This window comes from Mytilus trossulus, chromosome 3 (assembly GCF_036588685.1).
Source record: "Mytilus trossulus isolate FHL-02 chromosome 3, PNRI_Mtr1.1.1.hap1, whole genome shotgun sequence".
Classification (NCBI taxonomy): domain Eukaryota; kingdom Metazoa; phylum Mollusca; class Bivalvia; order Mytilida; family Mytilidae; genus Mytilus; species Mytilus trossulus.
This window is the reverse complement of record NC_086375.1, coordinates 15,059,826-15,180,459: the sequence shown is the minus strand read 5'-3', so window position 1 is coordinate 15,180,459 and position 120,634 is coordinate 15,059,826. Positions and strand designations below refer to the sequence as shown.

Below are 120,634 nucleotides of genomic sequence, written 5' to 3'. Positions count from 1 at the left end.
AGTGAACACATTTTGCTCTTGTTATCTGTCCTGATTGGTACTTAGCCCACATCTCAAATAGATGATCGAGTTTTCCTTCCCACTTCAGTTGTACATTTCTTGTATTCTTTAGAGAGTCATAATGCTTGAATTTTTCTTCACCAGGCTTGGGACTGATTGAAACGGCAGCACTTCAAGAGAGCTTATGGAAATAAATTTCTAACAACGACCATAACCCGGTCTAGTCTCTATAACTTTAAAATCCATGAGACTGTGTAAATGTGAACTAACTAATGACAAATATAAGTTAAATTTATTTACGTAATGATAACTTCTCATTAAGGTTCCGCTAAAGTCAAAATCATGTCCAACTTTAAACTTTAATATCAGACTATATACTGCATATTATATATCAAAATCTTCCTTGTGATGAGCACTATTCAAATTAAACAATTCTAAACAACAATATATGTTCATAAGTCAAAAATTCTGTATACAAGTAAGTCCATCTTCTAAAAAATCCAGTAATGTCACAAAAACCCTGAAAAAAAGACTTTAAAGTATAAATCAAAAGTCTATCTAGTACAAGCTACCATTTATTAACATTAAAATGCATGCAACAGGTCATATTCAGTGATTTAAATGTGTGTAACATTACAAATTGATTGATTAAACCCTTCATTTGTTCAAGAATTATAATTCTTGTATAAAAGTAATCAACATTATGGCACTAAATTCTAGCATAACATCATTTTAATTCAAGAAGCTGTGTGTGCATGCAGGTTATGGTTTTACAATATTGAGCATGAAAACCCACTTTGGTATTTTTGATCAAGTATGTTGGAAATTTTGTTGCAATACCATCATGACCATATACAATATGTAGATATGAGTAACAATAAGTAAGTTTAACAGAATCATATACATGATATATTACTTCAATAAAAATCAAAATAACTAGAATATCAAATATGATATTTCACAAGAACTTTCATGTCTTTTGACAATCTTCAGGTGAATGGTGACATATTTTATTAGATGAGATGTAATAGATATATATGTTCAATATTTGTTTACCTGTCACCAAACAAGACATTTTTGTTGTTGTTTTCTGTTATATGATATCTGATTTTTCACTTGAAATACTTTGCCTATTTTGCTTAATTATAGGTATAACTATTCCATATTAATTATGGTATAACTATTCCATATTATTTATGGTATTTTAATTTGAATGTCTGATATTTGTTTCCTTGCATTATTGCTGCTTACTGATGAACCCTACAGTTTCAGGAAAATTCATAGATGATGTTAGTTTTAGTTTGTAAATGTTTCTTTTGTGGTGTCTAATTCACATATACCCAATATCATTTGGTGGTTCCAGACATTAATAAGGAAAGGGGTATGTATTGCAGAACAAAATACTACATAATTATGGCAAAAATGTCATCATTTAGTGTTTGCCTTTTGGCCTTCAACAGTAAGCAACAGTCCAAACTACATAAGAAGCAAGTTTTCCTCTGAAAAATAAATATTTATTTATCAAAAGTACCTTTTTTCTTATAAAACTGTTACACATCAATGAACTGCACTGATCCAGATTGAGAATCCTGTATTAAATGGTCAATTTCAAATGGTTCATCCTCTCCCTCATACAACACTTCATAAATGGCAGTTAATCTTCCATCAGTTCCAGATAACAAAGATACTACAGTTCCTTTATACCATTCTTTTTGTTGTGAAGTTTCATCAATTATCCATTCATGTTTAATGCTTCGACCCAAAAATTTAATTTGTCTCTGTCTTGTTTTCCTAAAATATTAAAACCTGTCATATAAAATATTTGTCTCATAATAAACAAAGAAATAGTTCAGGAAGTATTGTCTTGTTGTAAAAAGACTGAATTTTCGGAAGCATTGTATTTTCCCATAAAGAGACATCTCGATAAATTCTCTGAATAAAAATTTGGTAAGGATTCAATGTGCGGACCACAAAATCAATCCAGTCTTTCTTGCAGATGTTAAGAAGTACATGACATTGGTAAAAGTAGTTGTGGTTTTCTTTTAGTTGCAGTTTTCCCGATATATTTTCTAAGCAGAATGTTTTGTTTTCTGATGCTTGCCAAAGGTTTAAAGGTTTAGAATGTAGTAAGTGTTTTATTTCATTAATACCAGTTTCTCCTGTGGATATAGTAACTATGCCATCTGGGCTAACAGCCAAGTATTTGTCGGTATGATGTATGACCAGTCCACTACGTTCTACAGATACATTTTCATTTTCTTCAGCTTTCTTTAGTTTGTATTCCTCTATTGTTGTGTCTTCTTGGTTAATACCATTTCTTGTGTGACGATTTCCACGAATAAAGAATGGTACGGACAAATTTTGCAATAGGCAGAGATGGATATCTTTTGACAATTGAACCAAAGTTAGATGCAGTTATTCTCTTTTTCCTTTCTGAATGCCAAAGACCTGACTGAGATTGAAGAACTATAGAAGTAGTTATATTTTTACGCTGTTGGGCCGAAAGATTGATATGAGTTTGTAAAAATTTATCTTGAAGTTTTTGAAGTACTGTAGTGAAGACATCTTCTACAACATCAGTAGCTTGTGGACCATATGCTCTAGTAGCCTTTCTTGTGGTGCTTGTTTTCAGGCTTGAGAATTTCTTTTTCCATCGAAGTTTATGAACACTTGGTTTTGATTTATACCTGGTGGAATTGGCTAAAGTTTGTTCATGACGGGCATAAAGTTTTCTATAGAAAAATCCCGGTTCTGTTCCTGTAGAAGATTCCAAAACCTTGCAAGACCATTTTGGACCTACGTTCATCCTTAACGCACCACCATAACAACGAGCATGCCATGAACCCCTATTACAAATGTGGTAAACCTAACCACCATCAAACTTTGTCCTTATATGCATCCAGCGTTCAGCTAGGTTGGTAGTGCTGTTTCCCAAAAGTCTATCGGATTTCTCAGCGATCCTATTGAGTATTGATGTGACATCTCTAATAATATGTTGTTCAATGTTGCTGTAATCAATAGTTGTACCACCACGGGCCTCTTCCTGGCATGAAATGGAAGATCCTTTAGTCCAAAAGTCAATTTGGTCATTAATTATTACAGTTTCGATATTATCTGTATCACTTGGGTTAGAAGTTGGTGCAGTTTGATTTTTGGCCTGACAAAAATCAGAACACTGGTCCTGCTGACCAAAAACATGATGAACCGAATTTCTTATGTCATTATTTAACTTCTTTATTGCAGTTTGTTTATCATATTTCTTCTCCTTGAATTCTTTTGAACGTACTCGAATGGCACATCTTAAAGCACTTACTAGCCTTACTCTTGTTGTTTTTGAAAGATGATACCTACCTTTGTAAAGGGGATTGTCACAAGTTTCTCTAAATTTGACCTGTAGCATTTTGATACATGATTAGCACATTCCTCTTTTTTTACCGATCTTCCCCAACCTGGTACCTCCTCTCTGATTTTGGCAAATACTGATGAATCACCATCACCTACTACCCTCATGTACCTGAATCCATGTTTTTTTCTCTGAACCCAGAAACCCTTGCAAAATAACGTCACTCTCAGTATTTATTCCTTACGCCAATATGTAACAATTTATTTGTCTCTTTTCCAATAATTATGGCAACCCCCCCCCCCCCCCCCCTGCTGCATTATAGGAATGTTTATGGGTACGTTTAGACCATCCTCCATCTGTAATTACCGTTATAGCTGGCATGCAAATCCTTTCTATCGATGGCAAGAAGTCTTTCCTCCTGCCCAGCTGACAGCATTTCCTTCTCTAGAATAGAGTGCCACCACTGGCCGATCTCTGTTTCTATTGCAGTAAATGAGGGCTGTGATAATCCGGGGGAATTCAGTGTGGCCAAAAACTCATTTAAATGGGACGGACCATTCCCAGTCACCATACTGCCCCACACAGCCCTCACGTTGAAATCGAAGCGTTTTGACCCAGGGACCTTTGGGCTACTATCTAAAGAAAACTTTCTCTCCTTTTTTGCCTATGTCTGCCTAAACTTCTACCAAATTTCTTACTTATTTTTACTTTCCTAGCCATTCTTACTACAAGTGCTGTGTACATGTGCTTCCTCTTGCTTTCCATATAAAATTGTTTTTCAACAATGTGTAAAATAATATTTTTTTTTACTTACCTGTCAATTTATGACACTTGTATCTACACTTTTGTGCTTCATTTTGCTTCATACAATTTTATTTGTAGTTTTAAAAAGTTATTACTCACCAGATACTTCACGTGTTGTGAAATGACGATGGAAAAAAATCATACTATTTTTTTCATTTTTCGCTTAATCCTTTCGTCTGATGGACATATTATGGACTTTTATAACAGTAATATACATATTATTATAAGGGGACATTAGTGCTAACCAGATCAAATACACCGATTGTCTATAAACTAGAGTTTTCCCATTGTTTACAGGTTCATAATAAAAGATCAGCACATTTTCTTCTTTCCGGAGGCTGTGTACCTAAAAATAGTACGTAGTTTCGTATTATAAAATCAACATTAAACTTATTGTTTTCCAATTAATGGTTGAAGAATTGAAACAAATGTAAATGTTAAAACTTAGAAACGATCTATCAAAGAGTCCTTGGGTATATATATCGTTTTCTTAACAATGCGAAACTGCGTATTGATATTCACCGCTACTTTCGGTTTCAAAGAATGGAGGATCAGCTGCTTCAGCTGCCTTTTTAACAGTGTAAATGGTAAGGACATTTAGATCCAAACACATAAAACTATTCCCAAATAACGAAATTTTATTTCAAATAAGTTTCATGTCTGATCAAAATCTATAAACCAGAAAAAGTAAGCATAATCAGTGTGTCGTAAAAAAAACCAAAAATGGCTGCCTTCATCAAAGATGATATGGTCAAACTGTTGTCGTTTTCACAGAAACTGGCTATCTACAACAACTTTAAATGATAGCTTGCACTGCGTATACACATGCTTATTAAAATGCAATTAATCTTATACTTTAATATTCGTTAATAATTGTCCTAGATTTTTTTTTAAAATGTGTGTTGTAAACTTCATTTTTCAATATTTTATTGGTGAATACTCTATTTTTTTATATGAGTTTCTTGGAGTCATGTTTATTTTTTTCAACCTTATATACATATTTATAATTGGTACAAATTTCAAGCTTCAAAAATATGTATTTTTTATAGAATTTTTACATTTTAAAATGCTCCACCTTTTTGGAAAATTTTACTTTAGTGGAACCTTCAGGTTTATGTACCCTTCTGTAGCAATTTTTGTACGAATTTTTCAAACCTCAATTTTATCAAAACTACAGATATAATGAATAATAGAGAAAGGTCATTTAGTACATATTTCAAGGGGAAACTTGATGCAAAGTATTATTTTTTACTGTTTCATTGCATTTGATAGAAAAAGAGGACTTTGGGGCAAATAAATCAAGATTTTTATAGCCAAACAAGGAAAAAGCTGAAGAGCATTGAGGATCCAAAAGTCCAAAAAGTTGTTCCAAATACGGCTAAGGTAATCTATGCCTGGGATAAGAAAATCCTTAGTTTTTCAGTAAATTCAAAATTTTTAAAACAGGAAATTTATAAAATAGACCACATTAATGATATTCATGTCAACACCGAAGTGTTGACCACTGGGCTGGTGACACCCTCGGGGCATCGACCCAGTGGTGTAAATAGTTAACAAAGGTACCAGGATTATAATTTAGTACGCCAGACGCGCGTTTCGTCTACATAGATAAACGTTTGTTCCGTATGAACTTAATCACAATTCCCTAATGACAGCAGTGCTAATATGCATTTTTAAGAATTTAATTTTCCGAATTACAAAAGATACACGTTAGGAACCAGCTACGGAACTTAATTCGTGATTGATCAATTTCTCATTTCTCAGCAGTAACATATCCTTTGTCCCATCGTATGGTGTTTACATATCTCAATTGATACCATATGCTCCTGCATGTTCACACTATACGGATTTCATATACAGGAGTGTGCTCCTTACACAGAAACTGCTTCATCACAGTTATGAGGAGGGAGGATTAAAAATGACACTCCGTAAATTTTATAGACACCACTAGAGGTCGGTCATTTAAAAACGTTGACGTTGACGTATCCGCATCTACAAATTTATCAAAAAATATTATGTGATCCCGAGCTTAAGAACACTTTGTGTTCGAAACAATCAAATCTTCACTTTCAAAATTTGCAATAGTGGTGTTTTTGTAAAAGTAATACATGCCATTAAAAAGGAGCCAATGTAGGGCAAGTACACAAATATAGTACACAATCTTTTAAAAATCTAGTTTTAAAAATATTTCAAGATCTTACACGAATAAACACATACAAAAAATCAAACGTACTTCTCATATACATGTAAGGAACTTTGAATATTTTTCATTTGCGATGTTATCATAAGAAGTAATAGAAACACTAGTTATCTTCAGATGTTATATAAATAAATGTACATTTAATAAAACAGTACTCACGGGTGTCATTCGGTTTAACGAGAAAAATAATCTTGAAAGAATATCTGACGGCGATCAAGTATTGAGAGACGATCGTGAAAGTTCTAGTAACGGATCGTGAAAGACATTTAATCGAGAAGACATATAAAAGGTCAATAAATATTCTAATTTAATCAATTACACAGATAAATTAACGACAAAATAAAACTGTTTGTCAAAATGGTTCAACATTATGATCATTATGTGAGAATATCCAGTTTTAAAAGTACATAGTTATTACATAACAACAAAAGGCAGATTGCTTCTCGACATTTCAATGACATACAAAATGTAAACAAACATGATTTTTTCACAAATTCGACTAGAAAAACTACTTTTATCCTAATACGGGCATTCTATTTAATTAACCAAATGACATAGTTATTTTGTATAAACATAATCTGAAACTTGGTAAATAAAGAAGTATTTACACAAAAATTGATTTTTTCGGATCGTGAAAGATCACGCACCGCATTTTTGAAGATCGTGAAAAGGATCGTGAAAGATCTGATGCTACGAAATTGTTCAAATTATTCTTCAATTATATCATAATTAATATTTGTTATTGGTAAACGCTAGAAGGTCAACATCCTCAATAGGTTAAAGCATTTTAAAGTACTAATATTTTCAGAAAATAGTTGGATGACTGTAGGATGAAGCTTTTTATTGTCATGTGAAGTACTAACTTATCACGAGTTATAGGATACACACATTTTGTATATTGGATCCTACAAACAACATGTCCGTCAGACAAGATTCACCTGACCCCGAATTTGCCTCATTTCATGGATGAAGATTCATTTTGTGTTCAAGTCCGTATCGCGGATTCGTTAAGCTTTATGATAACAGTCTGTTGTTATGATTGTAAGGTGTACATTTTCGACTTCTGCAGGGTTTCAAATAACATCGAACTCATTATCATGCATCATTCGGCAATGACCGTTTTATGTTGTTTAGCCTTTAGGATATGTATGCTATAGCGCCAAGGTGTTTCGTGTATGGTGTACATGTCTGTCTGCATGTTTCATATATGACCATAATGACTTCAATTGTATTTGATATATTGCATGATAGTAAGATTTCTATGTCTGGCTGTCGGTCAGGGTTCATATACTTTTGACCTTATGTTCCGAATTAATTGCCCAAGCATAACTTTTACATTTGTCAGTTTCTAAGGCACTGTAAGAATCGGAACACATTTATTTGGTGTACAGGATATTTGTAGAGATCTGTATGGCATGGTATTCTGACCTTGAACTCTTTTTATGAACCATTGACAATCTTAAGCGCATTTGACACTTCTAGTAAAACCTTTGATATTATAGACGTTCAACAAATATACTATCACAAGTAAAGCAGACGAGACATTACAGCATTTGCGCTCTGGTTTTCTATAGTCTGTAGTATATGGTTAAATCAATCCACATCTCCGTTGTATACAAAGAACTTAAAGAAAGTTCTGTTATCGTTCAATCTCAAATTACTCATGAAAGATGATGTTTTGCTGTAATTTTTTGTTTGATTGATATCATTTTGGTTTAAACGTTGCATATGCATATTATTGGCTAAATAGTGTCGGTCTGCCTGAATTGCACTTGACCGATTCTCAGAGCTGAATCTTTCACACTTAGTTAGACATTTTTTTAGTGTTTTTTTTTATTCTTTCGAAGTGTTGAAATAAAAAAAAAAATAATAGTTTTAATGTTCATCCTTATGAAAAGTTACAGGTTTTCAATTTATCAAATGGTAAAAGAAAAACATATTTCTGATTTACTAGTATTTAGTCTGGTCACGCATTATCTTTCACGATCAAAATAATGCGTTGCCTGATCTTTCATGATCAAGTTTAATTGAAATTCAACAAATTCAAGGTTTTCATATACAAATTAATGCTTTTAAGGGAAGAACACACTTTAATTTTACTGTACAATTAGATACACCAAAGATTAAATTTCAAATGTATCATAATAAACTGAAATATGACCATTATAGTACATAAATCGTGTTATTTGTAATTAATTTCATAGACATGCATTGCGCCTTTTGTGTTTTTTCATAGAGTACCGCATATTTTCTTTATCTTATTTCACAGTTATAATAAGGAAGTTAAAACATTTTGACAGACATAATTTTTGTTCGGATTTGTTCCACGTTTTGAAAATTAAGCGATTTTTTTCAAAGATTCTGAACTCGAATTAACATTTATATCTTTCACGATCCGTTGCTAGAGCTTTCACGATCGTCTCTCAATACTTGAGCGCCGTTAGATATTCTTCCACGATCATTTCTCTCGTTAAACCGAATGACACCTGTGTACTGATTATCACTCTATTTGTCAAATAACAATTTGGTTCTACGTGAGCACAAGTCAGCACACAAATAAACGAGTTTACTGATTTACTCCTATCAGGACATGTAAACTATGCCAACTATCCGGAATATCTTCAAAAAGTCGGATTACATGTTCCACAAAAACTCGATATTTCCTTATTGTTTTGTTAATTTTTGCATTAGAAATTAATCAGTTGCTCATTTGCATTATTAAAAGTACATAAAATTAAAGCTCGAGATCACAAACTGTGTTTTGATAAATTTGCAGATGCGGATACGTCAACGTAAACGATACGGTTGATACGTCGTAAAATGAACGACCTCTATTACGAATTGGTTGATCCATACGATGTGTCTGTTTCTAAACTAACTAAGGAGATTTTTACCACGTCTTATGTTGTGGTTTACCATTGACGTCGTATGTTGTTTTAAGTACCGAACGTGACCTATTCCCGAATATGACTGTTTTGCTGAATGAGAATTTGCATTGCTTTAAGACGTGTCTCGGTATTTGTACATCCAGCGTTCATGTATTTAGTTAGTATATTTTATGTGTGATTCTGATGTTGTTTTGCAGCTTGTTTTCGTTTGTAGTTGTAATTCAATTATTTTTAATTTTCTATTCGTATGTTAAAGTTCAGATAATTAATCACGCACGTGTGCACATGCTTTATTTGTTTTACACAGTTCGATTTGGAATAGAGGCCGACATAGTTATAGATAGTGCAGTTAGTTGCACAATTACATACACAATTATATAGTTATATTCGTGTATTTGTTATAACATGCATCAAATAACACAATTATAAACCTATATCGATTATATCTAACGTTTTGAAATTTACCTGAGACGTCACTTGTTGTGGCGTTAAAGCATTCGGGTGACGCACAGTTCGTAATTCTGTTATGCTATTTTTGTATACTGTTCTAAATCAAATTTAGGTATTCGTTGTTATTATGTGGTTAACATGACGAAATGTACGGTTATATTATTTTGTTATGTTTTTTCTGTAACAATACTATACTGAGCAAGCAAAGGTTAAACTGTTTCAGTATTTAGTCGGTGCGAGAGGCCGTAAGATCTACCTTACAATGGCATTCGACCAAGAACCACAAAATAGGACGCTAGCAATGGTCCTACAAGCGTTTGATGTGTATTGCAATCCAAAACGAAACGAAACTGTAGAAAGATACAAATTTAACATGAGGAACCAGAATAAAAAGGAGACATTTTGACAAGTATGTCACCGAGTTGAAAATATTAGCAACAACTTGTAACTATGGAGTACTGCATACGTCACTAATCAGAGACAGATTTATCTGTGGTATTCAAGATTCACACTTAAGAGAAAGATTGTTAAGAGTTATAGACTTGGAGCTACCGAAATGTCTACAAATTTCAAGAGCAGCAGAACTGTCTAAGGAAAGAACTAGAGGCTCTAAAGAGCCTGTGTCGCTCACCTTGGTCTATGTGCATATTAAACAAAGGACACAAATGGATTCATGACAAAATTGTATTTTGGTGATGGTGATGTGTTTGAAGTTCTTACTTTACTGAACGATTTTGCTTCTTACAATTATATCTATCATGAACTTTGCCCATTAGTAACAGAGAACTATATTTGGTAAAAATTTACATAAATTTACCAAATTAATGAAAATTGTTAAAAATTGACTATAAAGGGCAATAACTCCTTAAGGGATCAATTGACCATTTAGGTCATGTTGACTTATTTGTAGATCTTACTTTGCTGAACATTATTGCTGTTTACAGTTTATCGCTATCTATAATAGTATTCAAGATAACCAAAAACGGCAAAATTTCTTTAAAAATTACCAATTGGAGGGCAGCAACCCAACAACCAGTTGTCCAATTCATCTGAAAAATTCAGGGCAGATAGATATTGACTTGATTAACAATTTAACTTCTTGTCAGATTTGCTCTAGATGCTTTGGTTTCATAGTTATAAGCAAAAAACTGCATTTTACCCCTATGTTCTATTTTTAGCCGTGGCGGCCATCTTGGTTGAATGGCCAGGTCATCGGACACATTTTTCAAACTAGATACCCCAAAGATGATTGTGGCCTAGTAGTTTCAGTGGAGATTTTGTAAAAGATTACTTAGATTTATGAAAAATGATTAAAGATTGACTATAAAGGGCAATAACTCCTAAAGGGGTCAACTGATCATTTTGGTCATGTTGACTTATTTGTAGATCTTACTTTGCTGAACATTATTGCTGTTTACAATTTATCTCTATCTATAATAATATTCAAGATAATAACCAAAAACAGCAAAATTTCCTCAAAATTACCAATTCAGGGGCAGCAACCCAACAACCGATTGACCGATTCATCTGAAAATTTCAGGGCAGATAGTTCTTGACCTGATAAACATTTTTATCCCATGTCAGATTTCCTCAAAATGCTTTGGTTTTTGAGTTATAAGCCAAAAACTGCATTTTACCCCTATGTTCTATTTTTAGCGGTGGCGGCCATCTTGGTTGGTTGACCAGGTCACGCCACACATTTTTTAAACTAGATACCCCAAAGATAATTGTGGCCAAGTTTGGATTAATTTGGCCAAGTAGTTTCAGAGGAGAAGATTTTTGTAAAAGATTACTTTAATTTACGAAAAATGGTTAAAAATTGACTATAAAGGGCAATAACTCCTAAACGGGTCAACTGACCATTTTGGTCATGTTAACTTATTTGTAGATCTTACTTTGCTGAACATTATTGCTGTTTACAGTTTATCTCTAACTATAATAATATTCAAGATAATAACCAAAAACAGCAAAATTTCTTCAAAATTACCAATTCAGGGGCAGCAACCCAACAACCGATTGACCGAAAATTTCAGGGCAGATAGATCTTGACCTGATAAACATTTTTACCCCATGTCAGATTTGCTCTAAATGCTTTGGTTTTTGAGTTATAAGCCAAAAACTGCATTTTACCCCTATGTTCTATTTTTAGCCGTGGCGGCCATCTTGGTTGGTTGACCGGGTCACGCCACACATTTTTTAAACTAGATACCCCAATGATGATTGTGGCCAAGTTTGGTTTGATTTGGCCCAGTAGTTTCAGAGGAGAAGATTTTTGTAAAAGTTAACGACGACGGACGACGACGACGACGACGGACGACGACGGACGACGGACGCCAAGTGATGAGAAAATCTCACTTGGCCCTTCGGGCCAGGTGAGCTAATAAAAACATTAGAAAACCTAACTTTTTCAGACTTAGAAGTACATGGTGTCAAACATAAACAAAGAAATACCAATTACCAACAGCAAAAGCAATATACACATAAAACTAAACCATCTTATGCACAAAACTCTTCTGCTTGTAAATATATTGCGCAAGAAAACATGAATTTAATAAGGCAAAATGTCCCGCTTTTGGGAAGGAGTGTATGAAATGTGGTAAAGCCAATCATTTCGAAAGCATTTGCAAATCAGAACAAAAATCAAGACAAAGACGTCACCCAGGACACAGAGTACGAGCAATATCTGAAGAGTCTAACGAAAGTAATGATTATTTTGAAATAAACACAGTAAATAAACTTATCATAGATACCAGGACTATACACTCATCAATGTAAACTCTTTTAAAGAAAAGCACAGTAGTCACATATATGCATCTATGAAAATAAAAGGCAAAAATGAGAAAAGCAAATTAACAAGATTTCAATTAGACAGTGGAGCAGCATGCAATATAATCACTGCAAGAACATTGAAAGAGCTTGATATTAACCAATTACAGAAATCAAGTCAAATACTGACAATGTACAACAATACCACAATAAAACCGATAGGAACATGCATTCTAAAATTTGTAAATCTAAAGAACAATGATCAGTTTAAGGCAGAATTTGTAGTGGTAAAAGATGGCACTTTGACTCCGTTGTTAGGTAGCAAAGCAGTGCAAACTATGAATTTGGTAACTGTAAATTATGAAAATATTAAAGCAGTGAGACAGGGTGCGCTTTCTAAACCCTTTTCAACAGACATAGTTATAAAGGAATATGCAGACATATTTGAAGGGACTGGTAAATTGCAAGCATCACTAGAATTGGACAATACTGCAAATCCTTTAGAACATCCGCCAAGAAAAGTACCTGTCGCTATAAAAGAGAAGCTTCATTCCGAATTGGAAAGACTGACAAAGTTAGAAATTATAAAACCAGTTTCAACGCCAAATCCGTGGGTTCCAAGTTTGGTAACTGTCGTAAAAAAACCAGACAAACTTCGGATATGCATTGATCCGAAGCATTTGAACCAGCAGTTGAAAAGAAGTCATTATTCGCTACCAACTATCGATGATTTACTACCAGAACAGAGTATAGCAAAGGTATTTAGTTTCGTTGATGCTAAAAAAGGATTTTGGCACGTAGAATTGAATGAAGAAAGCTCGTTGTTGACAACATTCAACACACCGTTCGGACGCTACAGATGGTTGCGAATGCCGTTCGGTTTATCTTCTGCACCAGAAGAATATAAACGAAGGCAAGACCAAACAGTTGAAGGTTTGCCAGGTGTACGAAGCATGGTAGATAATATTCTTATCGATGGCGAAGGCGATACAGAAGAAGAAGGCATTGATGACCACGAGGAAATTTCGGGCTTTAATTGAACGTTGTCGGGAAAGAAACATAAATAACAAAGAAAAGTTGAAGTTAAAATTGAAGGAAGTTCGATTCATAGGACAACTTATAACAAGCGAAGGTTTGAAGCCGGATCCAGAAAAGATTCGAGTCGTAATGGATATGCCAAAACCGACAGATGTTTCCGGAGTGAGAAGAATTATTGGATTTGTCACATATATCTAAGCAAGTTCTTACCGACATTTGCGAGCCACTTCGAAAGCTAACTTTGAAAGACTCCGCATTTTGTTGGATTGAAAATCATGATAAAGCACTTGAAGAAATCAAAAGGCTAGTGACTGCTGAGCCAGTTTTAAAATATGATGATCCTAAACCAAAGCTAACAGTTCTAAGCGTTGCTTCACAAACTGGACTTGGTACTGCAGTTATGTAGGGAGACAGACCAGTTGCATATGCGAGTAGAGCTCTCACTGATACCGAAACAAGGTATGCTCAGATAGAGAAGGAACTATTATAACTTTATTTTCGGACTTTCACTCGTATACATATGGTAGAATAGTAAATGTAATATCTGATCATAAAACTTTGGAGAGTTTAGAAAATTTAGCAGACTTTGGGTATTTAAACATGACAAGTCATCTCCATTCATTGTAATCTCAAAGTAATGTAAAAGTGGAACAAGCAGTACAAACAGTAAAAAGGTTACTAGTAATGAAGAAATCAAAATTTGACAAAAAAGGATCCATATTTATCATTGCTCGATTTTAGAAATACACCAACAGAGGGTTTTGGCAATAGTCCAGCTGAAAAACTCATGAACAGAAAAACTAGAACACTTTTACCAACGAGAGAAAGTCTTCTAAAACCGAAAGTGGTTGGTCCGAATAAAGTACAATTAAAATTAACAAAACAAAAACAAAAGCAACAATACTATAACAATCAAGGAACAAAAGATTTAACAATGTTAAATAATGGAGATACCGTAAGAATTCAACCGTCAAACTTCAACAAAGAGTAGAAGAAAGGGACTATCAAACATCAACATCAGATCATGCGAAGTTGATGTTGGAGCGCAAACCATACGTAGAAATCGTCGACAACTTAAACCCACACTTAGACTATACTAATGAACCTACAGAAATTGAAAGAGACTATTCCGACTTTGAACATGTATAAATAAACAATCAAGACAATAGTGAAAATAGCAAAGAAACACCGATAATAACACGATCAGAAAGAGTTATTTAACCACCATCACGATTTAAGGATTTTGTGTGCGAGTAGATTACAAGTGCGTACATGGCATACTAATCCCCGAAGTGATCTCGTGTAAATAATGAACAATAATTTTAAACTCGTAGTATAAGTAGTGTTTTCAAACAACCGCTAGGATATATTTTATATTGTATGCAAAGCGATCATTATGACAATATCTTTTACTTTAGATCACTTTAACTTCACATTTAGACATTAAATTTGCTAGGTGTTGAATATGACTTTATTTGGTAAACTAACTTAAATAAGGCCGTTATAGTTTTCTCGTTTGAATTGTTTTACATTGTTGTATCGGGACCTTTTATAGCTGACTATGCGGTATGGGCTTTGCTCATTGTTGAAGGCCGTACGCTGACCTATAGTTGTTAATGTCAGTGTCCTTTTGGTCTTTTGTGAATAGTTGTCTCATTGAAAATCATACCACATATTCTTTTTTATATTTATGTAATTATTTTATTTAAAGAAGAAGGGATGTAACAAAACTATTAATATTTCAATATCAGAATTCAGTCAGAATTAATTTAGATATACCTGCACAACCAAAATGCATTAATAGATTGCTGAAGTAGAATGCGCACTCTCTTGTCATCATGTAGCTGATTAAATATGTAGTATGAAACAGCCTTTGTATTCATCGCCTCATACCATTCCGAAACATTTTCTGTTCTATGTGGTCTTGCATTTATTTGTACTGTATTCATGTCATTTAATATGTCATTTGGAGGTATATTTATCATTGCCATAAAGCAAGATGTTTGACTAACTACAAAACCATGACCTGTACAAAGTCAGGAATATAACAGGAGAAAACAAATCCAGGTTTGAACTAAAATCGAGTGATACGCATCAATTAAAAGAGGAATACAACGTAAACACTCAAATGCAACAAAAACAAACTTCATATAAACGAACTATTTTTAACAACTCCCGTATTCCTTACTTGGTTCCGGATATTGGAGGGTTGAAACTATGTTTTACAAACTAGACACACCTTAAACGATAAGACATAACACATCATCAAAGGGAAACCATAACAGAAACGTAAAAAATAAATACATCAACGTTGGTTGTATAGAATATCGAAACACGTCGTTAATATATAATTATATTCTGGTATCACCTAAGCTGAACAAATGTATACAAAAAAACATATTGGATTCATTATTATTCGATAAATACCAATTTTCGTGGACTCCGTTGGTACAGTTGAACAAACGAAATTGAATATTCAACGAATAAAATTTTTCTTTAGGCTTGTTAACAGACTTCGGTAAAACAACGAAACTAAATATTCACGAACATGCAAGTTTTCCTTAATTCACGAAAATCGGTAACCCCCAAAATAAATGAATCCATAGTAATCACCATTACATTGCATTGTATATTTGATGCGATAGCATGCAATGCAAATTCAAACTTGTTAAAATAGTTTTACATTCTTATCGGGGCCTTTTATAGCTGACTATATGCGGTATAGGCTTTGATCATTGTTGAAGGCCGTACGGTGACCTATAATTGTTAATGTTTGTGTCATTTTGGTCTTTTGTGGATAGTTGTCTCATTGGTAATCTTACCACATCTTCTTTTTTTATTTATATATATTCCTGAACGCTAAGTTCTTTGTTGAGCACACAGACGACAATCATCGGTCAATATCCCTAATGCACCTACAATTGAGGAACCAAAAAGTTGTGTGAAAAAAATCTCTGTGTAGTAATGTTTTGAATTTTAAAAAAAAACACATCTGATTAACATAACATAATTACGGAATTTTTGAAAGCATTCTTTTAATGTAGAATGAATAGGGGTCAACACTTTAGAAACTTTTTTAAGATGTTTAGTCGAACATCTTGATAATCCAGCTATATATCGTTCCTTATCCTGCAGATACAGCCTCAAGTGTTTCCAAATCGAAAATAAATACCAAAAAATGTGAGTTTTTGTTTCTTTTAAAGCACAAATAATATACATAATTATGTGTAGGATATAGAAAATCACTGTGTAGCGACTTTACATATCAGCTGTATTTGTACTCGGCTAAAGCTCGCACTACACCTGTTTCTTAGCCTCGTACAAAAACAGCTGATATTTAAAGACACTAAACAGGTCGTATGAAATAAAATCTATAGACTTTTGTAATAATTTGTCAAATGAAGTTTTTATCATGCTCTTATTTTCAGGTCTCAGGTTTTGCAAAATTGTCAGATTTTGTATAGAGTATGCACGGAAATTTCAATTGTGTGTGATAAAAAGAAAACTACACCACAGCATTTTAAGATATAAATATATATATATATATAATGTGAGAAGCTAGCTCTTATAACATGCCTTCTAATAAGGAAAAGAAAAAAATGGTCACCTGACTTGTTTTCTGGCTTTATATTAAAATTGGTAAATCCACAACATTTTCTATTGTAAAATTACCTTATCTGAGTTATCTCCCCTACTATCTGAGTTGTCTCCTTCTATTTGGCAAAGATGTAGAAAAATAAATCAAACAAAACTATTATGTTTTTCAGAAAATATAGCCGTACATATCATAAAAAATAATATGAGGCAGGCATTACCTGTAAATGGGGACGAAGTCTGTATGAATTATTATTTTTGTAACTTAAATATTTGTTAAAAAAAAGAAACGGAAATAACCGTAACGTTTCCGATGTTGGTTCTGTTGTTAGGGATTTTAGTTGTGACGTTATTTAAGTTATGACGTCATATGCAATGTAAACAAAGAAACGCTATCATCAGGTATCGTTTTTTCATATCAAGGAATTATTTATTAAAAAGAAATTGGTATTGCGTTCCTTCCTATTTATACTAGACTGATAAATATATATTTTACTCAGATTCATTCAAACGAGACCGGAAAAAGGAAGTACATTGTAGATTTCTGCGCAGGTCCGGGATTTCAAAACATGACATAAAAAAAATTGAACGATTTTGAGTTCATTAGTACAATGAAAAATTCGGGAAAATTTTCCCGATTTTTTTTTTATTGAAATTTATACTGTTATTGGGGACTTCGTCCCCATATAATTTTCTTGCATATGAATTATATACTACTGTCAAAAGTTGCACATTTGATTAAATATCCAGACCAGTTGTCATCTGCTACTTCAAAATACAAGATGGAGGAACCCAACCGTTCCACCTTAACCTATATATGGGATTAAATTTAGTCCTCAGTTCTCTTCAACTTAGTACTTTATTTCGCCTTTTAACTTTATTCATTCGAGCGTCACCGATGAGTCTTTTGTAGACGAAATGCGCGTCTGGCGAAATACAATTTTTTTGTCTCGGTATCTATGAAGAGTTTATTGTAAGACGAAGACGATACCATTAAAAGACATATCACTGCCAATCGTAAACTTCTACTGAAAAAGAACTACATGTAGCTTTATTTGGTTTGTTTATTGAAAGATGAAGATGTATCAGACTATTATTATTTTAATGACTCGGGAATCAATTATCGAAATATTTTGTAATGCCTCCTATATTTGTGTAGTAGCATCAGTTTACTTAGATATTGGTTTATATGATCTTGCAAGGAAAATGCTTAAGTCGATTGAAGAAATTGTCTAGTGTTTTTGTTTTGTTTTAGTATTTCTCTTTTAATTATAATGTGTACAAGTATATATGTCATTTTCCATCACCAAGTAAAATCATGATCAGGAATGTTACAAAAACTGCAGTTCCTAAAATGGAGCTACATGTCTGTTCATAGGATGATCTATGAATTTTTGAGTTTCGATTTCTTGAGTTTCGATTGCTTTCACTAATGTTTGTATGTACTTGTTATCTTCAATTAACCAGATGCTCCACAGGGTGCAACTTTATACGACCACAGAGGTCGAACCCTGAACGGTTGGGGCTAGTATGGACACAACATTCAAACTGGATACAGCTCTGAATTTGGATTGTGATTTAATAGTTGACACAGCATAGGTTTCTGACACAGAATGAATGTGGTCTAATGAGCTTAAAATAATTTGGGTATTTGGTTTTTTTTTTTGCTTTTGAACAATTTAGTATGCTGTTGAATATTAATCCTTTGATATTTGAAGATTTTTTTTTTTCATTTCTGAAATCTGAAATAAGAAAAATTTAACCCCACCAATTGTTTACACCTCCCCCTTTCCCTTTTTCCAAAAATGATCTCAATTCAAATTTCTTATGGAGTTTTCAACAATAACTACTCATTTAAATACATCATAAAATATAAAATGCCATACAGTCATGATTTAAATCAATTTAACTACTTTTCTGGACAAAGAATGATAACTCCAATGCATCATTTTATATTGGCAAATTTCCAATGAGGTTCATTGACCTAAAGTTTTTGGCAAATTTCCAATATACATAATTTAAGAGCAGTTTAGATGAGATATTAAAATGAGTTTCAATTACCAACCTTACACTGCTTTTAAATTATGTTTTGTACTTAAGAAATTGTCCATTAACCTGGTAACTTCCCCCCTTTTTTGCACCTTATTCCTTAACGGTTTGAGCCATAACTCCCAAAGACAATTCTTACCATCCCTTTGTGGTAATCCAATATGCAAAATCTAAATACATGGTTAGATTTATCATATCAAAGAACCCCAAGAATCCAATTTTTGATGAAATCAAATAAAGTTCAATTTTGGACCCTTCAGACCTCAATTTGAACCAATTTGATAACCGGTCCTACATATATTAAAAATCTAAATGCATGGTTAGATTCAGCATATTGAAGAACCCAATATATTGATTTTTTGTTGAAATCAAACAAAGTTTAATTTTGAACCCGATCTGGACCAACTTGAAAACTGGGTCCATAATAAAAAAAACTAAGTACATGTGTAGATTCAGCATATCAAATAACCCCAAGAATTCAATTTTTGTTAAAATCAAACTTAGTTTAATTTTGGACCCTTCGGACCTTAATGTAGACCAATTTGAAAACGGGACCTAAAATGAAGAATCTAAAGTCACTGTTAGACTCGGCATATTAAAGAACCCCTATTATTCAATTTTTGAAGAAATCAAACAAAGTTTAACTTTGGCCCCTTTTGGTCCCTATTCATTGGGACCAAAACTCCCGAAACCAATCCCGACCTTCCTTTTATGGTCATAAACCTTGTGTTTTAATTTTATAGATTTCTATTTACTTATACTAACGTTATCGTGCGAAAACCAAGAATAATGCTCATTTGGGCCCTTTTTTTGGCCCCTAATTCCTAAACTGTTGGAACCAAAACTCCCAAAATCAATCCCAACCTTTCTTTTGTAGTCATAAACCTTGTGTCAAAAGTTCATAGTTTTCTATTGCTTTAAACTAAAGTTATAGTACGAAAACCAAGAAAATGCTTATTTGGGCCCTTTTTGGCCCCTAATTCATAAACTGTTAGTACCAAAACTTCCAAAATCAATCCCAACCTTCCTTTTGTGGTCATAAACCTTGTGTTCAAATAGCATAGATTTCTATTGACTTAAACTAAAGTTAGAGTGCGAAAACTAAAAGTATTCGGAAGCCACAGACAACGACGCAGTCGTGATACCAATATACGACCAAATTTTCAAAGGTACAAAATACAAAGTTATGGCATTAAAACAAGTGACTATAGATGAAGACAACAACACCATCCAACCTGGGTAAACTTTTTAATAAAGTTTTATATAAACGTTTAGTAAAATTTATGGATATCAAAAATTTAATAGGTAAAAATCAAATAGGTTTTAAAGAGAAAAGTCGTACAGCTGACCACATATTCACTCTTAAGACCATAACTGATCAATATAGACAAAAAAAGAAAAAAGTTTTTGCTGCCTTCATAGACTTAAAAAAGGCATTTGATACTGTATGGCGACTAGGTTTATTTTCTAAACTCATAAAACATAATATCCCCCAAAAAATGTTTAATGCTATTTATTCAATGTATACTGATACAGTAAGAAGAATAAAATTCTCTAATGGGTTGAGTCCTCCATTCCTATCAGAAAGGGGTGTTAAACAAGGTGACGTATTGAGTCCCCTTCTTTTTAACTATTTTATAAATGATCTAGTAGGTAATCTTGATAACAAACATACGGATCCAGTTGCCATTGGGGATACCTCTTTGAACATTCTTTTATATGCAGATGATATTGTTTTACTATCTGAAAGCAAAGAGGGACTACAAAAATCTCTTGACATTTTACATGAATATTGTTCAACATGGAAACTACAAGTTAATACTGATAAATCAAAAATTATGATATTTAATTCTAATGGCAAGACATTGTTAAACCATTTTTTCTTATGATAATTCATATCTTGAAACGGTAACAAATTATTGTTACTTAATTGGGTATTGTTTTAAAGTATAATGGCAATTTTTGCCTTGCTGTGAATTCTCTAATGGAAAAAGCCAGGAAGGCATACTATAAAATAAAGTAAACTATAGGTCTCAACAACCCATGTAGACTTCTTGAAAAAATTGTTTGATTGTTTAGTTACTCCCATTTTTACATATTGTAGTGAAATTTGGGGGGTGGATTCACATTTTAAAGACTATGATCCATTTGAAAAACTTCATGTTAAATTTATCAAAGACATATTAGGGTTCACTGTAAGGCATCTAATGATGGATGTCGAGCCGAACTTAATAGAATTCCCTTGAAAAATAAAATATTATATTCAATATTCAACTACCTGTTTCTTCGGAAAATTCTTTGGCATATGATATATTCACTAAATCTGTAGATTTAAACCCTTGGGTCATAAAGGTCAAGAGTCTTGAACTTGGAATGTCTTATATCATCAATAACTCTAATTATGTTAAAGGTAATTTAAATTCTATTAAACAAAGAATTAATGACCAATGTTTGCAAGTTCAAAATGCAAATATATTTGAATCCAAAAAGTTAGACTTTTTCAAAAGTGTCTACATAATGGGCAGAAGACCACCCTATGTTGATATATTAAAAAACAGAAGTGACAGAGCTGCAATATGTAAGATCCGTATAAGCGCTCATACACTGATGATTGAAAGAGGGAGACATCTAAATATTCCCAGAAATGAGAGATACTGCTCTGTATGTAATTCTGGTCAAATTGAAAATGAAAAACATTTTCTCTTACATTGTGAAAAATATTCAACTAAAAGGGACATATTTTACCATAAACTTTCAAATATAATCGTTGATCCTACAAAATTTCAAAAACATGAAAATAATATAATCTTTTTATTAAATAATAATTCATACACAATCCTAAAATTAACTTCCTCTTTCATCTCAGACAGTTTGAACCTGCGTAAAGCAAAACAAACTCTATAAAATTGTTAATAATCATTGTTCTAAATATTACATATCAATATTGTCATTATTTTCAATACTTATAATGTTTGACCAACTATGTAATTGATATATTTTTTAACCATTTATTGTTGATGATATTGATATCGTTCTATGATATTGTTCGAAATATGCCTATTGATATTCTATGCATTGTTACTATTTGTATACCAGTTGTATGGGCCATTGCCAATTATTGTAATTGTGTTTGTGCCAATAAAATATTTGTATTTGTATTTACCATCATACATGCCAAAATAGTATTGCATTCATATGAAAATGATTTCAAAAGTTGCTTAATGGAACAACATACATCATTAAGAAATTCTTAATTAACATTCTTTTTATGATATTGGAACCCTTAGGCTTATTTCAGTTTGACAAAAACAACAGAAAAGCATAATATGAATTGTAATTCTCATGTTGAAAAACTATGTTCATATATACTGAGAAAAATATTCACATGCAGAACTACATTTGTACATTCATATGTAGAATAAGTCTGTGCATATAAAGAAAAAAAAGTATATGCATATGAGGTAAACTATGTTCAAATAGATATATAGAAAAGTATGTGCATATAAGGTAAACGATGTGCATATGTAAGAAAAGTATGTGCATATATATATAAAAAGTAAGTGCATATAAAGTAAACTATGTTCATATATATGCAAAGTATGTGTATACATGGAAAAAAACATGTGTAGACATTGAAAAGTATGTGCATTCATGTATATAAAAATATGTTTGTATTCGGCAGCTACGGCGTTCCATAAAGTAGTCTCTTTAGCAAAACAGCGCATGTCTATAAGAAAACGTGCAACTTGTGCGCACAAGTTAATAACTCGTGCGCACAAGTTGTGTAACTCGTGCGCACAAGAAAGTTACTCGTGCGCACAAGTTAAAAAATTGTTTTTGCGTGGAACTCCAGGGCTTCCATGTCAATATTTATGACTTCCTGGAGTGCCATGCAAAAAAAAATGTGTAAGACGAAGACGATAACATTAAAAGACATAGCACTGACAATCGTAAACTTCTACTGAAATAGAACTACATGTAGCTTTATTTGGTTTGTATATTGAAAGATGAAGATGTATCATACTATTATTTTAATGATTCGGAAATCAATTATCAAAATATTTTGTAATGCCTCCTATATTTGTGTAGTAGCATCAGTTTACTTAGATATTGGTTTATATGATCTTGCAAGGAAAATGCTTAAGTCGATTGAAGAAATTGTCTAGTGTTTTTTTTGTTTTAGTATTTCTCTTTACATTATAATGTGTACTAGTATATATGTCATTTTCCATTACCAAGTCCGATAAAATTATGATCAGGAATGTTACAAAAACTGCAGTTCCTAAAATGGAGCTTCATGTCTGTTCATATGATGATCTATGAATTTTTGAGTTTCGATTGCTTTCACTGATGTTTGTATGTATTTGTTATCTTCAATTAACCAGATGCTCCGCAGGGCGCAGCTTTATACGACCGCAGAGGTCGAACCCTGAACGGTTGGGGCTAGTATGGACACAACATTCAAACTGGATACAGCTCTGAATTTGGATTGTGATTAAATAGTTGACACAACATAGGTATCTGACACAGAATGAATGTGGTCTAATGACCTTACAATGTTTTGTTTTTTTTTGCTTTTGAGCAATTTAGTATGTTGTTGAATATTAATCCTTTGATATTTGAAGAAATTTACTTTTTTATTTCTGAAATCTGAAATAAGAAAAATTTAACCCCACCATTTTTTTTCACCTCCCCCTTTCCCTTTTTCCAAAAATGATCTCAATTCAAATTTCTTATGGAGTTTTCAACAATAACTACTCATTTAAATACATCATAAAATATAAAATGCCATACAGTCATGATTTAAATCAATTTAACTACTTTTCTGGACAAAGAATGATAACTCCAATGCAACATTTTATATTGGCAAATTTCCAATGAAGTTCATTGACCTAAAGTTTTTGGCAAATTTCCAATATACATAATTTAAGAGCAGTTTAGGTGAGATATTAAAATGAGTTTCAATTACCAACCTTACACTGCTTTTAAATTATGCTTTGTACTTAAGAAATTGTCCATTAACCTGGTAACTTCCCCCCCCCTTTTTTTGCACCTTATTCCTTAACGGTTTGAGCCATAACTCCCAAAGACAATTCTTACCATCCCTTTGTGGTAATCCAATATCCCAAATCTAAATACATGGTTAGATTTATCATATCAAAGAACCCCAAGAATCCAATGTTTTATGAAATCAAATAAAGTTCAATTTTGGACCCTTAAGACCTCAATGTGAACCAATTTGATAACCGGTCCTAAATATACTAAAAATCTAAATGCATGGTTAGATTAAGCATATTGAAGAACCCCATATATTGATTTTTTGTTGACGAAATCAAACAAAGTTTAATTTTGGACCCCGATCTGGACCAACTTGAAAACTGGGTCCATAATAAAAAAAAACTAAGTACCTGTGTAGATTCAGCATATCAAAGAACCCCAAGTTTTTAATTTTTGTTAAAATCAAACTAAGTTTAATTTTGGACCCTTCGGACCTTAATGTAGACCAATTTGAAAACGGGACCTAAAATTAAGAATCTAAATACACGGTTAGATTCGGCATATTAAAAAAACCCTATTATTTAAAGGAGTCATAAATATTGACATGGAAAAACAAGCTACATACACTTACAATAACATATATAAACTTGTATAATTTCAATATGGCACCCTAAATAGGACAGTAAAAGCATTCATAACAAATGAGCAAATTCGTAAATAAACAAAAACAAAAACTAAAAATGGAACATTACACATAATGGAGACACGGAAAAAATACTACTTATATAGTATCATACAATACATTTTTTCTGAGCATCTCTGAGCCAAAATAGCATTGCCTAAATGTAAACAATAAATTAGTTGTGCATGTGACCAATTGGTTATAATTTCCTCTTTATTTTAAAACAACGTTTGCAACATATAACTTAATTCCAAAATTATTATTTTATCTTCATCCCTCAATATCCAAATAAACTTATTATCAGAAGAATGATCAGATACAATTAAAAGCTTTTGCGGAATTTAAAAAAAAAAATCTCATTATTTAGCCAAGAACACTTAAATAAGAAGTGAACCTCATCTCCAATGAGGAAAATATAAAAAAAAAAACATTTAGCTTATCATCATGATCACAATATATTGGGCAAGAGAGGGACAGTCAAGCTCATAAATAAAAAATAAACTGACAACGTCATGGTAAAAGTCTCTTCTTAAAAATTACAAGTAAAATCAATTTGCAAAAAAAAGAGACATACATAGGAAATAAGATTTCAAACTAAAATGGACAGTGTTGTGCTGTCCATGATTAACGGATGAAACAAGTGAAACTGTGAGCTACTGCTCACTGATGATACCCCCGCCGCAAGTGGATAATATTAATTATATGGCAAGCCGTTCTCGTCAAAACTATGATTAAACCATTTTTCGAAAAATTTACACACTGAGAATTACAACAAAGCACACTGAGATTTAAAAACTTCAAAACGCACACTGAGAATTGAGAATTACACACAGAGAATTAAAAATTACACACTGAGAATTAAAAATTACACACTGAGATTTCATAAAGACGCACTGAGATTACAAAAATGAAAAACGCACACTGAGAATTGAAAATTACACACTGAGAATTGAAAATTACACACTGAGATTTCAAAAAGACACACTGAGAATAAATAAACTGAAAACACACACTGAGAATTTGAAATTACACACTGAGAATTTAAAATTACACACTGAGATTTGTGCGCACTTTTTATGCTCACATATCTAATTAGCATACTTAATCTGAATCTATTACAAGCTTAAAACAACAAGGGGACAAAACTCGTTAGTCCTTCGATTTGGTTCCAAATTATTAATAAAAAAAACCTTTAGAAATACAAGAACAAGAAAAATACCCGGCACTTACTCTTATTACAAAATACAACCAAATGGTGAAAAACTTTATTAAAATTATAAGAAAACATAGGAACAATCTGCAAAAGAATGCAGTGAAATTTTTACTCAAGTTTTTATTATAGCATATAAACGTAACAAAAATATAAAAGATTAACTAGCGAAATCAGGGAAACAGTTGGAAGACTTTGAAAAGGGACACATGTTTAATTACTGGTAGTAATGATCTGAATTATAGGCAACAAACTTATGAATATGAGCGATGTTAATTACATGTAAGTCTTGAAATTTATTACGAATGTTGGTATAAGGAACCACATTTCATTATTATGACTGACAAGAGTTCTTGAGATCAAGATATAAATCTGTTGAATTATTCATCTCATGAATATTCATTAGTAATTTGCATATTAATCTCAGTGCGTATTTTTGAAATCTCAGTGTGTAATTAACAATTCTCATTGTGTGTTTTTTAGTTAATTTCATCTCAGTGTGTAATTTTGAATTCTCAGTGTGTGTTTTTTATTTTTCTAAATCTCAGTGTGTAATTTCGATTTCTCAGTGTGTTATTTTAGGTTTTTAATTCTCAGTGTGTATTTTTTTTTCGGAAAAAGGGTTTAAACATAGTTTTGACGAGAACGGCTTGCCATAATTAATAGTGTAAAAATATGCAAGTGTTCGGTAAACAGGAAGTTGTCGAGTGATGAATCTGAAAACGCATCACACGGTATAGCTGACTTATATAAATCCTGAAACCAAATTTCAGAAATCCTTGTATTGTAGTTCCTGAGAAAAATGTGACGAAAATTTTCAACTTGGCTATCATGTGTAAAATCATACAAGTGTTCGGTAAACAGGAAGTTGTCAAGTGATCAATCTGAAAACGCATCACACGGTATAGCTGACTTAGATAAACCCTGAAACCAAATTTCAGAAACCCTTGTATTGTAGTTCCTGAGAAAAATGTGACGAAAATTTTCAACTTGGCTATCATGTGTAAAACCATACAAGTGTTCGGTAAACAGGAAGTCGATGAATGATAAATCTGAAAACGCATCACACGGTATGGCTGACATATATAAATGTTGATACCAAATTACAGAAAGGGTTGAAGTGTAGTTCCTGAGAAAAATGTGACGAAAGTTTCATGGGACGGACTGACTGACGGACGGACTGACAGACAGAGGTAAAACAGTATACCCCCCCCCCTTTTTTAAAGCGGGGGTATAAATATATATTGGAGTTGATATTATGTCAATTAAATCAATTATTAATCATATTATATACATATATACAAAACTAGGTAGTGCAACATATATATCAAGGTTAGAATGGAAAATGACAAGTTACTACATTAGTATTCAAGGAATACTAATTATTTGAAAGGAACATCTATTTTACATGCATTATAATTAAATAGTCACCACTTTAATTAAAGCTATTTTTGAAAACTGAGTCAAAATAGTGAAACAAACGACATGAATGTTGACTCAGTTTTATAACAGACAATGTATGTGTGCACATTCTGAACCAAAAACAACAAAATACATCATTGATCAAACGTTAATATTTTTTTCAAGTCCGAAAAGGGCTCAAAGGACATGTATACTATTTTAAATCAAGGAATCTTACCTACAGATTTTGTAGCAGAAAAAAAATGGGAAGGTATTCTTAACAAAGTTGTAGAAAATTGGAAAAAAAATACACTTGTGTGTTACCAAGGTTTAAAAAAACACTAGATTATGTTGGTTTCAATATAGAACCAGATGCTCCGCAGGGCCCAGCTTTATACGACCGCAGAGGTTGAACCCTGAACGGTTGGGGCAAGTATGGACACAACATTCAAGCTGGATTCAGCTCTAAATTTGGATTGTGATTATATAGCATAGGTTTCTGACACTGTCATGAATGTGGTCTAATGAACTTAAAATTTTTGTTTTGCCTTTGAGCAATTCACTATGCTGTTGAAAATTAATCCTCTCAAAAAAATGTTTGAATTTTTTTTTTTTTTATTTATGAAATTTCAAATGAGAAAAATTGCCCCCCCCTCCCCAATTTTTTTCTTCACATCCCCCATCCTTTATTCCAAAACCGATCTCAATTCAAATTTCTAATGGAGTTTGCAACAATAATCACTCATTTAAATACATCATAAAATATCAAAATGTAAAAAAGTGCTTGTTATCACTGAATGGTAAAGATTATTTTAATTTATCAGTTGGTAGTAAAAGTGAATATTGATTAAAGTTGATTCAACTACTATTCTGGACAAAGAAAGATAACTCCAATTGAAATTTCTTGCTATTACAAAATATTGTGCAATTAGATATTTCTTGCTATTGCGCAAGACGGTGCAATTGAAAATACTTGTTATTGCACAATACTGTGCAATTGAAGATTTCTTGTTATTGCTGAGTACTGTGCAATTAGAAATTTCTTGCTATTGCACAATACTTAATATAATAATTTTAGATCCTAATTTAGACCAACTTGAAAACTGGACCCATAATCGAAATACTAAGTACATGTTTGGATTCAGCATATCAATGAACCCCAAGAATTCATTTTTTGTTAAAATCAAACTAAGTTTAATTTTGGACCCTTTGTACTTTTATGTAGACCAATTTGAAAACAGGACCAAAAATAAAGAATCTACATGCACAGTTAGATTTGGCATATCAAAGAACCCCATTTATTCAATTTTTGATTAAATTAAACAAAAGTTTTATTTTGGACCCCGATTTAGACCAACTTGAAATCTGGGCCAATAATCAGAAATCTAAGTACATTTTTAGATTCAGCATATCAAAGAACCCAACCGATACAATTTTTGTCAAAATCAAACTTAGTTTAATTTTGGACCCTTTGGACCTTAATGTAGACCAATTTGAAAACGGGACCAAAAATTAAGAATCTACATACACAGGTAGATTCGGCATATCAAAGAACCCCAATTTTTAAATTTTTGATGAAATCAAACAAAGTGTAATTTTGGACCCTTTGGGCCCCTTATTCCTAAACTGTTGGGACCAAAACTCCCAAAATCAATACCAACCTTCCTTTTATGGTCATAAACCTTGTGTTTAAATTTCATAGATTTCTATGTACTAATACTAAAGTTATGGTGCGAAAACCAAGCAAAATGCTTATTTGGGTCCCTTTTTGGCCCCTAATTCCTAAACTGTTGGGACCTAAACTCCCAAAATCAATACCAACCTTCCTTTTGTGGTCATAAACATTGTGTCTACATTTCATTGATTTCTATTTACTTAAACTAAAGTTATTGTGCGAAAACCAAGAATAATGCTTATTTGGGCCCTTTTTGGACTCCAATTCCTAAAATGTTGGGACCAAAACTCCCAAAATCAATCCCAACCTTCCTTATGTGGTCATGAACCTTATGTTAAAATTTCATAGATTTCTATTTACTTTTACTAAAGATAGAGTGCGAAAACTAAAAGTATTCGGACGACGACGACGACGCCAACGTGATAGCAATATACGACGAAATTTTTTTTCAAATTTTGCGGTCGTATAATTATTCATTTTATTTTAGGGACAAATGCTTTACGTTTTAAAATGAAGCTTGTTAGTTGTAATTTGTGTACATTTTGCAAGGAAGAGCCTGAAACTATAGAACATTTACTTTGGGGTTGTCATATTGTAGCCGACATTTGGCACAATCTAAATTCATGGATTTTCGATAAGGTTTTCATCGAAATTCCACTTAATTTGAAAATTGCCATTTTTGGCCTCTATGAAAATTGTAAACTTTTATCTTACTGACGAAGTACTTTATTTACAGATGTAAGATGCAAGATATAAAACCCAATATAAAAGGTCTTCAAAACTACATAAAAGAAAACCTGATTTTAGAGAAACATATTTCTTCAAAATACTTAAGTGTGGAAGAACACAACTTGTACTGGAACCCCTGGGCTAATGTCATTAATTAAATTTAAACATTTATGTATATGAGCATTTGAAATTATCTGTTTACTGTTATACCATACCATATGTATGCTCATATATATCTCTTGCACTACTATAACTATATTGATGAAAATGTTATTACTACACTTAATCCATAGATTTCAAATTATTAGTTCATATAATGCTTATAATGCTGCTTTTTTTTTATTTCATTTGCTTGATTATTGTGCCACAATATAAATATATGTTGATTCTTGTAGATTCATGAAGAAAAATAATAAATTATAAAAAAAAATAATGTGTCTATGTGAGCAAGAACTTTCTCACATCGACACACTACAAATACACACACATATAACCATATCGAGAGGTCTGATGAAGACTACTCGAACAACTTCAAAAACAACTATATACAACTTAGAACAGTTTAAAAAAAACAATTGGGACCAGTTAGAAATGAATTCGGACAAATCAGAGGGACGAGTCCGTACATATTTTGACAAAATTTTATATAAATATAAGAAGATATGGTATGAGTGCTAATAAGACAACTCTCCATCTCAGTCACGATATGCATTTTATCAGCTTTAAATTTGTTTATACAACTTGAAAAACTTTAAAGAAAAGTAATCATCGACTGCATCTTTCTCAGATACCAAATCCGTACAGGTATTTAGTTTATTCGATTGTTGTTTGTTTGAGGAAGAATATGTGTGCACTTTCGGAGCACGAATTTGTAATCCTTACAGGTGAATTGATTTTTTTATTTTTTGGGTTTTTCCTTATTTTATTCCTTCTTTTTTATAACATGGGTCTGATTTTCATTTTAGAATATTACCTGAAAATAGTAAGTTTTTGCTTCGATAATTTGGTTTAGATTAGATCCTTGTATGATTTTAATCCTCAAATTTCTCCATGCCGGGCTCTCTTAAACTTTTTACCAATCGAGATAAATTTTAGATTTAGCGAAAATTAAAATCCGTGAAAAATACATTACGTAATGAACTTATTTCTTTTCCTTTGATCTTTATTGCATAATTGAAAACATCTTCTTCTTTGACATTTTTTTCGTCATGATGATACTGACTTGGTACAGTCATTTTCTTTTGAGGAAAATTGTGGATTAACCTGGTTTGATAGCAAGCTGAACCTCTTACTTGAATGACAGGTGCATACAATTCCGTGGTGTAGTGGTAAGTGCATCGGACTACTAGCACAAAGGTTCATGGTTCGATTCCCGTTTGGGATGAAAATTTCAGGAACTCAATTTTCGGCTCTCCCTTGACACCATTTGCGAGTATGGTCTTGAGGAAACGATGATAGTCCGTCGGAAGGGGACGATAAATGGCTGACCCGTGTTATGAGAGAGCCATATCTCTTGCACGTTAAAGACACCCTTGTAGACTAAAAAGAGTAGGCTTATGCCTCTACAAGGCAGCACTCGCACCCGCAAAGTGGAAAGGGATTAATATAAGTTGCAAAACTTGTTTCCCAATCCACTATGAATAAATAAATTTAAACTAAACTATTTCCGTTATATTAAAAACGATGTGTGAACAATATGAAACAGACATGATAGTTAACTAGAGGCTCTAAAGAGCCTGTGTCGCTCACCTTGGTCTATGTGAATATTAAACAAAGGACGCAGATGGATTCATGACAAAATTGTGTTTTTGTGATGGTGAAGTGTTTGTACATCTGATTTTACTGAACATTCTTGCTGCTTACAATTATTTCTATCTATATTGAACTTGGCCCAGTAGTTTCAGTGGAAAATGTTAGTTAAAATTTACAAATTTCATGAAAATTGTTAAAAATTGACTATAAAGGGCAATAACTCCTAAAGGGGTCAACTGACCATTTTGGTCATGTTGACTTATTTGTAGATCTTACTTTACTGAACATTATTGCTGTTTACAGTTTATCTCTATCTAAAATAATATTCAAGATAATAACCAAAAACAGCAAAATTTCCCTAAAATTACCAATTCAGGGGCAGCAACCCAACAATGGGTTGTCTGATTCATCTGAAAATTTCAGGGCAGATAGATCTTGATCTGATAAACATTTAAACCTTTTGAGATTTGCTCTTTATGCTTTGATTTTTTAGTAATAAGCCAAAAACTGCATTTTACCCTTATGTTCTATTTTTAGCCATGGCAGCCATCTTGGTTGGTTGGCCGGGTCACGCCACACATTTTTTAAACTAGATACCCCGAAGATGATTGTGGTCAAGTTTGGATTAATTTGGCTTGGTAGTTTCAGAGGAGAAGATTTTTGTAAAAGATTACTAAGATTAACGAAAAAAGGTTAAAAATTAACTATAAAGGGCAATAACTCCTAAAGGGTCAACTGACCATTTTGATTATGTTGACTTACTTGTAGATCTTACTTTGCTGAACATTATTGCTGTTTACAGTTTATCTCTATGTATAATAATAGTCAAGATAATAAGCGAAAACGGACAAAATTTCCCTAAAATTACCAATTCAGGGTTAGCAACCCAACAATGGGTTGTCCGATTCATCTGAAAATTTCAGGGCAGATAGATCTTGACCTGATTAACAATTTAACCCGATGTCAGATTTGCTCTAAATGCTTTGGTTTTTGAGTTATAAGCCAAAAACTGCATTTTACCCCTATGTTCTATTTTTAGCCATGGCGGCCATCTTGGTTGGTTTCACGGGTCACGCCACACATTTTTTAAACAAGATACCCTAATGATTATTGTGTACAAGTTTGATTTAATTTGGCCCAGTAGTTTTGGAGGAGAAGATTTTTGTAAAAGTTAACGACGACGACGGACGACGGACGCCAAGTGATGAGAAAAGCTCACTTGGCCCTTCGGGCCAGGTGAGCTAAAAATGTCAAAATAGGGGCACAGCAGTCAACATTGTGTTAAAATTTAATCACAATAAAAACAAGCAAATATGTCAACAAAGATGAAGACAGCAGCCAACATTGTGTTTTCATCTTAATCATTATAAAAACAAGAAAATATGTCAAAAGCAGTCAATAGTGTGTTATAATCTTAATCACCATTAAAACTAGCAAATATGTCAACAACAGCAATGCAAGGATTATAGAAGAAAGTATCGACATTGTTTATTTTCATTGTTTATATGTAAACTTACTGTATATCAGATAATGTATAATGTTTTAAGCCATTGGCCACTATGGGCGTAAAGTGCTTTTCAATAAAGTAAAGTATATAAACAGGCAAATATATCACCAGCAGTCAACTTTATGTTATAATCTAAATCACTATATAAACAAGCAAATATGTCAACGGCACTCAAATGTTTGTTATAATCTTAATCGCTATATAACTAGCAAACATTACGCTAATTAAGAATAACAACAATACATTTCAGATATTAATAACAGGATGAACGACATCAATTAACAAACATGTTTTTTTCTCAAATTTATTTTGACTAAAATCTAAAAAAAAAAGAAGAGAAAAACAACATGTTTAATAATTTATTGCGTCTGAAGCGCTTTCCTGGATTACATTCATCAGGAACGCTCAAAGCCAAAATTTGAAATCCGAAGATGTTTAAGTACCGAAAATTGCTGAAGAGCTACATGTCAAAAATACCTAAAGTAAATAGCCAAATTCATTTAAAGCCAAATTTGCCTCATGGAGTTAAAACCTTAGTTTCATAATAACTTCAAAATTTATAAACGGACAATTTGAGTACAGTTTGTGAAATCATGTCAGTACCAAAGCACTGAACACTGAGCTGATGATACCCTCGGGGACTGATAGTCCACCAGCAAAGGTATTGACCAAGTGATGTAAAAAGATGGAAAACAACATGTTTAATAATTGATTGCGGCTTGAATTATTTCACGAAAAACAACAACAACAACAATACTTTATTTTAAGAGGGTTACACAGTTAGCTATATAACTAATCTTCCCTGAGAATGAAGTAAGTCAGTGTTTTTCGATCAATTTTTAATCATCACAATGATTCCGGTGTCGTGACCTCAAATAGTCACGTTTCTTTCGAGTAAATCCCAAAATTTGGAATGAAATTGAAATAAAAAAAATTAAAATATAGCATAAAACTACTAAAAGTCACTGTTTTACAAATTTGACTTTTTGAGTGTCATTTTGTACACTACTTCCTTGTGAAATTGACCTTTTCGTGTGCTACAATATCACCTCGAACGGAAACATGATTGTATACCAATACAAATAAATTGACAAATTGAAAAAAAATCTATATGTAAGCTTAGATGAAAAGGGAATTTTACCAAATCTGAAAATAAATATGATCAATATACAGTGTACAAAACAAAAGTAACAAACTGCATTTAACCAAAAAAACATACAAAATAAAGATATGTGGCCTATTTTTGACCAGTCTATAATTCTTGAATCCATTGCAAGTGTTCCATCATAATTTGTGCTATTTGGGTCTTTTTTATAAGTTAAAGTATTGGCTAAACTTGTACATGAGATATTTGCAAAACTACTAGTGAGTTTTGAACAATTTAAAGCTGTTCTGTCAAGTGTATTAAAATTGTTCGTGATATTGAAATTTGACCCGTATTGAAAAACAAAACGTATTGCTATAAAGAGTGAAAGTGCTTTGAGAGTCACCGTGACGAACGTTTTAAGATGATCTACTATTGTATAGTGCATTATCAATTTCCATAGCATTACAGCGAGAATCGTTTTGAACACAAGTTCGTACTCGAATGGAACGTATACAAATATACCAAGTATAATGAAAGAATCACATATTATTAATAGTATTAATTCCAAAATTAAAAACACACACCAAAAGAAAACTGAGGAACTCAGTGCTAACAAAAAAGGTATAGTGATTAAAATGACATATATGCCTCTCGACAGCTGTAACAATGTTATATTATCAGATTCGGAAACTTGTCCAACGATAAAACATTCATTTTGAAATTCCTTAATGATTAATGAGGAAATCCATATGTATACTGCTACGCCCAAAGTCAGTAAAATTAGGAAGAACAAGACTAATGCAAATACTTTATGATACCTCTCGATGGATTGTTTATAGCTTATATATCTAACTGTATCAAAACTACTTTGAATTAACCCATATGATGAAATGACATCGTTATTAACTAAAAAAGGATTAGCCCCATTCTCAAACAAAGTGTCTATACAGCTATGACTTTCCTCTTTTAAAATGTTACTCTTTATAACAGAATGTAAGGCTGTATTACCCTCTTTGTCTGGCATGTTTACAAAGTCACGACACATATTCCTCAAAGCAGTTTGTAGCGTGATATTAAAACACGTGGTCCTGAAAGCTGACATCGATGTTTTATTATACTTTTTTCCCTTCTCTAGGAGTCGAGTATTCTCTAAACACTGTTTCCGAGTGCTGTGGGTTACCAACATTCTTGTTGCAATTCCACTCGTTGTGTAATGTAAAGGTGTTCTATCGAAATCATCACGAATTATTACTTCAGCTTTATTACGTAGCAGAATAGATAATATATCGATATTATTGTTTATAACTGCTAGATGGACAGCAGTAAGTCCGTTATTGTCAGCGGTACTTACTTTTACTCTGTGAACTTGCTTAAAGTCAAAATATGAATAATGGTTTTGAACCAATTCTTCATGGAATAAAACCTCTACAGCTTGTAAATTATTTAACAGTACAGCGTAATGTAGGACTGTCCATCCGCTTTTTGTTTTCCAATCAATATCTTCTGACCGAAGTTTTGATCTCAAACTTTCTAAGTCGTCACGTCGGACTGCTTTATGAAGCTCTGTCTGGTTCAAGTCATATTCCAGGATCAAACTGGTTAATTCGGGTTTATTTGAAGCGGCCAAAATTGGTATATTCATTGTAAACCATCTTCTTAAGTTTACGTGTGCCCCATTTTCCATCAGTAAGCGCATCATTTTACAACAACCGGACTTAACTGCTATATATAAAGGGGTTTCCCCAAATTCGGAAAAGCAGTTAACATCTGCACCAGAACAAATTAATTCGTTTACTATATCAAAGCTACCACTCAGAACAGCAAGAGGAAAAAAGGACTTAACTAAGTCTTGGTTAAAATAATCTCTACCAAGAACCCATTTACGCTCTATTTTTGTCATCTTGTTCCATATATACTGAAAGAATTCATGGCAACTGTAGGCTATAATCCAATACATAAGGGTTCGTCTGCCATATATTGCCATTATAACTCGACTAATGGCATCTTTGTTATCTTTGTTATCATTGGATAAAATATCTAAGGTTTTTTTATAAAAAGAACGACTGATCTCGGAACTATTCTTCATTAATAAAGTATATTTTGATTTCAGTGTGCAATGTTTATTATCAAAAGAGGTTCCAAATAAACGGACGAAGTTTCTGTTTTTAAAAAGGTCGCTCATTAACAAAGAAGAAAATCTTCCATTTGATAATTCATCACTCAATCTATTAAATAACGGATCAAGATGGTTCTCATTCAATTCATCTTCCGAAATAGTCACAATATTTTCACCAACAATTTCAGGACTGTTTTCATTAGGACGAACTCTTATCCGATGTGTAATAAACGATATATCACATTCTGATAACATTACTGCGGGGTCAAATGTAAAGAAATGGCAACCGACAGTTTCTTCTAGAGCATCGTGAATAAACCTGAAATTGTAACGGTCCCTAATGAAATAAGAACCTACAGCAGAACAAGCGCTATCTTCAAGTTCTTTTTTAGACATGTTGCTTTCAAGTCTGCAAGTTTGCATTATTCTGTTTATTTTCTTATCACATTTTTTCGAGTAAAGGTCAAATATGCGTCTACTAAATGAACCATTATACAACATGCATATCACTAAAATGCAATAAAGCTTCTTATTTTCAATACTCATTTTATCAAGTTCCTCACTGAACAGTGATAATGGTTTCCTAAAGAATGCAACTCTTTGTTTGAATCTTTCCTTAGAATTTGAAACTAATTTGCAAAGAAGAGGGAACGCATATTTATTTTCACACATTTTCTCAATCTCCTCTGTTTTAATTTCATTTTCAAAGTTACTTCTCCCAAGGTGTTTCATCAATATTTTCTGTTTTTCCTCTTTTGAAAGAATATTAGATTCGTGCTCTAGATTGAGGACAACTTTGTTTAAAATTGTCGATGCATTTTTAAATCTTTTATGGAGAGCTATTTGTAATATAAGTGTACACAATATTTTGGTTGAACCAAATTCAGTCTCCAAGCAGCTTTTTAGCTTTTCGTTTTTTCTTTCCCATTCTTCCAACAGGGTCGGACTTAAATCATATTTACCAAGGACGTCATCAATAAGAAACACTTGTTTCTTATTTGTTTTGTATTTGATTATATCATCTGGGGACTCTACTGCAACTATTTCATATCTCTCCAGTTTAAGTTTTAATGCGATATGTCGGATGGTTGCTGTTTTTCCTAATCCTGAATGAGATGTCACCAAAATACAATTACAATCCTTTATTTCATCATAAACAAGTTTTGTTCCCTTCGTTTCATAAAATATTTCGTCATCTGCAATCCATGTTTTGACAAAATTCTCATTCGCATCTGTAAAGATTCATAATGAGTATAAGCAGTTAAAATTGTAGTGATATATGGAACAGAACTTACGAATGAGTATATACGCACAATACTAATGTGACATTTTCCTCGACTGTGAACTTCCGAATACGATTTATTAACTAGTTTGTACTAACATGAGCAACAAGACGGATGCCATGTGGAGAAGGAAAGTCTTAACATTGCGAATTACCTGTGACCACCAACAGTATTTGGTGGACTTCGTTATTTGTTAATCGTAGATGATCAATAAATCTCAACATCCTTCATCTTACGGTATGACCAGTGTTGGGTTGTGCCTTTTCTTTGAAAAACTGCCTTATCATTCCATAAATATTCTTTTTAAATGGAAACATTTTGTGTAAAGTCGAAAAGTCGATTGGCTAGTGACAGATATCATGTACTTCACATAAATATCAAACTTAAATGTATCTTCTCTTGGACGAGCCATCTGTTTCATTAAAAAAATGGTTAAACACTACGTTTTATTTCAAGTGAACCCGAAGAACCATAATGTTGCATAGTAACCACACAAAATTACTTTTGTGAACGTTTGTGTATGCATTAAAAAGACAGAAAATTGGAAAAATACCATAAAACTAAAATGTTACAATAACAACAAAATGCTGACTACTGGGCTGGTGATACCATCGGGGAATGAAAACTCCACCAGCAGTGCCATTGACCCTGTGGTTGTTAATGAACTCAGCATAGAAACCAGGATTGAATATTGTATTTGCACCAGACACGCGAGCCGTTTACAAATGACTCATCAGTGACGCTCGAATCAAAAAGTTAAAAATGCAAGTAAAGTACGAAAAGGAGGGACGAAATATACCAGAGGGACAGTCAAACTCATAAATCGAAAATAAACTGACAACGCCATTGCCAAAAATGAAAAAAGACAAACAGACAAACAATAGTATACATGACACAACATAGAAAACTAGAAACAACACGAACCCCACCAAAAACTAGGGGTGATTTTATGTGCTCCAGAAGGGTAAGAAGATCCTGCTCCACATGTGGCACCCGTCGTGTTGCTCGTGTTATTACAAATCCGGTAAAGTTGAAGAACATTGAGGTTTATGAGGTTTAAATACCAAAATCTAAACTGTTCAATGATAAATAATAGCATTTCTAATTATACCAAAAAAATCTGAAGTTATAAACATGAAGCGCTATACTTTTCACGTATATTTTGTCATCTTTTCCCATTGTTAATGACCATTGAAATCGAAGTTCTGCCTGTACATTACTTAAGATACTATAAGTATTATGTTCTATTGATATTTAAGGTTTTGTGGACATTGTGGTAGTGGTAAATTAAAATATGGTTATATCTTGAATAAGGCAATACTATACTACTGTTTAATTTTTTTAAATTAATTAAGCGAAAAATAATCCGGGAAACAAACAAAAATCAAGGCAATTAAATCAACTGTCAGAGGTAAAGCAATGAAACAGCAGAAACACTAACTGCCATAAAAACAAACACCAACATACATATGATCATATACTGACCATATGATAACAACGGCCTAATCCTAACTTGATACAGGACATTTAAAAAAAAATGGTTTTCTGGTTAGCAAAACCTCCTGTTTATATGTCAATGTTAAAAAAAACGCTCAAATGACAATATTACGTAACAGGAATACACAGCAAGAACACTCAGGATAAAGAAATACACAAATAAATAATATAATAGTACATAACAATATGTAAACAACAGAATAAGAACGGACACTTCCCTTGAATTAACGACAGTACACATTGCAAGGTCCTCGTGTCCGTCGTAACATTTTCACCTTGATCAGTGAAAAAGGTTAATTTTTGGTGGTCAAGTCCACATGTCAATTACTTAAAGCAATATGATAATGGTTGCATATTCTGTGTATGACAGGACTGTAACGTGTACGTGTCCAACTGACAGGTGTCATCGACCTGGACCTCATATTCATGGTTCAAAGGTTAAAGTTAAGTTTTAGAGTTTTAGTCTTTTTTTCTTTTCTAATTCTTTATGCAATATGTCAACAATATTTAGTGTACAGAAATATTTTAAGATGTACATGTCAGTCTCGCAGGTTTTATCTGACCTCGACCTCATTTTCCCAGTTTATTGCTCAATAATAAAATATAAGTTTTTGTGTTTTGATCATAAACTATAACCCAAAGGTCAACTTTATTTGGTGTATGGAAGCATTGTTAGCGTACATGTCGCCTGGAATAGTTCATCTGAAATTTACCACATTTTCGCGGTGCATTGGTCTATATTTAGTTTCTTGGTTAATTTCTAAGAAACAATAAGTAATTGGTCAACTATATAAAGTGAATTGAATGATTGAAAGGTGTATATGTATTACTTGTTTGGTTTAGATTACAGTGACCTCATTTTCTTGGATCCTGTTAAGTTGATGTAATTGTTGTAGTAAAGCTTTATATTTATCACTATCAACATAACATCAATGATTAGTAAAGAAGGCGAGACATTTCAGCGTTTGCACTCTTCTTTAACTACATTTTTTTTGTAATTGACCACCACTATAAATTTCACAACATGTGACCTTATAATAAAAGAAAGAAGATTATTGTTTAGTTTTGCATGCGTCTTCTCGATAAGATTTGCTTCACGGTCCTATCGAATGAATGTAAACAAACCTGCAAATTTTTTTGGAAGATTTCCTTCTCTGTAATACGAGAAATCACTTTCTATCTGTTCCTTTTCCTTTTCGTACTCTTTGGTAAGTTGCCTTAGTTCTGCGATGGCCAATATTTTTGCCTTTTCTCCATCAAGATCATAATGTAAGATTTCAGTGATCTCATGTGGTATTTGACCTTTATTTAAAGATGTCAATGCCTAAATAAGAATATACAAGTAACTGATTCAGAACGAATTTCTGAAGGAACATATAACATAAACATTTTATCACATATATTTTTGAATATGACAAGACATTAGGCATACTCAGCTATTGTATTATTCGATCCTCTCTAGGTTGTCGTGTTTATAAGGAAAATCTTCATAATTTTAATATCTTATGTAACACGACGGGTGCCGCATGTGGAGCAGGATCTGCTTACCCTTCCGGAGCATCTGAGATCACCCCTAGTTTTTGATGGGGTTGTTTATTCTTTAGTTTTCTATGTTGCGTCATGTATACTATTGTGTGTCTGTTTTAGCCAGGGCGTTGTCAGTTTGTTTTATATTTATGAGTTTAACTGTCCCTTTGGTATCTTTCGTCCCTCTTTTATGTCACGTTTACATGTATCACCAAGCTTTATTTCGCATCGAAATAGAATGGTTTCCCGTAAATCAAAAAGTCTGTGTCGCTCACCAGTACAATAACAAGGTACCATCTCCAACAGTTACGAATGGTGAAGTTGAAATCATTCCTTCGTAAATTTTACGGACGCCATCACGAGTTGGTTGACCGTTATGGAATAACTGTTTCACAAATGATATCGGATATGTTCTTAACGTCGTAACAACAATCCTCTTCCCTTTCATGAATGTGACCTACCAAATTATACTATTTACCGGATTTGTTATCACAAAAGCAACACGACGGGTGCCACATGTGGAGCAAGATCTGCTTACCCTGCAGGAGCACCTTAGATCACCCCTCGTTTTTGGTGGGGTTCGTGTTTTTTATTCTTTAGTTTTCTATGTTGTGTCATGTGTACTATTGTGTGTCTGTTTGTCATTTTCATTTTTAGCCCTAGCGTTGTCAGTTTGTTTTAGATTTATGAGTTTGACTGTCCCTTTGGTATCTTTCGTCCCTCTTTTATGAATGTATATTAACCCTGACTACAACATTTTTCTTGTACAACTGATACGTTTCACCTGATTACAGTATTTCACTATTTACCATGTACTTTTTTCAGGACGCAAATAATGAATAAACCCTGTCCTTTAGGGGATGAACTGTAAGTAGTAGAGTGACATTTTTTGTTGTTTTGTCTTCTTTATTTTTTTTTAGATCTGTCTTCTTGTTATATGTTGCCTTTAACAGTTGTCTTTAATTTTATAGTTGTTTTTAAGTACAAATTGTGATCAAAGGGCAAAATAATAGACATTATATCTTTCCACGAGATAATCTTCTGTTTCAATAAATATCTATCTGAATTTAAAGTTGGGGTATAAAAACTAGAGGCTCTAAAGAGCCTGTGTCGCTCACCTTGGTTTTTGTGAATATTAAACAAAGGACGTAGATGGATTCATGACAAAATTGTGTTTTGGTGATGGTGATGTGTTTGTTCATCTTACTTTACTGAACATTCTAGCTGCTTACAATTATCTCTATCTATAATTAACTTGGCCCAGTAGTTTCAGAGAAGATTTTTGTAAAAGATTACTAAGATTTACGAAAAAATGGTTAAAACTTGACTATAAAGGGTTTTAACTCTTAAAGGGGTCAACTAGCAATTTCGGTCATGTTGACTTATTTATAGATTTTACTTTGCCAACATTTATTGTTTTTTAAAGTTTATCTCTATCTATAATAATATTCAAGATAATAACCTAAAACAGCAAATTTCCTTAAAATTACCAGTTCAGGGGCAGCAACCCAACAACAGGTTGTCTGATTCATCTGAAAATTTCAGGGCAGATATATTTTTACTTAATAAACAGTTTTACTTCATGTCAGATTTGCTTTAATTGCTTTGGTTTTTGAGTTATAAGCCAAAAACTGCATTTTACCCCTATGTTCTATTTTTAGCCGTGGCGGCCATCTTGGTTGGTTGGCGGGGTCACACCACACAATTTTTAAACTAGATACCCCAATGATGATTATGGCCAAGTTTGGATTAATTTGGCCTAGCAGTTTCAGAGGAGAAGATTTTTGTAAAAGATTACTAAGATCTACAAAAAATGGTTAAAAATTGACTATAAAGGGCAATAACTCCTATAGGGATCATTTGACCATTTCGGTCATGTTAACGTATTTGTAGCTCTTACTTTGCTGAACATTATTGCTGTTTACAGTTTATCTCTATCTATAATAATATTCAAGATAATAACCAAAAACAACAAAATTTCCTTAAAATTACCAATTTAGGGGCAGCAACCCAACAACGGGTTGTCTGATTCATCTGAAAATTTCAGGGCAGATAGATCTTGACCTGATGAACATTTTTACCTCGTCAGATTTGGTCTAAATGCTTTGATTTTTGAGTTATAAGCCAAAAACTGCATTTTACCCCTATGTTCTATTTTTAGCCGTGGCAGCCATCTTGGTTGGTTGGCGGGGTCACGCCACACAATTTTTAAACTAGATACCCTAATGAAGATTATGGCCAGGTTTGGATAAATTTGGCCCAGCAGTTTCAGAGGAGAAGATTTTTGTAAAAGTTAACGACGACGGACGCAGGACGACGGACGACGACGGACGACGCCGGACGCCGGACGCCAAGTGATGAGAAAAGCTCACTTGGCCCTTCGGGCCAGGTGAGCTAAAAATGGAAAGTGTATGCTTGTTATATGTACAAATAATCTATGTTCTCCTGATACGGGTTATGTTCTTCTCATATATGTAATGATGGTATGATACTAAACCCCTAACGGGATGGATTGTGCTTGGTGTTCATATAATGAAATCAAAATCTTTCAGTCAGTTTAATTGAAGTCTGGAGCTGGCATGTCAGTTAACTGCCAGTATATAAAAAAGAAGATGTGGTATGATTGCCAATGAGACAACTATCCACAAAAGACCAAAATGAAACAAACATTAAAAATTATAGGTCACCGTACGGCCTTCAACAATGAGCAAAGCACATACCGTATATAGTCAGCTATAAAAAGGCCCCGATAAGAGTCTGTTGTTATGTATGTATTATTGTCATTTTGTTTATTTTCTTTGGTTACATCTTCTGACATCAGACTCAGACTTCTCTTGAACTGAATTTTAATGTGCGTAGTGTTATGCGTTTACTTTTCTACATTGGCTAGAGGTATAGGGGGAGGGTTGAGATCTCACAAACATGTTTAACCCTGCCGCATTTTTGCGCCTGTCCCAAGTCAGGAGCCTCTAGCCTTTGTTAGTTTTGTATTATTTTAATTTCAGTTTCTTGTGTACAATTTGGAAATTAGTATGGCGTTCATCATCACTGAACTAGTATATATTTGTTTAGGGGCCAGCTGAAGGACGCCTCCGGATGCGGGAATTTCTCGCTACATTGAAGAAGACCTGTTGATGACCTTCTGCTGCTGTTTTTTTTATGGTCGGGTTGTTGTCTCTTCGACACATTCCCCATTTCCATTCTCAATTTTATCCAGTAAAATAATGATGTATCTTATCTATTCGCTCCCATAACATCATAGTATATTAACTTACAATAGATTGATATTGCGACACAAACCACTTTATAACTTGAAAAAAACAACAGATAGGAAATCTTTTGTATTTATTAATATCGGCCATCTAAGTACATAATATATATATTCTAAAACCCATTTTTTAATTTTATGTGAGTATTACGAAGACGAAAATCTCTAAAAAAAAAAAAGCAACCAAATTTTGTTTAGTTTTTATAACATACCTTTTTCACTCGAGTCCATTCGTCTGTGAATGCATTATTATCAATAGAAGTAACTGTCGCATGAGCCATCTGATTTCTGTACCACTTCAGTGTAGCCAAGTCCGCTCCCGGTAACGTATCATTCTGAAGCGGAAGTTGGTCCCATCCATTAGAGGGTGTTATAAGACCTCCTAGATTACGCAGCAGACATATCATCATTGTCAGATCAAAGTCCTTGGAAGAGGTAGCTGGAACAAATCAATGGAGAGTGAATGTTCTGGAATATTTAACAGCTGTGCTGTTTTCAATCTTTGCAAAAAAAAAAATACAGCTTTTCACCGTTTGACAATGTATAACACTTTAAGGTAGTAACAACCTTGTGTCGTTTTCAGACAATTCTGATTAGCTCTTTATCAAAAAAGAGCTTCTCCCAAAGGTATCATATCAAGTGATATAAACTTGTCATATTATAGATGTTCTCCTAGGAAAATCAAACGGAAAATCCTTTACAGTTCAAACACGTGTAACGAATGGAAAGCAACTATCGTGTTCCTGACTTGGTCCAACAAATGTAGAATAAGGAGGATTAAACATTGTTTTACAGCTATTTCAACCTTTCACTCGTATTACAGTCGCATAAAATTGCATTATATTGACAATAATATGTAAGCAAAATGAAAAGACATAATAGGTACAAATGTAAAAAAAAATCAACATTGAGATATGATCTTCATCACTTTGAAACAAAACCCCACTGTTTCGACATAAAATTGCATAAAGACAGAATACATAACTAAACCTGAAAGACAAGAAAACAAAACTGACCATAACACAATATCACAATGGCAGAATGTACAAGTACCAACCCACGTCATAGATACATAATCAAGAATAGATAAACAGTATAGGTTAAAAATATACAAAGACAAAAAAGGAAAAAATTTACATGTAAGAAGGATGAAAAACAAAGTCAGCTACTAGAATCTATATACATTCATTTTAAAACCAGTTGTTGGCATGACACGGGTTATGTTCTTCTCATATATGTTATGATTGTATGATACTAAACCCCTAACGGGAAGGATTGTACCTGATATTTTTATAATGAAGACATAATCTTTAAATCAGTTTAATTGAAGTCTGGAGCTGGCATGTCAGTTAACTGCTAGAAGTCTGTTCTTATTTATGTATTAATGTCATTTTGTTTATTTTCTTTGGTTACACCTTCGGACATAATTAATGTGCGTATTGTAATGCCTTTCAATATATACACATGGAAAAAAGTATTGCAACACCTTGATATTTTAAAACTTGAAAAATCAGCCTCTTTTTTTGGATGAAATATAATAAAATATTTGGATAATATTATTGAAACAAAATTTATGGTTATATATAGTTATCAAAGGTACCAGGATTACAATTTACTACGCCAGACGCGCGTTTCGTCTACATAAGACTCATCAGTGACGCTCATATCAAAATATTTATAAAGCCAAAAACAAGTAGAAAGTTGAAGAGCATTGAGGATCCAAAATTCCAAAAAGTTGTGCCAAATACGGCTAAGTTAATCTATGCCTGGGATAAGAAAATCCTTAGTTTTTCAAAAATTCAAAGTTTGGTAAACAGGAAATTTATAAAAATGACCACATTATTGATATTCATGTCAACACCGAAGTGTTGACTACTGGGCTGGTGATACCCTCGGGGACGAAACGTCCACCAGCAGTGGCATCGACCCAATGGTGTATCCATGTGTTCGTAGATAGTAGATGTTTTTGTGTCCTGTTAAATTGTTCCTTTTAAAATTGTTATACGATGATGACTGATGTACCCATATTTTGACTATTTCATTAATTGTGACTGTTTATTTAACGCATCATGTAAATGTAGCGGAATTTGATGAGACTGTTATTAAAGTGAGAGGGTTAGCGCTATAGAACCAGGTTTAATCCACCATTTTCTACATTTGAAAATGCCTGTACCAAGTCAGGAATATGACAGTTCTTGTCCATTCGTTTTTGATGCGTTTTGTTTTTTGATTTTGCCATGTGATTATGGACTTTCCAAATTGATTTTCCTCTGAGTTCAGTATTTTTGTGATTTTACTTTTTAATAACAAAATGAAGTGTTTTTTGCACATAAAAATGCAATTTACAACTTTTACTGTAGTCGAACTTTACAATGTCAGACATTTCAAAATTAATCTTCAGATAACTGTTCACATCATGGTTGATCGTTATACGCCAAAGAATAAGTACTTTACTATATTTGATACGGGAAACTGTGTGTCTGTTCGTAAGCAAAGGTCTTCAAAATGATCTTATCACACGATAACCAGTAGCGAGGAGTCGATCTCGAACAGTTCTTGTTAAAATGCTCCTGTATAGCCACTACTATCTTTTTATGATTGTATTGTATGCAATGGGTTTCCTTCTGAACAACCTTGATTATGCTTGATTTTACTAAGCAAATGGTACAGGAGGTCTTCTTTATCTCTGAAGGTCTTTAACATCGTTTATTGCCTGTTTTTTTTTCTCTCAAAATGACTTATAGTGAAATGGGTATGACCAACAATACGTGCATTTGTGACAGCGACATATCTGCTTCTCTCGTGCTAATAATCTGCCATTTTGCTGCAGTTAAGAGTTGTCGAGGACCCATTACAAGGTGTCAATCACATAACTTTAAAAGCTTGGTTATTTAAAGTGTTGAAAACAATGAGGATAAAAACATTTGTTTTGCTGTTTACGGATACAGTAGCTGCATGTGTAGATAAAAACTTATCGAGTCGATATTTATTGATTACACTCGAGTGATACTGAAATAATGTTTAACGAGTTCTATTTTATCAAATTATATCACAAAAAAATAAAGACTGTTTTTTTTTATTTCAATTTCAATTTGATGTTGCAATACTTTTTTCCTTGTGTATATATTTGTATATATATTGTTTAGGGGTCAGCTGAAGGACGCCTCCGGGTGCGGGTATTTTTGGCTGCATTGAGGACCTGTTGGTGACCTTCTGCTGTTGTCTGTTCTTCTATGGTCGGGTTGTTGTCTCTTGTCTCTTTGACACATTCCCCATTTCCATTCTCAATTTATTTGAAAGTAAATTAAAAAAAAAGAGTTATCAGTAAATTAAAATTACACTCAATATCAATGTTATATACATATGCAAATTCAGGTCTCTACAATCAGTCGATACCTACTAAAATATATTGGAATTGCACAAAGTCATGTTTTCCCTGACTGTTTATGGCGTCTTTTCATTAAATCCTTTGGATGTTGAATGTGCATTAGTTGATATTTTAGTATAATATTCAATGACTTGGTGACGATTTCTATTGGTGGCTAATTAATCATAAGCCGATTTTACTCTCTCCTTCGTGTACGAATCGAAAAGGTCGAATTCACCTTTTTTTATAGGTGGCTAATTGAAAAGTCTATTTAGGTGACAAATCGACTAAGTGCCGATTTGAACTTTTCTGTAGGAGGCCAATTGACAAGAAACCGATTTGACCTTTTTCTTCAGGTAACGAATCGACTATAGGTGCCGATTTTGCCTTTTCTGACGGTGGCTAATTGACAGGTAATGATTTCATTTGTGCCTAGATCAAATTTACACGTATCTGCAAACAGACTGAATACACAAGTAAAACTATAGACTCTATTATTTATTATATGTATTTACCATTTGTTCCAACAGGCATTGGAGGAAAATAGGATGGCCATACCGTTCCTGGAACACCCCTTAGTAAATCTAGTTGGACAGCATTGATCCGTTTTGATTTGTTTAAACTGAGAATGGCAGACATATTTCTATTAATAGTTTGATCTAAGTATGCTGGTGGAAATATTCCATCAAAGTATCTCCTTGTAATGACTGGTGATACTTTAAAGTTGAGCAGGAAAAATCGGGTGAAATTTCTCTCTTCTTCTGAAAGTTGTGAAATCGAAGCCATGATCATGAGCCTCTATGTAACAATCAGGTACAAAGTTAACGTATTCAGTCACGAACTCATGTTTTGTCTCTGCCAACACCAATCATCTGTTAAAAGTTTTAAAAAAAATTGTATAACAGTATTAAAGTGTAAATAAAAGCACGGAGATTTGTTAGCTCATGTGAGCTTATGTCATCACTTGGCGTTCGTCGTCGTCGTCGGCGTAAACTATTTCAAGAATATTCTCCTCTGACACTACTGTGCTAAATGCCTTCAAACTTAAACGGGATGTTCCTTAGGGTATTTAGTATATGAATTATATCCGACGTTGTGATCTATAAACAAATATGGGCGCCAAAGCTAAAAATAGAAAATAGAAGGTCAAATGCAGTTTTCGGAATATATCTCAAGAACTAAACCATCGGAGGCAAATCTGATAGGCAGGGGTGAAAATGTGCAATAAGTCAAGATGTATCAGCCCTGAAATTTTAAGACGAACAGAACAACAAATTGTTGGGTAGCTGCCACAAAATTGGTAATTCAAAGGAAATTTATCAGTTTTTGGTTATTATCTTGAATATTATTGAAGATAAATATTAACTGCAATCAGCAAAAAAGTTCAGTGAAGTAAGATCTTCAACACATTTAATGTGACCAAAATTTTCAATTGACCCTAAAAAAATATGGCTGCCATGGTTAAAAATAAAAAAAACTACGGTAAAATGCATGTTTAGAGTTTTTTATACGCTAAATAGTCTTCTTGTCGCTAAATTATTCTTCTTACCGCTTCTTGTCGCTAAATATCTTCTTGTGGCTAATTAGTGAGACTGCCGCAGAGGTCGAACCCTGAACAGTGGGGGCAAGTTTGGACACAATATTCAAGCTTGATACTGTCTGAATTTGGATTTTGATAAAAGTTTTGACATAAGATAGGTTTCCGACACAAAATGAAAGTTGTGAAAATTCTTAAAAAGTTTAAATGGGTTGAAGATTTCTTGATATTGTGCAATATTGTGATACTGCCCAATACAATGTTATTGCGCAATACTGTGTAATTGAAGATGATTTTTTTGCTATTGTGCAATACTAGTACTATGAAATTGAAAGATTTCTTGCTATTGAGCAATACTGTGCTATAACCAAGGTTCCGTGTTGAGTGTTGTACCTTGACCTACACTGGTTTACTTTTATGAATTATTACTTGGATGGAGAGTTGTCTCATTGGCATTCATACCACATCTGCCTATATCTATAAAGCGCAATACTAAATAATTGAAGATTTCCTGCTATTGCACAATACTTCATATAATAAGTTTGACATCACGTTTGGTGTGTATCTCCTGCCATATAAGTATTTTTTGCTTTTATATATAAATCAGAAATAATCAATGCAAGTATGGAAAATTTTTAAGAAAAAAAAAATTGAAAAAAAAAAAAATATTTACCCCCCTTTTAGTAATTGCCCCCAAACTGAATCCCAGCTTTCCCTTTGTGCTATGGTACCTTGCAGTACAATTTCAGAAAGATCCATAAACTTAAACAAAAGTGTTGTTTAGAAACTAGAAAAATGTTTTTGTCCCTTTTTGTCCCTTGATTCTAAAAAGGTTGGGGAAATAACCCAAAAATTCAATCCCAGCCGTGTGTTTGTGATATGGTACCTTGGAGTCCAATTTCAGAGATATCCATACACTTAAACACAAGTTACTGTCTGGAAACTAGAAAAAATGCTTGTTTTTGGCCACTAATTCCTGAAAATTTTGGGCAATCCCAGCGACCCTTTTGTGATCTGGAACCTTGTGGTACAATTTCAAAAAAAAGATTTATACATTTACACACAAGTTTTTGTCTGGAAACTACAAAAACGCTTATTTGGGCCTCCTTTTAACCACTTATTCCAAAACTGTTGGGACCATAACCCCCAAAGTCAATCCCAACCTACTTTGTATGGTTCCAAACCTTGTGTTTAAATTTCATAGATTTCTATCTATTTCTATTTAAGTTATTGTCCGGAAAACAAATGTCTTCGGTCGACGCTGACGCTTATGGCGACGACGTGATATTAAATATACGACTGCAAAACTTGCTGCGGTCGAACAAAATGATAGTGTTGGCCCATCTTTTGGCTCCTTATTCCTGAACGTTTAGGACAAAAATCCCAAACTCAATCCCAGTCTTCCTTTTGTGATATGAAACATTGTGGTACAATTTCAGAAAGATTCATACACTTTCACACAAGTTTTTGCTTGGAAACTAGAAAAAAAACCTTTGATATCGACAACAAAATATTACAAAACTCACCAAATGCCCTAGGGCACTAAGCCAACCGTGCGGGGGCTTAATAGCCAGTCAAAGTCGTTAAACACGCCCACCTTACCCGACTATTCACACAGTCATATCGTGTGTATTTATTGTCCTAACAGTGAGACAAAAGACACAAAGTGCATATATATTATAAGAGTATAAATATACAAAGATCTTCTACGATATTTAATTAATAACCTTAACGAATACGTTTATATTCAAAGGATCCATTTCAAAACCACAAATCTTTGTATCTATGAAATAACTAGGTTAACGTTTACACGGTGGGTAAGGTTGTCCTGCTAGAGAACGTTCTGTGTTGGTGATTCGGTTCTGACTGGTGCTGGTGGGTTTGTTTACATTGTATCAGAACGACAATAAAACAACCGTTTATATGGAGCTATCTTTTCTCTGATATTCCCAGGTACCATGTGAGTATATATAAAAAGAACTCTCCACAAGAGACCAAATGACACAGAAATTAACAACTATAGGTCACCGTACGGCCACCAACAACAAATGTAAATCAATTTAAAAGAGAAAACTAACGGTCTAATTCATGTAAAAACAAGAGGCTTTCAGAGAGACAGCAAACCGGATTTTTCTGCAGAGGTCGAACCCAGAACAGTTGAGCAAGTATGGACACAAAATTTAAGCTTAAAACAGCTCTTAATTTGGATTTAATTTGATTGAATATTTGATACAGTATGGGGTTGTGACACAAAATGAATAAGGTCATAGAACTGAAAATTTTGAAATTTAAATTTTAAGTACATCAGTCATAGAACTGAAAAATTTGAAATTTAAATTTTAAGTACATGGCAAGAATCAGCATATCAAGGAACCCCAAGATTCAATTTTTGATGAAATACTTCTTTGTTAAACCTTTTCTGTTGAAGGGAAAATAATGTAAATCTTATTTAGATATTATTTAGCCCTAGACTATTAAAGTAGATATAATGCTATATGTATTTTTAAATTATAATCAAATATAATTAAGTTTTTGAATAAATCTGTCACTCTTATGATTAATCATACACTGATGGTGTGTGTTACCTAGATAAAAGGTTAAAACTGTTTAAAACACTTAGTGAAATCAAACTTTCTATATATAGTTCATAGCTCTCAATATTTTTCTTTGGTTTGTAGCAAACTTATATAGATATGCAACTTATCTCAACGTTAACTTATCTTTTTAACCGATCAAAATAGATTATTATCTAATGAATTTGCAAATTTTGAACCCCAAACAGGATAATGTAACTAGAGGCTCTAAAGAGCCTGTGTCGCTCACCTTGGTCTATGTGCATATTAAACAAAGGACACAGATGGATTCATGACAAAATTGTATTTTGGTGATGGTGATGTGTTTGAAGTTCTTACTTTACTGAATGTTCTTGCTTCTTACAATTATATCTATAATGAACCTTGCCCATTAGTAACAGAGAAAAATATTTGGTAAAAATTTTCATAAATTTACCGAATTAATGAAAATTGTTAAAAATTGACTATAAAGGGCAATAACTCCTTAAGGGGTCAATTGACCATTTAGGTCATGTTGACTTATTTGTAGATCTTACTTTGCTGAACATTATTGCTGTTTACAGTTTATCTCTATCTATAATAGTATTCAAGATAATAACCAAAAACGGCAAAATTTCTTTAAAAATTACCAATTGGAGGGCAGCAAGCCAACAACCGATTGTCCAATTCATCTGAAAATTTCAGGGCAGATAGATTTTGACCTGATAAACATTTTTATCCCATGTCAAATTTCCTCAAAATGCTTTGGTTTTTGAGTTATAAGCCAAAAACTGCATTTTACCCCTATGTTCTATTTTTAGCTGTGGCGGCCATCTTGGTTGGTTGACCGGGTCACGCCACACATTTTTTAAACTAGATACCCCAAAGATGATGGTGGCCAAGTTTGGATTAATTTGGCTCAGTAGTTTCAGAGGAGAAGATTTTTGTAAAAGATTACTTAGATTTATGAAAAATGGTTAAAAATTGACTATAAAGAGCAATAACTCCTAAAGGGGTCAACTGACCATTTCGGTCATGTTGACTTATTTGTAAATCTAACTTTGCTGAACATTATTACTGTTTACAGTTTATCTCTATCTATAATAATATTCAAGATAATAACCAAAAACAGCAAAAATTCCTCAAAATTACCAATTCAGGGGCAGCAACCCAACAACAGGTTAACCGATTCATCTGAAAATTTCAGGGCAGATAGATCTTGACCTGATAAACATTTTTACCCCATGTCAGATTTCCTCTAAATGCTTTGGTTTTTGAGTTATAAGCCAAAAACTGCATTTTACCCCTATGTTCTATTTTTAGCCGTGGCGGCCATCTTGGTTGGATGACCGGGTCACGCCACACATTTTTTAAACTAGATACCCCAATGATGATTGTTGCCAAGTTTGGTTTGATTTGGCCCAGCAGTTTCAGAGGAGAAGATTTTTGTAAAAGCTAACGCCGGACGACGGACGCCGGACGCCAAGTGATGAGAAAAGCTCACTTGGCCCTTTGGGCCAGGTGAGCTAGAAAATAATACACACAACAACAATTGTTTTTTTTTATATAGCACACAGAAAATTAATTTAAACAGAAAAACAATCACACATACCACGAAATTCTTCAAACAATTCACCAAGGAAAAGAAAAATAAAACTTATCTGTTGTTATCTTCAAAATGTCTGATAATGAACAGTAAATTTTTCTAACTATTTTTATACAACTTCTATATATAGCTTTAAATCATCAACAATTAGAAAACAGAAAAATGTCAATAAATCTGTAACTGTTATTACCATTTTCAGATAAGACAGTAACCATATGGCTTAGTGAAATCAAAATGTATGTATATAATAAACCCTTTTTAAACAAAGAGAAATAACTCAATCACAAATATGAATACTTGTACCACATTTGGATAACAAAAAAGGGTGATAACTCAACAACGAGAAGAGCTAAAATCTAGAAAATCGAACTTTACCTTTATCTAGTCGCAGGACACAACATGCCTTAATTTGAAAACATTTTGTGAAAGGGTTTTAATGTGAATGTGAAAACACTGTTTGGCTACGCCCCCCCCCCCCCCCCCCCAATCTACCATCCCATGTCGTAAATCCTAAAATCAATAACCGATTTTACGTCAAAAATCCGGTTCAAAATGAACGAAAAACAAATATTTAACACGTACAACCAATGATTTACAGGTTACTGACTTTGGACACGCACATACATACAAAATGTTGCAATCAGCAGTTTATCAGTGTAAAATAATTATTTACTTTGTAAACAATAAATTTAACAAACTTAATCAATTGCAATTTTAATATTTGCTCTAAATATGCATGAATTATTTGCGACTGTACATCGCACATCGTAAATTTATAACAAGAATTCGTTTTTCTTCATATAATCTTTGTATTGAAACTTATTTACACAACTGCAATAAAGGAAGGGTATTAAACATAAACATTATCCGTCCGTATGTCCCAAAATTGGTAACCGTTCTCTAACAAATGATATGAAACTTATTCATAATGTTTATTTATACAAAATATAGATACCAATTTGAATTCGGGTAGCGTCACTGTTTCCATTCTACAGTAATGCCCCTTTATAAATGGAAAAATTGCTGAATTTATTTTTCCTTTCTCTAACTTTCGTTTGCCTCAAACAAATGTTATGAAACTAACAAACAATACTTATTACCACACAACTCAGATTAAGCAAACAATTCGGTAGTGTCACTTTATCGTTCCTGGGTATTGTTCTGCTATAATCTCAGTGTATATGCACACAGAGTTATCACCTGTGTCCCATGGACACAAATCCATTTTATCTTATCTGGTGCCTGTTTTCCCATTATTAAATGACGTAAACCTTTGAACGCATAAAATATTGAGGACATATTTGAGGACATATTTGAGCTCAAATATTTTGTGAAATGGACAAGTTTTTGGTCAAAAACAATTGTCTGACATGTTAAATTTTGGAGAGTACTGCATGTACTGTTTGTGTACATGTTGGTTAGTTTAACAGAGAACAATTAAGCGAGGTCAATGATACGTGGTATATATGTAGTGTACTATAATACAGTTAGAGGAGCATTTGCATATCTCATTTTGTTCTGACACAAACAAAATCTAGATAAGTTTATATGCTGAATCTGATTAGTTCAGTTTCAGGGTTACCAGTAATAGTGGTAATTCAACAGTATTTGGTGTGTTATTGTCAGAATAACAATATCTCATCCATGCATGGGGATCAGTTGGTCAACCTTTATAGTCATGGTTGTAATGACACTAAATATTGGTCATGTACAGCTTAAAATTAAAAGGTCAAATCTCAGAAACATAACAGGAGGACTACAATCAACACCATCTAAAAAAATACATGTATATGTACATAAACATGCATATTAATATTTCACAATGGTGGAAGAAGTTCTCCTCCTATCTTCTTTGTCATATTCCTTTCATATTCATTCAAATATATGCCACTTTCATATACACATCCAACACAAATTCCCAAGGTACTTAAAAGACGTCTCGGACGGACAGACGGACGCACGAACAGACGCACAGACCAGAAAACATAATGCCTATTAATAAGGCATAAAAAGCACAAATTTTAGGTTGTTTTAAAACTCACTTTTAAACATCTGTGTTTTCTCCTGAAAAAGACTTACTTTAAATGATCATTGACTGAAACATATATAATGGTATTGTAAGTAAGTGTCATTTTTTATTCCTTTCAACCGCCAGTCCTGTCCATATCTAAAAGAATTTGTATCAGTTTGTAGGAGTTAAGATCATATCATATATATCTGGCTTAAAACATAATATAGCTTGATAGAAACACTTTAAACATTTAAATAAAATCTTTTACTTATGATACTGGGAAGATCCTTACATTTGTTTAGGACAACCCCAAATAAGAAATTAACACCTCAAATGAACACAAAACGAATTATACAAATATAACATACTTGTAGCCTGGTTCTAGGATGCCATGCCGCACATTAGAATCACATCAAGCAGAAATGCACCTTATGAGATCCTCATCATATTTAGAGCTATTTTCTGTTATCTGAAAAAAAAAGTGTCGAACATTTTAATCGGAATTATTTGGCAATACATGCAATCTTCTTCTCATTTACGTAAATCTCTGCAGCTCTGGAGATCACTCAGCTTGCTGTGTTCCCTTAAAGGTTGAGGCTCATTGTTTAAAATGTAAATATATTTAAAAAGAAGTTATTTTAAATGTTGAAGGAAATTCCTGAATTGAAAGTTTGAAATGCACAAAATTTAATAACAGGAACGTACAAATTATTTACACGAAGCAGTGAATGTCATAGTATTTTGGTCAATCTGCAAATTTGATATCAATAGCATTTGTTTATCGAAATAAGATCTATGAATGGTTGGCACTGATTTTAAATTATTGTTTCTTTCACGACAGTCTTGAACATTTAAACTTAATTTAAATAGAAGACATTGCTATGTTAAGTGTTTGGTACAGGTTGGCTGTCACTGTGCACCACAGCTCAACATAACACGGGGGAAAGCCAGAGAACTCTCTATGTCACCAACACTGTCAAACATCCAAATATACTATCCACAATGATATGTGTCCACACTTGTATTATAAACAAATACAAATTCGTACTGTTCAAATCAACATGTAAATGTATTTTGCAAAGAGACAATTCACGCAGATGTCAATATTTTCACAACCACCAATGAGTTGTCATAAATCACGCATGTGGACAGTGGTATTAATTAACGGCCATTTTTAAAAAATCAAGCTGTGATTAAATCATTAATTTCCGCTCTATATAAGAAGATACAATAGTATTAAATTATGTTAACAAACAAATTGGTAACCAGATCTTGGGGGGGACGTGCCCTGTGCCCCAGGTAAATTCGCCACTGGCAAAGTTAAGAAAAAATATATTGGTGGAATTAGATATACTGATGATCCACGTTCATTCACAGAAAAAGAGATATAGAAACCCGGAAATATATCGATCGACCTATATCCGTGTTCAAAATGTAAAACGTTTTAAAAAAGATAGCTATGTCATTTCTTCATTTGAGTCGATTATTACAGATATTTAAAACTTACCAAATAAAGCAATAATACTGACGTCTTTTTGATTGAAAAGAATTGTGTTTTTAAATACTTTAGGTCGATATCAGTCTCCTCTAAGAGCAGGAAGTTTGGGCGGAAGAGGGACAATAAGGATGAATAAAAGTGATTTAAAACTTAACTGACTGCTATCAGGATTAAAATCTGATGTATTTTATAAGAGTTTGTTGAGCAATTATTGATATCTCATTATTATCCTGTGCATTACGTTTGTGCGCATTACCATAAAAATTGCGCGCTTAAAGCATTGCGTTTGTGTGCAGCTTTTGTTAACATTTCTTGAACACATTTGGTCGACAGGTTTACTCTTCAAACTTTCCATTTGTATGTGACAACATTACAGAGGGGGGCAAGGGGGTCCACATAACAGCAAAACAGCAAATTGATTTGGCTTATAACAGATAACAAGGAATTAAAATGGACAAAAACAGATAACAGTAAATGAAATATTCAAATAAGTCGGGTCCTTGACAAATCCAGTATTTCTTATTACGGGTATAATCCTTTGTAATGAAGTCCATTTTCTGTGATTTATTTTTAGAATTATGTATCTAGATATGTATTTGGTATACTCGTGTCCGTCCGTCGTCAACATGCCGGACATTAACTGAAACACTCTTTAATCGTTTTACATAAAACTTTTTTATCTATTGACGTGAGCTCCCTATCGTTTTTTTAAATTTTAGATTTTAAGTTTCTGAGTAATGGGGTTTTATTCAATAAAAATGGTTGGTTTTTTTCAGCTTACTGATAATTTTTCAAAAATCCTTTCACAAATTTGCAAGGAATTTTGATGAATTGTTTATATCTATTGCCATGAACTCCCTTTCAATTTTTATAAATTTTACATTTTACATTTCTGAGTTAAGGGGTTTTATTTATTAAAAAGGGGGATTGTCTAGTTTTCGGATATTAACACAAAAACGTTTTTAGCAGTTCTCAGAAAACTCTGCTGAATTGTTTATATCTATTGTTGTAAGCGCCCTTTCGATTTTTATCCATTTTCGTTTTTATGTTATTCAGTTAGGGGTTTATTCATTAAAAAGATAGTATTTTCCAGTTTTCGGACAATAACTCAAAAAACATTTCAGCAGTTCTCGTGAAACTTTGATGTTTTGTTTATATACAGTTATGTGCAGCTTGGGAACCCAGTACATGGTGGGAACTGTCATTGTACAATATGTATTTGGTTCTGCTTTGAAAAGAGCTGAGTCTATACCATATAATATGAAGGGTTAACTGGTTGTAAGGACCTAGTCCTTAATTGAGATCCTTGTCCGATATTCCTGGCCATATGTTTTCCTTTTTGTCATAAAAAGAATTGTTCTAATTTAATATGCTCGTACGGGAAACAAGGAACATTATCCTCATACAAAAAAATAAGATAATTCTAAATAAATTTTCCAAAATAAATGGAATGTATAACAAAGTATAATCATAAGATGTACTGGAATATTGTCCTGGACCTCACTTCTGTGATGGGTATATGTTTATGGAATCCTTCTCCGAATATCCGATTATGGGACCAACATATAAGTAGTGGTATACTCCAATGTCTAATGATCTTCAATTTCTACCGAATTTTGGCTGTCAAAAAATGCTAACATAATTCCAATTTTCAATAACAGTTAACAGCAAATACATTATTACAATAACAGATAACAAAAAACTAAAAGCCCAATAACAGCTAACAAAGAATAAGACAATAACATCTAATAGAAAATATATTTTCAGAATATCAGATAACAAAGAATTAAAATGCCCCATAACAGCATAACAGCTAAACCCCTTGCCACCCTCATTACAGCAACGCCTGCATGTCTTCAATACTAAAGAAAGAGACTATTTTATTGAGCCTTAATTCCTCTGACACCATACAAAGTCCGAAATATTTATGATATGACGTGAACATGTAGTGTTTTGTACTTCTTAAATTTGTCTTTGACTGCGCAGTCGCCAGATTTAAAAACTCTTTGTTTCAACACTTGCCCAATTGTAACGCAATTTCGAGGCAACTTCTAGTGGAGTATGTATCTCCAAGTTGATTCAATATCCATAGCTTGCATTTACCTTTTCAATTTCCTTGGTAGTTAGTTACTGCTCACAGTAAAGCTACTAAATAAAGGCACCACAGTTATAGTGGTAAATCTATTTATTAAATAAATTAAACAAACAAACGCCAAAGTACATAGAAACGGACTGTTTAATAACAACTGCCATAATACTGACTTGGATGGGAAATTTTAAGAAAAATGATGGGTTGAACTTGGTTTTAAACCAGAGTTTAAAATGAGAAGTCGGTATTTTAAGTCAGACTTAGTACTTAGTTTGAACATGTTTAAGAACCTACTTCCATTTGGCTATACCAAAAACAAATGCTAACAATAGCAACGAGTTAGCTTTAAATTTGTTTTATTGATATATTTTAATCGTTTATAATCAGTGTAAATTTAAATCATCAAAAATTTGATGGACGCCATTACAAGTTGGTTGACAGTAAAGGAATGTCTTACTCGCCAGATGACGGATAAGTTCCAATCGACGTAACCAAAATACCGTCATGTGATTATTCTCTGTATTGAATGTCATTAATTTATCGAATAAGGCTGTACTGAGTTAGGAATTACATTAACCAGGAGACAGGTATCACACATGGAACATAATCTACTTGCACGTCGATAGACCCTGAGTTCACCAATTACATTTTGGGTGGGTTTGTATTAATAGTTACATGGTGTGTTAGTCACCTATATATAGGGTCAGTAAATTCATCAACCCCATATATATACCGCATTAGGTCACTTGCATACCGTGTAACAAATTTATCTTACCGACTATCTTCACATGTGTTTGCATTTCCTATCATGATTTTCTTGATAAAGGGTTACTGCTCACAAGGAAGCTATTAAACCAAGAGTTCCAAATGGTGAAGTTGAAATCATCCCTTCGTAACTTTTGCAGACGCCATCACGAGTTGGTTGACCGTTATGGAATAACCGTTTTACAAATGATATCGGATATGTTCCTTACGTCGTAACTACAATACCCTTCCCTTTCATGAATTTGACCTACCGAATTAGACTATTTACCGGATTTGTAATCACAAAAACAACACGACGGGTGCCGCATGTGGAGCAGGATCTGCTTACCCTTCCGGAGCACCTGAGATCACCCCTAGTTTTTTGTGGGGTTCGTGTTGTTTATTCTTAAGTTTTCTATGTTGTGTCATGTGTACTATTGTTTTTCTGTTTGTCTTTTTCATTTTTAGCCATGGCGTTGTCAGTTTGTTTTAGATTTATGAGTTTGACTGTCCCTTTGATATCTTTCGTCTCTCTTTTATTTAGACTAGCGGTCTGTCAAAGGGATTTTAAAGACTTCGGTACTTAGTTTGAACATTTTTAAGAACCTACTTCAATTTGGCTATATAAAAAACAAATGCAAACAATAACAACGTGTTAGCTTCAAATTTGTTTTATTGATATATTTCAATCGCTTATAATCAGTTTCTTCGTCTGTTTAAACCGTTCATATGCCATTTTTGTTTTGAAAGGGACGTAACTCCTTACTAACCCAATATGGTTGCTAACCCTATATGGTAACTAACCATGTATTTTTTTATGACACCCTATATGAAATAAATATAGTCACCACGTGTAGTCGATTAACCAATCATATCCCTATATCGAAGGTAAGATAATACTCAATATGTACTTTTATATGCTGTATTTTGTATACTGTTGCTTGTCTATTTCATTTTGTTTGTCCTGGCTCTAACGGCTCGTTTTCTTATTATGAGTTGGAAAGTCCCTTTGATATCTCACGTCTCTTTATGTGATAAAAGTGTCTAAATGTATCATGATTATCAATTGGTTATATTGTAGTGTTATTTACTGGCTTTTTCCGTATTGGCCCTGTTATAGATTCGAGGGTATCTGTAATTGACTCGAGACTCGAAGAGTCGAGGGCCAATACAGCTGATCAAGAATCTATAACAGGGCCAGTGGACAAAATACAGAATATCTTTTCTAAACTTGAGAGAACTTGTCTGTTCGCATATTATATTACACGTCCATGGATTTTGTCAACATTGTTAGATGTAATATCTGATTTCTCGTCCAAGTAATGGGTACATCAACTTTGAATATTTCTTAAACACCCGTTAGATTGACCATTTTCGTTTATTATCAAACAACAATCTAACTGACAAACGTCGACCGTCGAAACAGAATTGCGTCCATACGGAAACAATTGCATGACGTTATTCATTGAACATTACGCTTCCTTTGTGACGTTTTCCGTTGAAATTATAAATCAAGGGCCTATCCCTTGGTACTCAACGGAAGCTTACCCACAGGCACTTGTTTCTATCCATAGGAAGGTCGACTATCCATATAAATTCTATTTATATGGATAATCGACCTTCCTATGGATAGAAACACGTGCCTGTGAGTTTACCCCAAAAAACCGTAGCGCTCTAAGGGTTATGTTTACTGTAACTGTGATGCGATTGTTTTTGTCTGCAACTTAACGTTTTTAAAGTAAAATGATTTCAAAGGGACAACCAGTCTCCAACCATGAATCAAAGAAACATAGATAAACCATGAACAAAAATGACCAACAGACGAACAATAGATCACAAAACACAGCACAGCATAATAACGATCACTACCTGAAACAGCAAATGATCATATGAGGTCAGGAAGGGTATTCAACCATTAGACCGTTGGTTTTCCCGTTTAATGGTTTTACACTAGTATTTAGTTGGGCTCTTTATAGCTTTTTGTTCGGTGTGAGCCAAGGCTCCATGTTGAAAGCCGTACATTGACCTATAATTGTTTACGCTTATAAATTGTCATTTGGATAGAGAGTTGTCTCATTAGCACTCACACCACATCTCCCTATATATATTGTCATTTATTTAACAACACAACTGCTTAATAATGTTTTGCATACACAATGACCTGCATTCGTATTTCTAAAGCTGATGTTGAAAACACTTTTAAACCATCTTTCATTCGAAAAGTTAACGAGGTTAAACTTCTAAACAATTTGACATGTATAACGTGTTTTCAAATAAAAGTAAAATGCAGTCGTATTATATTTAGTTCTTAAACATTACGTAGAAGACAACCAAGTGTTTCTACACGATGGTTCCTTATTTCAATGTTGCCTACGAAGTAGTCGCAAAGTCATGTGCTCCCTTGACACCATTTGCGAGTATGCATGGTCTTGAGGAAACTATGATAGTCTGGCGGAAGTGGACGACAAATGACTGTCCCATGTTAAAGGGAAAGCCATATCTCTTGCACGTAAAAGACAGCCTTGTAGTTTTCGAAAAACAGTAGACTAATGCCGCTACAAGTCAGCACTCGCACTCGCAAAGAAGAAAGGGATTACTTTAAGTTGCACAACTTGTTTCCCAATACACTATAAATAAATATGTTTAAACTAAACATGACTTTAAAAGGTATATAAGCATTAAAAAAAACATTTGCTGTCAAATTCATGTACATGTAAAGAACTCAAAACTGATAAATGTACGAACTAAAAGTTTGAAAAGATATTTTGAAGGACTATTTCGATCTACACCAAAAGCTATACTGCAGTAATGATGATCCCGATTGTCCAAAAAAAGGTGGTATGTACAATTTCAGCATAAAAACGTAGTATGTACAATTTCAACATAAAAACGTCTGATCTTTTTTATATCATCCGCTGCAGCGGAGGTAGCATTACTAGTTAGCGTCTGTCCTTGAGTACGTACATGTACCTCCCAACAATTAGTTTCCATTTTTTTATATTTTGCCTCAACCAAATTTTATGAAACCTATACACAATGCTTTTGAATACCATAAAACGCAGATCTGCAAATTGGGGTGGCGTCACTAATACCGTTCTTAAGTAATGAGTAATGACTATTTATAACGTTTTATGCAAGCTGGTGTATTATCTGTGTCCCATAGTACTATCTACTAGTACTTGGTTCGATTCAGTAGCTCACAGAAGGTCTGAGTATAATTTTACATTTAAAATATTTATAAGTGCATTGAAATAAAGCAGTTGGATTATTTGGCAAGGTGGTTATAATTAAAGCTCAGATAAGACAGGTTATAACTGTGACGGAGCTTGAAGAGAGCGTAGAAGACAAACAAAGAGGGTAGACAGTAAAGGATGCTGAGAGATCTAAGGATGCAGTGGCTGTGTGGGCAGTATAAATTGCAATCACAAAAATACTGAACTTCGAGAACAATTCAAAAAGGAAAGTACCAAATTAAATGGCAAAGTCAATAATATAAGAGAACTGCAGGAGCTGAACAAAGAGGACCCATATGGTTATAAAAACTTCTTAAAAGTAAAGTAGAACATTGATTTGTTACTGAAGTTTTACTGCTCTTTCCTTCAAAATGAGAGTTATCACTGTATCAGTACTGTTGTTAGATAGCAATATACATAAATGTAACCATCCCATTTTCCTTGCTTTCTTACAAATTAATATTTCATGTACTGTTTGTATCATATATGTACATATGTAGGTAATCAGTATTTTCCATAGATCTGGTACCCAGTAATTGAATGGGTGAAGATATTTCTTGTTGGTGTATCCATGGCAACAACCTGCTTTATTTTACTAATAATATTGCAAAAAGAGGGTAAGAATGTCACATATTTTACCACAATGTCCCTAAAATTAGACTTCCAATTCACTAGAGGATACCTTTTCTGAAACTGTTTACATATATATCTTCTACGAAATCAAATAAAATGCATTTGCCTTTCGTCGCATTTTTTCTCTAAAATTGCGTCAATATGAGTATGAAAAGGTGTTTGTAAACAATCGATCGCATACGGTGACATGTTAATTTTGTGTCATTTAGTGTGGAGAGTTGTCTCATTGGCAATTATACCACAAAAAGTCCATTAAACATGTAAAATATTATATAAATGTTCTTAAAAACTAAATGTGAAGGCTAAATTAGTCATCAGCTGTCTAATGATAATTTTTAATGCACAATTACTTTCATATATGACAAATCTGCTGGGACCAAAATGCAGGATCTATTTCCCTTCCGGAACACCTGAGATCATCACAGGCTTCAATGGGTTTCATGTTGATAAGCTTTCAGGTTTTCTATGTTGTTTTATGTAGGTTGCTGCTTATCTTCTCGTCGGCTTTCGTTTTTCGCTATGGCTGTGTTGGTTTGTTTTCGACCTTGGGTTTGATTGTTCCTTTGGTATCTTTGGTCACTCTTTTAAAATTTAACACCCCCTTGCAAAAGTACAGATGCGTACTGTACACGGAGGAATTTATGTAAAGCTAAAAATAAATAGTGACAATATAGTTTTGCAGAAGCAAAGATATGAGAGTTAATCAGAGCTGCACACATTTTTAGTGAATCGTGTGACATGTCAAAAACTCTCGGGTAAGAAGTCAAATCGATGACGCCCAATGTAGACCACCTCGACGATTGTGTCAGACCAATCTACCGATTGCTTAATTTGTCTTGATCGAGTTGGTCTGATCGGCAGTGTGAACCTAACTTCAGTATTTATCTTCAAGTTATATATATTGTATTAAGTAAAATCACAAAAATACTGAACTCCGAAGAAAATCATAACGGAATGTCCCTAATCAAGTGACAAAAAAGGGAACATTGGTATCCCGGGCGTCGTCTCAGCCAGTTTGCTCTTGGAATTATTTTGTCTCATCATGCATTAAGCTACAAAGCTACTGATTCCCTCGGGAAAAAATCTACCGGCAGTCAAGTTTCTTCTGGGAAGAGACTCAACGTCCACTTGGTTGTAGTTAAAAGTAAAGTCACAAAAATACTGAACTCCGAGAAAAATTAAAAACGAATAGTCCCTAATCAAGTGGCCAAAAGAGGACCATGATTACACGGGCGATGTTCCAGCCGGTTTGTTCTTTGTATTATTTGTCAGTGTCCATCACCAAGTCCGATACAATCATGTATCAAGAATGTTACAAAATATGAAGTCCCTAAAATGCAGCTACATGTATGTTCATTGGATGTGCAATTCCTTCTCGAGTTTTGAATAGTTTTATTGAAGTTGTTTGTATGTTTTTATTATCTTCAATCATTTTGTCAATGGAAAAGTTGAGCAAATTCTTGAATCTGCCTGTTTTTGTATTTGTTTTTCTTTTTTAAGAACACATTTTGTACATTGTGTTTAATAAGAAGTTAGTTATACCTCTGCCATAGTCCGGAAACCATGTTTGTAGTGATCTTATTAGTGAATTGTATTGATATGTTCTTGACAACATCTCAACTTTTGATACATGTACTGTAATAACAGGCTGATTACTGAACTATGTCCACCGGTTAAAAACATCGGTGAGTTGTCTACACACTAATAAAACACAGATTATAATATCATTTGATTTTAATGAACCCTTAAAAATTTGAAAATCATTTACAAGTCATGTTATAATTATAGTATCAATATAAACAGCACTCCAAGAAAATTGAAAAATTTCTATAAAGTATCAATTTGAATCAATATGTTCATGCTGCCTGCAATTATTCAATGCATTAAGTGGATTTTCTTTAAAAAGAAAATTGTAACAAGTTCCATACATTTTGAAAAAATCTTTAAAAAAAAAGTGTGAATAAGGTTTAAATTATCAAACACAAGCATGGTGTGCATAGGAGTACTTAAGATAGTGAAATTAACATTAAAAAATAAGCTGCATACACTTACACTAACATATATAGACAGGTATAAATTTAAGATGGCGCCCTAAATAGAACAGTAGAAGTATTCATAACAAATGAGCAAATTCGTAAATAAACAAAACAATAATGGAACATTTAACATAATTGACCAATAGGGTAAAAGCAACTTACTACTTATATAGTATCATACAATATATTTTTTCTAAGCATCTCTGAGGCAATAGAGTATTTTCTAAATGTAAACAATAAATTAGTTATTAATGTGAGCAATTGGTTATAATTTCCGCTCTATTTTCAAACAAAGTTTGCAACATACAACTTAATTATCATTTTATCTTTATCCCTCAATATTCAAATTAATCTATTATCAGAAGAATAATCAGATAAATTTTAAAACTTTTGCAACAAAAATAAATAATCATTTTCTCATTATTTAGCCAAGGACACTGAAATACAAAGTGAAACTCGTCTTCAATGAAGAAAATATAAAAAAAAACCATTTAGCTTATCAACATGATCACAACGGGAGTGGACAAAACTCTCTATCTTAAAAATTGCAGGTAAAATCAATTTTCAAAAATAGAGACATACATAGTAAATAAGATTTCAAATTAAAATTTACATTATTATGCTGTCCATGGTAGACGGATGAAAATATATATATTTTAGTTAATATTGTGTCAATTAAATCAATTTTTAATCATGAAATATACATATATACAAAACTAGGTAGTGGAACATATATATCAAGGTTATAATGGAAAAAGACAAGTTATTTCATTAGTATTCAAATAAGACTATTAAGTTGAAAGGCAAATCTATTTTCCATGCATTATGCTTAAATAGTTAGCCCTTTAATTAAACCTATTTTTGAAAAGTTAAAGTCAAAATAGTAAAAGAAACGAAATGAATGTTGACTGTCAGTATTTATCACAGACAAGGTATGTGTACAAATTCTGAACCAAAAACAACAAAAAAAGTACATCATTGATCAAGATAAGAATGCATCTATGTGAGCAAGAGCTTTCTTCACATCAGTACACTTATAAAAATATGGAGATGTGGTAAAATTTCTTTATTCATATTACAATTCAGACCAAAGGCTAGTCTGATGAAGACTACTCGGACAAATTCAAAAGACATAGTTGACCAGTTTGAAGAACACTTAAAAAGACATTTTGTATCAGTTCGAAAATGAATTCGAAGCAGTCAGAGGGACGAGTCAGTACATCTTTTGACAAAAGTTTATATAAATATAAGAAGATGTAGTATGAGTGCTGATAAGACAACTCTCCATCTAAGTAACGCTATGCATTTAACAATTTGAAAAACATTTAAAGAACTACAATCGGATACACTGCAACTTTTCCAGATACAAAATAGGTACAGGTATGACAAAGTAACGCTTTGTCCGAGAAGAATATGTAAAAAAACCAAAACTAACTGACATTTATTTCGTCATTTTATGATTTAGTTAGAAGCTAAAATAACAAATATATCGATCCCCGTGGAAAATTTTAAACGGAAAGTCTCTGATGAAAGGGCAAAATCAAAAGCTCAAATACATCAAACGAATGGAAAACAATGTCGTATTCCTGACTTGTTACAGGCCTTTTCTTTTAGAGAAAATGATTGATTAAACCTTTCACTTATATGACAGGTGCACACAATAGCTAACATTGCCCATGTGAAATTTTAAAATAGTTTCTATAAACATTGAACAACAAAACAATTTGTGACGTATACAATTTTCTGACGTCAGACACGCGAATCAATGAATGAGTTTGTAGATAAATGTTTTTGTGTTCTGTTAAATTGTTCCTTTTAGAATTGTTACACGATGATGACTGCTGTATATTTACCATATTTTGACTATTTTATTTATTATGTCTGTTTAGTTTACGCATCATAGTAATCAGAACGGAAATTGATGAGACTGTCAACAAAGTGAGAGGTTTAGCGCTATAAAACAAGGTTTAATCGACAATTTCCTCATTTTGAAAATGTCTGTACCCAGTCAGGAATATGACAGTTCTTGTCCGTTCGTTTTTGATGTGTTTTGTAATTTGATTTTGCCATGTGATTATGGACTTTCCGATTTGATTTTCCGCTGAGTTCCGTACTTTTGTGATTTTATTTTTTGCATGACTACATGTACGATAAGTGAACAGTACAAACAGAAAAGATATCAAAAAGGGCACAAAAGATTAATCACCATGAAAACACGGAAATATATTAACCAATATGATAAAAGCAGTTAACATAGTGTTTCTATCTTAATCACCACGAAAACAAAGCAAAAATGTCAACAGCAGTCAATTTTGTGTTATAATCTTAATCTCTATATAAACAAGCAAATATGTCAACGCCAGTCAAATTTTTGTTATTGTCTTAATCGTTATATAAAAAGAAAACATTACGCTAATTAGAATAACAACAAATGTATTCGAATGTTATTTAATTTGCTATTTTCCAAATACATTTCAAAATTAATAACAGAATGAAGGACATCGAGTTACATACATGTTGTTTTTTCTTTCTCAAAACTGTTTTGACTTAAATCTAAATGTTTTCTTGGATTAATTCATGAATGAAGAAATTCAGTGATATTCGATCAATCATTAACCATCACACACATTCCGGTGTCGTGACTTCAGATAGTCACGTCTTTTTCGAGTACATCTCAAAATTTGCAATGAAATTGAAATAAAAAAAACTTTTGTAGTGGAGTGTCAATTGGCCTTTAATTTGATAACTTATAGTTTCCTTTTGTTGTGAAATTGACTATGTCAGTTGATCCAATTCAGGAACGCGATCATGATTAAATACCAATAGATAAAAATTCCCAATAGAAAAGGAAACTATATGTTTGCTTACATAAAAAGGAATTTTTACGAAATTTATAAATTAATAAACAGTGTACCAAACAAAAGTTACAAACTGCATTTAACCAAAAATTCATACAAAATAAAGACATGAGGCCTATGCCTGACAAGTCTATAAATCCCGATTCCACTGCAAGTGTACCACTATAATTTGTGCTATTTGTGTCAGTACGACACTGTATCGAAAAATCTAAATATTTTTTGTAAGTTATAGTTTTAGCTAAACCTGTACATGAGATATTTGCAAAACTACTAGTGAGTTCTGTACAATTTAAAGCTGTTATTTCAAGTGTATTTAAATCGTGCCTTGTAAAAATATTTGACCCGTATTGGAAACAAAAACGTATGGCTGAAATACTAATGCAGAATGAAAGTACTATGAAAAACGCCGTGAGGAACGTTTTAAGATTATCTACTATAGCCCAGTGCATTATCAACTTACATAGAAATACAACGAGAATCGATTTATACATAAGATCGTACTCAAACGGAATGTATACAAATATACCAAATATTATGAAAGAACCACATACTATTAATTCAAAAATCAAAACCACACGCCAAAAGAAAACTGAAAACCTCATAAATGACAATGCTAACAAAAAAGGTATAGTAATTAAAATGACATATATGCCTCTCGACAGCTGTACTAATTTTATATTATAAGATTCTGCTACTTGTCCAACGATAAAACATTCATTTGTAAATTCCTTTACAATAAATGAGGAAAGAAACATGTATATTGCTACGCCCAAAGACAGTCCCATTAGGAAGAACATGACTAATGCATTTACTATATAATACTTCTCGATGAATTTTCTATCGCTTATATATTCAACTGTATCAAAACTGCTTTGAATTAATCCATTGGCTGAAACGCCATAGTCATTACATAAATAAGGGTTAGCCCCATTCTCTAGCAATGTTTCTATACATCTATGGCTTTCCTCTTTTAAAATTCTTCTCTTTATAAGAGAGTGTAAGGGTGTGTTACCCTCTTTGTCTGGCATGTTTACAAAGTCACGACAAACATCCCTCAAAGCAGTATGTATAGCGATATTAAAACACGTGGTCCTGAAAGCTAATATCGGTGTTTTATTATATTGTCTTCCATTCTCTGGGAATCGATTATTCTCAAGTGAACACTGTCGCCAAGAGCTATGCGTTAGCAATACTTTTGTTATACTTTCACTCGATATGTAATGTAAAGGTGTTCTATCGAAATCATCACGAATTTTTACCTCAGCTTTATTACGTAGCAGAACAGATAATATATCGATATTATTGTTTATAACTGCTAGATGGACAGCGGTTAGTCCGTTATTGTCAGCTATGCTTACTTTTAATTGGTGAACTTGCTTAAATTCAAAATATGAAATATCGTTTTGTGTCAATTCTTCATGGAATAAAACCTGTACAGCTTGTAAATTTTTTAATAATACAGCGTAATGTAGGACTGTCCACCCGCTCTTTGTTTTACAATCAATATCCTCTAACCGAAGTTTTGATCTCAAACTTTCTAAGTCGTTACGTTGGACTGCTTTATGAAGCTCTGTCTGGTTCTTGTCATATTCAAGGATCAAACTAGTTAATTCGGGTTTATTTGAAGCTACCAACATTGGTATATTCATTGTGAACCGTCTTCTTAAGTTTACGTGTGCCCCATTTTCCATTAGTAAGCGTACCATTTTACAACAACCTGACTTAACGGCTATATACAAAGGGGTTTCCCCAAATTGGGAAAAGCAGTTAACATCTGCACCAGAACTAATTAATTCTTCTACAATATGAAAGCTACCACCCAGAACAGCTAGAGGAAAAAAGGACTTTACTAAGTGTTGGTTAAAATAATCTCTACCCAGAATCCATTCACGTTCTAAGTTTGTCATCTTGTTCCATGCATACTGAAAGAATTCATGGCGACCGAAGGCTACAATCCAATAAATAAGGGTTCGTCTGCCATAGATTGCCTGTATAACTCGACTAATGGCATCTCTGTTTCCTTTTAATTCATCATTGGATAAAATATCTAGGGCTTTTTTATAAACAGACTGACTGCTCTGTCTCCCCTTGGAACTATTCTTAATTAAAAAAGTAAGATTTGATTTTAGTGTGCAATGTTTATTATCAACCGTGATTCCAAATAAACGGACGAAGTTTCTATTTTCAAAAAGGTCGCTCATCAACAAACTTGAAAATCTCCCATTTGACAATTCATCACCCAATCTATTAAATAACGGTTCAAGATAGTTCTCATTCAATTCATCTTCCTTAATAATCACCATATTTTCACCAATAATTTCAGGACTGTTTTCATTAGAATGAACTCTTATACGATCTCTAATAAACAAGATGTCACATTCGGATAACATTGCTCTGGGATCAAACGTATAGAAATGGCAACCGACAGTTTCTTCTAGAGCATCGTGAATAAACCTGAAATTGTAACGGTCCCTAGTGAAATAAGATCCTATAGCAGAGCAAGCGCTATCCTCGAGTTCTTTTTTAGACACGTTGCTTTCAAGTCTGCAAGTTTGCATTATTCTGTTTATTTTTTTGTCACATTTTTTGGAATATATGTCAAATATAATGCTACTTAATGAACCATTATACAACATACATATTACTAAAACGCAATAAAGCTTTCTATTTTCAATACACATTTTATCAAGTTCCTCCCTGAACAGTAATAATGGTTGCCTAAAGAATGCAATTTTTTTTCTGAATCTTTCTTCAGAATTTGAAACTAATTTGCAAAGAAGAGGAAATGCATAGTTATTTTCACACATTTTCTCAATCTCCTTGGTTTTAATTTCATTTTCTAAGTTACTTCTTCTGAGGTGTTTCACCAATATTTTCTGTTTTTCGACTTTTGAAAGACTATTAGACTCGTGCTCTAAATTGATGACAACTTTGTTTAAAATTGTAGATGCATTTTTAAATCTTTTATTGAGTGCTATTTGTAATCTCAGTGAACACAATATTTTGGTTGACACTACTTCTGTCTCCAAGCAGCTTATCAGCTTTTCGTTTTTTCTTTCCCATTCTTCCAACAGGGTCGGACTCAAATCATATTTACCAAGGACATCATCAATAAGAAATATTTGTTTCTTATTTGTTTTGTATTTGATTATATCATCTGGGGACTCTACTGGAACAATTTCAAATCCCTCCGTTTTAAGTTTTAATGCAATATGTCGGATGGTTGCTGTCTTTCCTAAAACTGAATTTGATGTTACCAAAATACAGTTATAATTCTTTAGTTTATTCTGAACAAGTTCTGATCCGTTTGTCTCATAAAAAATTTCGTCATCTTTGATCCATGTTTTTACCAAATTTTCAATCGCATCTGTAAAGATTCATAATATAAATAAGCAGTGACATTATCAGTGGCATATAGAACAGAACGAGGATTATTAAGGTTGTAAACTATCGGATACAATAAAATAAAAATCCTGAATATTAAGGTATGATCAGTGTCATTTTTGGTCCCATCTTTAAATAACTTCTTTTTCGTCTCATTAGAAGTCTATGCATAGAAACCTAAAAAAGTATGGAACATTTTAAAAGGTTAATTGCAAAGTAACCGGTTTCTTGCAATTCGCTTAAATATCAAACTTATATTAATTTTCTCTTTGCAAAGAAATATGAATCAATAAAAATGTTTGAACACTCCAATATATATTTCAAGCGACAACCTAGGAACCACAACGTTGCCTAGAAACCACACGAAAGGACTTTTGTAAACCTATTATATTTCAAACAGAAAGAAAATGGATAAAATATCATTACTTACCTTGTTTGTTTCGGAATGATTTAATTTTGTATCAACAACAAGAGTTTTCCTTAATGATAACTAAAAATAATTAGTTGAAAATAAACAACCAAGGCATACTGCAAAAAGAATTTGAATATCAATTACCATGATCTGTTACACGCATTCCAAGTCTTCGATTCCAGAACGTATCATAGGAGGCCGGGGTGATAGAACCTTTTTTGAACGATCAATACATTTAAATGGGACATATGGTTGGAAACGGCATTTCATAATAAGGTTAAAACTGAGTTATTATATATGTCGAATATGTGGAAATCCCCCCTTTTTTGTGAATTTATATAAAGTCCAATAAATGATCCAGACGTAAAATCTGAAGTTCATAAAAATTTTGAAGGGACCTTACATCAGTAGATTTATATATAAACACTCTCACAAAGTTTCATAGGAATTAATGAAAGTGTTTTGAGCTATAGTCTGAAAACTGCAACCCCACTTTTTTTTTTATCCAAAATATTATATCTGAAATTTCTAAAAATCGAGATGGAGCTTACATAGATATTTATTTATAAACAGTTCACCAAAGTTCATTGTGAAATGGTGACAGCAGATTATAGTTATTGTACCACCTGATGATACCAGACAGACGATCAGACAACGGTATATCATAATTAGTTTAGTCTTAAAACACACTAGTATAAAAATGTATACTACTGAAATCTTCAATCACGCAATTTAATAATAACAGTTTGTGTGATCTTTGGATGAGAGTTAAAAGTACAACTATCAATAAAACTGTTAAATTTGGGTAAATTATCACTTGTTTTCTATCTTCTTCATTTGGTTTCCGCCCCCTGTAATTGAGGGGTAACATAGGGTAGGTCCCACTTTCATCTCCCTTACTTTTTTTGTGAAGCATATATTTTTTCTATTTTACTACCCTCGTCACCTGGTTCCCGCCCGACTCCAAATTCCCTCTAACCTTTCTCCAACTCATTCCCAAGCCTCGATTCAAGAATCCTGTCCACATCAGTGGCGGATTAGGGAGTGGAAGTGTAACGGGGTATTTTCTGGTCAAATACAACGAAAACTATTCTAGGGTTCTGTTCTTTTAATACACAAATATTTAAGACCCTACAACATATAATAACAAATAATAAATATTCACATGACAAGACAGTACATATAACATATGGGCAAAGGGGAATAACTACAATTCATATTTATTCCTTTAGATATCTATATACTGAAATAAGTCCTAAAAGCACTCAAATCTAACTCTTTGGTTAACTTTCCAATACATTATTCATATGTATCTCATAATAATTAATAATTATATACATCTCAAATCTATAAATGAGTTGTCCATTTTATAAATATATTTGTATACAAAGTATACAAATTCTGACCAACATAAAGATATTACATAAACTACACTTCACATAAACAGACAATTACTTGAATAAAACATAGACAGTACAGACATTACAAATAAACAACATAGAACACAATGCTTACCATGTATATGGTACAAAGGTGAGTGTACTAGCTGGAATATCACAGTGCTGTGTACATTAAAATCTGAGCACTACTCATTTGACAACTTGATAAGGTATCAATCCATATCCTGAATAAATACAAATATAACATTCATAAGTCCAGTGGCAGGACTATTTTACCAATTAAATAAAATATACAACTACATCTAAAATATGTAGTTTCAGAGTTCTGTATTATTCAAATAACAAATTTATCTGTCTTTCACTTTTTATTGTAACTTTATAATATTTAAAGTACTAGAATGTTTTATATTAAAATGTTTAATATGACTCTGTGTTTTTATAAAATGATTTAATCTTTTACTCTTTCATACTCCAAATATTCCTCCATTCAATACATACAATCAATCCTTTCACAAAGTATTAAAATGACATACTATTAGTTTGTTAATTAGAAATAAGGTTAATCAACTGACCTGAATATAAGAATATTGAGAATCCAAGAATTATAATACAAATATCATCAATGTCAGAATTGAATATAACAAGCAGGTAATTTTCACTACATTCCAATATAAATAAATTTTGTGTATTTACTGTCTTCTGATTGGTTAAAATTATTAGTTTTATTTTCAATGTTATCAATTTTGATGGTGACACGCCCACTCTGACGTTGTGTATTCATACGCCAACAAGTGTGTACGTTGTTATTGTCAAGATAAATAATATAAAAAAGTTCTTTGAGTATTATTTTTGATAAAAATTTATTTATAATGAATGGCAATAATTTATTTTGATTTTATTGAACCATAAAACTAATTTTTGACTCTTCACATTTTACATAATCCGCTTCGCGGATTATTCAATGTGAAGAGTCAAAAATTAGTTTTATGGTTCAATAAATTCAAAATAAATAATAGCCATTCATTAAATGTCTGCAGTATAAATCTACCAGAAACAATGAAAACATATAGTAAGACCTTTGGCCTAAAGATTGACCAATCAAAAGGTTAGAATTTTCCCTCCAAAATGATATGAAAGAAAAGAGGTTCACCAAAGGGAAAAGAGAATGATACTAGAACAAAAGTACTAGAAATAGAAACAATGAATAACCAAACTATCAAACACTCCAATAAAATTAATATCATCAATATCACATTTGATATATCAATCAAATATGACTCTGCCACAGAAGGTCCGAGGGTTGGACCCCCCTTTTTCTCCATGCATGGGAACCCCTCTAAAAATGGCTGGATCCACCCGCTCGTATTTGTAATCATAATTGATTTATATATATATACAATACACTAGGAATCCTCTTGATCTGGTTCCCGCCCCTATAATTGAGGGGTGAACATGTGGTAGTTCCAACTTCCACCCCCCTTACTTTTTTTTGTGAAGCATATAATTTTAGAATTTTCAATTTTACTACCCTCGTCACCTGGTTCCCGCCAAACTCCAAATTCCCTGTAGCCTTCATTTTTGTAACTCCCAATTATTCCCAAGCCTTGATTCAAGAATCTTGTCCACCTCAGTGGCGGATTAGAGAAGGGAAGGTCCTAGGGTTGAACATCCCCCTTTTCTCCTGGGTGTGAAACCCCTTTAAAATGGCTGGATTCACCCGCTTGTATTTGTAATCATAATTGATATATGTACAATACTCTAGTGTTCCTCTTCATCTGGTTCCCGCCCCCTGTAATTGAGAGGTGAATTATGGGATAGTTTCCACTTCCATCCCCCTTACTTTTTTTTTTGAAGCATATAATTTTAGAATTTTTCTATTTTACTACCCTCGACACCTGGTTCCTGCAAGTACCAATTCCCTCCTACCTAACCCCCACTCATTCCTAAGCCACGATTCAAGAATCCTGTCCACCTCAGTGGCGGATTAGGGAGTGGAAGGTCCGATTGTTGGAACCCCCTTCCTTTCTCCTAGGTTTGGAACCCCTTTAAAAAAAATGGCTGGATCCACCCGCTCGTATTTGTAATCATAATTGATATATTTACAATACACTATAGGGATCTACTTTGGGAAAATATTTAATATTTGAATCAAATAGGAACAATTGCTAAAGGAAACCTTCCGTATCAAAGACATTGTCATCCGCAGCCAAGCCGTATGATGACCATAATTTATTGCATACCACTATTACAGTTTATAGTAACAGTTATGTAGACTGTTGGATATAAATAAAAAAAATATGTAAAATGAAAGGAACTTATAAAAAAGAAGATGTGGAATGATTGCCAATGAGACAACTATCCACAAAAGACCAAAAAGACACAAACATTAACAATTATAGGTCACCGTACGGCCATCAACAATTAGCAAAGCCCATACCGCATATAGTCAGCTATAAAAGGCCCCGATAAGACAATGTAAAACAATTCAAGCGAGAAAACTAACGGCCTTATTTATGTAAAAAAAATGAACGAAAAACAAATATGTAACACATAAACAAACGACAACCACTGAACTACAGGCTCCTGACTTGGGACAGGCACATACATAAATAATGTGGCGGAGTTAAACATGTTAGCGGGATCCCAACCCTCCCCCTAACCTGGGACAGTGGTATAACAGTACAACATAAGAACGAACTATAAAAATCAGTTGAAAAAGGCTTTACTCATCAGATAGACAAAAAATGAAAGTGGACGTTGCCGGGTACTTATACATCCCGACACAATAAGACACAATGAACAGATCTGAGAGTTATCTGACAGCTAGTTCAAAGCCATTAACGACTAATAAAAAAATCATGCCTCTAAGACAAAGCAATCAATCCGTACACATCCAACATACAATGGATTTAGTGTAAAGACGTCATAAACAGCCAGAGAAAAACATGACCTTGTGCAATGCCAAGTTACAGGTATCGAAAGATTGTAGATCCATGAAAATGTATATGTATGTAACATACTCTAATATTTAGTTAGCATTTAATCTACTTATAACAAAGTCAATATTTATACCAATAAAACAATATTCAATGATCTTATCACAGTGTTGAATAGGTAACCTTTAAGAATAAGTTTATTTAAAGGAGCAACAAGTTTACATGGATCATTTCTAAATTTCCGGGCACGGTTAACAACATTTCCGTAAAAATGAGGATGTGCTGTCCCGTTTGAAATAAGTTTTCTACAGGTACAACCAAACTTCAAAACCAAATCTTTATATCTATGGAAAAATTTAGTAAAGGTTTTAAGTAATTTATGGTAACGATATCCCTGGTTTAATAATTTACCAGTAATACATAGGTTGCGTTCGTTAAAATCAAAAACGTCACAACAGACACGGGCATAGCGAACAAGTTGTGAAATATAAACACCGTAAGATGGTTCCAAAGGAACATCACGATCTAAAAATGGAAAATTAACAATAGAGAACGAAAAATCGTCTCTTTTGTCGTAAATTTTAGTGTGTAGTTTCCCGTTTAAAACCGAAATATCTAAATCCAGGAAAGGACAGTTATTACCGAATACATTTGATTTTTTTAAAGTAAGTTCCTTGGGGTAAATTTCAGCAGTATATTGAGAATATTCTTGATTATTTAACGAAAAAATATCATCAAGATAACGGTAAGTGTTGTTGAATTTATCAATTAAATGCAATTTCGACGGGTCTTTACTGAGTTTAGTCATAAATTGTGATTCGTAACAGTACAAAAACAAGTCTGGTATTAGGGGCACAATTAGTGCCCATGGGGATACTTACAACCTGTCGATAAACTTTGTAGCCGAATCGTACGTAAATATAATCAAGGAGAAAATTAACAGCCTCAATCATCTCATCACACCTCCAGTAAGTATATCTAGCATATTTACCTTTCTCATTAGAGAAGAAGGCTTTAAATGAGTTGCAGCAAATATATCTACATTCAGCTTTACCAAACGACCATCTAATTAAATAGGAAAACTTTTGTTTAATAAGATAGTGTGGAAGTGTAGTGTAAAGAGTAGAAAAATCAAAACTATTAACAGAATCAAAAGGACCATCAAAAGCCTGCAATTTATCTAAAACATCCAAAGAATTTTTTACACTCCAAAAATGGTTTATACCACTATGTTCATATATTTTATTACAATAATTTATGATAAGCTCTTTAATAGTAGTTAATGAACTAGTTAAGAGCACTGACAGATTAGTTGTAGAACACTTACTAGAGGCCGAGATGAAACGATAGTTAAATGGTTTTGTGTGTAGTTTAGGTAGCCAATACATAGTAGGGACCTTCAAATGTTCAGAAGAAGCCTTAAGCTTTCATGTGGTTGTGATATGCTTGTTTACTATATGACTCTCTGTGAAGCGGATGGACTTAAATGTAGATGAATTTAAAATTTCATTCTTAAGAACGTCCGTGTAGTATTTACGTCATACCACAACCACATTGTTGGCTGCTTTGTCGGCCGGTACAAACACAAACCGCTTTGAAAGTATTTGAAGTTTATTTCTTATTCTGGAAAAAGGTGTATTATGTACTCTATTATTTACTTCTAAATTATTTTCAAAATGTGATATTCTCTTATCTACCACATTCATACATTTATTTAAATAAGAATCAAGAGATTTTTTATCAGATTTTTCCCGTTTGTAAACACACCTTGTTCAGCAACTACCATGCTCCATTTTATACGTGCATTTCGTATTGCTTCACATAGGGTGTGTGTGTGTGTGACCTCTAACACTTTCGATCGGTCAGATTGTCACATAAGGGGTATTCAGCAAAATACAAATATCATATAATAAATCAAATGTTACGTTTCACGTATATGGAGAGAATCCCTATTCTTTAAAGCAAGTTTTTAACTTAAATTCCCCGATGGAGATTTAATGATAAAGTATAAATATCCTGACGGAGAGCTTAGTCGATTCTTAAACTGAGGGGTGTAACTTGTACATTTGTGTCGTCTGCAACGGTCAAATGTTCTATCTGGATGGAAAAATTTGAGTCGTCTGCAACGGTCAAATATGCTACCTGGATGGAAAATTCGAAAATTTGACCTATTTGGTCAAACGAATATTTCTTTTGTTTATATTTTTGTTAATTAAGGAGCATAAAAGTAAGAGTTATCAAGCTTTTCTTTTGTTTTTCTGTGCTTTATTTTGATATTGTCAAGGATAGCACGTGCAGTTATAGCTGTTGTATTTTATACGGAAATAAAATATGCGATTGTTGTCAGCCAATAAAAATTACGGATTCTAAGGAAACATACATCCTTTTATTATGATAATGCAATTCAGTGCCAAGTGCAGATGTGCCTCCTTGAGTTAAAATTAAACTTTGTTAGGCGGTATTGGTTCCATGTTCCATGCACCTGCCTGTTAGAACAGATGTAATCGACGTGCACTACAGCGGCATAACGGCTTTTGTTGTTATAGTACACACACCAAATATTTGGGCTAAATTTGTCTCTTTTCCATGGTTTATTTCATTGTTAATAATAGCCAACATCTTTTTATTTAAAAAAAGTCGTAAATCTTGAATATTCTGTAATCAATTTATGATGCTTTATTGAGACGTAGATTCACTCTAATACCGAGTGTTTCTCTTTTCTTCTATTTCACAAATGAACCTTTCATGTCAGGAATTCGGCACATGTCAGTTATTTGATATGCTTTCTGTTTGTACATTATTCTAAGCATTATCGAACTATGTCAGCCTTTACATGTTTAAATGTACATGTATGCTCTCCAAGTTATTCATATTATATCTCATTAGATAAAAGGTTATATGTAACAAAGATAGTTGGTGCAAAGGGAATTCTAACGATAAGAGTCCAATAGGATTATACCGGCTCTCCCTTGACACCAATTGCGAGTAAGGTCTTGAGAAACGATAATAGTCTGTCGGAAGGGACGATAAATATGCACATGTATGACACAAACAGTTGCCTTAATGTATTAGAAAGCCAGGAATAGAAGACGATAAAATATTTTGTGGTTCAATTTCAATTCTATTTTCTAACTTTAGAGTGCTACCTTATTGAACATCAGAAAGCACAGAAATTCACTTTTTAAGATAAATTTAACCACAAATAATTTGACTTTTAGGTTTTTATTCTAGTTCTGAAGAAAGAAAAAAACTACTAGTATGGTACATGGTATGTACATGTTAATTTATTTGTTTACTGTCCTTAGCAACCTAATATAGACATTTTGACACTAAGACATGGTTCTGTCATAAATATGTACTCCGTCTTGTAACCAAATATTGCGCTTCATATGATAGCCTCAAAAATGTTTCGCTTTATATATTATTGCATGCGAATAAGTCAAATAAACATTTCTAGCAGAATTTTATATTATAATTTTGCATGAATTAAATTAAAAGTTGCCAGTACTGTGAGAAATATTCCCTATTAAAGAGTTTCTAAACCAAAGTTTGATATGCCATTTACAGTAAAACTGTCATTTAAGTGCATGCATATACCTAACAAATTGTAAACATTTCCTTTTTAAAGGTAATTTTAATTTTTATGTATTGTCGAAATGCGCATCTGGTGCAAGAAAATTGGTACCGTTAATTTTATTATGATTTAAACAGAAAAAGTGGAAAAGTTTCAGAAACTTAACCAAACAAGAGGCTTTCAAGAGCCTGAATCGCTCACCTGAATTTTATTGGTTTAATCTCTCATCAATTATTATTTTGGCTTTTCAATTTATTTAAATGTTCTTTGAATCGTCCTATTTTCTTCAAAAGCAAAAAAAAAAATCATTTTCTCCTATGTTCTATTTTAGCCATAGGAGCTATGTTTCTTGACATACAAGGAAATGAAATATAAAATTTATACCAGATACTCTGAAACTCATTTAGCCTAAGTTTGGCCGAAATTGATACAGCAGTTTCAAAGGAGAAGATTTTTTAAAGTAAGTCAACATGATGAACAAATTGTGAAAAAAGTCTTTAAAGGGCAATAACTCCTTAAGAGGTTAATTGACAATTTTGGTCAAATTGACTTATTTGTAGATCTTACTTTGCTTAACATTTTTGCTAATAACAGTTTTATTGTATCAGATACTATAATAATATTCAAGATAATGACCAAAAACTGCAAAATTTCCTTTAAATTACCAATTAAGTGGCAGCAACCCAACAATGGGTTGTTTGATTCATCTGAAAATTTCAGGGCTGATAGATATTGACCTAATGAACATTTTTACCCCATGTCAGATTTGCTCTAAGTGCTTTCGTTTTTGAGATATAAGCCAAAAACTGCATTTGACCCCTATGTTCTATTTTAAGTAACGGCGGCCATGTTTTTTGACGGATCAAAAATCGAAGCGCACACTTTGTGCAGGATAAACTAAGGAACAATCATGCTAAGTTTCATTCAAATCCATTCAGTGGTTTCAGAGGAGAAGATTTTTTAAAGTTAGCAAATATGATGAACAAATTGTGAAAATTGTCATTAAAGGACAATAACCCCTTAAGGGGTCAATTGACAATTTTGGTCATTTAACTTATTTGTAGATCTTACTTTGCTGATCATTTTTGCTGTTTACAGTTTATCTTTATCTATAATAATATTCAAGATAATGACCAAAAACTGCAAAATGACCTTGAAATTACCAATTAAGTGGCAGCAACCCAACAATGGTTTGTTTGATTCATCTGAAAATTTCAGGGCTGATAGATCTTGATCTAATGAACATTTTTACCCCAGTCAGATTTGCTCTAAATGCTTTCGTTTTTGAGATATAAGCCAAAAACTGCATTTGACCCCTATGTTCTATTTTAAGTAACGGCGGCCATTTTTCTTTTAACGGATCAAAAATCGAAGCTCACACTTTGTGCAGGATATACTAAGGAACAATCATGCTAAGTTTCATTCAAATCCATTCAGTAGTTTCAGAGGAGAAGATGTTTGGAAAATTGTTAACGACGACAGACGACGACGACGACGACGACGGACGCCAAGTGATGAGAAAAGCTCACATGGCCTTTTAGGCCAGGTGAGCTAAAAATGAGACAGACTTGAGGTTTGACACTTTGATCAAGCATTTTTGTTTAAATCACATTTTGTCGTGGTTCAACGTCAAACTGCAAACCTTCATAAAATCTTCCATACTTAACCAATTTTAAAAACTAAGGTACCATTTTAATCGTTACAGCTAGCAGAACACAGAAACATATATAAAAAGTTGCAGCAGGGAAAACATTTTCATATTAATGTAGCACAACATAGTTATGTGTGTAGTTTCGAATTTGGCCCGTGTGGATTTTTCAAATATGAGAGCTAGTGTGCAATTAAATTCATTTTTGGATAGCTGAATATAAATAGTTATCAAAGGTATCAGACTTATTAAAACATAACTAAATTTCATTATCTTTTGAGGCGAGATGTATAGGGGACACAGCCACGTTTACTTTTATTTCTATAGAAGTCGCTCTTCACTATACTACTACCTGTCGATACATTAATTTTTGGCATTGCACAAGTCATGTCTTTTTTGACTATTAATGACGTTAAAATACTAAATCCCTGTGATGTGTTTTAGTCGATTTTAGTCTCTGATGCATGATTTTTTACTATTAATTGGTTTTGGCTTTTAACTAGCTGTCAGTAACTGCGAGTACTCTCAAATCGTATTTTCTTGTTAATTCAACCGGTTGATACTGTTTATAATGCTTTTTTTGTCATTTTTTATTTATATGGATCTTTGCTGTATACCAGCTTTGATTATTTGTAATATCTTCAATTTTTCACTTATTCTTGCAACATTTGTATAAACTTCAAGATTATAAAAAAACGGTTTTTTTCTAAAGTGAACATTGATTGGTTAAATATTTCTCAGTGTGTTTGAATTTGTTTGTTAGCCTTTTGGTCATGAATGTTTGTCTCTAATATTTAATTAACTGTGCATTTGTATTCAGATATCGCAGATCAAATTTATTCGTTCATTGTGTAATCATACGTTTTTTGATTGAGTTAAGTCTGCCAATTGATATTTTATCGTATGTTTTATATATTGTGGTGTTATGCTATTGTTTCAGAAAAAGGGAGAAGGTTTGGGCCCATTCAAACGTTTAATCCCACTGCAAATGTTTGCACCTGTCCTAAGTCAGGAATCTGATGTACAGTAGTTGTCGTTTGTTTATGTAATATATACGTGTTTCTCGTTTCTCGTTTTGTTTATATAGATTAGACCGTTGGTTTTCCCGTTTGAATGGTTTTACACTAGTTATTTTGGGGCCCTATATAGCTTGTTGTTCGGTGTGAGCCAAGGCTCCGTGTTGAAGGCCGTACTTTAACCTATAATGGTTTAATTTTTGAATTGTTGTTTGGATAGAGAGTTGTCTCATTGGCACTCACACCACATCTTCCTATATCTATTATAACTTGGTACCCCAGACGTGCGATTCGTCTACATAAGACTTTCCAGTGACGCTCTGATCAAAATAGTTACAAAGCCAAAAGAAGTACAAAGTTGACGAGTATTGAGGGCCCAAAAATTCCAAAAAAAAATTGTGCCAAATACGGCTAAGATAATCTATGCCTGGGATATGAAAATCTTTAGTATTTCGAATAAATCATACTTTAGCAAACAGTGAATTTATAAAAATGACCATATAATTGATATTCATGTCAACACAGATGTGCTGACTACTGGACTGGTGATACCATCGGGGATGAAACGCCCACCAGCAGTGGCATCGACCCAGTGAGGTAAATAGTTATCAAAGGTACCAGACTTATAATTTGATACGCCAGACGCGCGTTTCGTATACATAAGACTCATAAGACGCTCAGATCAAAAAAGTTAGGAAGCCAAAACAAGTATACATAGTGGAAGAGCATTGAAGGCCCAAAATTCCAAAAGTTGTGCCAAATACGGCTTAGGTAAACTATGTCTGGGATAAGAAAATCCTTAGTATTTCGGATGAATCACACTTAAGCATACAATAAATTTATAAAAATGATCATATAATTGATATTCATGTCAACACCGAAGTGCTGACTACTCGGCAGGTGATACCCTCGGGGATGAAACGCCCACCAGCAGTGGTATCGACCCAGTGGGGTAAATAGTTATCAAAGGTACCAGACTTATAATTTGATACGCCAGACGCGCATTTCGTCTACATTTGATTCATGAGTGACGCTCGGATCAAAATAGGTAGAATGCAAAACAAGTACAAAGTTGAAGAGCATTGAGGGCCCAAATTTCCAAAACGTTTTGCGAAATACGGCTTAGGTTATCTATGCCTGGGATAAGAAAATCCATAGTATATCGAATAAATCTTACTTTAGCAAACAGTAAATTTATAAAAATGACCATATAATTGATATTCATGTCAACACCGAAGTGCTGACTACTGGGTTGGTGATATCCTCGGGACGAAACGTCCACCAGCAGTGGCATCGACCCCGTGGGGTTAATAATTATCAAAGGTACCAGACTTATAATTTGATACGCCAGACGCGCGTTTCGTCTACATAAAACTCATCAGTGACGCTCAGAACAAAATAGTTAGAAAGCTAAAACAATTAAAATAGCCTTCATAGTGGGTTTATAGGAACATCAAAATTGTGTAATGTATGTATTTAGGGCTGTTTTATGTATGCAAATCCGTATTTTCATATCCATACCAAAAATTGGGCCGGCAATTATTGTAATGTTTTTTTTCCAACTTTTTGTCGCACGAACTTTGTGATTAAATTTTACGAAAAAATGAGGCGAAAGACCATCTTTTATTTGATCATTTAGTAGTGAAATATCAATAGTTTCGGAAAAAGTATCACTCAAAGGCATTGAAATTCTAGTCTGAACCAAATTTTGGGAGAATATCTGACATTTTCATGTTCCTTTTTACAATATTTTATGGTAAATAAAAGCAAAATGTTTGGATCTACAAAAAAGAAATTGTATTTCACTATTTTAACTTTAGAAAATCGAATTAATGGAAGATACTTATTACATACATATGCACAAACAATTGGCTTAATGAATAAGAAAGCCAGGAATAGAAGACGATAAAATATATTGTGATTCAATTTTAATTTTATTTTCTAATTGTGGAGTGCTACCTTAGTATATCAGACGACGGAGATGGTAAAACACAATCTGACTTGGTGAAAATGTCGTTAGTTAGTCTAGATACAGACACTTCGTATAGATCGACCAATTCGTGATGGTGTCCATCAAATTTACGGATTGTCATTTTTAATGTTTTCTGCTAATTACTCTGTTGGAGCAGATTCAGCGTAAAGAGCACACTTCTGTATATGAAGTCCGTATAGTGTGAACGATCATAACGTATCAACTGAGATCTGTAAACAACAGACATTGGGGCAGAGGGTATGTTACTGCTGAGAAATGGGAAATTGATAATTGGGACGTTGAAATCATTCCGTTTATCATAGATTTTAGTGTGAAGTCGTCCATCTGTGTCAATATTGAGAAAATGTAAAGATCAGTGTATGAAGCAGTCCTTCAAGTATCAGAAATATCCTTAATTTCAAGTTTACTGTGATATATAAGATGTAAGTACTGACTTAATGATGGGTTATTCAGTGATAGGACATCATCAATATATCTTAAAGTAAAATTAAAGAACTTCGCATGGTGCTTTTTCTTTTTGTCTTTTAGAAGGTCTACCACATTTTCCCATATTGTCACTTGCTGCACAAAAACAATGACTTTTGAATAAAAATATTCCCTCATTTTAAAATAAATAGCTGCGCTAAGAAAAAAAATAAAATAAAAAGCACTTAATAAGAAGTAAATGAAATAACAAAGCAGAGAAAACAGTCATGAGCATACTCTTTGGTGTACAGATATTGTGTCAAATATGCCTATTGAAAGTCTGTAATGAAAAACCGGAAAATTCTCAAAATCAAAAGCGAGTCTATATTCATATTTCCCAACAGCAGTTTTAATACATATAAGACAATGTGGTATTAGTGCCAATGAGACCGTCCAAGTCATAATATGTAAATGTTAACCATAACTGATTATAGATCAAAGTACGACCTTTAATACGGAGCCTTGACTCACACAGAGCAGCAAGCTATAAAGGGCCCCAAAAATGACTAGTGTAGAACCTTTAAAAAAAAACCAACGGTCTAATATAAATAAAAACGAGAAACGAGAAACACTTATGAACCACATCAACAAACTATCACATATTAACTTTGTTATGATTTGTTCACAACATACTAGATATTTTAAAAGTTTTTATTTATATTACCAGGGTATATAATGTGCGAATCCTAAAATACCATGTTCACTGTATCTGTCATGTATTGATGAATAAACAGACGAAAAATATATGTTTTTTTAATAAAATAAGAAATAAGGTTTTAAAAGTATTGTAATAAAAAAATCATGATGTAGGTACAAAAGTGTAAGAGATACAGACGGGTTTATATTGCGTCTACAGTCACCCAGGTGGGAATCAATACACAAATAAGTAAATATTTAGAATGCTTCACGAACAGAGCGTGTCGAAGATTTAATGGCAGCAGTCAAGTTCTATTGTCAGAAAAATATACCTTTTCACTAACATGTTTAACCCCGCCACATTATTTATGTATGTGCCTGTCCAAAGCCAGGAGCCTGTAATTCAGTGGTTGACGTTTGTTTATGTGTTACATATTTGTTTTTCGTTCATTTTTTTTTACATAAACGTGAGTTTTCTCGTTTGAATTGTTTTACATTGTCTTATCGTGGCCTTTTATAGCTGACTAAGCGGTATGGGCTTTGCTCATTGTTGAAGGCCGTACGGTGACCTATAGTTGTTAATGTTTGTGTCATTTTGGTCTTTTGTGGATAGTTGTCTCATTGTCAATCATACCACATCTTCTTTTTTTTTTTTTAATCTTTTCACATAACTATTAATATTGTATAACTTAATACAGGTCGTGTCATTCGGTTTGTTGATGAATAAGTTAACTTTCGCTATGCTGCTTTGGTTGTGCGATTCATGTTTACTGTCGAATAATGATACACTTAGTAATTTCATTTTCACTGTAGAAGCGATCAATTTCTATTGTATATGCGGTGCATTTTCACAGTAGAAATCTTAATAATGTTTCATCAAAAAGATTCTCAATTCATCCGACTTGCTCACAAACTAAATCAAGTCTAAAGGATTTGATACTACTTTCATAATGAGTGAAAGTCTAACTTTAATATAGCATCTATTCCTAAAATATTTTATTTAATAATTCGTCCCTTTATATATGAAGGGTAAAAAGTATCAATTCCAAAGACATTTAATCCTCGATTATATACACCCTGAACAGTTCAGCGCATCAACGGTCATCGAAAACTCTGCATCCCGCTAACATGTTTTACCCCGCTACATTATTTATGTATGTGCCTGTCCAAAGTCAGAAGCCTGTAATTCAGTGGTTGTCGTTTGTTTGTGTGTTACATATTTGTTTTTCGTTCATTTTTTTACTTAAATAAGGCCGTTATAGTTTTCTCGTATGAATTGTTTTACATTGTCTTATCGGGGCCTTTTATAGCTGACTATGCCGTATGGGCTTTGCTCATTGTTGAAGGCTGTACGGTGACCTATAGTTGTTAATGTTTGTGTCATTTTGGTCTTTTGTGGATAGTTGTCTCATTGGCAATCATACCACATCTTCTTTTTTTTTTTTATCTTTTCACATAATTATTAATATTGTATAACTTAATACAGGTTGTGTCATTCGGTTTGTTGATGAATAAGTTAACTTTCGCTATGCTGCTTTGGTTGTGCGATTCATGTTTACTGTCGAATAATGATACACTTAGTACTTTCATTTTCACTGTAGAAGCGATCCATATCTATTGTATATGCGGTGCATTTTCACAGTAGAAATCTTAATAATGTTTCATCAAAAAGATTCTCAATTCATCCGACTTGCTCACAAACTAAATCAAGTCTAAAGGATTTGATACTACTTTCATAATGAGTGAAAGTCTAACTTTAATATAGCATCTATTCCTAAAATATTTTATTTAATAATTCGTCCCAATATATATGAAGGGTAAAAAGTATCAATTCCAAAGACATTAAATCCTCGATTATATACACCCTGAACAGTTCAGCGCATTAACGGTCATCGAAAACTCTGCATCCCGCTAACATGTTTTACCCCGCCACATTATTTATGTATGTGCCTGTCCAAAGTCAGAAGCCTGTAATTCAGTGGTTGTCGTTTGGTTATGTGTTACATATTTGTTTTTCGTTCATTTTTTTACTTAAATAAGGCCGTTAGTTTTCTCGTATGAATTGTTTTACATTGTCTTATCGGGGCCTTTTATAGCTGACTATGCCGTATGGGCTTTGCTCATTGTTGAAGGCTGTACGGTGACCTATAGTTGTTAATGTTTGTGTCATTTTGATCTTTTGTGGATAGTTGTCTCATTGGCAATCATACCACATCTTCTTTTTTTTTTATCTTTTCACATAATTATTAATATTGTATAACTTAATACAGGTTGTGTCATTCGGTTTGTTGATGGATAAGTTAACTTTCGCTATGCTGCTTTGGTTGTGCGATTCATGTTTACTGTCGAATAATGATACACTTAGTACTTTCATTTTCACTGTAGAAGCGATCCATTTCTATTGTATATGCGGTGCATTTTCACAGTAGAAATCTTAATAATGTTTCATCAAAAAGATTCTCAATTATTCCGACTTGCTCACAAACTAAATCAAGTCTAAAGGATTTGATACTACTTACATAATGAGTGAAAGTCTAACTTTAATATAGCATCTATTCCTAAAATATTTTATTTAATAATTCGTCCCAATATATATGAAGGGTAAAATGTATCAATTCCAAAGACATTTAAACCTCGATTATATACACCTTGAACAGTTCAGCGCATCAACGGTCATCGAAAACTCTGCATCCCGCAATTCAGTGGTTGTCGTTTGTTTACGTGTTACATATTTGTTTTTCTTTCATTTTTTTTACTTAAATAAGGCCGTTAGTTTTCTCGTTTGAATTGTTTTACATTGTCTGATCGGGGCCTTTTATAGCTGACTATGCCGTATGGGCTTTGCTCATTGTTGAAGGCCGTACGGTTACCTATAGTTGTTGATGTTTGTGTCATCTTGGTCTTTTGTTGATAGTTGTCTCATTGACAATCATACCACATCTTCTTTTTTATATTTGGTTGTTGGTTTCGGTAGATATAACTACGGTAATATACATCGCATATTAATTGATTAAACATCAATAATAAATACATCTTGAATAATAAAAGGCGTTCACACAAGAACCTGTATTTTGCTCTTGAGTGACTGGTTACGTTTTCATTTTGGGTTAATATCTGAGCTGCTATACGTCACGTGTCGATGCAACTTTATCAGTGCATATACCTGGGATATAAAAAGCTCGCCTTCACAACTTGACTTACATATCACGCGTGAAGAACTATGGACAAATTTCATGTCAAATTAATCTTAAACGGTGCATACATCTTACACAGATAATTAAGTTTTGTAAAGGAATGTCAATTGACAAAAGAACGTCCAAGCATCAGTTGAGTCATCTTATTTTATATGTGAATGTCTTGCATATCATTGTTATGATTAAGTAAATCTTAAAATTACAATTACATATTGTGAACAATTAATTGTAACCAGTTTTAATTGTTCTATAATCACAGGTATAACTGAGTACAGTTGATTCCGATGATTGATGCGTTTAGAATGTCCATGTTCGTGTATATGTTTTCAAAGATTTATGGCTGTGACAGGTATTCGATGTTTATGAAAACAAAGGTTAATGATTCCTGACAGCATTGTTTATTATTTATATTGCATGAATATCCATTATTAAAACAGTAAACATAATCATAAACTGATGACTATTTTAGAAAATCAAACCATTACGAAGCAACTATGTATGCGTGATAAATTCTGGAGGAAGATACGCTTACTATCTGTAAATATTTTAGTTAGAAATTGTTAATTTAAAGTTATTTGAATTACGGAGAATAATGTTTGCATTTTTGAAGGGTTTTTAGGAAGATTATGTTACCAAACTTTGTATGTTCTACATATGTTATACGTGTGTTCATTATTCAGTAAGTATAGTTCACTCGAGTTAAAATTGGAATTCTTTGATTTATTTTGTAGAGTATACTCGAGTTAAAATTGGAATTCTTTGGTTTATTTTGTATAGTATACTCGAGTTAAAATTGAAATTCTTTGATTTATTTTGATGTCTTAAGGTTTATGACCCTTTCTGTAGCCATGTAAATTACAAAATTTTCAAACTGCAATAGTATCAAAACAGCAAAGATAATGAATAATAGAGATCGGCCATTTTGTACATTTACTAAAGGGAAACCTCGTACAAAGCATTATTATTTATTGTTTCTTGGCACATGTTGTACTTAATAGAAAAAAGGGAATTTTGTGTCAAATAAAGCCAAGATTTTTGTAGAATATTCACATACTTTAATACGGAGATTTTTGTTATAAAAAATAAACATAGATTATTCACTTGTTTGACTATGACGTGCTAGCATTTATTGTTTACAAAAAGTCCTAAACAGCTTTTAAATTCTAAATTAACTCGTGCTCAGTCACTAAAATCGAGCACACCCTAGAAGGTGTACTTGAATTGTTCCATATTTATATTTGTTTTAACCAATATATAAAATAAACTTGCTTTAAGGAAATCATTGCTAGCACTGTATGCAACAATACTCTATCTATCAACCACCGAATTGCCATATATATATAATTAGTTATCAAAAGTACCAGGATTATAATTTAGTACGCCAGACGCGCGTTTCGTCTACATAAGACTCATCAGTGACGCTCATATCAAAATATTTATAAAGCCAAACAAGTACAAAGTTGAAGAGCATTGAGGATCCAAAATTCCAAAAAGTTGTGCCAAATATGGCTGAGGTAATCTATGCCTGGGATAAGAAAATCCTTAGTTTTTCGTAAAATTCAATGTTTTGTAAACAGGAAATTTATAAAAATGACCACATTATTGATATTCATATCAACACCGAAATGTTGACCAACGGGCTGGTGATACCTCGAGGACGAAACGTCCACCAGCAGTGGCATTGACCCAGTGGTGTAAATAGTATAATAGTAGTATAAATGAGAGTATAATAGTATAAATGAGAGTGCAAGGGGAAAGGCTGTGGATTTTCTATAAAATTTCCATATGTTTAGCATTGAACCAACACAAGGGTACATACTCCTTAACGTGCATATAATGTGTCCAATACATTTTTGTATACAAATTTTGAACATAACTCAGAGGGGCCATTGATGGCCAAGGGGTTTCATTAATCGAATAACTGTATCAGTAGCCTGTCAATAATGAGGTTGTTAGTTCGAATCCAGCAAGGAGCAGGTGCACTCGATTCCAATCTTAATTGACTAGGATTGTTAGAAGAAGGTCAGTGGTTCTCTACGGGCACTCCGGCTTCCTCTTTAAATAAAAACGGACCGCCACGAAATAAAACAAAAGTATTAAAATTGGCGTTAAACACCACTCAATCAATTATCAATACATAACTCAGCATATTTTAAATAGCAACTTTCGGCTTCCCTCTGATTCTTGTTTTATCAAGATTTATGACCCCTTCTGTAGCCATTTTTGTACGAACTTTTCAAACTTCAATAGTATTAAATATACAGATAAAATGAATTATAGAGGTAGGCCATTTTGTACATATACCAAGGGGAAACTTGATGCAAAGCATTATTTTTTACTGTTTCATTGCATTTAATAGAAAAAGAGGACTTTGTGGCAAATAAATCAAGAACGTTATAGAAAATCCACAGCCTTTCATACATTAAGATTTTTGTTATAAAACTTGAAACATAGATTACTCACTTGCTTTTCTATGATGTGCTAGTGTTTATTTTTTACAAAAAGTTCTAACAAACCTGTAAGTTCCAAAATACCTCGTGCTGAGTCAATAAAGTCGAGCGCACCTTAAAAGGTGTACTTGATTTGGTCCATATTTTTATTTGTTTTAGCCCATAACAACATTTATAAACTTGCTTAAATGAAATAAAAGCTAGCACTGCATGCAATACTCCTATATATATCAGTCATCAAATTGCCAAATATGAGAGTGCTGTGGATTTTCTATAAAATTTCCATATATTTAGCATTGAATCACAACAAGGGTACATAATCCTTAATTTAATAACGCGTAGTACAACGTCCGGAATCAACTATACGGCGGTTATATCCTGTATATATTCAAGTAAGTATGTACAATGAATATGGATTTTGAAAATTGCATAAATGTCATCAATATTAAAGTCACCGAATGAATATCGTTAGTTTTTTGCATGTCCAATATTCCATAAACTACATTTAAAATTCACCGCATCTATAAAAATTCTACATCAGTAATGATCGCAATTAATGTGATAATGCAGCGCACTTACAGTTAACATGAATCGCTTTCAATAATCGATATTCTAGATTCCGTTGCATAAATTACACATTTTTGGACTTTAATCTTATAAGTTTTCACTGTTAAGTCATATATTCTAGTGAAATTGTATTAAAACAATTATTTATTTATATAAACGCACTTTTACCCATCATCCTTTATTCTACAATAGTGATCCTCGCATTAAAAATGAACTAAAAATGTATATGAATTCGCACATTGTATAAACTGATAACGGTCAAAGTCCAATTATTTGTATTGAATCTGACAATTATCTTAAGTTTCCAGTAAATCAATCGAGCAAACTCATGTAATAATATAATATTAGTCCATTAATATATGCCTTTGCATTTCCTTTTCATTATCTGACGAATTTATGCTGTTATATTCATTTTTTAGGCACATTGATAGTAAACAAAAATAGATAATGATAAAAAATAATAACTTTTAAAATAAGTGAAACGATATTATCAGAAATAAACAGTATCCAAAATCTGACTCCTTATTAAGGTAAATCCAGAAAAGCGACCCGGCGCACGAAATCTATGTCGTGTTGTTTTTATTTTTTTTTCTCTACCACATATGAATTTGATATTAATTAATTTGATATGAAGCAATTACGTTGAATTTAATATATAATGGGGTAATACATATAAGTGTTGGTGTTCGTCACAATAAGAATGAAAAGGGTAACTCTCCTCACTTAAACAAATCTTATATGTAAAGGGAATTAATTATTATTGCTCTAAATGTGGTATCTGGCATTTCTTTTATTTCTTATAACAAGTTTAAATAAAACGGGTTCAATAAACAATTCAATTATAAGCAGGGTTTTAGTTGTATATAGATAAGTGTTTGAACTACTGTTGAACTTTCACTTTCCAAAGGTGGACTATTATATCTAAAAGAGGGACGAAAGATACCAGAGGGACATTCAAACTCATAGATCGAAAATAAATTGACAACGCAAAGGCTAAAAAAGAAAAAGACAAACAGACAATTTATAGTACACACGACACAGCACAGAAAACTAAAGACTAGGTAACACGAACTCCACCAAAAAGGGCGCGGGGGGGGGGGGGGGGGTTGATGTTTAACGTTGATTGGATTCATCATTGGTTTCTCTTACATGTGAAGCTGATACGAATAGAAATAAACTAGTCATAGATACCAGGATTGAAATTTTGTATTTGCTCTAGACGCGCGATTTGTCTACAAAAGAGTCATCAGAGATTGTCGAATCCAAAAAAGTTGAAAAAGTTCAAATAAAGTACGAAGTTGGAGAGCATTGAGAACCGAAAATTCCTAAAAGTTTTGCCAAATACAGCTAAGGTAATCTATTTCTGAGGAAGAAAAGCCTCGAAATTCAAAACTTCAAACGTATTGTTAACAGTTAATAGTATTTTATAATTGTGACCATATCAATGCCCATATTGCAATGTCAGTTTCCTCAAATGGGGAGTCATATGTGCAAAAATAATCACAATATAACTGAACAATAACACTTAATATACTGTCTAATCTGGATGCATTTATTTGTATGATTAACACCTCCACATTTTGTTTTTGTGTGCCTAAATATCTTGCACCTCAGTGTGTTTTTAATTCATTATGGAATTATCTATAGTGACCTGTTCATCTTCAGTAATTTTATAAATTTGGTTGATAATTGTCACTGTCAATAACACCGTTTTTATCGATAAACGTAAGTCGTGGGGGATTAACTGAAAGCAGCAGTTAAGTGCTAGACCACAGTGACATAAATTTCTATTAATAAATGATAAACAAAAATAAGTTTTAAACGTATATAGTAGGTCTGCCATACTAAATACGGTTTTTTTCAACATATGTTTTATCATTTATTGCAAAAATGGCGAGACACATGACCAGACGAACCCTTTAACATTGTTTTTTATTGTAACTGCCTTTTCAGAGCATTAGTGCTTGATTGTAAGATGATATACTATTATTATATATATTTATTTATATATACTTCGTCTTAATAACAGCCCAATATTATTATATTTATATATATTTATTTACAACCAATATTATATCTCTATTTAAATATTTATACAACAAAGTTTAATTGAAAACAACGTTCAAACCTATGATTGCGTTGGATAAAAACCGCGATTTGTATACGTGTGTATACAAAACAAATTTCTTGGTAAAGGGGTCTAAATACAGCACATACAACATTTTCCAAATGACCGCAAAATGAAAAAGTATATTCTAACAAAACGCATTTGACTAGCAGGTCGAACAACAACTGTTTTAAAACCCGGCAGACTGCCATTGGAGATTCCCAAATGAACGGATCACCAGATGTAACAAAATGGATCTTGATTATTAATTCAATACCAAACAGAAAAAAAATAAACTTGCGGAAAACATGGTATACCGCAAACAAAAGGTGCAACAATTATTACACCATATCCGGATTTCGACAATCAATGGCTCTTCAGTGATGTTAGGAATATTAAAACATGTACATTGATATTTTCTAGAAGTTTCATTCGTTCCTTAAAAAGAGAGTGCAATAATTTACATAAGTTTGAAGTATTAAACTAATCTTTAGATGAAAGAATCCGCACAAATTTTATTTCATCAGATAACTTACATATACTAGTATATAATGTTTATGTATTATATACATTTTCTTTTTCTTTCACAATTATTGGATCACTGGCATCAATTACTTATCGTACCCTATCATTTTTGAATAATTGATAGAAATAATTGGCATGAAAACCTTATCCTTTGTTTTTTATCTACATTATAAAGGGCATGACTCTATGTGAAACATTTAAAGTTGTCCTATGTATTGTTTGTCGTGGCTAACAACATTCAAAAGTCATGAAGGCATGTTTGAACAACTTATCATAACCCAAAAAAATACATGAAATCATGAATTCGTCAAAAAAGTAAAACCACAAAAACAATGAACTCTGAGGAAATTCGAAACAAAAAGTACTTAATCAAATGGTAAAATGAAAAGCACTTCAAACAGTATCCCGACCTGTGTTTGCTCACTTCAAACTTTAAATTGATTGTTTTGGTAAATTTGAAACAAACCTGCAATATTTTTCGGAAGATTTCCTTCTCTGTAGTACGAGAAATCACTTTCTATCTGTTCTTTTTCCTTTTCCCATTCCAGGTATTCTTTTTTCAGTTTCTTTAGTAATATTTTTGCCTTTTCTCCATCGGGATCGCAATTTAAGATTTTAGTGACCTCTTGTGGTTTTTGACCTTTATTTAAAGATGTCAATGCCTAAAGAAGAGTATAAAAGTAACTGATTAAAAACGAATGTCTGACGGCACATAAAGGTTTAATATTTTATCAAATAGATTTATTCGGATTAGATATAAGAAATAAGGCATACTAGTACTCAGCTTTTTAACTATTCTGCTTTATGTTGTCATCTTTGTAATGAAAACCTTCCAACTTTCAATGACTTATTTAATTTTACATGTGTCGCTAAGTTTTATATCGTATCGAAACAGAATGACCCTTCGTAGAAGTAGACTCTAGAAAGTATGTGTCGCTAACCTGTATTCTTGTGTATTTTCAACAATTGTAATCTCCAGCAGTATATACTATAGATTAAAATTCATGACCAAAATACTTTTATTTTTATCTTGTTTTGCTGATATTGTTTATCTGGTTACAGTTTCATTCTATATACCATACTTTTTAATATATTAGAATGCCAAAAATTGATAAACACTGTCCTTTAAGGGCTAATCTAGAATGAGAAGAGTGACAATTCTGGTTGTTTGACCAATTCTTGATATGCATTCTGGTCATCTTTTGCTTTTTACCGTTTTCTTTATTTTCTATAGCTGTTTTTAAGTTTAAATCATGATTCAAGGGCAATAAATAAAACAAGAGGTGTCTGAAAATTTTATCTATTTGACTTTATTGTGGTTCTTGCCACACAAACCAGTTTATAACTTGAAAACACAACAGATAGAAAATCTTTTGTATTTACTAATATCGGTAATCAAAGTATATTCTAACAACTTTTTTTTATTTTGTCTGTATTACGAAGACTAAAATGTTAAAAAAAATAACTCGGCTTTGTATTTTTTACAACATACCTTTTCAACGAAAGTCCATTTGTCTGTGAATTCATTATCATCCATAGAATAAACTGTTGTATGGGCAATCTGATTTCTGTACCACTTTAAGGTAGCCAAGTTCGCTTCCAGTGACATATCATTTGGATGCGGAAGTTGGTCCCATCTATTACAAGGTGGTTTTAAACCTCCTAGATTACGCAGCAGACATATCATCATTGTCAGATCAAAGTCCTTGGAAGAGGTAGCTAGAACAAAACAATGAAGAATGAAAAGAGAAAAAGTCAATTTTCCTGAATTCTTTCACGTGTATGTCATTTTCAAAACGTTATTGAATCTTTCAAAAACTACAGTAATACACCTTTGAATGTATACATTTACGAGTTAAATGCTTCTTTTTATAATTTTATCGGGAGTAAACGCGTTGACAGAAGAACAGTTAGTATAAAGGAATACTTCATATTAACAATTCGCACACAATTCACGCTTTTTCAATTTTGAACAAAAGGAATTGCCTGTACCAAGTTAGAAATATGACAGTTGTCTTCCAGTCGTTTGATGTGTTTGAGCTTTTGATATTGCAATTTGATAAGGGTATTGCCGATTTTTTAATTTTCCTTGGAGTTATACATTTTTGTTATTTTACTTTTTACAACCTTATAAAGTTAGAAAACGAAGCATTCAATAATAATTCCATTTTTTGCTAAATCCATGAAATTAGGAGTTATGTCAAACTTTTTGTATGTTTTACAATGCTTTATTTTAACATTGTCAAGGAATGCACGTGCAGTCATAGCTGTTGTATTTTATATGATTATAAAATATGCATTTTATATGGATATGAAATATTTAATTGGAGTACCGCAACTGTTTTCAGCCATAAAACATACATGTTATGTAATTATTATGTAGCATTTTTACAATGAAGTCTGATTATCTGCAGCTAAAGTTGACTGAAAAAGCATGAAAAAGGCAAATCAAAAATATTTCGGCGCACTAATTCCAGCAATGATCAATGGAAAAATGTCCATTTATCATTAATACCCGGTTGTAAGGTTAAAATACAAAAAATCAAATTGGTTTCTCAAGATGCTATTTCTTGATCATGAAGAAGCGTCTGTTCAAGTCTCATTACATTATATTAAGGTTAAGCAAAGTTATTCGTGTTTTAAACAATGTAATCACAGATTGTATATTAATGTTAACTGCACAACACTTAGTCCATCTATCATGTTTATGAGTAAAATGATTAAATATTTCAGGCAATTTATCTCTTTGTCAGATAGAAGCTTCTTCCAAAAGTTCATAAATATAACATTTCAATAGAAATATTAACATGTCATATAAGAACAACTTAGTCATTCATAAAAATCATTCTCCGGTGAACGCCACAAAAAAATTATAAAAAGAAGCATTCAATTCTAAAATAACATTCTATATAAAAAAAAATATAATCTAAGTAAGAGATTATTAATTCAGAGATATGTTTCCCTTTTTAATAAAAGATCGACAAGAATCTCCTTCTTATATATAGATTTTGAAACTGTTTGTAAAAATTATTAATATCTGTAATTGGTAATTCTTAAACATAATACGACATGAATATGTTCTTGAACCGACAGACATACAGTAATCGCATACATGTTCTAATTAAAAAACACAAACTGAATGGAATTGAACCATCTAAGCCATAAGGCGTTTTATTCCCGAACACAATTGAAGCGGCAAAGGTCATAAAATACCTGTCGTACATAATAAATGTTCATATAACAATAACATAGCTGTTCAATGGTTTGTGCAGTGACAAATAATCGACACCAGATCTTTCAAGATCCTTTTCACGATCACAGAAAAAAATTAGTTATACGATCGTTAAAATCAAATTGATATGAATAGACCAATGTTGCACCCTTTCTGAAAAAATATACTAAAAAATAAAATTAACAGACATTGTTCAAAGAATAATTATTTAGTCATTCATAAAATAAAAAAATATCATGTGTGTTTACATTTGTTTTTGTTATTGAAACATTGAAGAATAATCTGCACCTTGTAGTTGTATAACAAAGGCGATTTTTTCAACTATGATTTTCTCAGATATAGATTATATTGTTAAATCGTTTGACAGACAGTTTATTGATTCAAAATGAGTTGTTATATTTTTTAATATCTATTGACCTTGCATGTGTTTTTCGAAAGATCTCCTTCACGATCCCATACAATAGCTTTTATGATCCTATCGCAATACTTGACCACCATTACTTATTCTTTCACGATAATTTTTTCGATATACCGAATTTGTGGGTTTTTTTTTTTTTTTAGGCCGATACATATATTTTTAATCATTTGTTGTTTTGTATTTCCTGTCTATTGATATCAACTTATGAATTTCGACAGCAATATGTGTACGTTTACTACAGGTTTACAGACATGCTTAGTACATTTATATATACAAATATTGGTGCCAACGTAAATACTTCAATACAATAGACAGGAAAAGTTTTTTAAACAAACATCCTATTTTCGCTTATATAGGCGTAACAGTGTTTCAAAAAACATTCACAACATTATGAATAGAATAATGATCAAACTTCAAACAACAAACTTAATTATTATTATTTTGTTCATTCTACCTGCTGAATGACGTGTGTTGAGTTTTTAATCTTTGTATAAATTGAACCGATTTTTTTATTAACCTCTGAAATTATTTTTGCACATATATAAAAAACCGAGACTTTATTCCGCCTTTCAAAAAAATGAATAAACAAAAAATGTTAAGAATAGTACTACGTGACAAGTCGAAATATGTTTTTTTTTTTTATATGTGTCGACTTTTCAGAATGCGGAAATTTATCTAAAAGTGTGCACCAAATCGTAGTGATTTGTTCATCCTAAACAAATAAAATTCAACAAATGATATTTTATTTTGAGGTACGAACAATAAATTATCCATAGTCCTTTCGATTCTGAAACGGTTAATTGACCAGATGCCGATTTCACTTGTGCATAGATAGACGTTTATGCCTATCTGAAAACAGACAGAGAAAAACTATAAACTCTATTATATGAATTTACCATTTGTTCCAACAGGCATCGGAGGAAGATAGGATGGCCATACCGTTCCTGGAACACTTCTTAGTAAATTTATTTGGACAGCATTGATCCATTTTGATTTGTTAAACTTGATAAGGTCAGGTACATGTCTGTTTATAGTTTGAGCTAAGTGTGCTGGCGGAAATACTCCATCAAAAAATTGCCTGGCAATGTCTAGTGATACTTTAAAGTTGAGCAAGGAAAATCGGGTAAAATTTCTCTCTTCTTCTGATAGTTGCGAAATAGAAGCCATGATCAATCTATAGAGCTTACGAGGAACAACAGCGATTCACTGTATTTGGTCACAAACTCAGTGCACCATCTCTACCAGCACCAATCACCTGTTAGAAGTAAACACATTTTTTTTAAATTTGGATATCTTTAAGTATACATGCAAGCCTGAAATGTTTTTTTTATGCTATGATGTTATCTTGCTTTCTTAAGCGTATGATTGTTTGTTTTCTTCTCAGTATTTTATTAATTTTGATAACAACTATAGGACTGTGGAAATCTTACCGATAAAAAAAACACCAACAAAACTTCTAGTCTCTTCGAGTGAAGCGCTATGTGTAACTGCTGAATAAATAGCCCAACGACGTTCTACTAATCACTACAGAAACCAATACAACGCTGTAAGTTAGTATAATTAAAAGTACAAGGAAAAAAACTAACATTTTGTGACTAGGAGCCCAACATACCACAATATAAAAATTTATATCAGCACTATGGGCATTATTTTTCAAGTTTTAGGGGCCCAGCCCAAATTTCAGTAGCATTGGCAATTGGGCCCTTGCTAACCTTTCCCCTTGAAGTCCATGTCAGCATACACTCTAAAATGCATTGCGGATGGGGGAGTATTATACCGTCGAACGTCCTAGGGCTTTATACCCATGTCTAGTCAATCAGTACTACTCAACGGGTTTAGAGGGCTGTCCAGCTGATCGACCTGGCTATGAAAACAGCCCTTGATATGCAGAGGAAGCAATCACGACAAAAAAGTATAGAAACCAAATCAACAATAAAAAAAACCAAAATGACCAACTTTGATATAGACAAAAACAGTATTCGAAAGCTTATCAAACATTGAAGGCCAAAGACCCTACCATGCGAGTGCATAATAGCCAGTCAAGATCGTAAAACACACCGACCCGACTCATCACATAGGACAATAAAACACACAAATTGACTACTTTTAAGACAAAAACACAAAGTGACGATGTAATAGTACCTGCTTTAACTGAAAGCTAGTGCAAAGCCACTAATAATAAATAAAAATATGAGTACATATTAATTTCGACAGGATGTAGGACCATATAAATTTTCATAAATATAAAGAAATTCATATGTCGTTATATTTGGTTAATTTGTCATACAAAACAATAGTGGTAAAAACAATATTCAGTGATCTTACTAGGGATCAACTACTAGTAGTTAACATGGATTGTATCTAATTTACTGGCTTTATAAACAAACCAAAAATGTCAATATACGTTTTCAATAAACGGTATAGTCAAATATCAAAACTAAATATTTGTATCTATCAAATAATTCAGCAAAAGATTTTTGAAATAATTTATGGTTCACAAAACAGTAGTCCTGTCATCATTAGAAGTCTAATCAGTTGTCAAAAAGTACCCGAAAACCTGCTTCTTAATAAGATTCTTAAAACCCAATCTGAATAAATGAAATACAGATCATATGTCCACGCTTTGCTCAAAGTGATCTGACAATTCCCGTTCTATTGTTTTGATAATTATCATGTCAGCCAATGACATTTCAGCCTTAAAATATTTAAAGATTTGTATTATTTTGTCAATAACCAGAGGTTCCCGGAAGTTTTATAAATCAAAAAGTAAAATAAAGAGCCATCAGACCCTTTTAAGCGAAGCGTGTACATATCCTCAAATATTATAAGATTGTTTGAACTGGAAACTGTTGACCGTTTACATCCTTTGCGTAATGATGAATCATGAGAGAGCCGAAACTTATTATGCAATATCATGCTTATGTGATCGACTACTCAAACTTCTGAAAGTCAAACTGTTTTTACTTGTCACTCTCGGAAGTTTGGTCCCCCTTTTTAAGTCTACTCTTACGCCACTGGTCTGTATAGGATCTGCCAATGAATGCGCACCTTTCTTGTAAGGACTTGAATAAAAAATAAATCCATTCACACAAATATATAAAAGAAAGAATTAAGAATTTATCCAATCCCTCAGTCAAGTTATGAATATTGTAGTAAGATGATTTGTATCTTATCTACCACCAGTTATGCACCGTTTATAAATAAATTCTCAATTTATAAAACGATAACTTATTATCTTTATTTTGCAGTCCATAGATACCTGTATTAGCCACTTATTATGTTTTAATCTTATTATCACCTTAAATGCTCTGATAAGAAAAGGTAGAAATTTGTTTTTACAGTAGCCCATGTTTACCCCATATCTAAGATGTCAAGTAACCAATTATTTATCAAATGATCGCATAGTCAACATATTTGAGTTGATAAAATTACATCATGTAACACACTCTTTATTAAGAAAATAAAGTGAAACCTTGAGTAACAATATGAAGTTAAAAAACAAGGTGCAATATATAAACATATTTACATAGAAGTGTTATCAGTTATCAGCAAAGAATGAAGGTTAAGTCGTAACTAAAATCACCTTCCCTTTTCACGAATATGACCTACCGAATTATACTATTTACTGGGGTTGTAATAACATGAGCAACACGATGGGTGCGACATGTGGAGCAGGATTTGTTTATCCTACCGGAGCACATGAGATCACCCCCTGTTTGTAGCGGGGTTCGTGTTGCTTAGTCTTTAGTTTTCTATGTTGTGTATTGGGTTTTATTATGTGTGTGTTTGTCTTTTTCTTTTTTAGCCATGGCGTTGTCAGTTTGTTTTCGATCTATGAGCTCGACTGTCCCTCTGGTATCTTTCGCCTCCTTTTTTTTTTAAAGGCAATTCGACCTGAAAAAGACAAGATTCATCAGCGATTCATATTGCCACATAAAAACGGTGATGAGGTATTTATTTGATGATAGAAAAATATATCGTCCCCGTTTTTTGGTGAGGTTCATGTTACTCAGTCTTCAGGTTTTTCATGTTGTGTTTTGTATACTGTTGTTGGTCATTTTGGTACGGCTTTTTTTTTTTTTTTTTTTTTTTGCCTTTTCGTTGTCAGTTCATTTTTTACTTCTGAGTTTAGTAATTTAAAACAAGAGAAGAGATAAAATGATATATTCGTTGTCTGCATGAGTAGAAAGTTGATCAACCAATGATATGTCAACGAAAGTCTTATCCCTTTTTCTGAAACAGTTCATCAAAGGGTACCAATACCTTGATGATAAATATTCCGTATAAACTTCAAAGTAATACACGGTGGTCTTGAAGTATAGATTCTAGGTACTGACATTTTTTATCATCTTAATAGCATGTTATAATAATCTTTTATTTGTCTTTATGAATATTACTTTTACGGTTTAGTGTCTTTTTGGGGATATCCAGTTGATGTTGCTTTGAATTATGCATCCCATCATTGATTGATTGATTGTTGGTTGCTTTACGCCGCATAAGCACAAAAAGGCTATATCGCGGCGAGAGCTAATTCGAATATTTTTATAATTTAAAGCATATTTTTAAAATAAGACAAACAGTCCTTCAATATACTAAAATTCTAGACTAAAGCAAATTGATTATTTACAAATAAAATTCAACAGTAACATAACGTGATAAAAATTAAAAACGACTTAAATATAATAACATTTTTATATTCTATAATAAATTCTAATTTCTTTTAAAAATGCAACAATATTTGTAAATGGAACATTATTAAATAAATCATACATATTATTGACATTGAACTGCTTCTTACGAATATAAGCAAAGTCTATACAATTAATTAAAACATGTTTAATAGTATACTTTCAGTTGCAAGGTACAAATTGTGGTTCATCTTCATTTTTTAAAAGATACTCGTGTGTTATTCTAGTATGACCAATACGACATTAAGAAATAACAAACTGATCTTTTTTGCACATAAAATTATTAAAAGGTTTGCCTAAATTAGGTTTAATTTCATGTAATTTATTATCATCTTTTTTACTCCATTCATTTTTCAATATATTAAAAACATATTCTCTAATATTAGATTTAAAATCAGTATATGGTATATCACAGTTTGATAAAGGGTCACCCAGGGCATTCTTTGCCTCAAGGTCTACAGCTGTGTTTCCAAGGATTCCAACATGACTCGGAACCAATAGAAATATTATTTCTTTCAGGAGAATTTTTGAATTCCTCATTACATATAAAATTTTATGAATTGTTGGGTTTTTAATTTTAGTATTTTGTATAGCTTGTAAGCATGAAAGTGAATCAGAACATATAATAAATTTGGATTTATCTGAAGAAGCAATAAATTGCAAAGCCAAAATTATTGCTTCTGCTTCAGCAGTAAATATGGATGCATCAGATGGCAAACTGAGAGTTGCAGCTCTGTCCCTGAAGACAGCAACATATGCAACTCTGGCACCATCTTTTCATCAATCAGTATAGACAGTTGAACAATCTAGATAATCGGCTTTAATTTCAGCATAGTGTTGCTGAATTAAAAGAGGATTTGTTATATTTTTATTGTGTTCACGGAGATCAAATATCATTTTTGGTTTGGGAAGTTCCCATGGAGGACATTTGCAAGTTTTAACTTGAGCAACAGATTTGAAATCAAAAGAAGCTAAATGTGGTTTTAAACGTATACCTAACGGAGGAATTTAATTTTCATGTTTTGCAAAAATATCTTCATAAATCGGATTAAAAACACAGCTGTAGGCAGGATTATCTGAATAGGCTTTTAGTTTGACAGCATATTGAAGTCCAAGCTTCAAACGTCTGTTAGAGAGTGAGTGCTCATCAGCCTCTACATACAGACTCTCAACTGGTGAGACATCACCATTGTGTTATTGTTCTATGGTAAAAAATTTGTATTCTTGTCTTTCCTTTTTGCTAATGTGCTTTGTCTATATGCCTTTTTATGTTTCTTTATTACATATGACGTGGCTCTGTACTTATTGATCCCGTCATTATGCTGTTGTGGTTTTTTTTTAATCTTGTCTTTCGTTTTTGATAATGTGCTTTGTCTTTAAGCCTTTTTGTGTTTCTTTGTTCCATGTTAGTTTATTGTTTTCATACTGATTTAGATTATAACACAGTGTTGACAGCTGTACCCTGTTTTTTGACATTTTTATTTATTAAGTATGTTTGTTTTGTTCACAAATCGTTGTCAATATAATGGAATTTGATGCGACTGTCATACAAGTGAGAAGTTTTGCTAGCTATAGAACCAGGTTTAATTCACCATTTTCTACATAAAAAATGCCTGTACCAAGTCAGGAATACGACAGTTGTTATCACCAGCCCCGTAGTCAGCACTTCGGTGTTGACATGAATATCAATTAATTGCAATACTCATAGAAGAAGACCCTACATCAATACTGAACGAATAACAATGAGATGAAGAAAATCGATCAAGAGTTGTTGACGTATTTTCTAAACTATGTTGAAGTCCTTCCTTTAATCACAAAGTGATTAAAAATTACTCTAGAGTTGTCTCTCTTTGTCTGTTGTTAATTGTAATTAACAAATGCCAAAATTAAAATACTACAGACTTTCTTTATATTGTACTCATTTGTGTGGAGGTTCCATCCTCTGTTTTTCATTTATAAATTTTACAGCTTATACAAAAACAATCCTTTGAATTAAACATACATTTTATTACACCAACTTGTATTTACATTTTCATGGCTAGAATATACATTTGTGGCATAACTATGGCTACAGAGTACTCTTTAATATTGTGTTGAGGCGCCAGGGTGACTACCGATTACCTATACACAATGGCTATCAGCTGACCTATGTTGAAATAGTGTCATAAAACCCCTGGTAGTTAAACACGGTTACACCAGGCAGGTGTATGCCTTCCCTCTATAAGATGAGGTGGAGAAGGTCCCAGAGTTACCCATCTGAATACCCAACCGTTACCACTAACCACATTTTCCAAACCTGCAAATTGTAGAACTTGTCAGGCCCAGAGCAAGGGTCGAGTGAAATACTCCCCCAATCACTACCAGTCTCCCTGGACCGCCACATAGCCCAAGTCAGCTACCAGTGTCGCCCAGATATAAAGCCTTTTCCAGTTTACTACTGAATTGGTATCTAGTTAAATGCATTCCAGTATAATGAATAAACAAATCTGTATTGTTACAGGTAGGTCGTACCTTTAGATATTCGTTAATGTGTCGTATCGGACAACAGCTTTTTTTGTTCTCAGGTATCAATAATGTAACAGATTTTCCCTTTTGGTCAGCCTCATATTTATTCTTCTATACTTTATCTAAACAATTGCACTGTAATTGGTGCTTTAATGTCATTACGTTTCCTTCCTTGAATTCTTTTTATTCCTTCTAATGCCTTTCCAATAATAAAGAATTTTGTAGCATCCTGTATGCCTTGTATTTTATGATGGTATGATATGCTATGGTACCCCTCGAAAGACCCTGTACTGACAAAAAAACTATAAAATTTAGCAAATCATTGACTGGCACCGGTCAATCCTGTTTCAATTTGTAAGATGATCTAAAATTTCAAAGTTTTGACAGAGCCAAATTGTATGATTATTGTGTATTTTTGGACACACCTTGATTGACAATATAATCAGCCAATTGACTTAAATGTTCCAGATCTGTGTTGGAATTGTGGTTGGCCACTGGTCTGCTTCTAGAGCTAGGCTTCTGAACTCCCCCCACTGAGAACGAGAAAGACAATCAGCAATTTGGTTTTGTTTTGAAGGGATATAAATTGCCTTAACTGACGTATTGTTTTTTTTAAGATCATTAAAACCATTTGTCGAACTAAAGTCATAACTCTTCTTGATTTGCTAGTTTTCATATTAATGATTTGAACAACTGCCTGATTATCAACATGAAAAATAACTTTTTTGTTAACAAAATACGATTCCCATGACATAAGTGCTGCTACAACTGGAAACAACTCTAACAATGTCATATCTCTGGCGATTCCATTTTCAACCCAATGTTTTGGCCATATGTCTTGGGCCCACTGATCTGCAAAATAGATCCAATTCCCACCTTTGGACCCCCTCCCCTGCACTATCCATAAACAACTCTAATTTTTCATTTGGAACCCATACATTGTCTGTTTTTACAGTGACACCATTGTATTGTTTTAAAATGTCTAACCAAACTTCTAAATCTGCTTTCATTTGTTTGTTTACTCGAATTTTGTAATATGATTTTCCTACCCCAGTTGTTGAATTTATGAGTCTGCGACAGAAGGTGCGGCCTGGAGCAACCACTTTACAAGTAAAATTCAGGAGCCCAAGAAGGGATTGCATATCTTTAAGAATTATTTTAGAACTGTCTAAGGTATCTCTGGTATTTTTGTGAGAGTTTCACAAGTTTTTCATTTGGAAGCCGCATGATTTAATTCTGTGTATCAAACTCTGTACCCAAAAATATGAGTTATGTAGTAGGCAAAATAGTCTTGTCACTAGCAAGAGGAATACCTATTTTGTTGCATACCTCTTGGGATATCTTCAAAGTATTGCCAACTTTTGATGTTTGTACCGACTCGACAAAAAGAAAATCATCTAAATAATGGGGGATATCTTCATTTCCGCTTTTTTGCTGTATTATCCAATGCAAAGTTTTGCAAATTTCTCCTACAGGGCACAGCTTTTTGAGGCCCCCATTGGGAGCATTTTATTTAGATAATATTCACCCTGAAATTTTATCCCCAACAAGTCAAAATCGTGTGGGGCAATTGACAACAAATGAAAAGCCGCTTTTACATCACACTGACTTAAACGGGAAAATGATTTGTGTCTATTAATCAAACATGCTGGTTCGTCCACTGAACTGTCCTGCACTGAACAATGATCTTTATCAATAAAATCGTCTATTGAATTATTCTCAGGATAGGATAAATGTTGAATAAGTCTGAAATCCCCATCCTTTTTTGGCACTAGCCCCATTGGTGATACCTGAAGTGTGGGAAAAAAGCGGGTATCTGAAAGGACCAGCAATGCGACCAAGTTTAACTTCCTTCATTAATTTTTCTTTAAAAATTTTGGGTAGCTGTAATGCACTTTTTACCATATTTGCTACATTGTTAGGTGGGTAGAATTCAAAATAATTTTCCAAGACTGATACTTTAATAGGAGTATTTCCTAATGAATAAACATTAATACTTTTTGTTACTTCTTTCTTGGGCCCGGTTATTACATTGGGCCTTTCTGTGTAACTGTTTGCCACTGCATATTTCACATACGTGTTTAAACCTACAACGAGGGAAGTAGGGACAGTCATTACCATTATTATAGTATTTACATGACATATTTACACTTCCACTAGTTACCTGTGATTGTTGTTGTCTTCTAGTGTTTGAAAGTGTAGCTGCATTTGAGTTATAATTACCACGATTTTGTGTATTTGTTCTATAACCCTGTGATTGCACTGACACACTGTTTTGTACTGTGGGAGATGTGATGTGTTATAGCCAATATTCACCGTGTATATTTCCCCAAGATAAATTTTGATTCTTTTCTATTTTTAGCCTAAATTGCTCGTCATAGGTGGCCCAGTTTTCTGACCTCGTTGCCGCTTATCTTATATCGCACATATTTTTAAACAATTCCTGTGTCCGTGTGCTGTATTTTTCAATGTAGACACTCATAAAAACCATGTATGTTGAAGTCCATTCATTTATGGACAAATAAACACCCGACTATCTTTTCTCAATGCAAATTTCCCCCTTTTTAATTTCAAATCGCCCTCGTCAACCTCTTCCTTTTCTTTTAGTGTTCTCAAAAGAGAATGAAGCTCTATACACTTTCCATCCCAAATCTTTTCCTTAATTTTAGAAGGCACGTGTTCCCCGACTGTGTCATGAATGCTAGATTCTTGTGACGGAGTGAAATCAATGGAATTATTTGCAATTTCATAGTTTTTGTGTAACGGATCGTGCCTAAAAGAGGGGAATGCCCGTGCATCCTCCTCCGAATCATTACCGGATGATATATCAGCAGTTTCCTCCAGTCTTTCTGCCACCACGTGTCCCACCTCTTGTGTTTTCTTGGCCATTCTTTTCCGGCCAGCTCCGTCCTTCTTTTGAGGGATTTCTTCGTTCTGCACTCAATGTCCGCCTGTCCTGCTGGTCGTTCTTCTCTTGTTTCCGTTCCCATGGCCCTTCATGGCGATCCCCTTGTTTTCTTCTTGATTGGCATCTTTTCTTTTTAAATAGTTTAAATAATTTGTGTATCACCTGCTTTGTTGTCGACAGCAAATTAACAAGTGCCCGATACGGGAATTCCAAAATTCTGATTCAAGCTGCGAGAGCCGTCTATGGCAATGAGTTACAGGCGGCAACACCCACGCACCCACACAAATATTTGATTGAATTAAACCAGATTATTGAAACATAAAAAAATTATAATCTCCATTATATGGTCATTTTTATAAATTTCCTGTTTACATTATTATAATTTTTTATCCCAGGCATATATTACCATAGCCGTATTTGGTATAACTTTTAAGAATTTTGGGTCCTCAATGCTCTTCAACTTTGTACTTTTTTGGCTTAATAACTATTTTGATCTGATATTCACTGATGAGTCTTATGTAGACGAAACGCGCGTCTGGCGTATAAAATTATAAGCCTGGTACTTTTGATAACTATTGCTATCCATTCGTTTGATGTGTTTGAGCTTTTGATTTTGCCATTTGATTAGTGTACTTTCCGTTTTGAACTTTCCTCGGGGTTCAGTATTTTTGTGATTTTATGTTTTGAAACTAGGTTTCAATCTGGAATTGCATTATATATCCAAATATAAATTTTTGTTGAAATCCAAATACACAAAAGATAAAAAATCTTACTTCTTTAATTCTTAATAAAAGCTGACATTTTCTCCAAATTTTCAGAGGCCACAAACTTTTAAATTTCCGGAATCAACTATCATTTTAGAACAGTTATGTAACATGTAAATTACTTATTAAAATTTCAAATTTGATTGGCTTTCAACTGTGACCCGGAAAATTAACTTTAATATAAAATTCCCAATTTTTATATTTTAGACATTTATTTTCTGTGTTTTATAATTGATTTTATTTTGTGTTTTCGTTTCTATTTACATTTCATATCCAGGACTTTTAAGGAGTTGGGTTGCTGTCTTCTTACTAAATTATAATCCTGGTACCTTTGATAACTACTTAACATATAACAAACATAATATACATAATACAGTTATAACAGGATGATTACTGAACTATGTCCAATGGTCCAATGGTGAACATCAGTGAGTTGTCTACACACCAATAAAACACAGATAAAATATCAATTTGATTTTAATGAGAAATTAAAATTTGCAAATCATTTACAAATTAAGTTTTAAATATGGTATCAATATAAACAGCACTGCAAGGGAATTGGACAATTTCTATAAGGTGTTAATTTGAATCAACATGTTCATGTTAGCTGCACTTATTTAATGCATAAAATGCTCTTAAAAAAATTAGTTCCTAATCCATACATGTTTTTAATTCTTAAAAACAATTCGTGAATATGGTTAAAATTATCTCGAACAAAAGCATGGCATGTTTAGGAGTACTAGATATTACGGAATATTAACATGACAAAATAAGCTGCATACACTTACAATAACATATATAGACATGTTTTAAACATCCAAGATGGTGCCCCAAAATAGAACAGTAAACTCATTCATAACTAGATGCACAAATTCGTAAATAAACAAAAACAACAAGTGAAACTGCGAGCTACTGCTCACTGATGATACCCCCGCCGCAAGTGGATAATATTAATAGTGTAAAAATATGCAAGTGTTCAGTAAACAGGAAGTTGTCGAGTGATGAATCTGAAAACGCATCACACGGTATAGCTGACTTATATAAATCCTGAAACCAAATTTCAGAAATCCTTGTATTGTAGTTCCTGAGATAAATGTGACGAAAATTTTCAACTTGGCTATCATGTGTAAAATCATACAAGTGTTCGGTAAACAGGAAGTTGTCGAGTGATGAATCTGAAAACGCATCACACGGTATAGCTGACTTATATAAATCCTGAAACCAAATTTCAGAAATCCTTGTATTGTAGTTCCTGAGAAAAATGTGACGAAAATTTTCAACTTGGCTAATTATGTGTAAAATCATACAAGTGTTCGGTAAACAGGAAGTTGTCAAGTGATGAATCTGAAAACGCATCACACGGTATAGCTGACTTAGATAAACCCTGAAACCAAATTTCAGAAATCCTTGTATTGCAGTTCCTGAGAAAAATGCGACGAAAAATATTCATGGGACGGATGGACTGACTGACGGACTGACGGAAGGACAGACAGAGGTAAAACAGTAAACCCCTTTTTTTTTAAAGCGGGGGTATAATAAATAGCATATAATTAAGAGTTTCAAAATATGTTCACCTAGGCTGTGGATCATATATCAAAGTAAGAATGGAAAAAGACAAGTTACTTCAGTATTATTCAAATAAAACTAATTATCTAAAAGGCAAATCTGTTTTCAATGAATTATGATTAAACAGCAATCACTTTAATTTAAAAAAAAATCAAAACCTACAACAACAAAAAGTGAAAGAAACAACTTGAATGTTTTTTTTATCACAGGCCAACAAAATATTCTGAACGAAAAAAAAATAATTACATAATTGACAATTTTTATATTTTTTTCCTATAAGCAAAACTTTTTCACATTATGTACACTATTCTAACATATATTTAAGTATAAACTAGATGTGGTATGATTACCAATGAGACAAATATCCCCTTAGAGTTCACATGAAGTGGATTTAAGCAATAATAGGCAACCATACGGCATTTAACAATGAGAAAAAAACTTATCGTATAGTCATCTACAAAGACAACGACATGAACAATATGAAACAATTCAATTGAGAAAACTAACGTACTAATTCAGAACAAAACAACATACGAAAAACAAATATGACATATATGAACTAATGACAACAACTACAAGCTCTTGACTTGGGACAGGCACAGAATGCATAGTTATTGTACCAGTCTTCACGATTAACAAATGGCCCTACGAAATGTTAAGGGCCAGTATTTTTCCCCTAAAAGACCTCACAGTTTAAAAATTTAATGAAATTTTCAGGCTTTAAGCATAATCAGGTCCTTTAGTAACCTGGAAAGATGCTTTATTATACACAAAAATGGCGCGCAATTTGAACATTATGTACATTCTTGTATCGGGGCATGTTCAATGTGAAATATATGTATGCATAAAACTTTTCATTATTTATAGTACAATTCAGACCAGAGGTCAGTCCGATGAAGACTTCTCGGACCACTTTAAAGACAACTCGGAAAAATTCAAAAGACAAAGTTGAACCAGTTTGAAGAACAACTCAGACCAGATCGAAAATGAACCCAGACCAGTCAGAGGGACGAGTCAGTACAACTTTTGACAAAATTGTATATGCATTTTATCAGCTATTGATACAACTTTGAAAATCTTTTAAAGAACTATAACCGAATAAACTGCATCTTTTTCAGATACAAAATGTGTACAGGTTTGCCAATTCAATTTTTTCGATTGTTGTTTGTTTGAGGACGAATATGTGTTCCCTTTCAGAGCACGAAATTGTAATCCTTACATGTAAAATGATTTCTTTAACTGTTGTGTTTGTTCTTTGTTTTTTAGTTTTTTTTTGTCTTTGTTTCATCTATTCTTGGTTATAACATGGATCTGACGTGCAATGTTCAGGTTGATTTTCATTTAAGAATATTGCATACAAATAGTCAAGTTTTGCTTCGATGCTTTAGTTTAAACTAGATCCTTGTTTGATTTTAATCCCCAATTTCCCCCATGCTTCTCTCAAACTTTTAATCGAGATAAATTTTGGATTTAGAGAAAATTAAAAAGAGTGAAAAATACATTACGCAATGAAATTACTTACTTTTCCTTTGATTTTTATCGCATAATTTAATACATCTACTTTGCTGACATTTGTTTCGTAATATTGGTATTTTAGTTAAAAGGTAAAATAACAAAAATACCGAACTCCGAGGAAAATTATAAACGGACTCCCTAATGAAGGAGCACAATCAAAAGCTCAAACACATCAAGCGAATGGAAAACAATGATATATTCCTGACTTGGTATAGGCATTTTCTTTTGAAATAAATGCTGGATTAACCTTTGTTTTATAGTCAGATAAACCTCTCACTTGTATGACAGGTGCATACAATTTCATTTTATTAAAAACGACGTGTGAACAATATAAATAGACATAATAGGTTAAAATGTCAAAATATGGACTCAGCAGTCAACATTGTGTTATAATTTTAATCGATATAAGACAAGCATATATGTCAACAAAGACGTTGAAAGCAGTGAACATTGTGTTATAATCTATCACTATAAAGCAAGTGTGTAAACAAAGATGAAGACAGCAGTCAACATTGTGTTGTTATCTTAATCACCATAAAAACAAGAAAACATGTCAAAAGCAGTCAATAGTGTGTTATAATCTTAATCACCATAAAAACTAGCAAATATATCAACAGCAGCAATGCAAGGATTATAGAAGAAAGTCTCGACATTGTTTATTTTCATTGTTTATATGTAAACTGTATATCAGATAATGTATAATGTTTTAAGCCATTGGCCCCTATGGGCGTAAAGTGCTTTTCAATAAAGTAAAGTATATAAACAGGCACATATATCACCAGCAGTCAACTTTGTGTTATAATCTTAATCACTATATAAACAATCAAATATGTCAACGACACTCAAATGTTTGTAATAATCTTAATCGCTATATAACAAGCAAACATTACGCTAATTAGAATAACAACAATACATTTCAGAAATTAATAACAGGATGAACGACATCAATTTACAAACATGTTTTTTTCTCATTCTATTTTGACTAAAATCTAAAAAAAAAATTGGAACAACATGTTTAATAATTTATTGCGTCTGAAGCGCTTTCCTGGATGACATGCATCAGGAACGCTCAAAGCCAAAATTTGAAATCCGAAGATGTATAAGTACCGAAAATCGCTGAAGAGCTACATGTCAAAAATACCTAAAATAAATAGCCATCTAAAGCCAAATTTGCCTCATGGCGTTAAAACCTTAGTTTCATAATAACTTCAAAATTTATAAACGGACAACTTGAGTACAGTTTGTTAAATCATGTCAGTTCCGAAGCACTGACCACTGAGCTGATGATACCCTCGGGGACTGATAGTCCACCAGCAAAGGTATCAACCCAGTGATGTAAAAATATGGAAAACAACATGTTTAATAACTGATTGCGTCTTGAATTACTTCACGAATGAAGTAAGTCAGTGTTTTTCGATCAATTTTTAATCATCACAATCATTCCGGTGTCACGTTTTCTTTCGAGTAAATCCCAAAATTTGGGAATAAACTACTAAAAGTCACTGTTTTGCAAATTTGTCTTTTTGAGTGTCATTTTGTACACTACTTTGATAATTTAAGATTTCCTTGTGAAATTGACCTTTTCGTGTGCTACAATATCACCTCGAACGGAAACATGATTATATACCAATACAAATAAATTGAAAAATTGAAAAAAAACCTATATGTAAGCTTAGATGAAAAAGGAATTTTACCAAATCTGAAAATAAATATGATCAATATACAGTGTACAAAACAAAAGTAACAAACTGCATTTAACCACAAAAACATACAAAATAAAGATATGTGGCCTATTTTTGACCAGTCTATAATTCTTGAATCCACTACAAATGTTCCATCATAATTTGTGCTATTTGGGTCATTTTTATAAGTTAAAGTATTGGCTAAACTTGTACATGAGATATTTGCAAAACTACTAGTGAGTTTTGAACAATTTAAAGCTGTTCTGTCAAGTGTATTAAAATTGTTCGTGATATTGAAATTTGACCCGTATTGAAAAACAAAACGTATTGCTATAAAGAGTGAAAGTGCTTTGAGATTCACCGTGACGAACGTTTTAAGATGATCTACTATTGTATAGTGCATTATCAATTTCCATAGCATTACAGCGAGATTCGTTTTGTACATAAGTTCGTACTCGAATGGAACGTATACAAAAATACCAAGTATTTTGAAAGAATCACATATTATTAATAGTATTAATTCTAAAATAAAAAACACACACCAAACGAAAACTGAGGAACTCAGTGCTAACAAAAAAGGTATAGTGATTAAAATGACATATATGCCCCTCGACAGCTGTGTCAATGTTATATTATCAGATTCGGAAACTTGTCCAACGATAAAACATTCATTTAATTCCTTAATAATTAATGAGGAAATCCATATGTATACTGCTACGCTCAAAGTCAGTAACATTAGGAAGAACAAGACTAATGCAAATACTTTATGATACCTCTCGATGGATTGTTTATAACTTATATATCTAACTGTATCAAAACTACTTTGAATTAACCCATATGATGAAATGACATCGTTATTAACTAAAAAAGGATTAGCCCCATTCTCAAACAAAGTGTCTATACAGCTATGGCTTTCCTCTTTTAAAATGTTACTCTTTATAACAGAATGTAAGGCTGTATTACCCTCTTTGTCTGGCATGTTTACAAAGTCACGACACATATTCCTCAAAGCAGTATGTAGCGTGATATTAAAACACGTGGCCCTGAAAGCTGACATCGATGTTTTATTAAACTTTTTTCCCTTCTCTTGGAGTCGAGTATTCTCTAAACACTGTTTCCGAGTGATCTGGGTTACCAACATTCTTGTTGCAATTCCACTCGTTGTGTAATGTAAAGGTGTTCTATCGAAATCATCACGAATCTTTACCTCAGCTTTATTACGTAGCAGAATAGATAATATATCGATATTATTGTTTATAACTGCTAGATGGACAGCAGTAAGTCCGTTATTGTCAGCGGTGCTAACTTTTACTCTGTGAACTTGCTTCAAGTCAAAATATGAATAACAGTTTTGAACCAATTCTTCATGGAATAAAACCTCTACAGCTTGTAAATTATTTAACAGTACAGCGAAATGGAGGACTGTCCATCCGCTTTTTGTTTTCCAATCAATATCTTCTGACCGAAGTTTTGATCTCAAACTTTCTAAGTCGTCACGTCGGACTGCTTTATGAAGCTCTGTCTGGTTCAAGTCATATTCCAGGATCAAACTGATTAATTCGGGTTTATTTGAAGCGGCCAAAATTGGTATATTCATTGTAAACCATCTTCTTAAGTTTACGTGTGCCCCATTTTCCATCAGTAAGCGCATTATTTTACAACAACCTGACTTAACTGCTATATATAAAGGGGTTTCCCCAAATTCGGAAAAGCAGTTAACATCTGCACCAGAACAAATTAATTCGTTTACTATATCAAAGCTACCACCCAGAACAGCAAGAGGAAAAAAGGACTTAACTAAGTGTTGGTTAAAATAATCTCTACCAAGAACCCATTTACGCTCTATTTTTGTCATCTTGTTCCATATATACTGAAAGAATTCATGGCAACTGTAGGCTATAATCCAATACATAAGGGTTCGTCTGCCATATATTGCCCTTATAACTCGACTAATGGCATCTTTGTTATCTTTGTTATCGTTGGATAAAATATCTAAGGTTTTTTTTATAAACAGAACGACTGATCTCGGAACTATTCTTGATTAATAAAGTATATTTTGATTTTAGTGTGCAATGTTTATTATCAAAAGAGGTTCCTAATAAACGGACGAAGTTTCTGTTTTTAAAAAGGTCGCTCAATAACAAAGAAGAAAATCTTCCATTTGATAATTCATCACTCAATCTATTAAATAACGGTTCAAGATGGTTCTCATTCAATTCATCTTCCGAAATAATCACAATATTTTCACCAACAATTTCATTAGGACGAACTCTTATCCAATGTGTAATAAACGAGATTTCACATTCTGATAACATTACTGCGGGGTCAAATGTATAGAAATGGCAACCGACAGTTTCTTCTAGAGCATCGTGAATAAACCTGAAATTGTAACGGTCGCTAATGAAATAAGAACCTATAGCAGAACAAGCGCTATCTTCAAGTTCTTTTTTAGACATGTTGCTTTCAAGTCTGCAAGTTTGCATTATTCTGTTTATTTTCTAATCACATTTTTTCGGGTAAATGTCAAATATACGTCTACTAAATGAACCATTATACAACATGCATATCACTAAAATGCAATAAAGCTTCTTATTTTCAATACTCATTTTATCAAGTTCTTCCCTGAACAGTGATAATGGTTTCCTAAAGAATGCAACTCTTTGTTTGAATCTTTCCTTAGAATTTGAAACTAATTTGCAAAGAAGAGGGAACGCATAATTATTTTCACACATTTTCTCAATCTCCTCTGTTTTAATTTCATTTTCAAAGTTACTTCTCCCAAGGTGTTTCATCAATATTTTCTGTTTTTCCTCTTTTGAAAGAATATTAGATTCGTGCTCTAGATTGAGGACAACTTTGTTTAAAATTGTCGATGCATTTTTAAATCTTTTATGGAGAGCTATTTGTAATCTGAGTGTACACAATATTTTGGTTGAACCAAATTTAGTCTCCAAGCAGCTTTTTAGCTTTTCGTTTTTTCTTTCCCATTCTTCCAACAGGGTCGCACTTAAATCATATTTACCAAGGACGTCATCAATAAGAAACACTTGTTTCTTATTTTTTTTGTATTTGATTATATCATCTGGGGACTCTACTGCAACTATTTCATATCTCTCCAGTTTAAGTTTTAATGCGATATGTCGGATGGTTGCTGTTTTTCCTAATCCTGAATTAGATGTCACCAAAATACAATTATAATCCTTTACTTCATCATAAACAAGTTTTGTTCCCTTCGTTTCATAAAATATTTCATCATCTGCAATCCATGTTTTGACAAAATCATCATTCGCATCTGTAAAGATTCATAATGAGTATAAGCAGTTAAAATTGTAGTGATATATGGAACAGAACTAACGAATGAGTATATACGCACAATACTAATGTTACATTTTCCTCGTCTGTGAACTCCCGAATACGATTTATCAACTAGTTTGTACTAACATGAGCAACAAGACGGATGCCATGTGGAGAAGGAAAGTCTTAACATTGCGAATTACCTGTGACCACCAACAGTGTTTGGTGGACTTCGTTATTTGTTAATCGTAGATGTTCAATTAATCTCAACATCCTTCATCTTACGGTATAACCAGTGTTGGGTTATGCCTTTTCTTTGAATAACTGCCTTATCATTCCATAAATATTCTTTTTAAATGGGAAAATTTTGTGTAAAGTAAAAAGTCGATTGGCTAGTGACAGATATCATGTACTTCACATAAATATCAAACTTAAATGTATCTTCTCTTGGACGAGCCATCTGTTTCATTAAAAAAATGTTTAAACACTACGTTTTATTTCAAGTGAACCCGAAGAACCATAATGTTGCATAGTAACCACACAAAATTACTTTTGTGAACGTTTGTGTATGCATTAAAAAGACAGAAAATTGGAAAAATACCATAAAACTAAAATGTTACAATAACTACAAAATGCTGACTACTGGGCTGGTGATACCATCGGGGAATGAAAACTCCACCAGCAGTGCCATTGACCCTGTGGTTGTAAATGAACTCAGCATAGAAACCGGGATTGAATATTGTATTTGCACTAGACACGCGAGTCGTTTACAAATGACTCATCAGTGTCGCTCGAATCAAAAAGTTAAAAATGCCAAGTAAAGTACGAAAAGGAGGGACGAAAGATACCAGAGGGACAGTCAAACTCATAAATCGAAAATAAACTGACAACGCCATTGTCAAAAATGAAAAAAAGACAAACAGACAAACAATAGTATACATGACACAACATAGAAAACTAGAAACAACACGAACCCCACCAAAAACTAGGGGTGATTTCATGTGCTCCAGAAGGGTAAGCAGATCATGCTCCACATGTGGCACCCGTCGTGTTGCTCGTGTTATTACAAATCCGGTAAAGTCGAAGAACATTGAGGTTTAAATACCAAAATCTAAACTGTTCAATGATAAATAATAGCATATCTAATTATACAAAAAAGATCTGAAGTTATAAATATGAAGCGCTATACTTTTAGCGTGTATTATGTGATCTTTTCCCTTTGTTAATGACCATGGAAATCGAAGTTCTGCCTGTACATTACTTAAGATACTATAAGTATTATTTTCTATTGATATTTAAGGTTTTGTGGAAATTGTGGTAGTGGTCAATTAAAATATGGTTATATCTTGAATAAGGCAATACTATACTACTGTTTAATGGTTATAAACTAATTAAGCGAAAAATAATCCGGGAAACAAACAAAAATCAAGGCAATTAAATCAACTGTCAGAGGTAAAGCAATGAAACAGCAGAAACACTAACTGCCATAAAAACAAACACCAACATACATATAAACTGATCATATGATAACAACGGCCTAATCCTAACTTGATACAGGACATTTCTGGTTAGCAAAACCTCCGGTTTATATGTCAATGTTTAAAATACCGCTCAAATGACAATATTACGTAACAGGAATACACAGCAAGAACACTCAGGATAAAGAAATACACAAATAAATAATATAATAGTACATAACAATATGTAAACAACAGAATAAAAACGGACACTTCCCTTGAATTAACGACAGTACACATTGCAAGGTCCTCGTGTGAAAAAAGGTTAACTTTTGGTGGTCAAGTCCACATGTCAATTACTTAAAGCAATATGATAATGGTTGCATGTTATGTGTATGACAGGACTGTAATGTGTACGTGTCCAACTGACAGGTGTCATCGACCTTGACCTCATGTTCATGTTCATGGTTCAAAGGTTAAAGTTAAGTTTTAGAGTTTTAGTCTTTTTTCCTTTTAAATTCTTTATGCAATATGTCAACAGAAATATTTTCAGATGTACATGTCAGTCTCGCAGGTTTTATCTGACCTCGACCTCATTTTCCCGGTTTATTGCTCAATAATAAAATATAAGTTTTTGTGTCTACTAATCATAAACTATAACCCAAAGGTCAACTTTATTTAGTGTATGGAAGCATTGTTAGCGTACATGTCGCCTGGAATAGTTCATCTGAAATTGACCACAATTGTTGTAGTAAAGCTTTATATTTATGACTATCAAAATAACATCAATGATTAGTTAAGAAGGCGAGACATTTCAGCGTTTGCACTCTTCTTTAACTACATTTTTTTTTGTAATTGACCACCACAATAAATTTCACAAAATGTGACCTTATAATAAAAGAAAGAAGATTATTGTTTAGTTTTGCATTCGTCTTCTCGATAAGATTTGCTTCACGATCCTATCGAATGAATGTAAACTGGTTGTTTTGATAAAATTGAAACAAACCTGCAAATCTTTTTGGAAGATTTCCTTCTCTGTAATACGAGAAATCACTTTCTATCTGTTCCTTTTCCTTTTCCTACTCTTTGGTAAGTTGCCTTTGTTCTGCGATGGCTAATGTTTTTGCCTTTTCTCCATCAAGATCATAATGTAAGATTTCAGTGATCTCATGTGGTATTTGACCTTTATTTAAAGATGTCAATGCCTAAATAAGAATATACAAGTAACTGATTCAGAACGAATTTCTGAAGGAACATATAACATAAACATTTTATCACATATATTTTTGAATATGACAAGACATTAGGCATACTCAGCTATTGTATTATTCGATCCTCTCTAGGTTGTCGTGTTTATAAGGAAAATCTTCATAATTTTAATATCTTATGTAACACGACGGGTGCCGCATGTGGAGCAGGATCTGCTTACCCTTCCGGAGCACCTGAGATCAACCCTAGTTTTCGATGGGGTTCGTGTTGTTTATTCTTTAGTTTTCTATGTTGTGTCATGTATACTATTGTGTGTCTGTTTTAGCCAGGGCGTTGTCAGTTTGTTTTAGATTTATGAGTTTGACTGTCCCTTTGGTATCTTTCGTCCCTCTTTTATGAATATAGATTAACCCTGACTACAACATTTTTCTTGTACTACTGATACGTTTTACCTGATTACAGTATTTCACTATTTACCATGTACTTTTTTCAGGACGCAAATAATGAATAAACCCTGTCCTTTAGGGGATGAACTGTAAGTAGTAGAGTGAATTTTTTTGTTGTTTTGTCTTCTTTATTTTTTTTTAGATCTGTTTTCTTGTTATATTTTGCCTTTAACAGTTGTCTTTAATTTTATAGTTGTTTTTAAGTACAAATTGTGATCAAAGGGCAAAATAATAGACATTATTTCTTTCCACGAGATAATCTTCTGTTTCAATAAATATCTAACTGAATTTAAAGTTGGGGTATAAAAAAAATGTAAAGTGTATGCTTGTTATATGTACAAATAATCTATGTTCTCCTGATACGGGTTATGTTCTTCTCGTATATGTAATGATGGTATGATACTAAACCCATAACGGGATGGATTGTGCTTGGTGTTCATATAATGAAATCAAAATCTTTCAGTCAGTTTAATTGAAGTCTGGAGCTGGCATGTCAGTTAACTGCCGGTATATAAAAAAGAAGATGTGGTATGATTGCCAATGAGACAACTGTCCACAAAAGACCAAAATGAAACAAACATTAAAAATTATAGGTCACCGTACGGCCTTCGACAA

The 120,634-nt window shown here is 32.8% G+C and overlaps 5 protein-coding genes and 1 long non-coding RNA gene across 6 annotated transcripts in view; 1 reads left to right on the top strand and 5 right to left on the bottom strand.

Moving 5' to 3' along the window:
* Positions 1-12,501: 12,501 nt before the first annotated feature.
* On the top strand, positions 12,502-13,491 carry LOC134710439 (uncharacterized protein K02A2.6-like). Its single transcript, XM_063570797.1, has one exon. The coding sequence runs from the start codon at positions 12,502-12,504 to the stop codon at positions 13,489-13,491; it is 990 nt and encodes a 329-aa protein (XP_063426867.1).
* Positions 13,492-33,825: 20,334 nt separating this feature from the next.
* LOC134710231 (uncharacterized) lies at positions 33,826-48,105 on the bottom strand. The gene is made up of 4 exons (XM_063570498.1): positions 47,747-48,105; positions 44,077-44,303; positions 40,195-40,393; positions 33,826-37,521 (listed from the first exon to the last, which is right to left on the bottom strand). The coding sequence occupies exons 1-4, from the start codon at positions 48,021-48,023 to the stop codon at positions 34,124-34,126; spliced, it is 4,101 nt and encodes a 1,366-aa protein (XP_063426568.1). The 5' UTR covers positions 48,024-48,105; the 3' UTR covers positions 33,826-34,123.
* An 18,047-nt stretch (positions 48,106-66,152) lies between these two features.
* Positions 66,153-70,586, bottom strand: LOC134710438 (uncharacterized). The gene is made up of 2 exons (XM_063570796.1): positions 68,841-70,586; positions 66,153-66,203 (listed from the first exon to the last, which is right to left on the bottom strand). The coding sequence occupies exons 1-2, from the start codon at positions 70,584-70,586 to the stop codon at positions 66,153-66,155; spliced, it is 1,797 nt and encodes a 598-aa protein (XP_063426866.1).
* Positions 70,587-72,879: 2,293 nt separating this feature from the next.
* LOC134709255 (uncharacterized) lies at positions 72,880-73,890 on the bottom strand. The gene is made up of 3 exons (XR_010105934.1): positions 73,797-73,890; positions 73,340-73,448; positions 72,880-72,955 (listed from the first exon to the last, which is right to left on the bottom strand). It is a non-coding gene; the product is annotated as an uncharacterized LOC134709255 (long non-coding RNA).
* A 39,731-nt stretch (positions 73,891-113,621) lies between these two features.
* Positions 113,622-115,468, bottom strand: LOC134710436 (putative ankyrin repeat protein RF_0381). The gene is made up of 2 exons (XM_063570795.1): positions 114,422-115,468; positions 113,622-113,630 (listed from the first exon to the last, which is right to left on the bottom strand). The coding sequence occupies exons 1-2, from the start codon at positions 115,466-115,468 to the stop codon at positions 113,622-113,624; spliced, it is 1,056 nt and encodes a 351-aa protein (XP_063426865.1).
* Positions 115,469-119,406: 3,938 nt separating this feature from the next.
* The window catches only part of LOC134709254 (uncharacterized), a 2,213-nt gene continuing 985 nt past the window's right edge, over positions 119,407-120,634 (bottom strand). Inside the window, exon 2 of the mRNA XM_063569422.1 lies at positions 119,407-119,569. Coding sequence (XP_063425492.1) covers positions 119,444-119,569 — 126 coding nt within the window. The 3' untranslated portion in view covers positions 119,407-119,443. The remainder of the gene's footprint in view (positions 119,570-120,634) is intronic.

Coding starts and splice junctions, on each gene's coding strand:
- LOC134710436 (XM_063570795.1), bottom strand. CDS start 115,468: ATGACAAAAATAGAGCGTAAATGGGTTCTTGGTAGAGATTATTTTAAC.
- LOC134710231 (XM_063570498.1), bottom strand. CDS start 48,023: ATGATCATGGCTTCGATTTCACAACTTTCAGAAGAAGAGAGAAATTTC. Junction 44,304..47,746: donor AATGCCTGTTGGAACAAATG/GTAAATACATAT, acceptor GATTTGTTCCAG/CTACCTCTTCCAAGGACTTT. Junction 40,394..44,076: donor AATGGACTCGAGTGAAAAAG/GTATGTTATAAA, acceptor ATTCTTATTTAG/GCATTGACATCTTTAAATAA.
- LOC134710439 (XM_063570797.1), top strand. CDS start 12,502: ATGAAAATAAAAGGCAAAAATGAGAAAAGCAAATTAACAAGATTTCAA.
- LOC134710438 (XM_063570796.1), bottom strand. CDS start 70,586: ATGCAAACTTGCAGACTTGAAAGCAACGTGTCTAAAAAAGAACTCGAG. Junction 66,204..68,840: donor TCATCGAGAAGTATTATATA/GTAAATGCATTA, acceptor TATTTTTATAAG/TGTACTGATGTGAAGAAAGC.